This window comes from Thermobia domestica, chromosome 1 (genome assembly GCF_964235325.1).
Source record: "Thermobia domestica chromosome 1, izTheDome1.hap1.1, whole genome shotgun sequence".
NCBI lineage: Eukaryota > Metazoa > Arthropoda > Insecta > Zygentoma > Lepismatidae > Thermobia > Thermobia domestica.
In genome coordinates this window covers 160122919-160267097 of record NC_137454.1, presented here as the reverse complement: position 1 = coordinate 160267097, position 144179 = coordinate 160122919, and the positions used below count along the sequence as shown (strand labels likewise).

Below are 144179 nucleotides of genomic sequence, written 5' to 3'. Positions count from 1 at the left end.
TTATTAAATTTTTTTTTTGTTTTGCTCTCAGGAATCACCCCTCTGTTTATGTAAAACGAATTTAGCGATATACTATATAGTAGGAGAATAAACACTAAAATTATTGTTTATACTTGCTTACTTACAGTTCATTATCCCTTTTAAAACCAATACTATATGAGTCGTAATCGCAAACCTATGGTTTTACGTAGTATATATATATATAACACGTAAAGTTCAACCCGGATTTTAACCTACGCATCTCCCACTAAAGCCGGAAATATTCCTTTATATTAACCTTTACATATATTTACGCACCCACACACCGAAATGTGGAATCAAATTTCCAATATTGCTAATAACATGAACGAATAAAAGCATTGAAATGGCAAAATCTTCTGAAATATCATCCAGTTTTAGCCAACAACACCTTTTTTCTTTTTTAAATTTTTTATCATTCGTTTTTCTCTTGTCTTTCGTGGGCGAAGAGATCAATGAAATTAAAAAAAAAAAAAACTACCAGCTTTTTTTTTTTATATATGTCCTTGTTTCTTGTCACAAAGTCTGGCTTGTGAATGTGAGGTAGGGGAACAGTAGAGCACATGAAATGTTTAGTGGAGTTTTTTGGTCCAGTGTGGGCTGCTGATAAATTATAGTAGTTGAAGCATTTTCCCCTCAACTGAATTTGATCATTACGTGTGCAAAATTTATCCAGAACCACAGAAGTAGATAGTATAACACACATTCATCATTATGATTCAGGATTTACAAAAAAAAAAAAAAAAAAAAAAAAAAAAAACCTGCTTGGTTAGGAAATGTATACGACCAAATTGCAAGTGAGATTACTATACATTGTTCGGTGTAAGCTCTAAACTGCGATAAACAAAGCCACGTGAAACTAAATCTCGCTGATTTGCTGTTGGCCTACAGACGCTTGTACTCCTCCGCAAAATAGTTCATATGTTTTGATTATTACTTTCACTATTAAGCTCCATCTAAAACTACTACATTGTTATAAATGATAAAAATAAAATACGGATTATCTAATAATACTGCAATCGAGTGTAGCTAATGAAACAATAAAAATAAACACTAAGCATGCGCAGTAATTATGGCGCCAACTCAACTGTGGACGGGTGTTCTGCTTTTAAAGTCTGAAAGATGACTGGCATGAATCCCGGTTCCGCGAGTGTTGTGGTGAAACACCAACAAGACAAACCTTTACTCACTAAGCAACAATTGTTTACAAGCGAAATTCAAATACTTTTTTAAAAAATCTTTCCAGTTTCTTTTCTGCTGCTGCAAGTATCTGGACAACACGAGACAGTATTGTCAAAATACACGTGCACAATTTGCTCCTCCCGTGCAAATATTTTGTTTATCGAAGTTTAGAGCTTACGCTGAACAATGTTTAGGTAAAATGACAAACATTTATTCACAATACATTCGTATATCCTATACATTACTAGGAATATCAACAACTTCATTATAAATGCAGCAATGCTGCAAAAGACATTAATATTTGGCACTAGTCAAATATTAATGTAGGAAGAAACAGAAGTGGTTTAATATGTTTAAGATTAGTCAAAATTGCTTTTGACAATGAAGCAAGTGCATCTTGAATTATTGCGGAATAAAGTAATGCGTATGACCATTATTTATCATACCAGGGAATGGAAAGCATTAATATTCAGCAATATATTGTTTCGTAAGGTGCCATTGCAGTAGTTTGAGACAAGGTCCGAGTATGTCTATTACATGGTTGGTATTCTTCTCACGGGACACGTCGATTTCGTCTGACATGTAATATTTACAGGGGTTGGAAAAAATCTAAAACGCTTGCAAATGTGAGAAAATCATATCTAGTATGGTGTGGGGTCTTGTTTTGCGTCCAAAACAGCTTGGATTCGACGTGCAATGGGCGTATACAGTTCCTGAATCGCGGTGTGTGGAATTTTGTACAATTGTACGCTCCGCATAAAAAAAAATTGCGACAGGTAACGCCGTGCAGTTATGCCACCCAATAAAAACCTTCTTATCCCATAATCGTGTCGGGTAAAGAGACCCCCCTCTCTCCTCCTTCCTTATCTCCTATACTAAAATTAGCTAACAACATGAGCGCAATTCTTATTTCAAACTACATATGCATTACTTTCGATAAACTGAAAAAACAAAACCGAGACAAAACACACAATGAAAAATTGAAACCAATGGAGTCTATTACACAGAGATTCAGAAATGAAACAGGGAGATAGAAAAGAAAAGAAGAAGAAAAAGAAAAAGAAGAACAGATAAAACTGTGGAATTCAAACGTAGTAAGAAAAGAACCTAACATTATGAAGTTCCGTTTCCAGAAATCCAACAGTAATATAGAAATAACGTTTGTTTTTACATATTTTTTTCAGAACAATTCGAATATATAGAGGATGCTTTAAACATTCATTACGCCCTTTCATAATGGATAGCATACTCAATTTCAAGTAGAAATGTAGATCTCCGAGACACATTTGGGATAATGTCAATAGTTTAACAAACATGCTTTGTTTCCGCGTGGTTCGATTGCAAATTCGGTAGTGTTCACTGGACGTACTGTTCGAAAATACATTCTAATAAACTCAATAGATAGCGTTGGTTATATCCTCCATTTCAGACTACTAATCCAAACTGAACAAAAAAATTAAAAAACGAATCGAAATGAAAACAAAAGAAAATAGAAAGAAAGAAAGAGAAAATAGAAGAGTTCTATCTTACTGCTAAATTTCTATCAGAAATACCCTATATTAAAGTGCAAAGTGTGTCGTAATGAAAAGTTACAAATGTTGGAAAGGAAAAGTATGTACTCCTTATAGATGTAGCATGTTTCAAATTTCAACATGAAAAAAAAAAAAAACATTGAATTATAGGATGGGAACAAAATTTGTGTCGAACTAGTATAAATAAAACGTTGTTTTCAAATAACCAAAAAGGTTACCATTTTCTAGTCTTTTCCGAAGCTTTATCTATTCAGAACATCCAGCATTGATTTAATCTCTTCCGGTTATAACGTAATTTGCACAGAGAGTATGAACACGCTGAGTTAAGAGAGAATGAACGGATCATCGTGTCAGTCGGATGATGTTGGTTAGGTTATAGACCACCACTGAGTCGAGGATTCAAATTCGTAGTGACCCGGTAATTCGACTGGGACTCGGTAACCCAGAGGATAAAAAAGATATTTTACTTATTTCCTTGTGTTTAAACAGTATTTCTGTCAGAGATAACCAGGACTGGAGATGTTATCCCCAGAGCATGAAAAACATGACGCCGAAGTTAACAGTTAATTAGATTCTCCAGGTCAGGTATATCGGGCTCTTGCTCCGTTTTAACTTTGGAACATGAAATGCGTGTATGTGTGAGACAGAGAGGGGGGAGAAGTGAAAGATGCAAAGACAGGATAGGGAAATTTCAAGACAGAGAGAGAGGGGAACGAATATAAATATGAAACGTACTTATCATTATAGTGTATGGTACAGAACGCACATACTGTTTATTCGAATTATCGCCAGTGATGTCTTGTAAGATCTCCATCAGAAGATAAATCTCTGCAGCCCTTACTTTATGCGAAAAAATAACACTATCTGATGGGGAATCGAACCAAGATTTCCAATTGGAAGTATGGCACGTTACCACTACACCACCGATTGCTGTAGGCAAACTTTGTTCAACAAATGGTGTAGTGTTTCTTTCTGAGAACGATAACACGAAAAGTGTATACTGCAGATCAATGATGTCTTTGGAATGTCCTGGTAGTTCCCTTGCCCTTTCCCAACCAGCATTCGTAAATCGTCTCTATCATGATACAGGTGTTTGCTTCCACATTTTTATGTATTGCTTGTTCAGTATGATAAGTCGATTCTTCTTAATCACTTTGTAAAAAATTAACTTTGTCGTGAACAGGATTTGAAATTATGTTACGTAGCTGTATTACTCATAATACCATTACGTTACCCCTAAACTAACATAATATCTGAAATTACAAGCTAAATATTACTTACTTTAGCACTGATCTTTGGAAGGAACCGGCTTCTTCCCTAACGTTATTTGCACAAAAGTGCACAACGAAATTGATTTATTCGACGGCCTAGAAAGAAATTAGTGTCGACTGATATAGGAAAAACATACAATCGAGGTAAAGAGGTAATTTCGCCATGCAAGTTCAAAAGTACGCAAATAATAATAATAATAATAATAATAATAATAATAATAATAATAATAATAATAATAATAATAATAATAATAATAATAATGACCTATATTACAATATCGAAAACAACTATGTTTGTGACTCCTAATGTATTAAACCACCCGACCGATCTTGATCAAATTTTCAACATTGATAAGGTTCGTGCCTGAGAAGTTTTTTTATCGTTTCATTTTAACGGTAAAACTTAGGAATAGGATAAGGGGAAGAGGGTTGAATTATAAAAATGAATAAAACGTAATAACTCTTGAACCACCAAACCAATCTCTATCAAACTTTCAACATATATAAGGTTCGGATCTAGGACGACTTTTATAATTTCAGTTTGAAGATGCGGTATTAGGGGCGAATCTATAATTTTTAGAGTCGCTGTGATTAACAGTGACACATCTGATGCTATTTAAATCCAAACTCATCGCGTCAACTTGGAGGAGGGGAGACATATAAAAATGACCGAAATAACCCATATCAGTGTCGAATTAATAGTTTTCCTGCTCGCTGAGATGAACAATGACATTGCAGATGCCATGCCCCACAACATAGGATGGAAAGGGGATATATAGAACACATCGAAAATGACCGATATCAAAGAGGACTTTAGTAATCCTAAACAGTGACTGAATATGAAACATTACTATTTTTTTCTCAATTTAACCCAACGAAGCGGGTAATTGATGTTAATAATAATAATAATAATAATAATAATAATAATAATAATATACTACTGTACTGTGAATGTAAACATTTATTATTATTATTATTATTATTATTATTATTATTATTATTATTATTATTCACTTTTGAAAGGTGTAATGTTTAGAATAATAAGCAGATTAGTAATTTCAATATTTTTAATGATATTATACTATTTAAATCTATTTAAGTATGATGACTGGTACATAGTATTTTTAATGAACCTATATAGCATTATGGGAAAATATTTACTATTCTGTCGTGTAAGAAGAGCTCGAATACTTGTTCAAAAATAATCCACAACACTATGTATTTATTGATATTAAAAACTATTCTAGTAGTATGTCCGTAGTTAATAGCACATTTGATATATTCTACCAAAATGTTAACGGTTTAAAAACAAAAGTTAATAATTTTTATCTGAGCTCAACTATGTATGATTTTGACTGTGTGGCTATTACTGAGTCATGGTTACAAGCTGAAATATTTAGTACTGAACTGTTTGATAACAAGTATCAAGTTTTTAGTAAGGATAGAGATCTGGAACGTTGCGGAATGCGTGATGGGGGTGGTGTGCTCTTAGCTGTTAACAATAATTATACTTCAGAGAGATTAAACGAATTTGAATTACCGAACTATGAAGATTTGTGGGTCAGAATTGAGTTATCTAATTCAACTTTTATATACGTTTGTGTAATATATTTCCCTCCCTATAGCAAAGAAGAGTATTATTTAGATTTTTTTAGAAATATTGAAAGATTCAAAGAACTATCATTGTCCCATAATGTTCTCATTATCGGTGATCTCAATCTTGGGCTCTTAACAGAATATATGAATGGTAATTATTTCGTAACTTTGTCTAATTTGGAACTAATGTTTTACACAAATTGAGCTTCTCGAATTTTTCGCAATTAAGTACTGTTAGAAACGTAAACAATAGAATTTTAGATGTAGTATTAACTAACATACCTAATATTGAAGTGGCCAAATCAGACGTTTGCTTTGTGCAAGAAGATAGACATCACCCGAGTTTGAGTATTAGTATTCAGTTTCTAAAACGCTGTAAAACCTATAACGAACTTGGTGACGCAGTTTATAATTTTAACAAATGTGATTTTCTGAAGCTGTATCAGCTTCTTAAAGAAAAAAATTGGGATTCCTTGTACGTAATTAATGATGTAGATGAAGGTGTTAATTATTTTTATTCTGAATTATACAAGGTACTTGATGAATGCGCACCAAAAAAGGTTAAGAGTAAACGTTCCTATCCACCTTGGTTCACTGTTGAAATAATAAAAAATTTAAAGAAGAAAGATCGCATTAGACGCAAATTTAAAAAATCTAAGCGTTATTCTGATTACATGCACTTTGTAGATATTAGGAAACAAATTAAGTGTAGCATTGAATTAGCTTTTCAAAATTATAATCATCAGGTAGAAGCGAATATTGCTAATGAACCTAAGGAGTTTTGGAATTACATAAATAATAGAAGATGTTCAAAAGTTAATATGAATCAATCTGTCCTTGAATATAACGACGAAAAAATTATTGATACTAAGTTAAAATGCGAAGCTTTTGCTACACACTTTCAATCTGTTTATAGTTGTGAACCATCTAATATAGATCTACATGAAATATGTTCTATTGAAATTCCTTCAAGTGTAGATATAATGATTTTAGACAAGATCCGCGAAGCTGAAGTTGGAGAAGCAATAGACAAAATGAAAAGTAAAAGATCGTTTGGCCATGATAGTATACCGTCCTATATTTTCAAGGGTTGTAAAGAGTATTTTATTAAACCATTGACTTATTTGTTTAACTTGTCTTTGACTCAATGTAAATTTCCTGCGAAATTTAAAATATCAGCGGTTTGCCCGGTTCCTAAGGTTAATCCGGTAAGATTAATACAAGATCACAGACCAATAAATCTAATATCATCTCCTGCTAAAATATTCGAAGCAATCATTTATAAACATATGATTAATCATGTATCTACGAATTTATCGGATTCTCAATATGGCTTCAGACGCAATAGATCAACTATTTCCAATTTGCTGACTATAAATCAAGTAACTAATGATTCTTTTAATAAAAGGTCTCAAGTAGATGTAGTATATACAGATTTTAAACGTGCTTTTGATTTGGTTAATCATGGGGTACTTCTTAGTAAACTGAGAACATTTGGTATATCGCAAAAACTGGTCAAATTGTTTCATTCATATTTGAATGAAAGAATTCAATATGTTATTTTTAATAATATTAAATCTAAGGAATTCACAGTGTATTCTGGGGTACCTCAAGGATCAAATTTGGGTCCTTTACTCTTCCTTATTATGATAAATGATCTACCCAATATGTTTCAATATAGTTCATGCTTAATATTTGCAGATGATACCAAATTATACAAAGAAATCCGCACGGAAAGTGATTGTATTAAATTACAGACGGATGTTGATAGGCTTAATGAGTGGTGTAGGAGAAATAAATTTCAGTTGAATATTTCAAAATGTTATGTAATGACTTTTACTCTTAATAAAGCACGCACAATATTTGAATGTACTATTGGGAATCAGAAGTTAGAAAGAAAGGAAATTATAAGAGATTTAGGTGTTTGGTTTGATATTAATTTGAAATTTAAACATCATATAAATATAATAACTAACCAAGCTTTTAAAATGCTGGGTTTTATTAAGAGGTCAAGTCGTTATTTTAAAAATCAAGGGACTATTTTATCGTTGTATAATGCATTTGTTCGATCCAAACTAGAATATGCATCTATTGTTTGGGATCCATTTTATCAGTGTAGGAAACAGCAAATAGAGAAAGTTCAGAATAAGTTATTGAGATATACTGCGTATAAAATACGAGGGCTATCCAGAAAGTAGATTACGTTTTGGAATAAAAAATCAACAAAGTATAGGAAACAAATTTTATTATATACAGATGAAAGCCACACACAAATACTACTTTTCGACATAGTCACCATTCAAATTAAGGCATTTATCGTAGCGATGTACGAGCTTGGAAATTCCTTCGTCGAAAAATTCGGCCGCCTGCGACTTCAACCACTTCGTTACCTCTTCTTGCAGCTGTTCGTCGTCATCAAAACGCTGCATAGCCAGCCACTTCTTCATTGCTGGGAATAGGTGGAAGTCGCTCGGTGCCAGGTCGGGACTGTACGGCGGATGAGGAAACAACTCCCACAGAAAATATTCAAGAACTTCACGCGTGACATTTGCCGTGTGGGGCCGGGCGTTGTCGTGAATCAACAAGATTTTAGAGCTCAACATTCCTCTGCGCTTGTTTTGAATTGCTCTTCTGAGGTTTTGCAGAGTTTGGCAATACCTTTGAGCGTTTATTGTAGTGCCTCTTTCCAGGAAGTCCACCAAAATCACACCTTTTCTGTCCCAAAAAACAGTCGCCATCATCTTCCTTGCCGACATTGTTTGCATGCATTTCTTGGGTTTTTGGGGAGAACCTGTGTGCCCCCACTGCATTGATTGCAATTTCGTTTCACAGTTCACGTGTTTCACCCATGTTTCGTCACCAGTAACGATGCGATCGAGTAAAGAGTCACCATCCTTATTGTAGGCGTCCAAAAAGTGCAACGCTGCAGCCATTCGCTGATTTTTGTGGTCCTCTGTCAAGATTTTTGGAATCCATCTTGCACAAAACTTGTGGTAACCAAGCTTTTCGCTGATGATTTCGTGCAACAAACTTCGCGAAATTTGTGGAAAACTCAAAGAAAGTTCCGTTATTGTGAACTTTCGATTTTAGCGGACTTTAACATCGACTTTTTCGACAAGTTCGGCAGTCACTTTGCTAGGTCTCCCACTTCGATCTTCGTCGTGAACATTGGTTCGGCCATTTTTAAATCTTATGACCCACTGTCGCACTCCACCTTCAGTGATAATGTTGTCCCCATACACTTCACACAGCTGCCGATAGATTTCTATCGGTTTACAGTTTTTTGCTGTCAGAAACCTTATTACTGCACGCACCTCGCAGCTCGCGGGATTTTCAATTAACGCAGACATTTCAAACCGTCACAGTATCTTAACGGAGCACAGCACGAACCTCTCACTAGCACGGCTAGATGCCGACTGAGCTGCGCAACGCTCTGACCCCAAGATGGCCGCGCTAGCCCCGCCCCTAGCGGACACAGACGAAAACGTAATCTACTTTCTGGATAGCCCTCGTATATGGTATTCAAACTCGTTATATTCCTTATGATGAACTTTTAAAAAAATTCAAATTATTGTCGCTTGAAAATAGGAGATTTATACAGCGAGTGCTATATCTTAAAAAATTAATCGATAACAAGGAAGATAACGCATTCTTATTAAGTAGATTAACTTTTTATTGTCCTCGGCAAAATCTGAGAGGTAGACAGGTTTTTTATATGCCTGTAAACAGAATAAATGTGAACAGGAATTCACCACTGTTTAAATTATGTGATGCAGGTAACAAAATTGAGTCTATGGGATTGGATTTATTTCAGCATGAATTTAAGACCTTTAAGCGAAAGTGTTTTCAGTTACTAAATGATAAATTGTAGAATATTTTTGTACAGCATATGTAAAGAGAAAAAAGATTCCTATTCTAGTACTATTTCGTGTTACCAATGTTAGTTCCATATTTGGAGATGGGTTGCATATCCTTCGATAATGATGTATAACCTTTGTACTTTGTAATTGCCTTTGGGTGTAAAGTACAAATAAATTATTATTATTATTATTATTATTATTATTATTAACTTGCACGGCGAAATTACAGTAAAATATGTTTTACTTCTGTAATTTTTCCTGGATTGTATGTTTTTTCATTATTAGTGGGCACTAATTTCTCTCTAGGCTGTCGAATAAGTCAATTTCGTTGTGTACTTCGGTTCATTCCAAAGATAGGGTTAAAGTAAGTAATATTTGGCTTGTAATTTCGGATGGCATGGTAATGTAGGGGTAACGTAATGGCCATATAAACAATACAGATATCGAACGTAGGTTCAAATCCTGTTCACGTCAAAGTTAACTTTTTTACAAGTGATTGAGAAGAATCGACTTATCATACTGAACAAACAATACCTAAGAATGTGGAAGCAAACACCTGTATCATGATAGAGACGATTTAAGAATGCTGGTTGGGAAAGGGAAGGGAATTACCAGGACATTCCAAAGACATCATTGATCTGCAGTATACACTTTTCGTGTTATCATTCTCAGAAAGAAACACTACACCATTTGTTAAACAAAGTTTGCCTAAAGCTATCGGTGGTGTAGTGGTAACGTGCCATACTTCCAAATGGAAAATCTTTGATTCCCCATCAGATAGTATGATTTTATTCGCATAAAATAATGTCTGCAGAGATTTATCTTCTGATGAAGACCTTACAAGGCATCGCTAGCGATAGTTCGAGTAAACAGTGTGTGCGTTCCACATCATACACTGCAATGATAAGTATGTTTCATATTTATATTCGTCTTCCTCTCTCTCTTTCTTGACGATTCCCTATCCTGCAATTGCATCTTTCATTTCTCCCCCTCTCTCCCTCTCACACATACACGCATTTCATGTTCCAAAGTTAAAACGGAGCAAGAGCCCGATATACCTGAACTGGAGAATCGAATTAACTGTTAACTTCGGCGTCGGGTGGCGATGGGTTGTAATACTGCTACTTACAGCTACTTTTAAGAGCTCCAAACTCCGGGATGGGTTTATTTAAATACAAAATAAGAAAGTTTCCTTTTCTGCGGGGGCGATCACCCCGATCGCCCGTCCTGGATCCACCCTTGGCCATAAGTAAGATACAATCTGTGTATCTGCTTTGTGAAACTAAGGGAAATCTGGAAGAATCTAAGTTAAAATGCCTGGCGTCTAGAATCAACCTACGGACCTCTCAACTAGGAAGCTAGGTTACGCTGGATGATTCCATGATAATAGATATGTCGCATTTAAAGTATCTTAAGAATAAGTGTTAGTCCCCAAAGCCAGCACCAAACCCCTACAAGACAAAACATCATCCAAAAATATTCTATCTTGGGGATATATTAGGACCTAATAATACTAGTAAACATGACGAAAGGTTACAACTAAAAGAAGCATAAAGCACTGTTCTATTTGGAAATTTTGACCAGTGATGCTATATTAAAAGTTAATATCTTAATTTAAGTGGTATTTGTTCAAGTTTATATAAAACGAAATAAAGAAAATAACACTACCGTTAGGTAGTTGATTATCATTTCATATCATCATCACTTCTTGTTATTGGAATTTGTAACTTCTTTTAAAAACTTTTTAATGTAAACTATTATTTTGTGATTTGATTTCTTTCTGTATAGTGTGAGCATATTGGACTTTTAAAGTAACAAAATAGTCAGAAGAGTTTTCTTTTTTTCTTAATATCAAAATTTTATACATTATATAAAGGTAACCAAGAAAGTTCTTTCACTTTTTCACCCTCTACCTTCGAACATCGATATGTCACTTAAGACGTGCCTGGAAGATAAAAAATGGTCATAATCAGCATCGCCTCTAAGGTGATTGTTCAAGAAATGGAACAGGTGATAATCGGACGGTGCAATATCCAGGAAGTATGGCGGATGCAATAGTGTTTCCCATTCAAGGCATAAAATGGTGTCCCGGGTCATCCTAGCCACGGGGGGCTTAGTGTTGTCTTGTAACAGGAGGATCCCTTTGCGATTCAGAAGTGCTGCCTCCAGAATTTTGATTTTTTCTTGAACACGGCTCAACTGCTCCCAGTACACAGTTGTATTGATACTTTAAAAAGATGGTAGCAGTTTGCGAAGCACGATGCCGCGAGCAGTCCACCAAACACACAGGAGGACCTTCTTCTCCTGCAGTGCTAGTTTCGACTGTTTTGGAACCGGTTCATGGGATGCTAACCAATGATGACAGCACCGTGGAGTTTTGTACAGGATCCACTTCTCATCACATGACAACACCCTGTCCAGAAATGGCTCCTTCCTCAGACGAGACAGCAAAGAAACACAGGTGTCTGTTCGCGTTGCCTTCTGGCCCGGAGTCAAATCATGTGGGACCCATCGACCCAGCTTGTAGTGCTTTCCAAGTTGATGGATGTGCTGCCGAATGGTTTCTCCACTCACACTGTATTGGATACCGAGCTCCTCACATGTCTGGCCACTGTTCGCCCCAACTGCTGCCTGAAGATCTTCATTTTGTGCATGTCTTGGTCTTCCAGCACTTGGTGTGTCTTCGAGTGTTTCATCACCACTGCGCTGCACTGCACACTCACCAAAACCTGGCATATCTTCCGCCCCGCTACAGCTTCGTTTGACCCCAGTTTGAATTCGTACAGCATACACGCCCTTATGATGCTGTGTTGAGGTCCCATGTTCACACTGTCGTTACGCAAGTACACGGTGTAACTGAACTGCCACAACCAGGTAGTATGTTGGATATACGCACACCAACAACTGACATTTGCCTTATCTCCATTCGCATTCAATTCACGGTGTGAGGGCCAATTAAACACTGACCTCCACAAGAAGCGACAGAACTTTCTGGCTTATCTTTATCTTAACCTGAAAATAAAGTACATCAGATAGTAACCAGTACAATTAAAATTAGAGGGAAGAAAGAAGAACACTTAATTAGAATCAGAGAAAAAATAGTGATTTTATTTTAATGTTTGTTAGTACTTAGAAAACACAAGACTTGTGTGTCTAATATGGAAAGATGGGAATTCGAGCTTTTGTGGTCGATGTCCTTATGACGTACTGATATTGTTAATGTTAAAGGCAGGACCGATTAGTAAGTGAGCATTTGGAGGATTCGCAGACCATTATCTGAGATCAAACTTCACATTGTAAGACAGTGATTCTCAACCTTTTTTGACTGACGACACACGTTACTGATCACTCTCGACATCGCGACACATCTGTTGGATATTTTATTATAATAATAAAATGCATTATAGTAGTGTAAGACTAATTACGTTTGTACGAAGTAGTGCCTGTATGTAATACTGAGCATTGTTGCTGCCACTGAAGGCGTTAAGTGGTAGAGTATATCTCAATATCTATATTATTTAATTATTGAACGCTTTATATTTTTTTTTACATTCTAAAATTTCGCGACACACTTTATGGGGCTGCCTGCACATCAGTGTGTCGCGGCATAACGGTTGAGAACCACTGATGTAGGCTATTTCCTGATATTATCTTTTCTTCAAAACAGCTGGGCTACAGGACTACGCCAGCGATCCCAGATATGAGATGTTAAGGCGCGTGAGAATCAAGTGAGGAGTTGCAAGGACGAATCAGCATAATTTTAAACGGCAAGTAATAAGATGAAAAATCGTAAAACTAAAGTTTTGTAAGGTGGTGAATTTAAACCGCATCTTAACTTTTCACAATTGAAAATTTAGATGATAAAATTAAAGAAAAGTGAGGCCAACTTTTGAGTTAACATTGTAGGGATGGCCAGAATTTTCCGGAATCGGAATTCGGAAAAAATCCGGACTTTTTCCGATATCGAAATTTTTACCGAAATCAGGTATTTTCCGAAATGTGGAATTTTTCCGATTTTCTTTCCGCATCCAGGAAAGTAAAAATTCCGAAATTGGCAATCTCTAGTAGTTACGTTACAATTTAAATTTACCTACAACGCTGGCCTACCGGCTAGCACGTTCGCCTTTGGTCCATAGGGTCTCGGGTTCTATTCCCAGTGGTAGAGTATTGAAATTTGAAAGCATTACGGTTAGTTCGGATTGCACCTCAAACCTTAGGACCAAGCCTCATATGGCATTGCTACTCAAAGAGAACATTAAACTTCAATAAATTAATGTTTTAAATTTAAGTTCCTCGGAGAAACCATTTATGCATTTCCATACTTTTAATTGAAGAGTTAATATACTTTAGAACAGACAGGCACGTAGCCAAGGGGGGGGGGTCCTAGGGGTCCGGACCATCCTTCGAGACCAAAAATGAAAAATAAATAAGGAAGGATGAAACAAAACGAAATGGGAAAAAGAAGGATCAGCGTTAAAAAGAAATACAGGAAGCTTTTGGTTACTCTTTCTTATGAGGAGATTTGTATTACTTGCAATACATGATGGCGAGGTGAGAGAGATATCCTGGAAGAGTCATGAAATTTGAAATTTCTAGAAAAGTTACGGAATTCTCAGAATTTCTGCTACTAGTCAGGGAGATTTCAAGCTTCTGAAAGGATAGTGGCGTTGAGTAACAGCGTGGACATTTTGTATCATAATTTTTCGTCATGGCATCCTTGCAGAATCAAACATGTTATTTCAAAAACAATTTTCTACTGCTCCTTTAACCTGTCATTTGGAACCGACAGTAATTGACGGAATAATAAAAAACAAAAATTTATATGGAACAAGAGTTCTATTAGCATTTGATTCAACAGAAAAAGGAACGCAGATATTGTAAAATATTTTACAAGACATTGAGTATGTACTTTTTATAATAGTGAATATGTACTTTTCATAATAGTTGAGATCATAATGAAAGGAAAATTGTTATGTTTGAATGAACAAAGAAAGAAACGTAAATATTGTAAAATGTTTTTCAATATTTTTTTTTTATTATTCTTTTATTACTCGAGATTTCTTCATAGTTGTTATTAAAATACTTACCAACATATCCTCATTTTATTGTCCTAACAAACCAATATATGTTGATAGTAAAGTAGTTTACATTGATCAAGCTCCTGAGCCTTCAGAAATTCATATCACGCTCCCCCCCCCCGTTACGAAATCCTGGCTAAACGAACCAATATATGTTCCAGTAAAATAGTTTAGAATGATCGAGCCCCTGGTGTGATGATCACAGTATTTCATGTCACGGACCCCTCTTCCCTTCACGAAATCCTGGCTACGTGCCTAGAACAGGTATGTACAGTCAGCGACAAAAGTTCTTTTTTCCGTTTGATGAAATTACTTTCGTAAGTAGTTTCAGAATGAAAGGAGAATCTGACAAGTGAGTACAGTTTTTAGTAAATTAAAAAAAAATATAAGTTTATGTACATTCCAGCCATACCAACATTACTTCCAAAATAAATTTTTGCCAAACGGAAAGAACTTTTGTCGCTGACTGTATAAACAGTTCTCAACTTACGTAAATAGATCATTTCAAGACACATTACGTAAGTCAGATTTTACCATAACCTAAGAGTCGTCGCGAACATGAATGAAAAAATACGAAAAAAACAGTTTAATAATTCTGCAACGCAATCGCTTAATTCCATATATTTTATAAATAGGGCATAGAACTTTATATTGATACTGTGGAACGCTGATAGTTAAAAAAAATAATAACCAAATAACAATAGTTAATTACCTAATTAATGCATGCCTCACTCACTGAGAAATTTATTTATATCAGAAGTTTCTTACTCAAGTTTGAATTCACATATATGTCGAATTTACGTAACTCAAGGAGTGTTTGTACAGGGTCTTTCAAAACAACACCGACAACGTTTAGGCGGTGACTCCGGACACTAAGATAAGACAAAAAGTATGGACCAACATGGATGCACAAATGCTTCCTTTCCGAGTTACAGGTTGCCAAAAACACGAAAAAAAAAAAAAATGAAATTTAAAGGTCCATAGCTTCAAAACTATACTATAGGACCTACCATAGTCGGGTCAAGACTTTACTTAGGAACTAAAGTCTGCTCCAGGCAACCTGATAGGAAACTCCCCTACCTCCCACCACTTGCCACTGCAGAAGCGGAAAGCTACTCATTGACCTTCACAGGGAGGGAAGCTTTGCTAATAAACAGAATCGTGTAAACTCTAAATTCGTAAATCAATTCGCTCGCACCTAATGTTGATAAAGCACTGCTGTTCCTTTTAGTTATCAACCCCGAGTAACAAACAATTATTGTTTTTAATTTTTGTCTTGTAGAAAAGTATTGCATATTATTTATGTACTAAAGTTTACCCCACTGTAAAACATTTTTTCGTCTTAACAAATATCGAAAACAGACCCGGGTTCGATTTCCGGCGGGAGCTCATGTGGTTCGGATTCCACGTTAATCAGTAGGTCCACTTCTCATATAGCCTCGCTGCTGCAAAGGGACGTTAAAGTCAAAAATCAATCAATCAATCAAATATCGAAAACATTAAAATCAATAAGAGTTCAATCTGCCTAATTTTGTATGAATGTGAAAGTTGATCCCTAACACGAATACAAGAAAGGGAACTGCGGAGTTTCGAAAATAAAATATTGATAAAAATATTTGGAGCAAAAGAGGCATACATTCAGATGAATTAAAACGCTATAAAAGCTTTTATTTCACAAGAACTACAGGTCACCGAGTATTATAGAAATACGGTAGTAAAGTTCATACACGTTGCTTGTATGAGAAATACGCATCAAGTCACCAAATCCTATTCAGAAAGCCTAGGGGAAGGCAGGGCCGGTTCTAGACATTTCTTAAGTGTAAGCAAACAATATTTTGGCGCCCCACGTAAATAATAATAAAAGAGTAGGAAGTTGTAATGAATAAAAATTGTTCAAAATAATTGTTACAATCGCAAATTTCTTCAATATCTGTAGTCTTCCTATGAATATTAACGGAAAATGGCGAAATTATAACTAATTGACTGTGGATGAGTACTGCACAATATTCCAATTTTAATAATTAATAACTAAGATGTATTTTGACACGTACAATTGAAACATAAAAGTCGAAACAGAATAAAATTCATGAGCTTCAAGTCTAAACATACACAGGCTTGAGTTTGACAAAGAGGTATGCTCTTACGCTTTATTACAAGCATATTTACAAAGTATTTTCTAGTGATACGATTATGGTAATTAGCCTAATTTTTCGTTTTCTTTGTTACTGAAAAGTTCATGTTATAAAGGCACTTTTCAGGCTTTCAATTTGGCGAAATCTTGTTTTATTGCATCCGTATCCCTTTCATTGAGTATGTCATTTTTAATGGTCATGAAAGCTAAGTCCATTTAATCGTTCTTGAGATACAGTTGACCTCAAATATTTTTTTATTACTGTAGTTTTACCTGAACTTGTTTAATAGTGAACAAATGACAAAAGTGCGTGCCTTAATCGATATTTAATTTGTCTTCGATCCAGTGGCGGAATTTCAAAGTCAGGTCCTCACGCAAAAAATTCTAATCCTCTCCCGCAAGAATTCTTTTCAGAACTCCTTAGGCTTATAAAACAATTCAATCCTTTCATGTCTCTTTCCAACATAGGCATTCGAAATCAAGAAATGAGTAACGCAATGTTAATACAGACAGTGGCGCACGCAAGATTTCTCTTTGGGATAAGCAGATTTTTTGGAGTAGCGTACAAAATGCAAATAATTTTGTGTATTTGCCCCCTGAAATTGTGCTGATCTTCTTCAAAATTAAAAGTTCTGGAGGATCCAGACTCTCAGACCACTTCGGTAGGTAAATCCCTGAACGCAAGTAACTAATGATCAAAACTCAACTCTCCTGGCGGGAGCACATATGGTTCGGATTCTACGTTAATCAGTAGGTCCAAGTTTCATGTAGCCTCCCTGCTGAAAGGGACGATAAACTCAAAACTACCTCAAAACTCAATTTTGCATTACAATTATTACCAAATGTTTAAAAATTTAGCTCCATCGGAATGGATTAATAATGATTGTTAAATTGTTATAATGAAACAAGTACGTGTATACGCTGCTGCGATTGACAGAGTTAAAAAAAAAAGAAAAAAAGGTGCTATATATAATCCTAATGATGTTTTGATTACAGTTATCCTTTCGAATTATATACGTGTATACTACGTGAAATCTAATTGTTTTCAAAGAAATTTTGAAATAGGCCGTATGTATTCCATTTTAATTTAAAATTACATTACTGTAATCAAGTAAAATAAACTTACAGTTTCAAAAACTTGTCGACTTGCAGATGCTTCGTTAACAATAACTGGTATTGACAACTCCCCTACCCCAACATTTGTATGATTATCACTTTCGATATTTTATTCATAGGTCGAAATAATCTTTTTTTTTTTTTTTTGACTTCGTTTGCCTCTCATCTTCTTTCAAGTTTCGCAGCTTTCTTTTTCCATAAAATGCTAAACTTGTTTTTCTTTCATCGTCGGCCATTAATATTACATGCAAAACACAGTACTTTTGAAAAGTGCAAACACACATCATTATAAATTAAAAAGAAAAGACTCAGGAGAGAAGCGAAAATGTTGACGAATGGCAAATGGGCTAATAGACATTAACAAAGTGAACAGTAAGTAGTGGGCAGCGATTGTGAGCCAATAACATTAGGAACTTAAAATTTCCCATTAAAATGATCAATAATTCCATTTGTATTGTCCGTCTTTTCTTAGTATTCGCACTCTTTCCTGGAACATGCACAACAAAAGCCTACTCGTTTGAATTTCGGTAATGTGAATTTCATTTACGCTGATCTTTCTCAACCCTTAACTGTGGTCAGGGGCGCCTGAAGAAAATTTTCTAGAGGGGGCCATCTCCATGGTTACTACACCTACGTCTGGTATTTCTGGTATTTAATATATGTGGTTTGCTATATTACGCATACATTTGGTGAGCCAGAAAGAGGCCCGAATAAATTTTTCATCATAACATTTTCTCGAATAAATTTCACATTTGAAACACAGAATTCTTTTCCCAGTTTGGCGCCTTCTTCAACTGGCGCCTCCCGCAAGCGCGTAGTTCGCAGGATTCAAGATCCGGTCCTGGGAGAAGGGGACTATTAGCTGGGCGAAAGAGAAGGCTTCTGGACAATGTAAAGCAGGATCTTTGAAGGATGGTTGATAACAAACATGGTACATTGACTTTTCGCAGGTTAAAATCTAATGGAATGTTTGTTTCTGCTACGATGAGCCTTTGAGCTCTTAACCCAAAGCGTTCGTTATTTTTTTTATAATTGAACGAACTCGTATTTATCATTACTCTTTCTTTCTTATACAGTGATCAACTCTTCTTACATTAGATTATCCTACACGCATGGTGCCAGTGGTGGTTCAGTGGTAGAACTTTCACATGTGGTGCATGGGGTCCATGGTTCGATCCCAGCTTGCGCCAAATGAACTTTGTGGTGGACAATAACAACATATGCGTGGGTTTCCTCGGGGATCTCCCATTTCCTCCTTCTTTCTTCATTCGACCATTTTATTCATTTCTCATCATCACCGTCTCTTTCAGCCGAGCCGGCATAAACGTGGGACGTAAAACTCAAAGATTTCATTTTATTTTATATTCTGCACGCCATAACCGTCTCTCTCTTGCAAGTTAATTACTGCAAATGATTATTCCTATTAATAGAGACATAATATTTCTAAGACAGTAAAAAGTCATTTTCCCCTCTTCTGCAAGAGGGGCACAGCAAACAAAATTATTATTGAAACACTGTTATCAGTATATATATATATATATATATATATATAGTTCTTTTTCATCTTATTCTTTTTAATATAAGAACATCTGTTACTAAGAGAGGAACGAAGAGTTTTTTTTTTTTTATTTCGGGTTCTATTGGTATTATCTTAACGCTCTGATAATTTACCCATATATATTGTACTTGGTTTTCGATTTTACACCGTGTACGTGGGTTTTTCGGAGTTCTCCCTTTTCCTCCCACTTTCTTCATTCCACCATTTCATTCATTTCTCATCGTCACCATCTCCTTTAGCCTAGCCAGCATAACCGTGGGTAGTGATGAGCGCAAGAGTCTTGGTCTTGCAGTTTTTGCAAGAGTCTTGCATGCAAGACCAAGACCAAGACCAAGACCAAGACCAGGAATCCCGATGCAAGACCAAGACCAAGACCATACCTGCAAGACCAAGACCAAGACCAAGACCATATCTGCAAGACCAAGACCAAGACCAAGACTCTTGCGCAAGAGTCTTGCACAAGTAAGGTACTACTTGATTTTTTACAGAATGTAAAAAGGAAGGGGAAAAATCATTACATCTTTCACGTGAACTTCTTGGCTCCAGTAAAAATACCGCCGGAGTGAATTTGTTCCCAGTAGTTTATGCAATCCATGTGAGTCAATTTGCTCCTGTAACATATAGCTACAGTATGTCGTTTTTTGAATCGGTTGTTCACGAGACGACCGACAGCATAATTCTATGAATTGTTACAAGCTATAATAACTTCAGTGTCTGATTTACTTTGGTCATCATTTGATCATTCACGACGGCCCATGATTGGATTTTGGGAAATCATACGAAGAATAGTTGTGTCCTTAAGAAGTGGATAAGCAAAAATAAACTAGAGCATGTTATGGACACGGTAACTCAGTGGCAGAGCGTGCACCTCTGGTACATGGGGCCCTGGTTCGATCGCAGCTTGCGCTATGCAGGGATTTATTTGTAGCCAGGGAAGCCTGGGAATTTCCCCCCTTCTAAATTTTGACTTCCCTGTCTCTAGGTTTAATTCAGTCTTCCCCCCTGGGAAGATATTTTCCCCATTTCTTAAGCTATAAACTGTTTTCAAGTGCAATGATTCAACTTCATGTTTTAGTAGCGATTCTTTATTTTTTCTCAGTATGTTTATTGTGGTCTTGTTTATGAAATTGCTTCCCGAAGAAATATTCATAGAATTGCTTTCAGTTTCTTCTGCAGAATGTTAGAAAGGCTTTTCCAACTTAAACTTACAGCATACTGACGTTAGAAACCATTTATCTGTAAAAACCCTCGAATCTCTTCTTTCCATAAACATTAATGGGCCAAACATTACTTCTTTCAATGCAGAAAAGTATACCTTCAGCTGGATAAAAAGTGGGCATCATGCTGCTACCGACAAACCAACTGAAAGGGAAGGTATCCGATGTAAACCAACCTCCTATTGCACTATTCTAAATTGAAGGACTCTATGAAAATATTGTTAATTTCTAAAGACAGTGTTAGATAAGTCATGCTTCAGCTTAACTCAAGGTGAAATCGGCAGTCAATCCTTTGTTGTGATTTTGTAAAAACTGTAAATATTGTAGGCTACAATGGCTGTTTCGATTTCGGGAGTAAAAGTGAAAGAAGAGTAAAGTATTTTTTTTGCCTAGGTAGCATCATATTGGTAATTGTTTAATACATGCTCATGATTCTTCGCAGACCATATTACAGTCCTCGTTCAATTCTGGATTCGTTTTAATACCAGTATGTTTTGTTGACTAGAAGTTTACTTTCAACAGAACAGTGCTAGAGTCACTCACACCTGAATGTAATTTTATTAAGTAGAAGGAGCAAGTGCAAAAACTCATTTATTATATGAGGAATGACATTTAATACCTTCTTTCCCCTTCTATTTAATAAAATCAGGTTCAAGTGTATGTGCACCTATCACTGTCCTGCCCAAAGTAAACTCTTATCGTATTTATTGTTCGGGCAAGGAATTTGGTTTTCAAAGACCAAATTAGAACGGACTAAAGAATTATTTGTCATAACAAAACTGTTTTACGTAGGAGTGTGACACTTGTTTCGACAAGTTGTGCTGATTGCAGTGTAACTATAGAGCTTTTACTGGATGCTGCACACTTGTCTTCAGCAGTAGGACGAAAAGTAGCAAGGTAACACATGTAAACTAATCTACCTAACCAAATCTTATCTAACGTACCTATCCGTATTTATCATAAAATTGTTTTTAAAAAGGTGAAAAAATGAAGAACTTGGGGACCGCCTATCACAAACCAGTACCATAATTTTAAAGTAAGTAGGTTTAAAGATAACATTGTCCCAACCCGACTTTAAAGTTGTTCTGTTATACGGAACACAATCTTGCATAAATATTCACCCCTTCTACAAAATCCACAAATAAATCACTGGCGCTATGTGAGCTTCTTTGGTGAACAAACACCCTGTGCGTGGGTTTTCCCGTTTCCTCGTACTTTCTTCATTGCACCATTTCTCATCATCACTGTTTCCTTTAGCCTCAGTGTAATAATCGTGGGACGTTAAAGTAGATATTTCATTTTATTTCAAAACATATTAATGGTGTTCTTCTTCCAAAACTAAAGAAATGTAATATTGAACATCGGCAATTCCGTACACCATAGGTGCCGACTACATGGGTATGGCCTTGGCTCTGAGGTTCAAGCATCCGTTGGAAATTTTTAATGTGTACTTATAAAATTAATATTGAAATAACATTTTCATGACATTGACAAAAACTTAGCGCATGTGACCGCAAGTTTGATTTCATAGATGGATGCTTATACGTTGCATAATTGTTTATCAATATAACTTATAGCCCCCTTAGGTATACGGCATATCTAGGATTCAACGATATAACATTATACAACAATAAATAATCTATATTCACAACTGAGAGTAATTTCGTACTTATTTCAAATAACTTAAAGTTTGATGCCGTTATTATGTATTTCTAATGTAGGTCAAAAGTATTTATATAAATTGAGTTTACACAAAAGACATAGACAGTTGAGTCGTTTTCAGTTTTCACTCAAATTATTCTAAAATATTGTGGCCGCGGTGGCTCAGTGGTAGAGCGTTCAGGTGTTTGGGGTCCCGCGTTCGATCCCAGCCCCCGCCAAGTGAACTTTGTGGTGGGCAAACACCGCGTGTGCGTGGGTTTCCTCGGGGTTCTCCCGTTTCCTCCCACTTTCTTCTTTCCACCATTTTCATTCATTTTTCATTATCACCGTCTCCTTTAGCCTAGCCGGCATAATCGTAGGACGTAAAACTCACAAATTTAATTTCATTTCATATTCTAAAATATTGAGGTTTAATTATTATTATTTTAATTTTTTCTCTCTATTTTGGTCAATATTGCAAAACATATCATCATCGTCATAATAATAGCTATTCTGCCATTATTGGCAGGTCACTTGCTGCAGCTGAGAAGCTTCGATGACTGTGGTCCTCAGCTAGTCTCTTCGTCTTAACGTAGCAATATTCTGTCTTAATATCTTTCTTCAACTACAATCTCCTTCGTCCCCTCCCTCTAGCACGTCCCTCATAATACAGTTCCTCCTCAGCCAATGTCGTCCTCTTCATTACATCTAAAATTCTTCTTTTCTCCCCTACTGCTACTATTTCTAAAACCTTCGCATTCGTTTTCCGTTCAACCCAGTTCTCTCCTTTTTTCTCCATGCCCACATTTCGAAAGTCTGTTTCATCGTTTTTGCGTAATGTCCTTGTTTCTGCCCCATACAGTAGATATTAGAATCAGTAAAACAAAATCTCTATATTTAATTGGAAGTTTGTTTAATACAAGAATTAGCTAATCGTGGTTGAAAAGAAAGATCTGACGCCTTTAGAGTGTAAAAATAATTTTGGAATTTATGGTATTTCAGTGATCTGTGCAGTCTTGGTTTTCTTTCATGCGTCTCAATGTCAGGGGTAGCCTCCCCAGTTTGGAAACCAGTGGAGTATTGGATCTGTTAAAACATAAAAATATTACGAAATGTTGTGATTTATCTTATAAGTAGTGAAGCGTGATCACCCATTGAAAAAAAAAAGTAAAGGTCATCGCCTATGTTGTACAGTATCATCACACTTACACGAAGGTAAAATATATTACATTTAGAAACATACATTGTATTTCCCTCACTATTGGCGCAATGTAGGATTTATTATCCCTTATATCCAGAGTAAAATTTACTTATGAAAATCATAGATTTCTTAAAAGCAAAACTTGCAAGACTCTTGCAAGCAAGACCAAGACTGGGTGTGCAAGACCAAGACCAAGACCAAGACTAGGTGTGCAAGACCAAGACCAAGACCAAGACCGAGGGTTCCAGTGCAAGACCAAGACCAAGACCGCATGTGCAAGACCAAGACCAAGACCAAGACCACCCGGGTCTTGGTCTTGGTCTTGCATTTGCTCATCACTAACCGTGGGTCGTAAAACTTATAAAGATTTCATTTTCGGTTTTCGACTTTATATTATGAAATTCTTGTATCAGTAAGTAAATACCCATTCAATTACCAACCCTGCCATCCCTTGGTATTCCAACATTATGTCACAACCCCTGCTGCGAAAAAGAAGGAAAATAAACAATACAACTGTTCAATAAAATTTCCATTAGAATAACACGTGTTAATTACCTCACTAATACAGACAAATGTAATTAAGTGTTTTAAAATACGTAGTGTTATTATGAAAGTTGTAATTTATTATTTACACATATTTACATACACTCTATACCTCCGTGTGCGGGAATTGATGGTGGAAGACGGAACACTAACATTCACCTGTACTTGAGCGTGGTGGGGGAAAAAACTTTTTCCTATCAGGTTACGTGAAACAGATTATAGTATGTGCTCTATCTATATCCGCAACAATTTTTAAGGAGGTAGTTGGTGAGTACTTCAAACCATATGCCCGTAGCCAAACTCCCTCTTTAAAAATTGTTGCCAGTGTACCTTAGGAATCTGAAACATGTATTTTTGGATAGCGCACATATCAGTTTCTAAGTGAAGTCTTGACCTGACTACGGTAGGTCCCATAGTTTTGAAGCTATGGACCTTTAAAGTTTTTTTTCCCATGTTTTTGGTATTCTATAACTCCCAAAGGAAGCATTTGTGCACTCAGGTTGGTCTATACTTTTTGTCATCTTGGTGTCAGGAATCATCTCCCAAACATTGTTGGTGTTGTTTGAAACACCCTATATATATATATATGTGTGTGTGTGTGATATTGTTACTCTGTATTTTCTTTTCTTGAAACGTCATTCTTCCAACTTCCCTCCCTAGAGTTTCGCAAGCTCGCCCTGAAAATAAAAAAGTTTGAATTCAACACTGTTGCTTTGAACTGTGTCAGGGCAAAAGCAGATTTAGAAATAAGACTTCGATTCACTGAGACTGACCTCATTACCATGCGACTATTTGTATCTTAGAGAGAGACAGAGGCCGTGACATTTTCAAGGTAATAAAATTGATTTTTTCCTATTCTGTCCACCACCCATTTCTTCCGATTCAACAACATCAGAGGTAGAGACATATATCTATATATATGCCCTTCATTGCACAAAATCAAAGGATTTTTTTTTTAAAAGAAAGAAGAAAAAAGTTGGAGAAGGATTAGGGGAGTTGTGTGTGGACTTCTATTTGTAGGATACGTCAACTGAAAAAGTTCACGCACGCGCAGTTCATATATGTCATTGATTATCACCAATCGTTGTCATGGTTACCTATCCACAACAAGACAATGCGTGCTAGAGACAGGAAAAATATATCATCACATGGGACATAACGTTTATTGTATTTATTTATCTATACAGACATGAGATATTATGTGGATATATATGTTTTTGAAAAATTTCGACTTTTGTTTGCCAGTGAAAGTGGTGAAATTGTGTTAATGAGAAACGAAGTGACCATCTGCGGGAACAAAAAGACTTTCAGTCACTTCACAAATGTCAAGTGTTATACTGAAGTTTATCTATTATGTTGATAATATTGAATTAGGTCTAGTTTCCCTCTTGTGTTGTGAACTAAAAGTTGAGCTATTGTCATAACGAGCAGGCTCATTGTAACTTTTGTCTTGTGTAATGTAAAACTTTGTGTGGATAATGTTCATGGTCTATTATAGAAAATGGAAGCATCAAAATCAGGAGATAATACCTTCCAACTAATATTTAAGAATGGTACTGCATATCTTGTGCCTGATCAAAACAGATTTCTAAGCTCCGTTGTTGGAGCTTCGTTTCTCGTTGTAATCTTCACTGCAGCATTTTCTATCAACACGATTGTGGTAGTTACGATTGGTTCAAGCCACACTTTACGAAGATTGCCCTTCAACATATTTTTATTGAACTTAAGTTTATGTTGTGTTCTAGAATGCCTATTCAACGTATCAATGTCAATTGTTTACCTCATCAACCAGGACTGGGAGTTTGGTCAAGAAACTTGCAATGCAAATGCATGTACTATGCAATTATTGATGGTGTCATCCACTTTTGCGTTAGTGGCAGTTGTTACGGATCGAACAGTCGCTATTAAAAGCGCTGTTAAATACAACCAAAAACTTAGAAACAGTTTCCCAAAACTTACTATTGCCTTTTTGTGGGTGTGTTCCATTGCTTTAACGTTTCCACCAGCTGCGCTCTTGTTTGACGCGAAACCTTTTTCTACAAAATATTCTTGTGCGGTTGTTGGGGTGAAGCATTGGGCATATACAGTGACTGTATTAGTGCTTGGTTTTTGTATACCGTGGCTCGTTATTATTATAGATATCTTTATAATTGGACAATTTGTGCACGAAGAAAGGAAGAAAATGAGAAGGCAACAAAGAGCTTTGAGAAACCGTGTTAATTCTTCTGAATTCCTCTTTACCTCAGCACAAATTTGGAATGAACGGGATAATTTGATTCTTGTAGTCCTTTTTCTCACATTGTATATTGTTCTACTTGTACCGCATATACTTACAATGCAGATACATCAAATAATTTTCAAAGATGCAGTAGCCGAAAACAAAGACTCATTAACAACAACAATTTCTCCAAATTCAACCACCGAATCATCGTATTTATTGAATGAGTTAGATGCCGGTGCATATGATGAAGTCTTTATATGGTTGCGTTACATATATTCCATGTGTATTCCTCTTGTAATTCTCAGGGTGAACAAAGACATACGTAAGAAATGCGCTATCACATTTTGTTGTTGTAAAACTAATAGTGTCAGTGTGACTTCTCCTGCGCCCTTCACAGCGTTATCCCAAAAGTCGATCCAGAATGAAGAGCAAAAACGTTCCAAAAAGAAAAAGCAAAAATACAAAAGTGTAGCACCTTATACCACACCTGTACTTTTCTCTACATCAGAAGGTTTACATTTACGTGTTGTTGATGATAATTTCTCGGGTTTTACTGATTATAGGGACCTCCTAGATCAGAGTCTTGGGAAATCCCAGTGGTCCGTTGAACCGAAATTTGTGTGTGAGTATTGCGATATTCCTTTGCAGTTAGATGATTTCACCAGTGTGAAGGAACCCCCTCACTTTGGAGATATTAGATCTAATGAAGAAGATATGTACGTCACAGATGATGTAGAGGAAACAGAAGGGGCATCAAGTGATGATGGGGAGGAGAGTGACCAAGATGCCAAAGACGTTCAGATGAGATACCAATATGACAAACGAAAAGTTGGCAGTGCTCCTTGTGCAAGAAGAAGTACCGATAAATCTAAGAAACAGAAAAAGCGATCAAACTCTGCTAATGCAAAACGGGAACAACAGCAACAATATAAATCAAAAAGGCGTGGGGGTGTTGATGTGGGTACCTCGAGTGGAACCAAGAAAAGTGTTCGTTTCTCCCATACTGTAAATGAAATTCCCAGCCAATGGCATAATAATGACGGTGGGAGTGAATCTTTAGCAGAAAGTGGTGTCTGGAGTGAAGCTGACTCAGTGATTGAGGAAGATTCGCATGATGTTTCTCTTAACCTAAACAGAATTCTGAAAGATTCTCTGGAGCAAGATGTCAACAGTTTTTTGCAATCCCACCCAATGGTGCAGCCCCTAAGCGCTTCTCTGCAACGATTAGAAGAAACATCATACCAAACAATGCCTGAAACAGAGATGATTCCCATGAGACGACCACTTAAAGCTATCAGACCATAACCATGGTTCAATATAACTGAATATAATTGTGAAGATGATATTTACAGGTAATTATAATATCTTTACATTGGTAATTTATTCGAATATTTTGTAATAATTTTACGTTTAAAGCACATGTTTTATATTTTACAAAATTAAATTAAAATTTTAGATTTTTGCCTCTTGATTCATTTAGTCGAAAGAAGGAGATGTCACATGTAAATGAATGGTTGTGAAATATGATGTAATAAAGATGGTGGAGAGGAAACAGAATAAGGCTGAAAAATTCCATGGACACAATATTATTCACCACAAGCTTGCATGGATTAGATAAAAATAGTAGGAACCCTTCACGTAAGGAATTAGTGCTTTATCACCGATTCATCCTGCCTTTTTATAATTTTAACGCCTTATGTTTTTAAAGTTCTAGACTACGAAATATGCAAGCATTAATACTCGTAAAAAATGAATGCACCTAACTATCTCCATATTTTGGTGATAAAATATTTGGACTTGTAGATAGGTTCTGATCATCTTGAAGCTTGTTGTATATATGAAGAGAGAGAGAGGGGGGAGGTGCTGAGTTCTCTCACTAATACTTCTTAGACTTTAGAATAAGTGTTTTAATGTAAGAATAAAATTAATGTATGAAGTCACCTTACTACAGAGTATTACAATACGATTTTAACATATTCCACGTTCACAGAGACAACATTAATAGTTTTATTAATTATGACATGTAATTATTTATTTTTATTAAATCAACATGGTCCAATAGAAATATAAATTTAGGTACCCTTTCATGTGCAATATTGTTTGTTTAGAGTTATTTATGGTATTCATTTGTCAGATTACATACACCTATTCTTTAAAAGAAATTCTCAGAAATACACATGTTAATCTCTGCAAGTTTTGATTCCGTGTTATAGTAAGAACCACTCATTCTGCATAAAGGGGATTTATGTACATTATTAGCGTATGAGTGTGTCGGTAAAATATACAGCTATTGCTAAGTGTAGTTTTAGAGGTCCAAGCATGCAGTAGTATATTAAATTTAATTCAATGGAGTCAACGTTATTATTGAGAATTTTATTTAAAAATACGAAGTTATGTACATTTCTTCTTTGTTTCAGTGTTAAGGGTCTTCACTATATCGAAATTAAACTACCGCTAATTTCAGAGTTTTTCTATATCTTCATAACAAATAAAAAATATTGGAAAAGCAGAAACGTAGTGAACTAGACAATGCGATTTTACACGCGATACATTTATCACAAGTCATCTACCTGCTTTCGATTTGTAACTGTAGATAGATTGAGCATTTTTTGCGGGTTCTGTAAATAGCGGCATACCAAAAGCAGATAGGTGAATTGTGGTAAAGGTATCACATGCAAAATCATTTTGTCTAGTTCATTACGTTGCTGCTTTTTGAATATGTTTATTTGTTTTGAAGATATTAGAGAAAAACTCTAAAATTAGTGGTAGTTCAATTTCGCTGTAGTGAAGACCCTTAAAACATTGATATTAATAATTAATTCCACGTATGATATGCAGGATATAAACTTGCTTTCCAGTACATCAATTTCACAAATAAACACTGAACACTTTCAATCCTTTTACAGTATTTTTAACATGGATTACTCGATTTTCAAATCGCATAGTAAGCATTACAAACAAATTTTATTACTTTGTTAGGAATTTTTATACTAAAATTCTGTTTACAAAAAAATCATTATCTTTCGGAGGGGATAGGGGTTGCAAAATTATTTTAATGTAATTTCACTGGCAGTGAATGTGTTAAAGCGAGAAGTTTTCAAACCAGCACTCGTAAATTAGCAATATTCTTCTACAAATACAAATGTTTTGATTATAAGTGATTAGTGTTTTTTTCTTTAAAGATATATATATTTGAGTTTAAGGTTATAAAATGAAATTAGCAACATACTACATATTCATTACAAATATTAAAATTAAGCTCAAAATTAGCTTACTATTGAAAAAAATACAAAATGTACTTTTATGCAATGAACAGCAAATATCAGGCACTGAAGGTATAAAACAGACTTTATACTTTCACATGGAAAGAGGAGGATTATTATTATTTCTGGAAACACAGGAAATACGACACACTCACACACATATTAATATACATATATTCAGTATTAGCACTTATTTTGGTACAGAGTCGCCACTGACGTAAATATTGTGTGTTTAATTCCTGTTGTTTTACACACTGTTTGTTTTACACATTTCTTCATTTAAAAGGATCTTCCTACGATTTTGTTGATTAATAGGAGTAACAAATGATTCGGAAGTTAATATCCAAATTATGTAATTTTCCCTTTTAGTGGTGACCATGGAAAAAATCCACTACTTGGAATGAAGAACGGAGTACCATTAGATTATTTTGTGGTATATCATGTAACCTGTTAGTGCCTGTAAGGGATTTCTAATGTTTATGAAATAAGGAATTTCAGACAATTGCTTTAACTGTTATTTTTATTTTATCTAAATAACTTTTCAATAATAATAATAATATCATGTTCAGAACCATTTTTTGTTACGTAGCAAATACTGAATATTTAATCTGTGTACTTCTTCTATTATATTCTCTAGGTCTATTTCTATATCTTACAGGATGGATAAGGATGCGCACAAGTCGAATCGAGTCGAGGTTTAAGCCTGTCACGACTCTTATGTCACGAGAAAATGTTGTCTCGACTCGAAAGTTTCTGTCTTGACTCGTCTCGAATTCGAGACAAGACGTCTCGAAATTCGAGTGAGACAAAATATACGAGCTAAAATATATACGCACACATCAGCCAGAACATTATGACTACCTACCTAATTGTCAGCATGTCCACCTTTGGCACGGATAACAACTGCGACGCGTCTTGGCATGGACGCAAAGATCCTTGGTAGGTCACTGGAGAGAGTTAGCACCACATGTGCACACACAGGTCACCTAAATCCCGTAAATTCCGGGGAGGGGGGGGGGGCGATGCGCTCTGACATAACATTCAATTACGTCCCAGATGTGTTCGATTGGGTTCAGATCTGGCGAGTCGTTTCCCCTTGGTTTCACCACTTGTTGAAGACACTCACCACAGTACTCTTCAAACACCTGACAAGTCCTGCAGTTTCCGAAATTCTCGTGCCAAGTCTCCGGGTCATTAAAACCTGTCCTCATCCAAACTCAGATAGATCACGCGCCTTCTCCATTCTACACACGGCCAGCAATTCAGTAATTAACTGAATTGAGCTGAAAATTAAATCTTGATCTCGAAAGATTAACTATTAAGTTGATGCGTTCTGTACCTTTCTAAAGTAATAAATGCTGGAATTGGTTTCAAGGCTGTTTCTGAGTGAATACTTTCTTCAAAATAATATTAAAAATTATAGAAAGATTTTCGAGACATTACAAGCAGTCTCGACTCGAGTCGAGATTCGAGGCATCCCTAAGGATGGACATTAGCTTAGATTCTATGATATGATTTCTACAACAGACATGATCATAGTAGTCTTATGGTACAATTCGTATATATAAAAAAACGTATATAAAAAAAACTTAAAAGCACATCAGAATTCAAGAATTGTACCATAAGACTACTGCTACCATATATATACACGACGTAATATTGCTGTTAGGTACGTAAATTGAACATTGCAGGTTGTTGGAATTCACTGTTTCAATGATGGACAACTTCCTTTATGTTTATAGGAGTGGTTGATCTTTTTGGGGTTGGGACGTTAGAAAGGATGACACTGGTTTATTAAAGTTCTACTAGATGATTATTTTATACAAGAGCATCAACATTTTATTTTTTTAAAATTCTGCACATATTAATGTAGATTTTTTCTTAAATACAGTTTTCGTAGACAAGAAAAAAGATAGGAACAGAAGAAAAAAAGATAGTTAGCTGCTTTGGTTTGTTCTGTATATACATTGAGTTAGTTTCTTCTCCCTAGTACTAGAGGCACAGTGGCTCAGTGTTACTCTACTGCGTGGGCGCTTACATCTACTGCGTGGGGTCCCTGTTTCGATCCTCGCCCAAGTAAATTTGTGGTGGACAGCATTGTGTCTGTGGGCTTTCTTGGAGTATTCCTTTTCCCCCTCTTTCTCATTCCACCGTTTCCTCCATCATCATTCACTTACTTTAATCATTGTCTCTCTTAGCCTAAAGGGCATAATTGTGGGACGTTAAATTTCTCTCTGGTATGATTGCAATACGACTGTAGTCGCTACGTGGGATACATTGCATTTTGTAATGAACAAACTCCATGGCTCTGGATAAGTAGAGTAACAAATAAAACACAGTTCTGACCAGAGCAGAATGAAATATATTAAAAACTATACTTACAATGTGTTACAGTTTCAAGGACCTAACGTCCTCTTCATCAGACACAAACACTCTTGAAACACTCAGAGTGTTTGTGTCTGATGAAGAGGACGTTAGGTCCTTGAAACTGTAACACATTGTAAGTATAGTTTTTAATATATTTCATTCTGCTCTGGTCAGACCTGTGTTTAATTAGATTTGTATTATTACGACAATTGGTTTTCATATGCTTGAATTGTAAACTCAGATTCAGAAATACTTATAGAATTGGGTTAATTGTTCAGTGGACAGGCGAGAGAAGTAATTGAATAATATTGTAAAATTCATTTAAATATCTATATTTCTGTAACTTGAAACACATGACATGTACAGATTACTATGGTAGTATCATATCTAAGAAAAGAAAGTTACGGAAAATATGTCACAAAAATAGTTTGTTCTAAATCCCCCCCCCCCCCGTTTTATTTTTCATATTTACTTTCGAGCAGCGATAGGAGAGAAGAGAGTGTACTGCTCGTGAAAAAATCGAATTCGAGATTTCAACGCTTATACAGATTTCATGATCCTTACAAACCGAAAAAGTAATTCTTCCTTGTTTTCCCGTCTGTTTGTGATATACACTCTGCTAGATATCATACTGTGCAACATCTTTGCACCAAATTTTAAGTCACGATAGGGGAAAACAAAGTACGGTAATCCTTTTAAAAAAAAAAAAAAATAAATAAATAAATAAAATAAACAAAATAAAAGTAAAAAATAAATAAAATTCGAGATTTCAACGGATTTACACTTTTAATGGCCCACAGACACCAATAAAATTATTTTTCGACACCTGACCGTCTGTTCGTCCTAATATATGCTCACCTAGATCCCGTAACTTTTAATGAATCTGAATAGAACTTTAAATTTAAGGCTATTGTATGATTCTGTTTTTTTTTTTTTCAAAAAAAATCTACCTATCCCTAAAATAAGGGTAGTTTACTGAAGGGTGAACATAAAATTCTAATTCTAAATAACAACTTAGACAATTTTGTTCATATTTCATAAATAAATGTTTCATTTGAAACTTACAATATGGAAATTCATTTTTCATTTAAAAATCCAGGAGTAATTTTACTCTCGGGGTGAGGTTTTTCTAAAAAATGATTCAGGAAATTGTGTTTACATTTCGTAAATGAAAATATTTTCTTAATAAATCTTAATATGATTAAAAAAAATAATTAAAAAAAAATTTAGTCGTGGTTGTGGAGTGAGTTTATTTTGATACAAAGTTTTCTGAAAACGCCTATTATAATTGTGTTTTCAGGCCTATTTCGTAAATTATTGGTTCCATAATAATGACAGTATTATATGATTCAATATAAAAAGTGAGAGCGAGAAAATTCAGTGCAGTGGCCCGTATCCTTTATTAAAATATGGTAATCCTACATGAAGGTCAACTGGTCAGATATGTCGTCATCCAAACATTGATACTTGTAGAATATATCGGTTACTGTACAAGATTTAGTTTCCTTGCCTGTGTGAATATATTTGAAAAATGGATCACTTTCATAGCGCAGTAGTAGTAGTAGTAGTAGTGTAAAGGAGATTCAAAGCGTCGATTCGATGTTTGATTCCTGGTCAATTTGTCCATCTTTTCACCTTTTCTGGTTTCTCCAAGTACCATGTTACAGGCGAATGATCAACGCTTAGTTTCTCTGCAATCTCTCGTGTCGTTTTCTGCAGATTGACTTCGGGGATAAGCTTCAATTCGTAGTCTGTAACAACCGATCTTCCAAGCATGTCACTACTACAGAATTTCTGGAACTAACTTTCCTTGTTCACATTGACTTAATTTAACACTCACATTATTAACTTTCGAATTGTTTGGACCCCTCTGCGACCGAATTTACCCATAAATACGCTGAGATAGATTTTGTGAAAATCCTATTTAGCCTTCCTATGTTTTCAGACATGAAAAAATATGCAGGGTGTATCATTAATGATGGGTCAAACTTCAAGAATGGTGGAGAATGACAAAAGAAGTGATTTAAGATAAGAAGTTGGTATCCGAAAATGCGTCAGTTCTCAGCTATAACCCACCGAAAATAATAATAATAATAAAAAATAGAACAAAGCTGAATAGAACTAGAGAACGAATTATCGGAGAAAGGTCGGGTCAAAGGAAATAGTGCATTATTTGGACTGGAGATTTGATTCATGTACAAATCGATGAGAAACAGTGTTGGCGCAAGGGGGCTCTCATATAACAGTGCTGGTTCGGATCAGAGACATCGGGTAAAACTTATCGGGAGGATGGAAAAGGACACAGAAAGCAATGCAAGAGACGGATCCCTATTTCGCAAATGCAGCAATCCCGAACTATAGCCCTCTGAAACTGCGATTGACTAATACAAACGAGCGAGAACTAGAGAACGAATTGTCGGAGAAAGGTCGGGTCAAAGGAAAGTGTATTGTTTGACCTGGAGATTCGATTCATGTACAAATCGATGAGGAACAGTGGCGGCGCAAGGCGGGGCTCAGATGACAGCACTGGTTGATATCGGAAACATTTGGTAAAACGTACCGGGAGAATTGAAAAGGACATAGAAAGCAATTCGAGACACGGGAAGGACATAGAAAGCAATTCCGTATTTGCGAAATGCAGCAATTCCGAGCTATAGCCAGCAAAAACTGCAATTGGCTAATACAAACCAGCAAGAACGAGAGAACGAATTGTCGGAGAGAGGTCGGGTCAAAGGAAATAGTGCATTATTTGACCTGAAGATTCGATTCATGTACAAATCGATGAAGAACAGTGGCGGCCCAGCACCTTTGGAGTAGCTGATCGTCAGTGCCTTGACTATTCCTTCCCGCATAGGTGGATAGGAAGGGAACGTCCTATTTCTCGGCCGGCACGACCACCTGATCTGAACCCAATTGAGTTCTTGTGTGGTTATGTAAAATCTTTCGTCTACGACACACTTGTACAGAGCGAAAGAAACCCTCCTGACACGAATTCTCGCTGCCTGTGATATCATTAGCACGAAACATAACATCTTCGAGAGGATGAGACAAAACTAATTATGGTACTGCCATGTCTGCATCGAAACCAGGAGACGTCATTTTGAGCATCTGCTGTGCATGTAAATACATTTGCTCTTCCTACCAGTATAATTTTTAGTCTTGTCTAGTCTTAGTATGTGTCGTCCTCCATTACCATATACGCACTGTACGATTGTTGCACCTGACTTCCTACTTCACTCCGTTGTCGTTTATACCGTACGTATTACTTGCTCCAAGGATCCTGCTTCTTAGGATCGCTCTCAACCTTCGGTGATATCCGGGTTCTAAGATCCCACACTCTGCCACACCCCTGTCAACTGCCACAATTTATACCGCTTTCGTGACGCCGGCAAATCGCCTCCTGTTCTGCTATGGCCTCTTGAATCACTGTCAATTCTCCCTGGTCCTTTTTCCAACGTTCCGGTAGTAATACAGTAAAGTACATTTCTGTGATTCTTCTCTTGCGCCGCCACTGTTCCTCATTGATTTGTACCTAAATCAAATCTCCAGGTGAAATAATGCACTATTTCCTTTGACCCGACCTTTCTCCGACAATTCATTCTATAGTTCCCGCTCGTTTCTATTAGTCAATCTCAGTTTCGGTGGGCTATAGATCGGGGGTTGCTGCATTTCCGAACAGAGTTATTTTGTTTAAAACACAATGTTTAAAACAAATGACTAAAACTTGTTTTAAACAATTGATTTGGTTTAAAACAAATTTTGTATACGTTTTAAACATCTTGCTTTAAACACGAGTGTTTTTTAAGACTTGTTTTAAACATATGTTTATTTTATTTTTGTAAAAAAAAATCTTCCAGAGAAATAAAATTGTCAAAAGTGTTCCCATTCAAAAGACTACTTTCTTCCCATGTGAATGTTTTGATTTTTCGTTGCTACAGCAGGTCAATGTGGTGATCTACAGTTTATTTTGTCTCTTTTTTTCCCCTTATATTGTAACGTATATTGTATTGTTTAAATGCTTCTCACAAGTAAACCTTACGTTTGGGTGAATCGAGTTGCTGACTGAGACACATATGAGAAAGTAGTACTAAATGTGGTCAGTATTTCAGTGAAGTTTTAGGTGCGAAGCTCCAGGGGTTTAGGAGATACAGCTACCAGAACATCACATAGAAGTACAGAATAGTCTTCATACAGTTGGAGGTAAAAGCTCTGTAAGACCTCTTGTAACGACAAAAGGTGAATAACAAATATATGGGTACATATTAGGACTAGGGGGAAGTCATATAGTAAGGGTATACCTGACGGCGGCCATCTTGAAATCCGCCATTTTGAATTAAGGTTAAGTTTTAAAAATAGGAATAGGGTCATGTGATACATGATTTAAGGCGCACATTTAATCAGAAGAACAATGGTGTGACGTTAATTTTGATTTACGCGCAACTGGTAAAAAGTTACAGGGAAATTATATATTGTCGCAGCATATGTATTAGTCCTTTACCTCACCTTGTAAATTTTGTGTTAATGATAATAATTAAATAAAAAGCAGGTGGATAAATATTAGGTCTATGGTAAGAGTTGCCTTGATGGCGGCCATGTTCAAATCCGCCATTTTGAATCACACCAAAGTTTAAAACAAAACGCATAACAGTGACACCTTATTAATAGCAAATTTTACCATAACTCCAACGGTATAACCATTTTTGCTTTATCATTAACCAGCACAAAATTAAATGGATCGCTCCTTACGACTACTGCTTTGACGGAATTGGTAATGACAAATGTGTCAAGTGTAACTCGATTGCCTTTGTCAGGTGTGCTCACTGTGAGCAGAGCATTTGTGCAAGTCATGCACTCTTTTTTGAACTACATACTGATTGTACTAATTGAGGACTTTTCTGGAAGAAAGACCCAAGTTCACTTATGACTCAATTCCACTTTGATCATTTTTCCTTAAATTAGCAACTTGTTTATGCGATAACAAATGCTGGTTAATGATAAATCAAAAATGGTTATATCGTTGGATTTATGGTAAAATTTGCTATTAATAAGGTGTCACTGTTATGCGTTTTGTTTTAAACTTTTGTCTGATTCAAAATGGCGGATTTGAACATGGCCGCCATCAAGGCAACTCTTACCATAGGCCTAATATTTATCCACTTGCTTTTTATTTAATTATTATCATTAACACAAAATTTACAAGGTGAGGTAAAGGACTAATACGTATGCTGCAACAATATATAATTTCCCTGTAACTTTTTACCAATTGCGCGTAAATCAAAATTAACGTCACCATTGTTCTTCTGATTAAATTTGCGCCTTAAATCATGTATCACATGACCCTATTCCTATTTTTAAAACTTAACCTTAATTCAAAATGGCGGATTTCAAGATGGCCGCCGTCAGGTATACCCTTACTATATGACTTCCCCCTAGTCCTAATATGTACCCATGTATTTGTTATTCACCTTTTGTCGTTACAAGAGGTCTTATAGAGCTTTTACCTCCAACTGTATGAAGACTATTCTGTACTTCTATGTGATGTTCTGGTAGCTGTATCTCCTAAACCCCTGGAGCTTCGCACCTAAAACTTCACTGAAATACTGACCACATTTAGTACTACTTTCTCATATGTGTCTCAGTCAGCAACTCGATTCACCCAAACGTAAGGTTTACTTGTCAGTTAACTTGTCGCAGTCGAAGGTTGAACTACTTGTAGAACTGATATTAAAAAATAAATAAAATAATTATCATGGAAACACATTTTTGTGTTGTATTCAGAAAACAAACAAAAGGTTATTTGCCATTGCGGTTCTGAAATTAAAATATCGGAGGCATTCGTTGATACAATACATGCTAGTTCTTAGTCTCCGTAAACTTGGAATCGTTTAACATAAGTTTTACGGAGAGAAAAAAGGACATCATTTGGAGTTAATTTATTAAAATAACTCAAACACCATCAGATAAGAAAACGACCATACGAGGTCGCTGCAAAACGTGTAAGAGAGAAATGGTTGGTTTAATTCAAAGAATGAAGAATCATTATAAAAAATGCAATGCTGTGAAAGAACTGGAAACCCAAACAAATGCTAATAGTGTTGATCTGATGATTCTAACGTTAGTGAGAATTAATTTTGTATCAACAATATATTTTTCATTATATCATGAAAATTTTATTTCGTCTCTCTTCCCCACCTCAGTTCTATTAAAAAAAAAAAAAAAAAAAAAAAAAAAAAAACTTTACACCTTGGCATAGCTTGTATGAAGAGACCAGACGAGAAAGTGCAAGGTATGGCAGTCGCCCGCGTAACTAACCATTAAAAGCATGATATTTATTGTAACATCAGTGTCTGGGACAACTTGATCTCAATTTGTTCGTCTGTATGTATGTATGCACCACGCTACAGGGCGCAATTTTCGGTCTCTTAACATTAAATTTTGAGGGTAGAGGCACGAGAATCGGAATTTGCTGTATAGATTTTACTGCGATCCGACTTAAATTTTCAGAATTAGTGATTTGGATCCCACTTTAAACAAAAAGCTTTGTCTCATATAGCCTTACTACTGATGCAAGACTGTAATCAAACTAAACAAACTAATTTTATGCGTTTCGAACAAACTTGAGTTGCAGAATAAATTTGGCTCCAACTCAATTTTTATAAAATATTTTTAGATATGGGGCGTTCAGAGCACAAGGGATCCAGGTCCATTTTCAGAAAGGTTCACTTTTGCTCAGCAAACGTAGTATCTTCGTAGCCAAGGGAACGAAATAAATTAAACAAAATCCCCGTGAAAAGGTGTGGACTAGAGTTCATAGGACAACTGCTAGACATGGGCGTTCATGGAATGGGTGAAAAGGGCTAATTTCTCCCTCCTTGCTCATAAATTTAAGATATTAACATTATATTGTTTACGCTTAGCATGGGAATGATTAACAAGTCAAGCTCCGAATGCCATATTCAATAATTCATAAATACGTTACATAAATGCAGGGTGTGTCCAAAAGAATACACTGACGGAAAAACGTCATATTTTCACAACCATGAATTCGAGATGAAAGAAAGAAAAACTACATCACAAGATGCAATCTAGAATTTTATATAATTGCTACTAGAGAGGGGCGTTTGTTTAGAGGTCGTCGTTCGCCCCTTACCCTGAATTTTCATATTTTGGGGGCAGTAATGCAGACTTAGAAACCTTTTGCTGAGCAAAGTCCAACATAAAAAAAATTGAAGTCCTTACTCCGAATAAATACGGATTTTGATCAGTTATAATCCATTTTCATTGACCGTAAGGATCTACAGACCTATATTGCTCTCTTGTATTATTTCTTTCTTTCTTTTCTTTCTTTCTTTCTTTCTTTCTTTCTTTTTTTTTGCCCAAGGATTCCAAAGGTTGCTCTACTTTCGAGTTTCGGGCCTGCTTAAAATTCTGGAAATTGAGCCTAAACAACTTTCCAGTTTTAATCTTCTGTATGTTCTCCGTATTTATTCGGTGTAACGACCTCAAGCTTGTCTTGTTTACTTTGCTTATCAAAAGATTTCTTAAACTGCCTTAATGCCCCCAAAATCTGAAATTCAGAGTGGGAATGGGGGCAGTTGGCCTCCTGGCTCACTGATGGCCCTGTCTAGTGGCTGTCATATGAAACTATCCCACGCCCTTTCGCATGGTTTTAGTTACATTTGTTTTGGACTGTTGACTGTGAAGATATTACGTTTTGAAATAGAATTCATTTGCTGAGCAAAACTGAACTTTATTGAAAATGGATTTGGATCCATTGTTCTCTGAACGCTCCAAATATTACCTTTCTTCAGTAAATTATTGACTCAAAAAGATCTAATTACATAGGCTTGCAAAAAATATTCTGAAGTTAGCACAACATTAAGTGTGCTTCAAACATTACTTTTCGAAAATTTATTATTTTAAAGTAATTTTATTAGCATCAGTGTTCTGAAATAGTAATAACATTTTGCAACAGAAATCTAACCCGCCTCCATGAGACACGAGCTTACCATTAGCCCCTAAAGGCATAATTAGAAAACTTTCAGAAGCGGTAACTAAGAAATGATTTGCTTTAGGGCTAAAATAACCGCATTCTACTAAAATTCTAGCCTTAAAACATATAACATGACTCCCTCTGCATTAGAAATTTCGAATACCAGTCAAAGATGTCCGCCATGATGCTTGATAGCTCCATCTGATGTGTCAGACCACTTTGAAGTTTCATCATTCTCCCTTAACCCGTTCTCAATACACAAGAATGGTGAGGACTTTTGTTTTGCCATGTATATTGATAGATTGTGAAATCTCTGTAGTAGGTAGACTTTAAAATCTGACTAAAAAGCTCATTACGACCAAGAAGGTACTTTTACGAGGGTCACTGGCAAGAGGGTGTAATAAAAGGAGATCATGATATGAAATAAGTTGAGAATTACTAATCTATACTGAAATGTTCTGTACCCAACACATTATAATCTTAACGAGAACAAAATAAATGAAAAGATCGGTTGCAAAAGCAAAAAAAGTCAATAAATACGTTTGAATACACGATTTTGAAATATGTTTAAAATCATGTTTTAAACTGTTCAAAATGTTTAAAACATGTTTTTTTCGTGTGTGTTTTAAAACATGTTTAAAACATTTTGAACACCTTTTTCATGTTTTAAACTCGTCTTGTTCTTTTTTTAAACTGTATTTTTCCAACCCCGCTTCCGAAAATTAAAAAGATCTGTCTCTCGCATTGCTTTCTATGTCCTTTTCCATTCTCCCGGTACGTTTTACTCAATATTTCCGATCCCAACCAATGCTGTTATATGATCCCCGCCTTGCTCCGCCACTGTTCCTCATCGATTTGTAAATGAATCGAATCTCCAGGTCAAACAATGCACTATTTCCTTTGACCCCACCATTCTCCGACAATTCGTTCTCTAGTTCTATTCAGTTTTGTTCTATTGTTTTACATTTTCGGCGGGATATAGCTCAGAACTGAAGCATTTTCGGATAACAACTTCTTATCTTAAATCACTTCTTTTGTCATTCTCCATCATCCCTTGAAGTTTGACCCATCATTAAAGATACACCCTCTATATTTCTATGATGTTTGTAACTATATAGCGCTAAACATGAGCTTTCGGTATTAACAAGGCGTACAACCAGCATATTTTATAGCCATTGGTATGTGTCAAAGCAAAAGAACCCTAATTCTTATGTTAATTTTGCGCAACTCAACACGGAGATATTCTGGAGTCCATTAGAATAATATATGCTTGGGAGCCTCCAGGAAAATGATCACTTCATTTTCCGTTTTGCGCGTGATGCTGGATTTAGTTACGAGCTGCCACTGGTCCCATTAATAAATTAATCTACGAAGCAATATTTCGAAAATTCAAATATATACATTTACGGAAGGAGACGAGACGAGAACAAACTTGTAAGAATCGAGACGAGATGAGAAAGAACCCTTCGAAAATCCAGACGAGACAAGACTTCCACGAAACCTTACGAGACGAGACGAGATAACCTTATTTTTAATCTCGTCTTGTCTCCTGTGCAATACTAATGAGTACTAATGAGTCTTTTTATTTTCCCCCTATAGCCGTAATGTATTCTTTTAAAATATTCTTGTTATAATTAGTTTGATTTAATTACTTTATCATGTAACACGTTAACCTAACGTTCTTTAGCTTCAATTTTGAACTCAACTCCACCAATATTCTACCTTGTGTAATGTGTGATTTCCATGAAGTCTATCTACTTTACATTTACAGAACACTTGTGTTTGATATAAATCTTTACAATCTATCTTGAGTCTTTCGTTTGTATTATTATGTATTTGAGAGCTTCCAGGCAAAGAGGACAAGGGTTTTTCTGAACCAGAAGTAAATAAAATACAGCAAAGAATTACATTAGTGCCTACTTGTGTTCTGTGTTGGTCGTTTTGCCTTTTAGTTTTGTCATCTGTTCTTGATGCTGTCGAGACACACATACGTGCTTTTGAAGTAATGATCATCATTATTGCCCCTCCCGTCTGATTGGTCACAGACCTTACTACGATGGGTATTTGAAAGCTTTTGTCCCCACCATCACCCATGATAATACATCGCCGTTACCTGTGCATTTCGAATGTCTCCATTGTAGAAATTCGAACTCTGGAAAGTGAAGGCGGATAATCAAGATACTGTGAAGAATCATAAAAATCCTTCTTCTTATCAATCATTCGTAGGACCATCTACAAGGAGCTCCCTACTAAGACTCCATTTCGGGTCTCACATCATTTCTCGGGCGGTCACTATCACCAATATCACAAGTTGGGTAATGGGATATGCCCCTTACGCCATAGTTCGAAGCATATCTCCAAGTTATACCTACTAGGAATTGGGAGTCTACCAGCTTGTCCAGTCTCGGCCCCGGAGCATGAAGGAAAGCTCGCGTACGTGTTTCGGAACCTGAGGAGGACACCACAAGGTACCGAATCCAATTATATGACTTCAACTTGACAGAGACCAATTAATTTCTGGGATATCTTTGGAATTTGAGAGAGAGTTTGCAATCCCAGCCATGTCGACCTCAGTTTACGTACAAAATTCCATGTTGAGGTACCATTTACACTCCCGGACCCAATGGCATATGCTAGTTCCTTGGTAGGGTCTTCCTCTCGAGACACTCTGTTTTTGATCTTCCACTTTCAATTCGTTCCCAACTTTTCATTTCAGTCCTTCTGAAGGGCAAATTAAATGGCCAAACACGCTATATCGTTTTTGTTATAACTCGCATTGTATCATACTTGAATTTCTTTCTTTCTTTCTTTCTTTTTTTTTTTAAGCGAGAGTAGGCGCACTACCCTAATTTTTCCTTTTCATATTCTTCTTTCAAATACATATATATGTTGTTGTTGCCACAAAAATATAAATCTGTTTAGTTATAATCTTTTTTTTTAACATTTTAGATAGATATTTTTAAATAATAGACAATTTATTTATTTTGAATTGGAGTTTCATTTCAGTCGCAAAATCTGATATCATCTGCTTATTTCTTACATATAACTACAATAAAGCATTTTTAATGAGTGAGCAACAAGTTATCACATGAGATAAATAAGATATTAGTTCGTATAATGTTGGTTGGTTGATTTGTCCCTTTGTAAGACCTACAGTTTAACGGGTAAAGTGAACTCCCACCGAGAATCGAACCCGGGGCTCTCGCCACAAAGGTGAGTACGCTATCTATATCACGACGAGGGAGCTACTAGTATGTTATTTTTATCATAAGGATTGTCATTGTGATCATAAGAACTACGAAAAAAAAAAAATCAATAACTTCCAGCACGCGCGCTGTGTCGTCCAACTGACCGACAACAAAATGAATGCTACGTAAACAATAGTGCTGGCCTTCAATTCCCAATAGCTATATTCTGTTATCTAGGACGTACTAAGAGGAAGGTAATGGGCGGTGTATACAGGATTTAAGTGAAAATTATAATGAAGTTATTTATCATATTGTAAGTGGGTGAGAATAATAATAGTTTAGTCGTTGGTTAAATATACTATATATCTATTCCCTTTTTGTAATTTTTGTGTTTCGCGCCTTATGCAACACCGGGGTTATGAAAGATAGGGCGTAGTATTAACGTGGTCTCCGAACCACGATAAAAAGTTGAATGAGGTGTAATTGGTGCTTATTATCCAAGATAATTTGTGTTAATTTTGTGTTAATTTCTCACAGAATAGGTCGCCGGTCCCCAAAACACTACCTCGCTTTTAGGAGAGCTGGATTACAGAGCCACACTAACTATTCTTTCTCTTTTTCTCTCTGTATTTTTGCCAGACCAAGAAGTAATTGAGTACAAACGCCATTGGAACCAGGCCCGCAACCAGAGGGAGGCTAGGGGGTCCTGGTCCCCCAAATTTTTCGTGGCCCCTTCAGAACTTAACACAAAATGCTATTATTAATACAAAAAGAACACAATTTAGCTATTGGTAAGAGAATGTTTAATGACTTGCTCCCCTTAATATATTCATGCTCATGTCCCCCCAAACCTCTGTAGCTGGGCGGGGGCGTGGTGGCTCAGTGGTAGAGCGTTCACCTCCAGTGCTTGGGGTCCCTGGTTCGATCCCAGCTCGCGCCGTGTGGACTTTGTGGTGGACAAACACCGTGCTCGTGGGTTTTCTCGGGGTACTTCCGTTTCCTCTCACTTTCTTCACTCCACCATTTCACTCATTTCTCATTATCACCGTCTTCTTTAGCCTAACCGACATAAGCGTGGGACGTAAAACAAAGATTTCATTTCATTTCATTTCTCTGTAGCTGGTTGCGGGCCTGATTGGAACACTGGATCTCATGAGATAAATGAAGTCAAGCAGTACCGGATTTAATTCGAGAAAGGATAGATGACTTCGTACTCACCAGATGGTGTTGGAATTGTCCACCCATCGTCATAAGGACAATTGAAGAGATACCTGAAAGAAAGAAGTACCGAACCCTGGTCTAGAAACCTACCATTAACAGCGAGGGGAGCTGATTTGCTGATTGCACAACATTCCAAAAGCATTTTTAAAAAGTACATTTTTAAAACAAGGAAACTAAGTACGATGTATTGCATTTTGGCTTGCCGTTTTTTAGCGCTAATTCTGCATGAGACGTGGGCGTATAGCGTAACATGGTACCAGATCCCTATGAGCTCCCATCGCTAATCAAATTCAAATGAAATGAAATCTTTCAGTTTAACATTCGACGATTGTGACGCTTAGGCTAAGGGAGACAGACAATAAAGGCAGGTGAATAATTATTGAAGAACTGGTGGAATGAAAATGTGGGAGGAAACGGGAGTAATTTCAGAAAACCCACGCAACCGACGTTGTCCACAAAAACTTACTTGGCCGGGAATCGAATCAGGGGCACCCACGAACCAGAGGTACACGCTCTACCACTGAGCCTACGGTAATCGAATTCAAGTCTTCACGCTATGCATTTTATCACAAGGAAGCTAATCACGTTTGACCAATTGCTTCGACAGTCAAAATGAATAACATGCTTCAGAGAGGAAAATTTAAAGAAAAAGAACAGGGGAACCTCTTACAAACGAAGATGTATTTCGCTCATAGGAAGTTCCCCTAGTGAGACAAAAAATATTCTTTTATTGATTTTCGCAATTTTATATCGTATAAGTACACACTAGGTTTACACAACATAGTTAATCAATTATCTCACCATTTACTTTCTTGACGTTCGAATTAACAATGAATATCAGGTTTGTTCCATATATGCTATGCGTACTTCTATGTAAATAGCAATTAGATGGATTGCTATTTTATTTGATTTTTTTTTTCTGTCGAAAATTTGAGTAAATCCGAACCTCAGCTTTAATAGCTCATATCTTGGGAACCAAAGACCATAACATCTTTCATATGCTTACTAAACTTTTTTTTTTTTTTTTTTTTTTTTACCAAAGTCTACTGCCATGCCAAGTTTGCCTAACATCGCATGAGTTTTATTAGTTGCGTATACACAATCATAGCCATACGTCTTGCAAACAAAATCAGAAAAATAAAAACACTGCTGAACAAGACTGCATTTATTTAATAAAAACACATTTACACGTGACTTTTCGATCTTTTAGCCAAGATCCTCATCAGACTTCCACATCAGAGCGTACGTCTGATGAGGCCCCTGGCTAGAATATCGAAACGTCACGTGTAAATGTGTTTTTATTAAATAAGTGCAGTCTTGTTCAGCAGTGTTTTTATTTTTCTAGTTGCGTATAATAATATATTATTATCCTTGTGATTGTAGAAAAAAAATGAAGGAGAGAATGCTACAAAGATTAAGTGTATGCAGTGGTCTGAACTATTACATAATTTGAATCGGAAAAGTAACAAAATGTCATAAAATTCGAAGAAGAGGTGTGAAGTCCAAGAAACATACTAATCGCTCTGTTTGTTTACGATGTTACAAAATCTTTCTCGTCTTCTTCTTCGAAGGCTTTTACTCAGTTAACTGGGATTGACTTTTCAGACCACTGTCCTTCCACTTGTTTCTATCTTGTGTCATATCCAATGTGATACCACACTGCACCCATATCACCTTTCACACAATCTCTCCACTTCTTTGCTTGGTCTTACGTTCGTTTCCCATTTAGTTCTATAGCACCCATTCGGTGAGTTACGTATTCCGAAAGTCTTCTTACATGGTAAGCCTTCACAGTATACTTCTGTGCAGTTTTTCTACTCTTCTTCCTCAAAATACTTTATCCTTAATTTTGACCTTCCGCGTCACTCCACACATCCACCAAAGTACTGTATATTCATTTCCGCAACATACAACTTCTATTTCCCTCTCTTCTTCGTCGTCCAACATTCCAGACCGTTGAGTTGAGTTGATTTTGAGTTTAACGTCGCGTTCAGCAGCAAGGCAATATGAGACGTGGACCTACTGATTCACGTGGAATCCGAACCACATGAACTCCCGCCGGGAATCGAATTCGGGTCTCTCACACCAAAGGCGCGTACGCTAACCGCTTAGCCACGAAGGAGCTCTAACATTCCGCTCCGTGTAATAAGGCAAGTCTTACTACTGTTTTGTAAACTATTTCTTTAAGGCGTAGTGGTACCCTACGGTTACACAATTTTCCTTCCACTTTTCTCCATTGTATTCAACTGCTACTAATTGTACTGTTTATATAGTCTTTTATTTCAATATTTTCCTATAATATTGATTCCAATATTTGAATTTCCTCATCATTACCATCTGTTCTTCGTTCAGTCGTATTATTGTAATTTCCTCATAATACGACTGGACGAAGAACAGGTGGTAATATTTGAATTTCCTCATCATTACCACCTGTTCTTTGTCCAGTCGTATTATTGTATTTTCGATTACATTTTTGCTGAACGGGCAATAGGCCTGTAGCCAGCCATATTTCTTAGAGGGGGCAGAAATTAATACTGAGGGGCAGAAATGAGTATGGACAGACAGAAATTAATACTGACGGAGCAGAAAAGAATGCTGAGGGAACATTGACTAAAACATCAAGGAAAACCACAGAACTGTTTATGTATTTATTCTTATGGAATCTGTAACAAAGCTGTAGCTCCTTTGACAAAGAACATACTTATTATACTGACAAATATTACGGCACGTACATTGAAGATTACGTAGTTTCGCTATTATCATACACATACTTAAAAGAAAGGTTTAGCTATTATATCCACACTGCATTTCCACTAAACAAAAGCTTCATGACTATTTCGATCACTTTTGTCTCATTCTACGTAGATTTTATTTCATTATCGCCCAGAAGTGATAGAAACAGAAATACTGAGCGCAAAGCACTTGTACGAGTATTTATTTATTAATAGAATAAACTTACAAGAAAGTAATACAGTATAAGTCTACAGACCATAAATCGAGACCATAAATTTTTCCTTTATTTTGTTTCTTAAGTAATTAATAGAAGTTCAATTGCAGTGGTATTTGTTTCTTGTTAATCATTCAAATTGAAATATTTCTTCCCTTTTAAATTTGCACATTATCAAGTTACAATTCAGGTGACAAGTACGAATATACATTAAAAGTATGTATTTTATTCACTGTTTGTTATATTTACTACCTCCCAAAATAAATAAGACTACAGTTTATCAATGTTTCGCAGTTAACGTTGTGGAACTCGATGCAAATATTCTTTGCAAGTATGATACATCTGATCCCCTCGCTTTGGATGCTTGTCATAGTGCAAGGTTGCATGGGTTTGAAATTCTTGAAATAGAAAAATGCAATGTCAGATATTTGATGCATCTAGCAAGAAGCATAGCATTTTACGTAGAAATGAGTAAATTGCGCTAAATTGAATTTAATTTCGCAAATTAATTTGCAAAAATTTTAAATATGGCCTTCTATCAATTTAAAAATTTTCTACAACATTCTATTTTAGAAGGGGCAAAAATAAATAAATAAATAAATAAATAAATAATAATTTGGCGAGGACACTGCCTGCTCTAACAATTCATAGGACACTGACAGGTCTGACGGGCAATATAGATATTACGTCTTGGTTTTACTAATGCTAAGCACTTTTATCTCCAATGCACCTCTCCAGGTAGAATCTAATTTCTCTTGCAGTGCTGCCTTAATCTCATTCACGAACATGTTGTCGTCTGCAAATAGTATATTTCAAGGTACTAACTCTTGGACAACCTTTATATGTTCCCATTCTCACCCTCTTACTGTTATTGTTATTAACATTTGTCGTTTCTCTGTTGTTATTCCCTCGTCTTCCCCAAGACATTTAACCCTTATCCAGGCAACCGGGGCCTCCCAGGCCCAGTAGCTTCATTTTTCTAAAATTTCTCAATAACCATACATACTTCGAAGACATAAAATACTGAATTCTTCTATCTTTCGTCGAAGTTAAAATCATGAACATATCGAGTTGGTAAAGCTAATGTTTTTTTTTTTTTTTTTTAAATTTGAAAATCTTTTCCTGACGTAACCGGGCAATCGGGGCCTAGGAGGCCCCGTATAACTTTAGTGAAATTCCTGTCAAATATTAGATCAAATTGTCACATAATTATATATTGAACACGTGACTATTGTAACCTTTAGTCGGAACAGTATGCGGCAACAGACATTGAATTTTGAGTGTTCTGCACTTAAAATATATACTGGGCCTGACAGGCCCCGGTTGCCCGTTTACGTTACAAAAAGGGATAAGGGTTAAAAGACCCCCAGTTTTCTTCTTTGAGTATTAGAAGAGTCGATGTTTCTGGCCCATGCGGGATTTCATTCCGCACAAAGCTCTTTAAGTCTTTCATTTACAGTTCTTAGTACCTCTTTATCTTTCTAGAATATCTGTTTCCTACTACTACTACTACTACTACTACTACTACTACTACTACTACTACTATTATTATTATTATTATTATTATTATTATTATTATTATTATTATTGCTGTATCTCTGTTTAAGCCCGTTTCATCTTAATAATCTGACGATTGTCTTTGGCGAGAGCAGATTATTTGAAAAGTTCTTCTTCTTCAGGGAACTTTCTGATTATATGACACGTCTCTAGTATTACTAATGGTTTATTATAGGATGTAAGTTTGTTAGGAGATATTTTGTTTATCTGTTCCAGTTGGGTCACAGTACTTTTAGAAACAATTGATGTAGCTGAGATAAGATTGGTCTTACTGTAACTTTCTGATACTTCCATAACTTCTTGATTTCGTCTGGCAGGTCTTTACATTTACTAATTTTCGTACTGAATGTTATAGGCATGTTATGGGTCAATGCTACTGCTACATCTGTGAGAGCTACATCTTGGTCTATTTTATTGATAATAGTAATGTCGGATCTGTTTGCAGGTACTATTACATCAGTTCTGATTTCTCGATCCCAGTTGAGTTCGTATTTATCGTTTTGAGGTATTGTATTTGGCTGGAATTTGTAGTATGGCTTGGTATGGTGATTAATTCCACGTTATGTGCTAAAAACTGGTGAGTGCTTTGTTGTGTCTTTTTAGATAGTCTGTGGGAGCCATTTCTTACCTTTCCACAGTCTTCTTCTCCTTCTTCTTCTTCCTAATAATAATAATAATAATAATAATAATAATAATAATAATAATAATAATAATAATAATAATAATAATAATAATAATAATAATAATAATAATAATAATAATAATTCTCTACTTCTTCTTACTACTACTACTACTATTACTACTACTACTACTACTACTTACTACTACTACTACTACTACTACTACTACTACTACTACTACTACTACTAATACTAATAATAATAATAATAATAATAATAATAATAATAATAATAATAATAATAATAATAGTTGTAGTAGTATCTGCTGTTCATTAATTTCTTCGTTGTTGCATACTTCACACAGTGTTTTCTTAGAAGACAGAGAGCTTGTTTTATGGCAGGTGTTCTGGTAATGCATACAGCTCCTGAAGTTTATTAATTTATAAAGTGAAGCACCGAAACGTGAAACAATCGTTCCGCCCTCTTCAGCAGGTTACGCTTGACCTTCGTAACAGGCCACTTAACTATAAAATACTTTTTTCTTTCATTTTTTCCATTCTCCGAAATACATTTTTCTTTAACATTTTATTCTATTTATACTTTTGTTTATTTTATAGTTTTCTTTTTCGCCGTTTTAAAAGAGGAACAAAGAAGGCTATAATATTTAATTACGATTTTAGGAAGTGCTCATTATAAATTTACATAACAAACTAAAATTTTGTAGAACATGGTACCCTTGTGAACCTGGCCCCCCCACCTCTCGGTACAAACGATTTCCGCATATCAATAAAAAGTACTTCGTTTGTACCGGTTTGTAACGCAAATATTTTTGTTTGTACTGTACTGCAGTATGAGCAATTAAGAAAACAAATTGGGGGGCCAACTTCACGCAGCCCCCCCACATTGTCCTAGGATCGATTTAATTGGCTCATTTGAAAGGTTTTCGTTTGTACCGGATTGCACCGTAGTTTGTTTCGTTTGTACCGTTCTGAATTATGAAAAATTAACGAAACAAAATGGGGGCCCAGAACAAACAGGCCCCAAATCACGACTTAATACACCTGGTACACATGATTTTTGTATGTCATATGAAAGTACATGGTTAGTACCGGATTGTACCACAAAGAGTTTTATTTTAGCCGTAATAGATTATGAAAAATTAAGAAAACAAAATTGGGGGGGCTGTGTGAACCTGGCCCTCCCACCACGTTGTACAAACGACTTAGTTGCCTCATTTGAAAGATTTTCGTTTGTACCGGATTGTACCGTAGTTTGTTTCGTTTGTACCGTTCTGGATTATGAAAAATTAACGAAACAAAATGGGGGCCCAGATCAAACAGGGCCCCAAATCACGACTTAATACACCGGGTACACATGATTTTTGTACGTCACATAAAAGTACTTGGTTAGTACAGGATTCTATCACATAGAGCTTTATTTTAGCCAAAATAGATTATGAAAAATCAAGAAAACAAAATTGGGGGCCTGTGTGAACCTGGCCCCACCACCACGTTGTACAAACGATTTAGTTGGCTTATTTGAAAGATTTTCGTTTGTACCGGATTGTACCGTAGTTTGTTTCGTTTGTACCGTTCTGGATTATGAAAAATTAACGAAACAAAATGGGGGCCCAGATCAAACAGGGCCCCAAATCACGACTTAATACACCGGGTACACATGATTTTTGTATGTCACATAAAGGTACTTGGTTAGTACAGGATTGTATCACAAAGAGTTTTATTTTAGCCGTAATAGATTATGAAAAATTAAGAAAACAAAATTGGTGGGGCTGTGTGAACCTGGCCCTCCCCGCCACGTTGTACAAACGACTTAGTTGCCTCATTTGAAAGATTTTTGTTTGTACCGGATTGTACCGTAGTTTGTTTCGTTTGTACCGTTCTGGATTATGAAAAATTAACGAAACAAAATGGGGGCCCAGAACAAACAGGCCCCCAAATCACGACTTAATACACCGGGTACATATGATTTTTGTATGTCACATAAAAGTACTTGGTTAGTACAGGATTGTACCAGAAAGAGTTTTATTTTAGCCGTAATAGATTATGAAAAATTAAGAAAACAAAATTGGGGGGCTGTGTGAACCTGGCCCCCCACCACGTTGTACAAACGATTTAGTTGGCTTATTTGAAAGATTTTCGTTTGTACCGGATTGTACCGTAGTTTGTTTCGTTTGTACCGTAGATTATGTTAAATTAACGGAACAAACTGGGGTCCGAATTCAAGCAAACATTCTAATCAAGTTTTAAGACAGAATACATATGACTTTCGAGAAACTTGAATTTGTCATGGCAGGTCAACCTGGCCCGCACATGTTTGTTTTCTTTCAATTCGAATCAAAGCGTCACCAAAAAATTTGTACCAGTATGTATCAATTTATAGCATCAAAGTTAGAAATTGTACCGCCATCAATTTCGAGAAATTTGAATTTTTGATGGCAGGTCAAAGTAATCCACAAAACATTTATTATTGTTTCAATTCGAATGAAAACGGTACCAAAAATTTGTACCCAATATATGCCAATTTGTACCAGTAAAATAAGAATTTGAACTATTACCAGGTTGTAGACGTTTGAATATTTGTTGGTGGGTCAAGCTGGAACGCACTTCATTTTCTTTCTAATTCGAACCAAAAATTTGTACCCAATATATATCAATTTTTACCACCAAAATTAAAATTTCTACTCCCACAAATTCCGAGAAGTATGAATTTTTAATGACGCGTCAGGCTGAACTGGAGAACTTATTTTCCTTTTCAATTCGAACCAAAAAACTACCAAAACTTGTATCCAATATGCACCAATCTGTACCACGAAAATTAGAAATTGTACCCCGAATATTTTTTGAGAAAATTGAATTTTGTTGGGAAGTCAATCTGGACAGCACAAGTCATTTTTCGTCTCAATTCCAACTAAACCGGTACCAAAATTTGTACCCACTATATACCAATTTGTAGCACCAAAATTAGAATCTGTACTACCACCAATTTCGACAAACATGCATTTTTATTGGCGGATCAAACTGGCCCGCACAACCTTTTTCCTTCGAATTTGAATCGAAACGGCACCAAAAATTTGTAACCAATATGTACTAATTTGTATTACGAAAATTACAATATGATCCCCCATGAATTTCGAGAAATGTTAATTTTTGATGGCGAGTCAAACAGGCCCACACAACAAATTTTTCTGTCAATTCGAATGAAAACAATATCAAAAATTTGTAAGAATTTTTACTCCCACCAATTTCTACAAATTTAAATTTTTTATGTGTCACGCTGGCCCGCATAACTTGTTTTTCTTTCCAATTCCAATCAAAGCGTTACCAAAAATTTGTACGCAATTTGTACCATAAAATTTAGATTTGTACTCCCACCAATTTCGAGAATTGTGAAATTTTGATGGCGGATCGAAGTTACCCTCATAACTTATTTTTCTTTACAATTCGAATCAAAACGGGACCATAAATTTGTAGCAGATCTGTACCAATTCTTACCACTAAAATTAGAATTAGCACCCGCATCAATATCTAGAAGTTTGAATTTTTGTTGGAGGGTCATGCTGGCTTGGGCAACTTATTTTTCTTTCAAATTCGAATCAACACGGTATCAAAAAATTGTAGCCAATATTTACGAATTTGCAGTATCAAAATTAGAATATATATCCCCACCAATTTCGAGAAATACGAATTTAAATATGCGGGTTAGATTGATCCGCACAACTTATTTTTCTTTAAAATTCGAATCAAAACTGTACCAAACACCTGTACCCTATATGTACCGATTTGTACCGCCAAACTTAAAATCTGTACCCTCACTAATTTCGAAAAAAAAAATTAAATTTTCACATATAACAGGTGAAGCAGAGCCGAAGAACTCTTTTCCATTCCAATTCGAATCAAAATGGCACCAAATGTTGGTACCCAATATGTACCAATTTGTACGACGAAAATTAGAGTTATACTCCAATTTCGAGAAATTTGAATTTTTGTGGTGGTAAAAGTTCTCCTCCACTGGTTTGTTCATTCTAGTTCGAATCAAAACGGTACCAAAAATTTGTACCCTATATGTAGAAATTTGTATCAACAAAATTAGAATTTCTACCCCCACTAATTTCGAGAAATTAGAATTTTTGATGGCGGGCCAGGTTGATGACAAGCTGGCCCGGACAACACATTTTCATTACAATTAGAATCAAACGGTACCAAATATTTGTACCCAATATGTACCAATTTGTACCACCAAAATTAGAATTTGTACCTCCACCAATATCGAGAAATTTGAATTTATGTTGGCGGTTCAAGCTGGCCTGCACAACTTGTTTATCTTTCCAATTCGAATCAGTACAGTATCAAAAATTTGTACTCAATATGTACCAATTTGTACCACTAAAATTAAATTTGTATCCTCAGTTATTTCGAGAAATTTGAATTTTTGGTGGCAACGTCAAGGTGGCCCCCACAATTTATTTTCTTTCCAATTCGGATCGAAATGGTATCGAAAATATGTACCTAATATGTACCAATTTGTACCACAAAAATTAGAATTTGTGCAACTACGAATTTTGAGAAATTTGAATTCTCAATGCTCGATCCAACTTGACGTCGAAACCTGGCTCGCCCAACACATTTCTTCTATTAATTCGAATCAAAATGTTACCAAAAATTTGTGCCAAATAGATATCAGTTTGCGCCATCTATAAACACCGAAGACAAAATTATTTTAATATTTTTCTACGGTGTACCAAATGTTAGAAAGAATAAAGGAAAGCATTATCACAAAACAAGTTGTTGGGTAGGCGGCAGATTAAATGGATAGCATTGACATTTGTACAACTTGGTTTGGGGAGAGAGAGTCAAACATCTACATATGTTGAGGACTCCAAAATATTTATGAGTGGGTGATTGTTTTCCCCAACCATTTGTGAATATGGACAATATTAATTTTTATTATAGAACTCATTCAGAAGATCAGTTCTGTGAAGTCATCTCTATCCACTCATATCTCCGTTTCTAATTTTGCTTATACAAAACTTTTACAAATTCATTTACCATCAATAATACACTCCAGAGTTAAAATGTTTAATGGAAATAGTAACAAATTCATTTGCGAAGTAGTGATGTCGAATTAAAAAAAAAAAAAATGCGTTCCTCTGGTTTACCTTGAGATCAAATAGATACACATATTTGAGTAAGCATTTCAAATTTATTGAATTGGTGCAGGTACAATGTAATATTTTTTTGTTACAAATTGTCTAAAAAAATTTGGACAATTTTCATATGGATTCTGAATAAGCCTTTGGCCTGGAAGAGTTGACTTGGTGATAAATTGGCCGTTCGTTGAATAACAATTTCTAATCAAATCATAAGCAAATTTTCCTTCCGCTTTTATGAATTGCGGGGAAATTTGGTTGCACGTTCTCGTTCGAATCGAATACTATTTTGATTGAATACAAAAAAAAAAAAAAAAAAAGGATTGCAATGCCCAGGAAGACTGCAATGAAAATTTCAATTTCTAGAAATTGGTAAGGTTGGAAATTCTAATTTTGAGAGTACAAACTGGTACTTACTTGGCACAAACTTTTGGTAACATTTTAATCCGAATTCGTAAACCAAATGTGTTGCGCGAGCCAAGTTTCGACGTTAATTTGGCTCCAGCATTGAAAATTCAAATTTCTCCAAATATGTGAGGGTACAAGCTCTAATTTTATTGGTAGAAATTGATACATATCGAGTACACATTATTGGTACTGTTTTCATTCGAATTGCAAAGCAAATAAGTTATGCGGGCCAGTTTCACCCGCCACCAAAAATCATAATTTCTCGAAATTAGTGGGGCTACAAATTCTAATTGCGGCGGTACAAATTGGTACATATTTTGTTCAAATTTTTGGTGAGGTTTTGATTCGAATTTGAAACAAAAATAAATTGGCCGGCCTGTTTGACCTGCAATTAAATTCATATTTCTTGAAATTGGTTGCTGTACAAATTCTAGTTTTGGTGATATCAAGTTGCTACATATTGGATACAAGCTTTTGGTACAGTAATGATTCGAATTGGGAAGAAAAAGTTTTGTGCTCGCCAGCTTGATTTCCTAACAAAAATTCAAATTTCTCGAAATTGGTGAAGGTACAAATTCTTATTTTGGTAGTTCAAATTGGTACATAATGGGTACAAATTTTTGTAAGGTTTTTGATTTAAATTGGAAAGAAAATGTTTGTGGGTCAATTTGAACCGCCATCAAGAATTCAAGTTCCTCGAAATTGGTGGGACTAGAAATTCTAATTTTTGTTGAAAAAGTTGTACATATTGGGTACAAATTTTTGAACAATTTTGATTAAAATTGGAAAGAAAAATAAGTTGTGTGGGCAAGTTTGACCTGCCAACAAAATTCTGTGACTGATGTGACCTGCCACGCTCCACGAAATTTCTTGGGATTTTCTAATTTTGGTGTTACAAATTGGTACACATTGGGTACAGAATTCTGGTACCGTTTTGATTTGAAATGGGGAGAAAAAGAGTGCAAGCCTACTTAACTCACCATTAAAAATTCAATTCTCGCGAAGTTGGTGAGGGTGCAAATCAGTTTTGGAGGTACAAATTGGTACATATTGTTTACAAGGTTTTAGTACCGTTTTCATTCGAATTGAAATAAAATGTGTTGTGTAGGCCAGTTGACGTCATACTGATCCTCCATTACATCCCCATTTTGTCGAAATAGGTAGTGTGTACAAATTCTAATTTTCGTGGTACAAGTGAGCGCATAGTAGGTACAATTTTCTGGTACCGTTGAGATTCGAATTTGAAAGAAAAATAAGTTGTGCAATCCAGTTTGACCCGCCATCAAAACTTAAAATTTCTCGAAATTGGTGGAAGTACAAGTTCTAATTTGGTGGTACAAATTGGTAAGTATAGGGTACCAATTTATGGTGCCATTTTGATTCGAATTGGAAAGAAAAAGAGTTGTGCGGCTCTGCTCCACCCGTTATCAAAAATCAAATCTCTTCCGAAATTGATGAGGGTACAAACTTTAATTTTGACGTTACAAATTTGTACATATCGGGTAAAAATATTTGATATCGCTTTGATGTGAATTTTAATGAAAAATAAGTTGTGCGAGCCAGTTTAACCCACAACTCTAAATCTAAATCAAACTAAAACTCATTGTTTTACAATCCGCTACAAACCAAGTACTTTCATATGACAAACAAAACTCGTGTGTACCCGGTGTATTAAGTCGTGATTTGAGGGCCTGCTTGATTTGGACCCCCATTTTGTATCGTTAACTTTTCATAATCCAGAACGGTACAAACGAAACAAACTACTGTACGATCCGGTACAAACGAAAATCTATCAAATGAGACAACTAAGTCGTTTCTACAACGTGGTGGGGGGGCCAGGTTCACACAGCCCCCCCAATTTTGTTTTCTTAATTTTTCATAATCTATTACGGCTAAAATAAAACTCTTTCTGGTACAATCCGGTACTAACCAAGTACTTTCATATGACATACAAAAATCATGTGTACCAGGTGTATTAAGTCGTGATTTGGGGCCTGTTTGTTCTGGGCCCCCATTTTGTTTCGTTAATTTTTCATAATCCAGAACGGTACAAACGAAACAAACTACGGTACAATCCGGTACAAACGAAAATCTTTCAACTGAGGCAACTAAGTCGTTTGTACAACGTGGTGGGGGGGGCAGGTACACACAGCCCCCCAATTTTGTTTTCTTAATTTTTCATAATCTATTTTGGCTAAGATAAAACTCTTTGTGATAAAAATCCTGTACTAACCAAGTACTTTTATGTGACATACAAAAATCATGTGTACCCGGTGTATTAAGTCGTGATTTGGGGGCCTGTTTGATCTGGGCCCCCATTTTGTTTCGTTAATTTTTCATAATCCAGAACGGTACAAACGAAACAAACTACGGTACAATCCGGTACAAACGAAAATTTTTCAAATAAGCCAACTAAGTCGTTTGTACAACGTGGTGGGGGGCCAGGTTCACACAGCCTCCCCAATTTGGTTTTCTTAATTTTTCATAATCTATTACGGCTAAAATAAAACTGTTTGTGGTACAATCCTGTACTAACCAAGTACTTTCATATGACATACAAAAATCATGTGTACCAGGTACGGTATATTAAGTCGTGATTTGGGGGCCTGTTTGATCTGGGCCCCCATTTTGTTTCGTTAATTTTTCATAATCCAGAACGGTACAAACGAAACAAACTACGGTACAATCCGGTACAAACGAAAACCTTTCAAATGAGCCAATTAAATCGATCCTAGGACAATGTGGGGGGGCTGCGTGAAGTTGGTCCCCCCACTTTGTTTTCTTAATTTCTCATACTGCAGTACAGTACAAACAAAAATATTTGCGGTACAAACCGGTACAAACGAAGTACTTTTTATTGATATGCGGAAATCGTTTGTACCGAGAGGTGGGGGGGCCAGGTTCACAAGGGTGAACATGGTGTGACTGTTTTTTAAATGCATAGTTTCATAAATAAAAGTCCTTCATCCTACGATACTTTGAAATTCAGTACAAACAGTATTTTAAAAAAGAAAAATGAAATACTGCAGCTTGATTTTTTACATATTTTCAAGTGAAATTGCTCAGTGACTACGAATAACACTTAAAAAAAAAAAAAAAAAACTCTTTTAGTGATTTGTTAGAACAAACCGCATTCAAACTTTAAGAAATACATATCATACTATTGAGAATGTTATAAATTTAACTCGAACAAGCATGTTTTGAAGCTCTGAAATGCAGTGATTGGAAAGTTTTACATACAGAGAGATTTTTTTGAATTATGAATGAAACCTCTTGCGAACAGGGGTCTTCTTAACGTTCTTCCGAACAGAGAAGGGAAGGATTAAAAAAAAAAAAAAAAAAAAGACAAGCGTAGTCACGAGCGAACACACAACACACACTCTGATGCACGCTTGCAATAAATACTTCATGGTGAATAATTACTTATGCGCATTGCTTAATAATATTGACATCAGTAAACATTCTATAGGGTAAATGGGGTAATTGCGAAACAGAAAAAGTTGGATTATAGTGAAATACTTTTTTTTTTCAGAACTGTGACTTTGAATTCTCACAAAAATATGACAAGGAAGTAAATTTATTGCTATATTTATGGTATATATCTCAAATATCTGAAGTATGACAGTTTTTAACAGAAAAAATATTGAAAGCGTCCATTTTTCAACGGAATTTTTTTTCTCTTGCAAAACTTTTATATCTTGTGTATCAAATGCCTCACTCACTAACTAAATATGTATTCTTGTAGATGTTTTGGAGTTTTCAGACCATGTAAATAATGTGTGAAATGATGCCTGGTGGAGGGGCAACATGGGTCAAAAGTCAAGGGGCTATGATGAAATACAGTGTGGGGCTATTATGAAACACTATGTGGGGCTATTATGAAACGCGATAACATTTAAATATATGAAGAACTGGCATGCTAATTATAATGTTTCAGTGTCACTATGTTGTACAGCATCCAAGAATAAACAATAGAGGGCTCGTGACTCTTCCAGCACGTCTCACATTATCTTTAACATAATTTTTTGAACAGATCTTTTCGACCCTAGCTTGCGCCAAGTGGACAAAACGCCGTGTGTGTGTTTTTTTTCTCGAGGTTCTCCCGTTTCCTTCCACTTTATTCATTCCACCATTGTATTGATTTCTCATCATCACTGTCTCCTTTAGCCTAGCCGGCATAACCGTGGGACGTAAAACTGAAAGATTTCATTTCATTTCATTTCATTTGAACAGATCTTTTGTAGAGTCCACACTTCTTCTTTTTTTTTTTTTTTTAATAATAAATTTTTCTTTCAATTTATTGCGTTATATTCCAAGGACGAAATCTTTGTTAAATTTTTTGCGAGATCTAAATTATGAAAGGGTTAAAATTATTTAGAAAGTATATTAATTACCTAAAAATGCTTGCAAATCCTTTAAAACGATTTATATTAATAGAATTGTATCAGTAAGAAACGTGAATAGTACGTTGCAACCAGGACAGTATTTATATATTGTACGCTCCTGTGCTCTAAATAGTTTGACGCTCCTCCCCGAAAACGATCAATATTAGAATTGAATTAATAGTTTTTGGGGTCGCTGAGATGAATAGTGACAGTTTTAATCAAATTCAAGTTGAAGGTCATACTCCACTCCCAGGTAGGGGCGAGATTTTAAAAGTAATCGAAAACGACAGATATTAGTGTCGAATTCATAGTTTTTGAGATCGCTGGGCTTAACGGTATCAGTTTTCATGATGTTCAAGTTCATCCTCATCTCTTGGAGTGGGGGTGGGAGAGAAAGACTTTTTAAAAATAATCATATAAGGTAGCTAATAAGTAGTTACTGTAATTAGAGCGAATTAAACACATTGACATATTTTCTCGCGCTTGCACGGGACTCTTCGGATTGCTACTTTTAAATATTACTTTATTGTGAATCTTTTAAAAAATCTAAAATTTTGCTGCCCCTTAAATCCTGACGCCCTATGGTCGAGCACAGAATAGCACTTACCTAAATAAGAGCCTGGTTGCAACACTGATTCAGAGACACAAATAGCTATTTCAGAGTAGGCTACAGTAGTAAGCAATGCAGAGCCAATGCATCAATTGCAACAGACACTTATTATATTATTCAAGATAATTAAATGATTGCAATGCTGCATAGACTTGGCCATATGAATGAGGGTAACTTCGAAGATGACAATTCCGAGTGTCAAGCTACAGAGGCTACTAGGCGACAATATTCATCTCCTGGATTGGCTCGCTCAGAGAGCTTACATGTACCATTAAGGGAGGGGGAGCCGGGCGGAATAACTAACACCTTTAAGGTTGGTTTAAAGGGACAAGTTTTGCCGACACATAACATGTCACTACAATATTCTTATATCTCTCTTGTATTTTTTAACTTTCACCAAAATTCACGATTTTCTCGTACAAATTTCAAACTACAGATTTCAAATTTTTAGAGAAGGAACTTCATAATCTAACAAAGGAAACACTCGGTGCCGATATTTTTTTATTTAGAATTTTCTTCATTGTTGAAATGGATATCCAAACCTTTAACAATATACTGTTTCAACAATGAAGAAAATTCTAAATAAAAAAATCTGCACGGATTGTTCCCTTTGATAGGTTATGAAGTTCCTTCTCTAAAAATTTGAAGTCTGTAGTTTGAAATTTGTAAGAGAAATCGTGAATTTTCGTGAAAGGTAAAATATAAACGAGAGAGAGACAAGGACTGTAGTGACATCCATCGACAAAACTTGTCACTTTAAACCAACCTTAAAATGAGTTGTTCTCATATAAATTATACATTTATATGGAAATTTTTAGTTGCTTCTTAGTTAAGGGGGGGGGTCAAAAAATAAAAATAAAATAAAATAAAATAAAATGAAAAGGGTATATAAAAGGTATGGTTTAAAGCATTGGCGCAAATCCCGGGGGGATGAGGGGACATGTCCCCCTCAATCTTGGAACTGGAGGGGGGCTGTCACCCACAATAATCTAATTTGAAATGTGTTTTTTGAGGACAATGTGATGATTTGTGTCCGACTGCCACTTCATCTACATCGCCTGATACATAATATACAACAGGTTCATCTCAGAAATTAGATTAATCTACCATGAGTCTCACCTCCCCATTCCCCCAGAATAAGCCTGAAATCTGCCCACCTTCTAATGCGGAAGACAACTCTGCTCCCAGATCCCCCACAGCGTTATTTTTCAATTTCATAAATGATTTGAACATAGCTAAAATAAAAAGGTAGGTCTTATTTCCTCCCCTTCCAATGTTGAAGACATATTTGCGCTGCTGGTTTAAAGTATTAGGTACCATGCTAGAAAAATATACCGCACACAGTAGTCGAAAGTTTTACAACACTTTACGCACAACAGTTCGAAGAAAGAAATTATTGATCACTCTCAAATGAATTGACAAATTATTAAGTATATTTTAATTAGGTAGTTTGTTAGAAGAAATCATCAACTGCGATTTCAAATGATAACGAAGATCCTCACCTCAACCTCAACCTCAAGTCCAAAAATAGAAAGACAAAAAACAAAAAATTTATTCCAAGTGTGCCTTTTTGATTTTATTATTATTATTATTATTATTATTATTATTATTATTATTATTATTATTATTATTATTATTATTATTAAAACATTACGCACGAGATTGAAGTATATAAAAGTCGACTTCGTAAATACGAGCAAGAATATTTTGTACTTTCGTCGACGTAGTTCAACCAAGTGTCGCCAGATGGCTGGTCTGTACAACTGCTTTCTATTTGGCTAAAGGAAGACATTATTCTAAGCGATCCACTCGGTTATTTTTATTTTGTAACAAAAAAAAAGTTATTCTGAAAAGAAGTGTATCTTCCAACCCCCGTATTTCTTTGCATTGATTGGTACTTCCATTTCTATTTAGTTTATTGAAATACAAGTGTTAATTTACGCAAATAAACTCAAGATCGTCACTAGAACTACTATGAATTTTCAATGTTCATATTATGCACTTAGAAACGAATATATTGAATGAAATATATACTTTTATGACCGGCGGTCATGCCCTGTAGTGTAAAGAAAATGGGATGATAAGAATTTGTGAAGTGAAGAAAGTGGAGAGGGGAGGGAAAACAGAAGAAGAATACGAAAGCCAAAATTTATTGTACGGTCTGAACGAATTTCAAGTCAGAAACCCTAGGCAAAAGTAGACGTTGTAAGTACCACAAAACTACCGTATCCCAACCTTATGCTTCTTGCATAATACTATTGGACCTATCTATATCAGAAAAAACGAAACTTGACCAAGGCAAGTACTATATCTTGATAATATATAGTTCAATATATAGTTCACTATATGTTGATAATATACAGGTTACGATTTCAGTTCTAGGGCAGCGGTGGCTAAGTGGTAGAACTCACGAGCGTCTCTGGCGGGGAAGGGGGGACAGGGGGACGCAAATATTTTGAGTACGAGATAAATGGATCAATGCTGAAAGTATTTAGATCTATATGGAAGAATTAAAAACATAGGCAGAACAAATTAAATTTGTCTGTTCTTAAACATTAGGTTAATGCGATTAGAATGTCCGCCTGACGTGTGTGGCTTTCAAAGAAGGATTATTTTTTTTTTAAGTTACGCTTCTTGGTTAGTCAAAGTAGTATCGGTTGCAGGCACACAATTTTCTCATTGCTTAATCAGCAACAATTAGTTTCCATGACGAAGGGAGACTTGATAAGGGAAGGAAAAGATGCATAGAAAGTATATCTGCGAGTTAAGAGGGGAAATCTACAAAGACAGGGAACTATACAATAGAAGCGAAGGTGACAAGAATAATTTAAAAAGATAGAGAAATTTGAATATTATATATAAGAGTAAATTTCATGCGAATACTGTAGAAGGGCAGCAAGGGACAACTACTATGACAATATAGAAGCTAAAGATAGAAATGAGTGTTTAATGAGTGAATTGAGTTTGAAGAAGATGGAAAGAATACATTGAGGAGCCGGATGACAGCAATAATAAACTGTACATTTTAGATATTAAAACGAAAAACGAAGTAATATAGGATGGTTTATTGGACAAGTTCAGAAACATACAGTTAAATGAAGAACAAAAAAAGTAGATAATATATCTTTTGAATTTATTAAGAATACAGAAAAAGAATGAAAATATATATATATAAAAAATCGAAATTCGCAATCAAATCAAGTATAGGCCTACTTCTTATCTGTACACTTATCGTAAGACTTCTTTCAGAGAGTTACGATTTTGTTAGCTAAAGAATCGAAATATATGACTATGAAATAGAGATGCAAGGGCTCGAAAAAAAAAACGGCTTTTTTTTTAAAAAAAAATCGGTTTTTTCTGCTTCGCTTTTTTGCTTGGGAAATTTTGGGCTTTTTTCAAAATTCTGCTTTAAATTGATAAAGCAGACTTTGTTTCGCTTCTCTATAACACAAAAAGTCATTTAATCAGTGGCTGATGCTGATAATAATATAAAACCTAGAAAATAAACCATGAATTTCGAAAAGATATTTCAAACAATTTTACTTCAACATATTTACATTATGAATTCCAAAGGATTAACCAATGTATATAATAAGAAGTTTTTAACTTCCTATATACAAAAGTGAGCAGAGTTGGCAAGAACCATGGTTGTTTTTTAAAATGCCAAAAACTCGTTTTTTGGGGGATGTTTAAACCAGGCTTTTTTGGTTTAAACCAGGTTTTTTGATTTAGATATTTTGCTTTATGTATTTATATTACATATTGACAGAAATAAGTTTGTTTCGCCTTGGTGTTGTTATGCAACAGCGGGGTTATGCTGGAAGAAGTCCCATAAGCTTAAAGAAGTCCGGTCAGTAAATGTCTTAAATTGAGAAGCTCCCGCCCTAGCCATCGGGAAAATCCCGTCATTACTTGAAATGTAAAACAATAACGGGAAAATCCTGTTATTGCTTTGCATGTAAAATTTAAAGGTCAACGTATCATAATCAGTATTAAATTACAAATTTAATACGTAGATATCATTGAAAGTCCAATCCAAGCTAATGTTGGAAGCTACGTAGGCAATCGATAAATTTTGCCAAATTCTATCAATATATTTAAGCAATCTTGGCTTCTTTATAAAACAACAGGCATTTAGGCATGCAGAAATATACAATTTGGTTTCGTTTCGTATGTTTAGGCTTAACATCCTTACGCAATACCGAGGTTATCAAGGAGAAGACTTTCGCTTAAAGTGACATCCGAACCGCTACTTGGGTTACGCATGAAAGAAAGGTTGTGGTTCGACCGAGAATTGAACATGGGACACCTTGATTAAAAGGTGAAAGGGAAATAAAACTAATGCAGGTGGTTTAATATGTGGAAACGTCACCATGAAGTTCACACGATTCGCATTTTTCGTTCTTTTTTAATTTTTTTTTAAACCAGTTATTAAAAAAAAGTTGGTGTAAACCAGCCAACCCTAAAAGTAAACACTTCTTTTAAAAAATACACAAATAACTAGCAAAATTGTATGTAGTATTTTTACTCCAAAATATTCCATACTCTCTTTTTGAAACAAAATAAAATTAAAATAAAACATAAGAGAAATATTAGGCTGCACATCTAGAGCGTTTGGTTCTGTATATTCTTGAAATTCTACAGTTAAGTTTTATATAACCACCATCACGGTTTACCCACTCCTCAAGTTTTCTGAATTTTTAACAAGAGGGATTCAACATATCATTACGGAACTCCCCCCGCCCAAAAAAAAAAAAAAAAAAAGGACTACGGAATATATTTAAGTTAAGCTAAATACAACTGCACAACAAACATGAGTGAGTGGTTAGCTTTTGCGCTTCTTTCGGGAAGTCCGGGATTCAACCCAGCATTCGATCATTCTGACAAAGCTTTTCTTCATTCCGTCTGTGAATGTAGAAATAGTGCGTGTACTGTGAGTTGGCCGTACCCTTTCTTATTGTTTTTAAATCGTTATTATTACTAATTACCAGCAGTAACGGTTTTGCGAAGGTTAGGGGGCGGTCTTTTGGACTGAAGCCTGTTCCCCAAAGTTACGGAATGTCTGCAACAAACGAAATATGTTATGCCTTTACTCATAAACTTTAAGCTCCCGTCAAATAAAAATTACGAATGTTTAGAAAAACTAAACATCAGTAAGAAAAACCCTTCCCAAAATACTTTTCTAAATCCGTCACTAATTCTCAGTATAAAATGATCCGGAAGATTATTGCTAAACATATAAATGAAACGAAATATTAGTTATGCCTGTACTCATAAACTTCAAGCACCTCCCAAATAAAATTAGGACTTTTTAGAAAACGAGACAGAGAAACCCCTTCTAAAGTACTTTTCTAAATCCGCTACTGATTATTTGTATAACTTGGTATTCAAGGTTGTGTCTGGAAAATTATTGCTAAATCACTGCACAGCTACAGTATAACAGAAATGTGGAAGTACGGTTTGACGGATATATTGAAAACGTACGCTTTAACGAATATATAGAAAAACGTAAGTTTAACTTTTGTGCTAGAAGCTAGAGTACTAAGTTCTTAGAAATGAAACACGGATGACAAATTGAAATGATCTAGAGAAGAAAAAAAATGTCGATAACTCAAAAGTTAAAATAAAGTTAAATAGCCTCTAAAATTGCCCTCAAATACTATACTCTTCATGTTAGCTTTAATTCGTAAAACATGTGCTCCATCCATCTTGATGGTGAATTTCAGAGCGAAATATGGTATTTAGGTCATGAAATTCTTATCTAACTATAGAATATACTATAAGAAAGCTATTTAGATAGAAAAATCATGAAAATGAAAAAGCCAAAATTTGCAAAATTCTCGTTTTTTTTTCCCCAAAAAGCCGGCTTTTATGTGAAATAAACCATCGATTCAAAAAAGCCGGCTTTTTTGCATCTCTACTGTGAAACTACAATGCTGCAAATGTTTTTAAGAACACTGAGTAGGAATTCACCGGGAAGAATGCCAAGGTAAAAGAAATTACCTAAGAACCATATTATATATAAACTTAATTTTATTTCACCAAGTAGTCTATGGACCAGTGATGGAAGAAAATTATGATGAATTGTGTTGCTAAAGGTAGAAAGAGTGGATACCATTAGTAAAGTAGATTCCAGTTTACTCATAATTTTGACGTAACTTTAGTTGGAGTCTACTAGCATTGTAGTCCCCCCCCAATTTTAACATGTCAGAGACACCAATGGTAGAACTCATATCTGGTGCGTGACGCCCCTGGTTAGATCCCAGCTCCTACTAAGTGGAGTCAGGTTGAAAACCACCATGTGCGTGACTGTTCTCGGTGTTCCACTGTTTCCACCCACTTTCCTCATTTGAAAAGTCATTTGGGAAGTGTTTGTGAATATAATTTTATTAGAATAACACTTTTGACATTATGAACACGGGCGTCTCTGGCTAGGGGGACAGGGGGGACGTGTCCCCCTCAATATTTTGTATAGGCAGAAAATTGATGAAAACTGAAAGTACTTATGTGGAAGAAGCAAATAAAAATAGAAAGAACAAGCGAATGTTATACTTGTTATTAAGTAGTATTATTAGGCCTACATTGTGTTTTCTACTTATGTTAACTTGCATTCTGAATACCGTAATATGTTGGAAATGAAACGAGAGAGGGAAAGAAAGACTACAATTAATGGATAGTATTAAAGCATATATTTGCTATGTCAAAATATGACCTTTATCCATAGAAACTTCGGAATTTGTGTCAAGTGAGTTAGACATAGGAACTAACTAGTTAGTAGCTGAGCACTTCGAATTTTGCGAGTGAAGATATGGTATCACGAAAGTAGCATAGGTTCTAGAAGAAACTTTGGGAATAGGGAAAGAAATGTATGGGGACAAGGTCACAATGAATAATGTATGATAATGTATAGAAAATTGAAGTGCAAATTTAGAAGGGAAGCTGAGAAAGACACTGAAATATACAATACACGTAAAGGTGACAGATGGAATTTTGAAGTAAAGAAAAATTTGAATAATGCATATGGAAGTAAATTTAATGGAAATAGAAAAATGGCAAGGGAAACTACTATGCCAATATGGAAATTAATGGTGGAAAAGATTCTTTAACGAACGAAATACAGTTTGAGGCAGATGCAAAGGGTACTTTGAGTTGTATGGCAAGAAGATAAAAAAAACAGTGTATTTTGGGCATTAAAATAGAAAATGAAGTAAAAAAGCATGCCAAGAAATTGCTATAGTAAAGAACAAGTTCAAGAACATACAGTATATAGAAATGAAGAATATAAAGGTTATAACGTTTATTAACAACGCAGAGAAGGATACACAAGGAATTCACGAGTCTGATCCAAAGTTAGTAGACTAGAAAAAGGCCATGGTAGGTTGTAATATTCCCAACATATTATTCGTGGCACATGTTGAACATACTACAAAACATGCAGTATGTCTACTTATCTTAATATAACGTGTATTTACTCTAAGCGACCGTACAGCTGTTCGGACCTGTAGCCAGTCAAATGGTCAGGCTGTGTCTATCTCTGAAATCATCGTTGTCGGGGTTGGCTGGTGGTCAGGGTTCGTCCCACCATACCTCACACATATATGATGAGGCTTAGGTAAAAAGAACAAGCAAACTAGAGTAGAAAACGTATACCGAACAAAGTACACTTGGGTCATCGAGCGGTATGGAGATGTGTGATGTACTGCTGAAAGACGAAGCCCCAGAAACTGTCCAGATAAGGTCGGAGGACAGAATAAACATCACAAATGCACAACGCACTAGTCATATTTCCCTGAATGAAAGCCAGAGGTGAGCGGGATATATAGCTTATTCCTCCCTCTCTTACAAAATATTAGTAAGTCAACTGTGAGTCCTATATAAAGAATAAGAACGCTAAATTTTGACTCTCACCTGCAGGTTTACATACACACACAGAAAATCTCTCTCATCGCTGAATACCACCAGCCTCCGTTCACCTTGTCACTACAGTCTCTCTCACTCCATGCCACGGTGATCAGATTCCAGGACTCAGGCACGTAGCCAAGGGGTGGGTCCGGGGGGTCCGGACCCCCCCTTCGAGACCAGAAATAAAAAAATAAAGAAGGATAAAACAAAAAGAAGCAAGAAATAGGAAGAGTCAGCGTTAAAGATAAAAATAATTTTTCATCATCGCTTCTCTGTAGTATTAAACATGTTATTTCAGAAACCGTTATCAACTGTTCCTTTAACTTGTCATTTGGTACAGACAGTATTTGACAGATATTAAAAACAAAAAGTTATGTAGATGAAAGTTCCGTTAATATTTGATTCAATAGAGAAAGGAGCGCTAGTATTGTAAAATATTTTACAAGACATTATTGGATACGTACTTTTTAAAAAATAGTTGAGGTCATAATGAAAGGAAAATGGTTATATTTGGATGAACAGAAGAAGGAACCTCGATATTGTAAAATCTTTTTAAATGTTTTTAATATTCTTTTATTCGACATTTCTTCATAGTTTGTTACTAAAATACTTACTATCATGTCCTATTTTATTGTCCTAACAAACCAATATGTGTTGATAGTAAAATAGTGATCAAGCCCCTTGTGTGACAACCACAATATTTCATATCACACTTTCCCCCCCTCATTACGAAATCCTGACTAAACGAACCAGTAAAATAGTTTAGAATAATCGAACTCTGGTGTGGATAACCCCAGTATTTCATGTCTCGGACCCCCCCTATTACGAAATCCTGGCTACGTGCCTGCCAGGACTAAGCGTACGAAAGTAACGCAGGATGGTAGATCAATTTTCAGTAATAGAATGTCAGTGTTTGTGCTCTCATTCATAATTAATTGTACTGACAGAGGAAGAAACCGGATCCTACTATCTCTGAATTCAAGTAGCTTCGCATTTTCTTCTCGGTTTTGACGTAAATTTTAAAAAATGAAATGAAATGAAATCATTAAGTTTTACGTCTCACGGTTATGCCGGTTAGGCTAAAGAAGACGGTGATTATGAGAAATGAATGAAATGGTGGAGTGAAGAAAGTGGGAGGAAACGGGAGAACCAGGAGAAAACCCACGAGCACGGTTTTTGTCCACCACAAAGTCCACACGGCGCGAGCTGGGATCGAACCAGGGACCCTAAGCACCAAAGGTGAACGCTCTACCACTGAGTCCCCAATGGTCTTAATCTGGCCCTGGATATTTTCTGTATCGAAAACAACGGTGCTGTAAAATGTAAATTATTATTTAGTTTCAATTATGGTGACATTTGAAATTTCAATTTAGCTGAATACTTCAATATTAGAAAATTATAAAGCAGAGTGGGAAATCAGGAATCTTTCAAGGGTTGAATTACGAAAAATGTGAAAGGCTGTTTTCGCAACATCATGGGCTAGCAATGCTGATCTGGAATTAGCTGACTGTATTGCAGGTACTCGACCTGTTATCATCCTCCATTACGTTACTCCCCTAAGCGAGGAGTGAGGGACGTGTGCTTTTTTGTACATATAGGTCTACCGCTACTTACGATACAAGGCGGAGGACCCACTAAAACATTCACCATCCAGAGCCCACCGGGAAATTTCCCAGCTTCCCGCCTGGCCAGTACGGCCCTGACCTTACAAGTAGACCTCACTACTTCGCCGTTGCGTTAGCAAAAGGAAACAACTACTGTCCTAATGTAGGGTTGAATATAAGATATTGACAAAAATTTTAGCTGCTAATGAACACTAGAAATATGGGAAAAACGAAATAGAAACATGAATGTGGGAAAACCATCTACAATATAATTTGATAGTTGCAAGACCAATATTTTTTTCGAAATAGATGGAGGAACAATAGTTATGACTTCAACTATGTAAATCGAATTAGGAGGGTTGTTTTTATAGCATTCCGGATCATGACCGCCATCTTGAATTCCGCCATATTGGATCGACGTCAACTTTCTCAAATGGAAAGAGGGCCACGTGAGGTATCAAGCAACAATGTTTTTTTTTTTCTCACCCAATCTCATACACTAATTAGTTTGTCAACATCTAGAACGGTTTACAACTTACAGTTCTTTGAATGTTGAAAAATTCGTTGTTTGTAGCAGATAACATATAACTACAGTGGCAATGAACATGGCTCCAGATACAGCATTCTTACAGAACAAAATTACGGCAATGCAAGAAATGAAAGTCCTAAGCATTCATAAAGTAGTTCTGACCTCGCTACTTCGTGTGTGCGTTTGAATATTCAAACTGAAACTATAAGCAGTAGGGGCAGCACGATGAAGAGAATAGCAATATTGGTCGCCAATGACATTCCTGATCGTAGCAGCTACGGTATAGGGTAGGAGCTTACGTGCATCGTGTACCATTGTACAGCGACGAACTCTTTGTAAGGAGACAAGTGCAGGAAATATATTATTCTCAATGTCAGTTCTACCCGTGAACTTGGAAGTGTTTGAGAAATAGTTATTTCGTTTATTGCATTGTGCCTATAATTCTGCGAGGTGCGTGCGTGTGTGTGTGTTAGGGAGAGTGTGTACAGGCAACAAATATAGACTAAAAAACGACACACCATGGCGTTAAATAAGGCAAACATTGCCATGTACCTCTTGCAGCAGTTGCAGACTTTACGGTTCAAGCACAAAGCAACAAATATATCAGAACAGGAAAGAGTAATCGCAGATGACATAATTGGATTCCTAACGGATGAAGAACTGGAATTCAAAATGGAATACATTCTGGATATTCTAGAGGGGGCACATCATGAGATAAACAATCTGGAAGCTAGTGTAGAAGCGAAAGGGGGTGATCACACGACAGATTCCGAAGATGCCGACAGAACACCAAGTGTTCAAGAAACTACGTCAGACGCATCACTTCCATCACCATCGAAACGCAAGAAAGGCGCTTCACTCTCGGTTCAGAAGACGAAACAAATTATTAACTACACACCATCCAAACCACGGTAAAAAGACGAATGTAACCGATTTCGCATTAGCGAGTGGACCTACGATTAGAGGCGGCGTTAGGTTTCGCGAGGCCCTAGGCGAGACCCTAAAGCGAGGTCTCCTAAAAATTCATCCCTGGTTGCATAAGTTCCAGGCGAAAATTGTACTGGTTACATAAGTTTCAGGCGATAGAGAGTGTGTGTTTAACAACAGTTGCGTACCCACAAGTTTTGGTTTCGGAAGGATCTGCTCGGGTTGTATAAGTTCTAGGCGAAACCCAACATATTCTTAATAATAACACGCAATATTTAAATAAAGCTACTAACATGTGTTTACACATACAAATACACTTAAGTAGAAACTTACCTTTATTCTATTTAATCATCCATCTTGTTGTCTCTCTTCCTACTGTTCTAGGGAAACGTTTTCAGCCAAGATCTTCCTCGTCTTTTTATACGAATAAAATTTATACAAAGCAGTTTTTTCTTAAAAGTCTTTCCTTTCTTGTTGTTTTCCAAAATATCCCATTCACTTGCATGTCATAACTTTTTTTTTTAAAAAAGGAAGATTTTTTAATATTATTTTAATAAGATGGCAAAATCACTTTCGAATATGCACTTTAGGGTTAAGATGTACGGAGTTGTGTTTTTTCACTTATATATTCCAAAGTAAATAATATTACAGACACTAAACCAGAATAAAAAATTATATATACATAATAATTACGAAGAAATATTTATATCGTAATTTCAACAAAATTAGATCAGTTTACATTCATTCAAGCATCATCATTTGGTTGTGTTAGCTTCACCTCATAGAGCTCGTTATCATAATCGTTCGATTTTTCTTGTTTGACTTTTCTATTGTGGAGAATTTCTTCGGCAGTTTTTGAGTATGCTTTGAATTATAACGACAATATGTTAAGAAAATAGTTGGGAGAACACCTTTGATTCTCTTTACAGAGAGATTCTTCAAATTAGATTCATAAAGGATATTTAAAAATTGCTAAACTTATCTAAATGGGAACTTTACGAAATTTCCTGCTGCTCAACACATGGATCGCTTCTGTCATATCAATACTGCTAGATATGTCGTTTTTGATAGATAATATAGCTAATGAAGAAAGTCTGTCCTGACCCATTGTCGACCGCAAGTATGTTTTAATCAGTTTCGAACGCAAAAATCTTCTTTCTGCTGATGCTACCGACACAGGCATAGTCAGAATAACCCGCAAAACCACCTCTAAATTAGGATACACTTTTCCTAACTTATTTTTCTCTATAAAGAGAGCGGAATCTTAAAGAGAGCTTTAACAAATCGTCCTTTAAAATTAAGAATAAGGGTATTCTTTTCTTACAAGTGTCGATGCGGGGCCCCTTAAAGCGGGGAGCCCTAAGCGGTTGCCTACTTCGCCTATGCCTAACGCCGCTTCTGCCTACGATTTTTTTTATTATTTTTTTTAAGGACTATCACGCGAAGTCAAGCGTTCCCTTTTACATGAGGCAGACTGCTAAACAGTACGTTCACAGCATCAAACAGACGTTGCCTAATTTTGAGTTTAAATATGTATGTGATGCTGACCAAAGTGGTTTTCAATTTGAAATGCATCGCCCGAGAACTTTGGATATAAAAGGCAAAAGAAAAATTGAGGCTCTTGCAATAAGTGTAAATGCTATGACACATTCCTACACAATCGTGCTTTTAATTAATTTAAAGGGAGAGTTAGTTGGTAAGCTGTTCATTGTTCTCTAGGAGAAGAACATCTGGTAAAATGGGATTACATGAATTCCGAGAATGGTTTGTGATTTGCTATTGGCCGAATACAGGGAGCAGGAATTCACTTATGCTGGATAGCTGAGAATCAATTAATAATGAAGAGGTGCGAAGTACAACAGCTCCAACTGGGAAATCAGTGGAAGTGCGACAAATTCCAAAAGGTACCACCGGCATATTTCAACCTTTGAATGTATTTTTTAGACATACAAAACATTGGCGTACCATATGTGATTATGCAATAAAGGACGAACATTTCCATTCAAAACTGCATGACAGAGATACTATTGTCACTCTGCATTCCCTTGTGTACAATCAATTTCAGTCTTCTCTCTTCACAGGAATGATTCAATAAGCATTTTTAAAATCAGTATCTATTGATGAGCCGATCGAATGGTTCGAGGTGCCGAGGAAGTACGCTTTCAATATTCCCGGCATTAACTTTTGTGATATTTGTGACGTTTCATTTTTTATTAGGTGCTCATGGTGCTCTGCAAAATTCTGTTTTGACCATTTTATGAATGCTGAGGACTTGCATTTCTTGCATTGCCGTAATTTTGTCCAGTAAGAATGCTATCTCTGGAGCTATGTTTATTGTCACTATAGTTATCTGTTATCTGCTACAAACAACGAATTTTTCAACATTCAAAGAACTGTAAGTTGCAAACCGTTCTAGATATGGACAAACTAATTAGTGAGATTGGGTGGAAAAAATTATTGTTGCTTGATACCTCACATGGCCCTCTTTCCATTTGAAAAAGTCGACGTCGATCCAATATGGAGGATTTCAAGATGGCGGCAGTGATCTGGAATGCTATAAAAACATCCCTCCTAATTCGATTTACATAGTTGAAGTCATAACTATTGTTCCTTCATTTATTTCGAAAAAATATCGATCTTGTAACTATCAAATTGTACTTGGCTTTCCCAAATTCATGTTTCTATTTCGTTTTCCCATATTTCTAGTGCTCATTAACAGCTAAAATTTTTGTCAATATCTTATATTCAACCCTACATTAGGACAGTAGTTGTTTCCTTTTGCTAACGCAACGGCGAAGTGGTGGTTGTTAGTAATGGCTTCGCATTTTGACCTGAAGAAGAAGAATATCTAAAATTCACAAGCACTGGCTCCACGATTCTCAATCCTTCAAGCCCTTCCAATTGATGCACCTACACAGTTCCGTTGGCCAGCTATAATGTTACCTACGAGATAAAATGATATGAGAAATATTTTTTTCTAGTCTTGTTGTCTCATCTTGTAAATTTAGTAGATGTCTCGTCTCGTCTCGATTCTCGAAGCCTTTCTTGTATAATCCTGAAAAAAAATTTCGTCTCATTTTATACACTTTTCGAAGAAATCTTGGTAGAGTATTACACTTGGTAACAGGAAATACAAAATTGACCACCGTTCACTTAGGTTCGTTACCGACATAAACATAAAAAGGCATTCAGAGCACAGAACTACTAGCAATTGAGTTTTCAAAGACAATTTTTTGGAGTATGCTGATATTCAACAATTTAATTAAAAAAAAAAAAAAAACTGGAGTAGGAAACACACCAGATATCTGAGTTCACAACAGCCCTCATCCGGCACAGGGTTTTTCTTGGTATTGCGTTAGTGCAAATTCCGTACTTCATTAGGAACAGTAGGACGGCATTATGCAGTGAACTGAACAGACGGTGATAGTGCAAATAATCGATGCTCGGTTATGTGATGCAAGCTTGACGAAAATTATGTTCAGTGTTTGTCCCAAAGAACAGTATCCAAGGTGATAATGATCTACAAAACTCGGAAAAATAAAGTCAAAGAGGAACAGTGGTCGGAAGGAAATCATCACTGACAGTTCCCACCGAATATTAAAGTGGATTTTCAGTCAGAACCGTCGTGCGACTCGGGTGTAAGTGACGGAGGAACTCAACCAACTCCTCCCAAAGTTTATGCCAAGAACCACAGTCCAGCGATATATATATATATATAGTGGCGGATCCAAGGGGGCGCTATAGAAGCTATAGGCCCCCCTTGACCCTCAGTTATACACTGGATAAAATGGGCTTCAATCCTGCTTTACACTGGATAAACGGTAAAATATTGTTTAGCCTCTCCCTTGATCATATCCTGGATCCGTCTCTCTCTCTCTCTCTCTCTCTCTCTCTCTCTCTCTCTCTCTATATATATATATATATATATATATATATATATATATATATATATATATATATATATGACACCTCACCTTATCTTATATCATTCACCTTATTTCAAACAACGGGCCGTGTTTATGTGTGGTAAACGCTTAAAGAATAGTATGATCTGCAGTGTCTCCTCCTAACCATCAAAATGGCGGCGGCATATTGATGCTGTGGGCTGCAATATCCTGCTTTTCTAGGGACCTGTGTTAACACTTACCGGTTGCGTTACTACCAGAGATTATATCACTATTTTAGGAGACCATGTGTATCTTATGGTCCAGATGTTGTTTCCGGGCGATGCCGATATATTCCAGGATGACAGCGTGTCCATTCTCACAGCTGGATCTGTTGCAATGTGGTTTGAGAAATATCGGGATGAACTTGAGCCCAATCCCAAGACCAGGACATAATTGAACATCTGTGGTTCATTTCGGAGACGTGGTTTGTTTTGGAGAGATGAATCTAGCGTACATTTACGCCTCAATCCGCTCTCACGGAACTGAGTGATGCATTATATGTAGAATGGTTCAATATCGCAGTTGCCACCATTCACGACCTCTATGACTCAATTCCACCCCGCGTCAGATGTTTCGAGGGCGAAAGGTGGTCGAACGCAATATTAATCTAGTAAGTTACACTTTTTTTACAGGTGTTTCTATTACATTGATCACTATCTATACATTAAATGCAAATATATTGATTAAACTTGTGACCTCTTACAAGCACAAATAGTGTAAATCTCTCTTCTTTTTTCGAATTTAAAAATGTCCTGCCTCGTCGAGACTAGTAGAGAAATTTCTCGTTTTGTGGGCAACATTAAGCAGCTGGAGAAACAACAATTGGTGATGTGCTATAACCTGAGCAGTCCCGTAAAGAAAGAGTAGTGGAGGTTTCAGGTGTTAGGGATGGGCTATGTAGCAATGATGACAACGCCGTGGAATATCGTAAAGAAACCTTGTTTATGTCGGCAGCCTATCTATAAACGAATCCTTTCCCTAAGGAAGATATATTACATTTGTCCGTGTCATTTTATGAGTTTAATGAACTTCTATATGACCTGTCATCCCACTTCATACCATTTCCCAAGCTGTTGGCTAATGGGTTCTTCACTACAAAATTGAATGTTTTTCTTAATGTCTCACACATTTGGAATATCAGCTTTGTGAATGTCCCGAATACAATACGTCTTAGAAGGATACGGTAGTAATAATATTTGTTCCGAGTTTAACTTATCTAGCATACAGGCTTTCATAACGAAATTTTAGTTTCTCACGTTTGACCTGCTCTCTTTGGCATACTTGTTTATCTGTAACGACCACAACCAACAGACTACAAGAGGCTACAACAGGCTACAATAACCACAACCCAGTAACACGTTACGTTTCTCTGATTTTTTTTGTTTACCTCAAGACGAAAGGTGTAGGTTGCGCTTCCAGTGACAATAGTGCAAATCTGACAGGGCTTTTCTTTTGCAGCTAGGTATAATAATATATACACTATAATGTAGGAATCAATGTGGATCTCGGGCAAAATCAGATTGGTAAACCTGTAACAAATTAAAGGAAGAAAGTTTGTTTAATGTGTGTAGTTTTCTGAAGCTGTATGCTTCCTTCCTATAGTTTGTAACGAAAAAATTAAATTAATTTTTTTTATTGATGAAACTTACTCAACCAGGGCCGGATTAAGGGAGGGACTTAGGGGGAGCTATAGCCCCGGGCCTCCACTCTGATCAAAATCTCAACTAGCTATCTAAAAAGAATGATGAGATACAATCATCAGCATAAAATAAAATATGACCAAAAAAATGAAACATATTCCCATAACTTTTCTGCTGTACTTTCACAGAAATGTATTAGGTTTTCAGCAGGGTCCATTTATTTCTTCTAGCCCCGGGCCTCCAGATGAGTTAATTCAGTTCTGTCCTCAACAGCTACCATTTACATGAATCATGATATTAATAATTCTTTTTCTTCTTATTATTATTACAGGCTGTGTTCTTCGTGATCATTTGTGATCTCGAGAAAGTTGAAGTCTTTGAACTCTCGGAAAATTGAAGTCTTTTCTTCTCTATCAAGATAACTTGGAACTCATAATTTCTGTATTGACGTCTTCAACCATCCATCAACCATCATAAAGAACAAGAAGAATAAGAAAACCACAATGTGAATGTATAATCGACATGTAATTATTTAATTTAATTGTTGTACTTAGAAAAATAAAATAGACCCTAGTAATATGTTAAACGACCTAAGAGATATATTTTTAAATAAATTATCTTGTTTGAGTGTTAAAGTTCGTAATGGTAGTTTAACTTATAGACAGGGGTGCCCACAAGGGGGGGCTATGACGCAAACTGCGTCATTGAAATATTTGGGGGGGTTAAAAATCTATATAAATATGTTTGAGGGTATGGAAAAATTAATCGAAAAGTTTTTTTTTTTCATAGAACACCTACGAATAGACATTTGAGGGGGGTGCGTCATGGACATGAGGGGGGGTGGGCACCACTGTTATAGATGTGTATGAATGTATTTACAAGCAAATAATTAGATCGCAAGAAGGAAATGTTAACAGTATAAATATTAACAAACAGTTTTATGGAAACAAATGCCAATAGAACTGAAAGTTATTTCATTTTGTTCAAATTGCGTTTGTTCATACTTGATGAGATTTGATTTTAACCTGTTTAGAAAATACAATGTAATGATTTTATAATCTCAAACTATTTTTGTGTACAAAATAAATCAACTATATTTTGAAATACATTTTTGAGTTTTTTTTAAATATCAAAATATGAAGGCTAAGTGAGTTGTTGATGAAATTCGACTCAATGAAGAAAGAAAAAAATCAGTACATTCGCGATTAGATTAAATTTTATGTGTAATATAAAATATTGTGTTTGATTACGTAATTTACTTACATTGTAAGAAGTAGTGTTTTATCAAAACTCTTTTATATATATTTACCCTGTTTGTCAAATGTGTCACTCTGTTTGGGAGACAAAAAAATAAAGAAATAAATAAAAAAATAAAAAATAAAATAAATAAATAAAATAAAAAAGCCTCAAGAACTTCTCTATGGATCACCATCATTATTGGGCAAGATGAAGGTCAAAACCTAAGATTCGAGCTTGTTGATAGAAGTGGTAGAAACCAAGAATTTACCTTTTTACGTTGATCAATATAGAACAAAAAACGGGAATAGATATTGTGAAGCTGTTTGCTGCAGCCTATTAACTATCCTAAAAATACAGAGTGGCCCAAAAGTAGGTATACAGTGCGGTACTGATCAGCTCATTGCATTTTTATATCACTTCTTATTGCTATCCATCAGGTAGACTTAGTTTCTTTATTATTTGTTCTTAATGTCTTTTTACTTATATCTTAAGTTTGGAAAGGCCGAAGCAAATAAACCCATAAACTAGAATGTTATACTTGATCAATGCAGGGGTGTACACCAAACTTTTGGGCCACCCTGTATACTCTATCTCCACTCTAAACTCTACTAAAACTGACAGTTATTAGAAATCTACTATCGGTTTCAGTTTCCATATTGATTGAGGAAATATCACGCCATGTAGACCAAACTTCTTCACTGCTACTTCTTTTAAATAATAGGCTAATAATAATTTAGTAATACATTTTTCAGTATTTGCAGACGGTTACAGGAAAAAGAAAATACTTGTGAAAGGGACGTAGTAAGTGCTTAGTAACAGATTTAACATGATGAATATCAACAAGAGGAAGCCATAGATCAATCATTTGTATAATGGGATATTCTGTGACGTCACTGTTCGCTTCTCAGCAAAACACATACACAGAAAAAAAGGGATAGATAGGAATGCTGGCGTTCATGGAAGAAAGTGATGACACATACAACAAGAAACATCGATGGTGAATGGGTTTGAAAATATTCGACTCGTGTACCCATGATTACAAATACACTGACAAGACTTGATTTATTATTTCATTACCCTTCACCTCCCCTGCTTTGCTTCACCGATTTCTCACATATTTTTCCCCAATCGTAAACGTGTGCTCCTACGTTATGCAACGACCAGTTGGAAATAACCATTACAGATTATGAAATGAGCAAGAAAAGAAACCACAAGAGAAAAAAGTCACCTAATCGAAGAAGTCCAACGAATTATGTTACCTAGTAAGTAAAATAATAAGAGCTACTACTAAAATACAAATTAGCTCAAAAGAAGAAGAAATTAAAGAAAAATCTTTTGCAGGAAAAAAAGAGAAAATTTAAAGGTAGTATGTAAGTGAAGCATCGACTCTAGGAAAGAAAAACGAAGAATAAAAACCACTCAAGTGTAGTTTTAAAGGTCGGTGCGAATGAAATATCCGTTTTGACGTCTGATGAGAAACTTGACTCAGCAACACAACACAGTAATGGACTAAGGTCACGCAAATAGCGTCACAAACTTTGTATAGGTTCTGCAAACAAACTGAGGTACCCAGTCTGTCAGGTACCCAGTACATTGTTGAACAGGGTCGTATGGAGAACATGCGAGTGATTTGTCTTTACAAAATCAAACTGGAAGATTCTGTACAGTAAGCAGCAAAAAATGTTAGCAGTGCATTCGGGCCAGGAATGGTGAATGAACACATTGGTTGGTTAATTTCGTTCCGCTGTCAACACTGCAAAATGAGCCCTAGGACACTAACAAACATCAATGTTCGTGTGAGCTACTCGGAATCATTCTGGACGCAAATATTCATACCATTGCATACAAGTTAGGCATATACCAAACCACTAACGTTCGGCAAATCCTTGCAATCGGTAAAGAGAAAAAGTTGATTTCATAGTTGCCACATGAGTTGATACCCGCGAATAAGAATCGTTGTTTGAAGGTGTGCAGAACCCTGAGTTTAAGGAATAACATGGAAAGTTTCCTGCATCGAAGTGTAACTTTTGATGAAAAATGGATGTGTTATGACGATTGTCCAGAACGGTTTCCGAAACTACTAGAAGATGTCGTCGGCATATGGTGATTCACGGTGGGTTAGTCCATCATGTCTTTCTCACTAGAGGCGAAATCATAATTTTGGTGATTGTTATGGTGCTGAACCCCATGAAATCCATTGCAACTTTGCTTGTAAGCATTCAGAAATGCTCAAAAGACATGCGGGCACATTCTTTAACGGTTTACGTTAACACAACTCAAAATATGGAACTTGGTTTGTGATAATCGGCATACTACTATCCATTTCATAAAGATAGGCCCCTGACTTCGAGGTGCTGCTGTGACGTCCAGTCAAAACTTATACTGCATTATCGTACCTCGTTGGAATTGTTGGAATGTTGTCTTTTCAATACTTAAGACATACACATTTTCTTTGTACTGTATAATGAGAAAAAAATAGAAATTAATGAAAAAGTGCGTATTTTTTCGTACTTTTATGGTAAATCAATGTTTATAGGACTATATCTCGGAAAGGAGATAACATGAAATAATTTCCTGTGCACGATATGTAGATGCATATATTACCTGCAAGTTCTGAAAATTTCATTACTCAACACGCAGTAATTTTCTTGTTATTCAGCAAAAAGGGAGACATCATTATCTCTGAATTGCTGCGGTGTATTAACAATCTGAAAAAACTTTTAGAAAGATCTTAAAGTAGCTTTTTCAACCAAACTGTTTTGACTTGTTTTAAAAGATAAACAATCACAAATATGACATTATGATTTTCTCTGCTTTGCGCCCTTCGCTATCGCAGTTTATACGGAGTGCTACGTTGCCACATTTTCCTGACGCGTATACACTCTCAGCCGGACGGGTATTTAAACTTGTCACGCACACTGTCCGGCACTTTTTAGAGATATTTTTAAAATGTAATGTCTCCACAGATTTTAAACCAATTTCTTAGAAATTAACAGGATATACAGTAAATGTACCAAGTGTTCAAAATTAGAAAAGCGAACTCTTATCTTGTTTGGATTTGCATGTGATGGTCCTCGAAAATTTGTTGCTTTTTGTCAGTTCTTTACTTATTGCATTCAGTACAAAATACACTTGCACAGAAACAAAAACACGCACAAAGTTTATTATATGATACAACCTTAGTTGATATGTAATATTGAGTTTACACTTCACAGAAAATCTGTTTTCAGATCTAAGAGCTCCAAGCTACATTAGAATCTGGCTTTGAATAGGAATGACGCGTTTTTTTTTTTCGGCGCAGCCTCAGGTTTACTTGAAACAGAGTTACTATCTTGTTCACTCCTGGATACGCCACTGAGCACAGAATAATCAATGTCCTTACTATTAATTACTAATTCATAACCGTCTGAGTCGGAGTCATTCATCAGTTCTGCAATTTCATTATCGCTAAACATTTTGCCTCTTCTTTTTGTAATACCGCCGCTCGTGAAGGAATATCCATTTTTTTAAATCAAAAAGCACAAGATATACTCACGAAAATATAAATGCCCATTCGTCCATCTCATTGCAATGAACCCATATGATATGAGTGCGTGTGTAAGTTTTTGACGCCTACGAACCGAAGGGAAGTGTTGAAGATTTAATCAGTGCGACGTGATTAGACTCAAATACAGCCCTCGTCACCTACTCATTGCATTGTTTTCTTTCGTTGAAAGAAAACAAAGGACCCATTCTGTGTTAGTGTACATTCGGCAGGGGAATTGATCGCAGAACTTGGGTGAACATGTGATTGCCAAGGCTACAGTACAGTTCTTTTTAACCTTTAACATGTTCGTAAGCTGGAGAGTGTGTATACTGATAGATCTTGAGGTAGAAATGGAGCCATTGTTTATAAATGTTAGGGAAGATAGCAGGAGCAGCGATGAGTCAACAAAGCCATGACGAAAGTGAATGAAGTAAGAGATGAGTTTTTGGATGTGTTCCTTCAACGTTTTATTTCGATTACATTGAGATGTGTACACTCATGTCCAAAATTATTCTCGCATACCTATATCTGGTTTTCTTGTAACAATATAATTTGATAATGATTTTGCAGGGTACTTTTAATACTGATACTATAGAGTCGGGAAATGTATATTTGTGGTAAATTTCATAGGAAAAGAATACGAAAATTAGCATGAGTAAAACAAAATGTTGCTAAATGGATAAGAAAATTTTAGTTTCGTTTTATTGTTCTTATTTACTGCTCTTTTGACATGAAATTTTCCACATAGCCTACATGTCTTTGCCGATTATACACATACTAACATTATAAGAAATACCAGGCGAATTCGTTATCAAATTATATTCCTACAATAACATATTTATAGACATGCGACAATAATTTTGGACATGAGTGTACATGCATTAATATTTTTATGATGTTGTGAAAGGTTATAATAAATACTTTTCCTATTACATTCTTTTGAAGTAGGCTTCGCGGTACAAGCTTCCTGAACGCGACAACACTGCACGACAGCGTTGCCGCACTTCCATTTACTGTATGCTGTTCCTTCATATAAGCGCGGGGAATTTAAAGATTGGGCTGCAACATGGCTCACCGCTTAACGCAGAGAATATGTTGAAGTAAACACTTTTTTTTTTAAAAAAAAATAAATACTCTACCAACTAAACCCTTTTTTGTTAATAGTTCCAAATATTTCGAACACTAGACTTCCAAATTTTCGAACAGTGTTTTGTTCGTTTCTCTACCTACCTTGGTAAAGGAGATCAGAGCGTCGTACATTTGTTTTAATTACACAAAAAATATCAAGTGATGAAAATTGAACTTTTCACAACTTATAGTTAATGGATGCATCTACATATTGTACACAGGAAATTATTTCACGTGATCTCTTTTCTGAGATATAGCTCTATAAACATTGATCTACCAAAAAAGTACGAAAAAATACGCACTTTTTCATTAATTTTTATTTTTTTCTCACTACATAGTACAAAGAAAATTTTTATGTCTTAAGTATTGAAAAGACAACATTCCAGCAATTCCAACGAGGTACGACAATGAAATATAAGTTTTGACTGGACGTCACGGCAGCACCGCGAAGTCAGGGGCCTATCTTTATGAAATGGATAGTAGTTCTTTGGAGCAACTCACACATCGTATTCAATATAATGATATTATTTCGAAATATACTATTTTGGAGTTGAAAGAATCAAGCAAACATAAACGGGGGATAGGGAAGTATGTAGATGAAAACTTCGTTGAATGCTGCGGTGGCTCAGTGGTAGAGCGTTCACCTCTGGTTTATAGAGTCCCTGCTTCGACCCCAGTTTGCTCCAAGTGGGCATTTTCGCGAAAAAACACCATATGTGTGGTTTTTATCTGGATTCTCCCGTTTCCTCCCGCTTTTCTTCAATCCGTCATTTCATTCATTCTCATCATCACCGTCCCTTTTGCTTACACGACATAAGCTGAATTAATATGACAATATTAGAAGTTCATTAATGAAATGTGTTGACTTCATCTTGAAAACTGTAAAGCGTTTCTGACCATCATTCATTTCAGAAGGTGTCTATACTCAATAAGAGTTTACGAACAGAGTAGTACAAGAAATTTCCTGTGGCACAGACTTCACCCACAGTATTTTTAAGGCTGGGCCTAATTAGATAATTCAGTTGATAGTAAATGCGATATTAATTTTCATTTTAAAAGTATTAGATTGGTGCGAAATAAGTATCCGTTCCAGGTCATCATTTACCCTCCCTCCAAAGAAAACTACAATGTCAGGTTAATCAAAATGGTCACAATTTGCAACCATGCACTTTTACCATTGCTCTTCCAATGATTAGATTCCATAGCGAAAGAGGCCTGAAGTTTGTACACTGCTCAATCTTCATAGACGGTCCTCCCTCTCATGCCGGAAGAGGTGGTAGTCAGTGGGAGAGATATTGGGGGAATATACTGACTAGGGATGATACCATACCGCGGGACCAAGTACCTGGGGAAAACCTATATATCGTCTGAAAGCGCTTGTCATGAGAAATATGAAACCGTTTCCAAATCACAGGCAAACCCGCAACTTGACCTCTAAGGGGCAAGTTTGTTGGTGTTTGTGACCCGGTGTATGGTATATTCGATAGAATAAAAATGAATGTTACGATGCATCACGCGTAAGCGACTGAGCCCATATGACCCTTTCTGACTCATTGCTAGAACATCAGTCGAGAAAGGATTTGATAATATCTCTTTGCGCCCGGACGTACTCATTTGGTCAGTGTTGCCAACAAACTGTAAATACAGTGTGGAAGATGCTTTCTGTACCACTGGATGCATATCCATGAAACATGGCATAAATATCATTCGTCATTGGAGAAAATATACTGTGGACGTATTCCTCTCCCAAGTACTCCAGTTCGTCAATGTTGCCAACCAATTGTAAAAATAAGAAGTTCTAAAACAGGTTCCGTATGATGAGACCAAGCTTGGCAGAAACATCACATGACATTATAGCAAAAAGACGTTGAATGTTACCGTCTTTCAACCATTCTAGGTTGTCAGTGTTGCCAACCAAGCAAAAACATCATAATGTTGCAAATGGCGTGCGTGCCATTGAACTAATATAGAACAAATGAACATTATGGACATTGGATCCGTATGGCCGAACCCTAGCATGCGGCATATTACATAATTGGGTACGATAAGCAAAGTCTCAAGATAATTCGTGGTTTCTGCACAATTGCTTTCTATACGGTATGTCACAATGAAGCTCCTATGACCAGATGCATGCATGACTCATCGAAACATTTCTTTCCATACGAGCTCCTGACTTATGCCGTTTGTCATTGCGTGGTTAACAGTCATGTCCCATGATATTTGTTCACCTTAAGTTCATATTATTAGACAATAGATAAATACCACCAAGCTAATATACTGCTATTAAAAAAAAAACAACCTTTCGAGAAAATGTATTTCAGAATGATTGGAAATACTGACAATATGGGTGCTTGAGGATTCGCACTAACATAATACAAACCTAGTATGGGTCGCAGACTCATTATGTCCGCCAATGCAGTAGACTTCATGCAAAAATTTTGAATGTTCGCATTGGTTGGCCACACTGCCAAACTGGGATGCATGGGAGACAGGGACACTCACACTCGTTAGCAACACTGACCAAATGAGTACATCTGGGTGCAGTGATATTATCAAACCCGTGCTCGAGTGATGTTCTAGCAATGAGTCAGAAAGGAACATGATGGGTTCAGGCGCTTTCGTGTGATGCATCTAACATTCATTTTTATTCTATCGAATATACCATATATCGGGTCACAAACACGAACAAACCGCCCCTTAGAAGGTCAAGTTGCGGATTTGCCCGTGATTTGAAAACGGTTTCTTCTCATGGCAAGAGCTTTCAGACGATATATAGGTTTTCCCAAGATACTTGGTCCCGATATGGTATCATCCCTAGTGAGTGAGGAAGGGTTCACTGCCAGGGCCGTCGCGTGGGCGGGGGGGCCGGGGCAATCTCCCCGGGCGCCGCGACCACGGAGGGGGAGGGAGGCCGGGACGACAAATACAATAGTGGATGATATCCACTATTATACATGTACAAATATATGAATACATATACCATTTCGTTATATGAAGCACACATTCTCCATACAGGAGGCTTATGTAATATGTTAGTTACTTTTTTTCTACAATAGAATGTCCCAGTGTTTGCTGTTCTAGTCTTACCTATTGGGACACGTAATAACACTTCTGAAACTAATTCTGGACAGTCAATTTTACCGTTTAATAATTTATGTAAGAACAACAAATCAAATACCCATCTTTGGAGGCACTGTGGCTCAGTGGTAGAGCGTTCACCTCCGGTGTTTGGGGTCCCTGGTTCGATCCCAGCTCGCGCCTTGTGGACTTTGTGGTGGACAAACACCGTGCTCGTGGGTTTTCTCGGGGTTCTCCCGTTTCCTCCCACTTTATTCATTCCACCATTTCACTCATTTCTCATTATCACCGTCTCCTTTAGCCTAACCGGCATAACCGTGGGACGTTAAACTTAAAGATTTCATTTCGATTTCCTTTTTACGTAATTTAAATATTCACGTTTCTATAATTTAACTAAATTTGTATCTTATTTAGCAGTGACAGACATTTTGGTTAGCCAATGCTCTTGCCAAGATAATTTGTTTACATTTGCTAATGACGTTATGGCTAACAGAGTTAAATATTACACCCCAAAAGAATAGTACACCATACATAGATTGCAGTGGAGCTTTGAGAGATTCCTCACCACAGCTTGCAGTGGAGCAATATGGTTCTCCTTTCCGGCCTGTAACAAACACTAAGACACTCCTCCTACGAACATGTGCCCTATAGCGTCTATTCTTAAAATTCTACTTTGTATTTTGTTTAAAAAATCTTCATAATAAGTAGCGAAATTTTCTCTCAAATTTGAGCTCGGCTTGCCGTGGAGCTTGCGGGACTCCACCTCTTTTTTTGCTTGCAGTGGAGCATTGAAAATCCTATCCACGTCACTCAGCTTGCAGCGGAACTTTGTGAGGAATCTTTCCCTAGGCTATTCGGCCTATGAACACCAACTTTTCCTAAAAAATTTAGTGAACATTGAACTTATTTAGTGGAACTGAATTATATCAAGAAGTTTTGTAACAAAACTGGTAGTGGGAGAAAACGATTCCGTTGTGTGATTCCTCTACCTTCTACCTGCTACAGGAGAATTTTGCAATATTCTTTCCGAATCTGATTGATATAATGCATAAGAAAGGCGCACAAGAGATACCACCATAAGCTTTCTAGATATCTTACATCTGTAGTACCGTTTTTGTAGACATATACGACGCATTCCATTTTCTATTTTCAAATTTGAGAGAAAATTTCGCTACTTATTATGAAGATTTTTTTAAAAAAAATACAAAGTAGAATTTTAAGAATAGACGCTATAGGGCACATGTTCGTAGGAGGAGTGTCTTAGTGTTTGTTACAGTAACAAACACGAAAAACCTCAGGCAAGCCATTTTTCTTATGAACTCTACGTAACTAGAATGCTGATTCATAGCATTCAGAAACAAGGAAAACATAAAATAACCCAGAATCAGGGAAACTTTTGAGATAGAAATTTAAAAAAAAATATCTCTTTCGTTGTATTAAATACATTTCATTCTTGAACTTATTCTCAAAGGGTAAAAAAGTGCATCTTATACACGGGTAAATGTAATATTTTGTAAACTATGTTTCTCAAGTGCAAAGATCGAGTAAATACTCACTTGCCATCACCAATCTTGCAACAGGTCAGAATAATAACGATTCCTATGAATTTTTAAAGAATTTATGCATTCAACAGTGCCATGTATTTGGTTTAATATAGACTATTCAAGGTACTAAATGCTCGGCTTAAAACATTATCAAGTTCACAAAGTATTTTAAGATCTCTCAAAATTTCTCGTTCCATGGGCAACACTAGATGCAGTAAAACAGGGCTATTGTATGAAATAAAATATCGAATAACAAATGCAGACGAGAATATACTTTGTGACATTAATAGCATCCAATGTTTTCAATTGTATTTCGTAGGATTAATTCATTTACGATTCTTCTATTATGTAAAATTTGTTAGTACTTAAACATAATATTTGATTGACGAACATTTCTACACAGTGAACATATATGTGTTTCATTTACACTTTTTGTTTCGGCAGGTATTCAATATTTCTGTTCAATAACTGTTTGTCATTCGGAGCTGACAAGTAAAGGGTCCAAATGGATGAATCGAGTTGCGAGATGAGACTTAGTGTACCTGATAGAGGATGTAAAAATATGTGTATGTGCAAAGTTATAGCGGCTGAGAGATATAAGAAACGTAGGGGGAGGGGTTCAAAGTTGGTGCAGAAGGGCTATGCTATGTTATTGAAATACAGCAAATAAACTGTTGAATCGTGAAAATAGTGAAAGATAGACAACGTAAACGTTGGCAGTTTCACATATTGGCAAAAGAAGAATGGAGAGAGTAGATCACGAACCTCCGCCGCCATCTTGAAATCCGCCATTTTGAAATCTGTGATATGTTTTCAAATGGAAATGCGATATATCGATTAGGGCCAGCACGTTTTTAAAATGTCAATTATGAACTTTATTGATCGTTGTTTGTACTTATTTCGAAGATTTAGGATCATGTTTATAGTTATTTAGGAACATCTAGGAGACTGATACCCGTATGTTGAAAGTTTGGATTATCATGAAAACATATGTAAGTTAAACATATCTACAAGCCAAGAAAACTAACAGTGAAATTTGATATCCAACAGTGAACTTTGGTAATAATATTAGAGTCAATCCATTCTAAGTGATCAAGCATATGCCTCTCGACCATCTCCAAAAAATCTAATTTTTTCATGAATGTTTATCCTATATCACGGTACTTCAAAACCAAAATTAATTATTTTTTACAACATGCCATGGCGACGCAGCGGCTGCCACCATTTTGCGTTTTTTCGATTTTAGGCGTTTACATTGTTTTGAATATCTCAGCATGTATTTGTCCTACCAAATTGAAAATTGCTGGAGGTCTCCAACTCGTGCAGAGCTAAAACTTTGTTCTCTTAACATTTTTGCCTAAAACCACTTGAAGGGGCTGAAATCAGGGCCTACAGTAGCAACATTTTTGGACATTGAAGACATGTTTAGGAAGAGGAAACAGCTAACGTAGAGGTATGAATTTGAAGAAAGGTCATAGAGGTATAAATATGTAGTCTGGTATCATAAGTTAATACACAAATATTTACAGACCTGTAGCTGCTCCCAAAGGCCTGAAAAAAATCGTAAAGTTGGGGAATTATGCCAATTTGGCATGTTTCACTGTCCAGTATCTCCAATGGGCCTGGATAAAAAAAAATCTGAAATTTTGGGAATAGTTGGTCCTTTAGTATACCATATTACACAACAAAGCGCATTTTGTGTTTTTTGAGCAGAAGGGGGTCAAAGTATTAAGTAATGACGTCATACTCTAGGAGGTGTTTTGTACCTAAATTCAACTGGAAATTCGCTGTTGTGAAGTAAAATAACGTCGGATGAATGGTTAGTCCAGTCAACGCTCTCAAGCTCGTTTCTATCCTCTAGTTGTAACACTGTCTTATTATACCCACGGTAGAAATGGTGAAGAGTGCCGCTACCAGCAGAAGGCGAGGAAAGTCAAGATGTACATTTGACAAAAATCCGTAAGTACTCATTGTTCTTGCTGTTTGCTATATCAACGATATTCAATCATACTTATTATTGTTTTAACTGTCAACCCATGTAGGAGACTGTTGTCCTTTTCGTTTGATCTGCATTACCAAGTCAGTGAACACTTACTCTCTGTAATCACTGACTGCGGAATGAATCACTAGCTACGGAGGTTCTTGTTCTACTCTCCCCAGTAAAACTACCAACGTTTGCATTGTCTATCTTTCACTATTTTCACGATTCAACCACTTTTTGCTGTATTTCAATAACATAGCATAGCCCTTCTGCGTCCAACTTTGACCCCCTCCCCCTACGTTTCTTATGGCTCTCAGCCGCTATAATTTTCCACATACACATATTTTTACATCCTCTATCAGATGCACTAAGTCTTATCCCACAACTCGATTCATCTATTTGGACCCTTTACTTGTAAGTGCTCTGTGACGTCACAGGGCGTTGCTCACATTCTCAGTAAATCACCCGGAGACAACAAGGAGCAGACGAGATCCAAGGACGTTGATGAAGGACGTAGTAAGACAAATAATAACGTCTCCTGCGTTGAACCTTCCCCTCATTTGCTCCACCTGTTTCTCTGATTGTAAAACTTGTTCATACGTCATTCATCGAGCAGTTGAAAATAAATGACTTTTACAATACAAAAGAAAAATGAACAAAGGATTATTTATAGCAAAATAATAGAACAGGAAGCAAGAAGTGTTTACGAACGTAAATATTGTTTATTGGCCACAACTGTCACATGATTACAAGAGGAAGAGAGAGATAGTAAGATTTCCAGCCATATTGATCTTCTGCACCAGCCACCATGACGTCATTTTTTTTTAAAACAAGGGATAATTATTTATTTTTAGAAAATACAGATTGTAGTAGAAATTAGTTGCCAAATTTCTCACAATCTACTATCTTCTGGGCTTCATTCTAAAATAGAAGAGTAAATAAACAATTAACTTTTGTATCACAAGACGATTCATTAAAAAAAAAACACTTAGCAAACATAATACTTTAAATATCTATTTCTTAGATTACAAACTATCCATTGAAATTGTTTTTAGTTATCCGTAAGCATTTCAGTATTCCGTATTATAAAAGATTTGAAGAAAATGAACGAGCTCCCTTCTGATGATATTTTGTTTTAGTAGGCTGTTGATTAAAGTATATAGTCTCTTTTCAGACTATATGAAAAGAGACTTAACTGTTTAAATTGGCATCTGGACCACTATGATTTTGTATCCGAGGTAAGTTTTTAATTTTATTTTATGAGAACTTTTATGAAAAGCAAGTGTCGGTTACTGGTCTCTTCGTGACGGTGACAAATAATTTCGGCACTAACGTTTCGTATTAAACACCTCAACAAATTAATCAGTAGATCACTGGTAGTGTAGATCTCTAGTGCAAATGACCCTGGTTAGACCCAATAAAAAAAAACGTAGTAAACACCATCATATTTACGAGGTTTCTCGACATTTTCTCAATTCCTGTCCTTTACCAGAACATAGTATTCGTCTCTTTTAATTTACAAAGCATAAACACGTGACGTTAAAGATTGTACTTCATTATTTTATAGGTTCACATCTTACGAAATAGTCTTTATAGGGAAATCATACATTAAATGAATGATACAAAAATTGATCCTTTTATTACGACACATCGTCGCATGAGAACCAGAGGAACGTAACTCCAAAAAATGTTGTTTTCGTTTCCTTCATATTTGGACCTAATTTTGAAAGTCCCGCTTGGTGTAAATGGAATGTTACGCCATCTGTTCTCCTTGTTGATCATCTGTTGTACTATAGCTAAATTACCATTTTATTAAAAACACATCTTTCTAAGAAAATAATATTTTTGTCCTCTCGCCTATAAACCTACGAAATTGGAGTTACGTTCCTCTGGTTTTCATATGACGACATGTAAATTCTGAAAATTGGCAAAACATTTTCCAGAAGAAAATGTATCTAAGGCAAGATAGATCCTTGCAAACAGTTAAAAATATGATAATAGCTTGCATATTCTGTTGACATATATATATATATTCTACATTTGGGAAAAACAATGTTTTAATAGTGAGTTAAAAAAAGATGTACCTGTACCTGTAATCTCCTAATTTTAATTCCAGTTATGAGTTAATCAGTTTTACTATATCGATATAATTATCTATCCTGGTAAGAACGATCACAGATCCAACTGTGTTAGAAAACTCAGTAGAAGATAACATTTCGCAGACTTTTTAGATAACATAAGCAACCACTAATATGTATATTCATCTCTAACTCTTGTAAGTGAAAGAGCTTTTAATACTATGGTATATCTACCTTATGAGAGTTTCTTATGTGAATGGTTGTCTAAAACGAGAAAACAAAATAGCAACAAGTGGCACAAGTCCAGGGGTGAATTGAAACCAAACGTCTCAGGCCCATACTTAGATGCTCGTAGACTTTTTTTCCGTAAAATAATAGCCTCCTATAATCTCATTATCACACTTAATGGATCATATCTTTTTTAATACTTGTGAAGAAGGCTGTTAGAAACCATTCGTCTTCTTCTTATCTCATTAACCATACAACGTGGTTCGTGGGCAACATGGAAATTTTAAAACTTTTCTCTCCCTTGGGGAGCTGTTTTATATTTTGATACGTCGTCAATAATATTCGATAATATGAAATTGATGTGCTTCCAAGATACATTTGCAAACTTTAAAAATTCAATGATTTTTAAAAACTATTGAAATAATCAATAACTATTGGTTTTGTGCTATTTGAATGTCCGTTTTTACGTCTGGTAGGAAACCATGCTCTCTAATACAAGCAATGGATGCACTGAGGGCACGCATGCGGTGTCAAAATCTTTGTATATGTTTGAAAAACTGGCAAAGATGTTCAGTCAGATTGGAGGCATTGTATTGTTTATCAGGGTAATCTCAAAGTGCGCCATGGAGAAGAGACAATTGCGAGTTCAAACTAGGACATTCTGCGAGAAACCTAAAGAGTGGATTTGAACCAAGAGTGGTGAATGAACGCACCATTTGTGGTTGGTTTATAGAACTTCGTACTGGTGAGTCACATTGAGAACCGAGGCTCGCAGCCAGTATGTTTTCATGAGCTCCTGAGAAACAATGAAATTGGATCAACATAAAAGTATTCATAGCATTATAAGCGAATTAGGCATACACCATATCACTGTCGTTCGGCGAATGTCTGCGATCGGTAAGATGAAAAAGTTGGAATCATGATTGTCACATGAATTGACACCGGCCAACAAGGAATGACATCTGTAGGTGTGCAGTTCTCTAAGTACGCAGTAACTGGTAATGTTCTTGTATCGTCTTGTTACTTCTGATGAAAAATGGATTTGCTACGATAAGCGTAAATCGACAGGAAAGTTTTTGGATCATGAGCAATGACCAGGATGGTTTCCAATATCACCCCTTCAACTGCGGAAAGTTTTATTGCTGCTATGGTAGCCTGTGATAGGGGTGATCCATCCTATCTTTCTCAGTGAAGTTATTACTTTAGGTGTAGTCATTACTACAGATCGTTACAGTGCTGAACTCCTGAAATGCACTGTAAAACTGCCCGCAAGCATCCAGAAATCATGGTCACCAAACATGGTGTTCTTATCTTATCTTATGTTCACTTCAATGCACGCCTATATATCCACTCCAAAGCGTGCCCTCAAAGGACGGCGCATACTGTCTATGACCTATAGTATGAAATTATTCCTCACGTACTGTATTCTCCAGACATCTCTTTCATTGACTATCATATCTTCTGGTAACTAGTAGGCACTTCCTTGATGATCAGATAACACAATGCAGTTGGAGACTTGTTCTTCACATCGTAGACTCCATACTTCTTACGTTATGGAATCCAATCGTTACTTTTGTTACTTTAGTGGGAAACGTGGGCTCCAAGAGATAGGCCTAAACTGGGCCGGGACGCATTGGAACTTTATTCCGATACATCAATGTCCTGTCGGAACTGTTCTTGTTTGCGTCATTTGTTTCTTTGCAACATGTGTATTTTCGTCTATTTTTTAAATTACATTTTGGGTTTATCTGTGAAACCACTATTAATATGCGATATTAAAAGAAATTGTATTTTCCGATCTTTATTGACACTCATCATTGACTCCGTTCGGGGAATTAATTTGGTAAGCGTTCCAGGTATTTTCTGAACTCTTACAAGCACTGTAAAAAGGGAATGCACTTTTAGGCTGCTAGAATTTGAGATGATTGCTGCTATACAATGGTGCAGAAGTTTGTGGTATCGTCAATTCTAGCAGCAGTCAAACTAACTCTTCCCAAAAGGCGTCAGTAGCGCGGGGGTCGGGGGCACGCGTCCCCCAAATTTTAGTCAAATATATTTAAAGAAACTATACTACTTTGTATATATAACTTTTGTCGGAAAGAGGATTTTGATTTTGATTCATCCGACCCCCCCAGATTTAAAAAGCTAATGACGCCACTGCTCTTCCCATTCGGCAATATAGGTCTCATGTTTGCTTATCAGCGCTGGATAGAAACTTTACACCCAGTGATGCTATTCGGCCGGTTCCCACAGGTTTGTTAGAACCGGTTGTTAAAATATTTTGAGTTCGCTGAATCGTTTGTTATACCCAGATCCAGGAATAGTAAAATTTAGTTTAACTATCTTTGTTTTTAGAAATTCTTACACCTACAGGGTTAAACATATAATCTCTCAGAACAAGATGTAAGCTTTTTTTCCCCCTGATCTCAAATACTCAGTTGAGAACTAGGATCACAGTAGTGTACTGGTAGGGAAACGCACATATATCATTATCAACAATTGTCCATCCATTACTGGATTAAGGCCTTTCTAACATTTTCGACAACTATCTACCTTGGATAATTCGTATTTACAGTGCTACCTAATTTCATCACACTACATTGTATTAGATGCTGTGTAGGTCCCTATTTGTTACTTGTTACTGTTTACACCTCTGACAGGTTTTATTCAACTCTAAAGTATTGTAAGAATTCAAAATAACAATAATATAATAACAATACTCTGCACTGTCGTCCGATTTTCTTTACCAACACCTCCACAGAGTAGTTATCCTCTTCAGAGTTGCCAACCTGAGAGAACAAAATTATCGATTTTCGTCTTTAAAATTCTCGTATATTACAAAAAAATCGTATCGATATTATATTACAAAATTATCGTATATTCGTTAGGCGCGTGATAATTATAGAAATAAATATAATACTACTAGAGCGTTTCAATTTCAAGTGTGCCCCTGCTGGCGCTGCTGTCGATGTATATTTTCCCGTATGCCCCTCGAAAGAGAAGGGACAAGTTGCTGTGGCCGAGAGTTTTCAATAGTAGGATGCGGACATTGTTAACACATTGAATTATTTCATGGACTTCGCTGTGCACTATCTTGTTACCTATTCTAAGTAGCCTACGATCTTCACTCGTCAAGACAAAACGACTGAATGACAAATTGGAAACACATTAATTCACTTCTTTTTCCAAAACAAAGGGAACGTTTCCTCCGTAAGAGGGCGTCTGGGATGGAGGCCGAAGTATGATTCACATATTTTCTGAGGGCACACTTGAAGTAGAAAGCCTCTAACAATAGTAATAATATATAATAAATTTATCTAGTAATCTTCAGTTTCGAAAATTATCTTTTCTAGAATTATATTTATCTATTATCACAAGAACATTATCGTATATAACATTAAGGCAATTATCGTATATCACGCTAAATTATCGTATGGTTGGCAAGCCTGATTGTGTTTATGTTTAAGGAACAAAAAAATTTTGGACAGAATATGCATATTTACGGTGCAATAAATTGTACATGTTAGCAATAAAGTTTATAAATTTCGTAAGAAAAATTACGATGACCACATAAAATAAAATAACTAATTGTTCAAGAAAAATAGAAATACTTTTCGCACCCTAACGTCAGTTGAAAACAAGTCGGAACTAGATAAAAAAAAATAAAAAAAACTGTCCCTACTAAATTGCTACGTGTGGTGGTAGCTTTAGTTATACGCAAATTTCTATATAGTAAACCCTACTAAAAGTAAAATGTTTTACAACATTGTAAACGCAACGTTAAGTTATAAGTTTTGAATGTAATGTAATTGAATGTAATTCCCTATTTAGGGACAAAATTCGAAAAAAAAACCTTTTCCTTCTTGTTAGCTACATTTTCCTCTTGCTGGCTATATTGCAACAAACGTACTACTATCTGAAAGTCTCCTCTTTGGCCTACAGAACGCACCATAAAAAGTTTCAATAAGATAATTAGGGAAGTTGTAGCCCTGGCAAATCTGTTGATTTTTGCTTCTGAGGCGTAAAAAGTGTCAAAATTTCAAGTGTATGATGACAGAGAATTTTTTCTTTCTCTCTTTGTATGGCAGCCAGTGACTTCAAGCTTTCACTGTATCTTGTCAACACACCAATGATTTTTTTAAAGGTGACTTGGACCCATGTGGCAACAGTAGTGACAGCTACAAAAATATTGAATTTCGGTTATGGATTTTTTTTTTTTTTTTTTTTTGTAAATTTGCGCCCCTACATTTCCCTCCCGTTGGCGACAACACTGTAATGTAACTTACAGCGAAAAATAGCGATATCCCTCTTCTACAAATCAAGGCCTTAACCACACCAGTCGAGTAAATAGTTTTTGAGCAATACGTCACTAACTGAAACTGTAGGAAAACGCCAAAAATGACCTGGATCCGAAAGGGTTAATAGCTACTTACTTGTATGAGTTTGTAGATATACATGACGGAATCCATAGAAGCTTTGCATCCGTCAGATGCTGGTCCTCCTCTCTTCCCCCAGTTAGGAGAGAAGTTCACCTGAGCTGTTGTTGTGTCTACAAACAATGCCAAAAGGATGGTGGCCAGGAAGAGGGCTGCTAGCAATGTTCGAGACATCTGGCAACGAGAAAACAAAATAATTTCAACTTGGTTTTATTTTAATGGTTGTTGGCAATTAATTACAAATAACATGTTTAGCAGACTGTATGTGTCATTGTTAACAGTACATCTGCCACTATATAGATAACCCAAACAACAATCTGATACTTAACAGTGTTTATTTTTAATATAAAGTACAATAAATAAATAAATAAATCTAAAATAAATACTATCAACTAACCAGGAATGTTTCCCAACTGTAAAATGGGTTTTGCATTTCTGAAGACAGATTTAGACAATCCCTCGGAAGGTGAAATATATTTCAAAGCTTTAGCTGCTAATGGCCATAAATAATGAAGTTACAGCACAATAAAGATTTGAGTAAAGTAAAAATGGTAAAAATTTAAGATAAATTCAAATAACGTTAAAAGTATTTATACGATCTTAAAGAAATTTTAGTAACCTTATACACATTACAAAACCACGACACAATATTTGCATTGTTCTTTCAGGAAAAATATAATCGAGAATACAATAATATGACTGGATGGAAAGGAGGTTGAAATAACGAAGAAATTGGAATCAATACTGCAGAAAAATGTAGGAATAGAAGATGTAAACAGCGGAATTAGCAGCGGTTGGAGAAAATAGAGAGAAGCGGCAGGATTATTCTGGACTGTAGCGAACCAATCGTCTTTACAAAACAGTAATGAGCAGTGGCGTATTCAGGGGGGTGGCTACCGGGCTCAAGCCCCGCCCCGAAATAAATTTGGTATATTCACAACTTCATTACAATTTGTCGGGACCCAAAAGGAAAAATATAAGTGCTTATTCAAGTGTTGTGCATAGCCCCTTCCGAAACAAAATCCTAAATACGCCACTGGTAATGAGACATGCCATATTGTGTGGAGCGGAATGTTGGACGACGAAGAAGAGAGAGAGAAATCGAAGTTACATCTGTGGAAATGAAGATGTCGCGGTGGATATGTTGAGTAACGCGGAAGGACAAATTTAAGAAGAAGCGATCCGGGAAACAGTAAAGGTGAGAGCAGTAGTAGAAAAAAAAAACTACAAGATAGTATACTGAGATGGTTTGGGGATGTAAGAAGACCATTCGAATATGTAGCTTTCCGAGTGGGTGTTATGGAACTTATTATGAAATGAGGCCGAAGTCGCCAAAGAAGAGTGGGGAGATTGTATAAAGAGCAGTGTGGTGTCGCAGTGATAACACAAGATAGAAACTGGTGGAGGACAGCGATCCAAAAAGCAGATCCAGCTAACTTTAAAAAAAAGGGGCTTAGAAGAAGGATAGATATCATCAAAAGGAATTATAGTCAATACTGTAAGCAATGCAGTGTTACCAACCCGAAAAGCACTTGTTTATTTTCAAATTTTGACACGTATATAAGATGATTATATAATGGTAAACAAAAGTATACGTCTTAATACGTAGCAGCATTGCAAAATTTAAGAGTTATTTGAAAAGATTGATTGCTACAACTTTGATCCACAGATCGCAAAATACACTGAAACAAGTAACGGTTTTTTTGATTAAAGTAGTTCCAAAGAGGACTATTTTAACTTCAAGTACAAAAATATGTACACTGACTGAGCAGTGTTGTCAGAATTTTTTTTTTTAAAAAAATAATAATTTTGTAAAAAATATTCACAATGAAATACTTTCCAAACTAATATAACACATTTCTTATGTCAAAATATTTTAAGCATAAAAACCGTAGAACATCATAGTGGATAACACAAAATAATCATCGAAGAATCAGGTAAGGATAAAATGAAGTGAAAATCAAAAACAACGTCTTTAATCAGTTCTCGCCGTAGTCTGGTTGTTAGCTTGCCAAATTCCAATGTGACAGACTAAGGTTAGAATATTACCCACCTCCACTTTTTTTTTTTTTTTGTTTGGTTTTCCATTTGAGAATAACACTACAGAACAGTAGAGAGCTTCGTTTGAACTTGTTAAATTAAAGTAATAACTTTGTTACGTTGTTATATAAGTAAAACTACCATGAATGACTCCTGATACATGAAAAGTTGTTGAAAAGTTTTGAACAAGTTACAAAACCAAGTATTTTCTCACATTAGGAACAACACATTAAAGAAGTGGTTCTCAATCTTGTTTACCCTGCACTTCCTCATAAATCTTGCGTTTTTCAAGCCACATGTCGAAAAATAGTAGAGCAGTATCAGCATTTATTTTCGACACTGTTACTAATAATTAATACACGAAAATATTACATTACTTAGTTTAACGTTGATTAGTGATTGATTGACAACAAGTTCTTTCTTTCTTGTTTTAACAATGTCGCTATTGTACTTCTGAGTAATAAACATAACGCAGATTTTCTATATCTGCAGTAATGGAACCATTCACAAGCTATTGCTCGTTTCATTAATTTTTCAGACTGGTGTTCTCGTCTGAAAAGTTTATTTTGAAGTGGTGTGAGTGTTCGTCAGTATGTGTGTAAAGTAAAATGGCAGCTTCCAGTTAAAAGAGAAAATTGTAGAGTGAAGATTACATGGTATGATTTTACGTTCATTGAAAATGATGGTAGTCAAGGGCGCCCATCAGGGGGGCAAGGTGGGGCGCTCTCCCCCTTTTTTAGAGGAAATTGTGCTTCGGAAGATCGAAAACCCAATAGATATTTTAGAATAGTTACCGCAAAATTTGAGACTATATTTGAAATGTCACTTATACTTGCCCCCCCCATTGGAAACCACAATATGGACGCCCTTGATGGTAGTCCACTACCACAGTGTGTTATATGCCATGCTGTATTTAGCAATGATGCACTCCGCCGCGTTCGATTGGAACGACTTGTCAACAGTACATCCAGCTTTCAAAGACAGATCTAAAGACTTTACTGTGAGAAGAAACTTGCTGATACGTATGAAGTTGGACGAGCTTAAGACAGATGTGAAAATATTTTTCCTATTTTTTAGGAAAAGGAGAAAGATGAACTTTATACTTTCTTTACTAATGACATATGTATAATTTCTGTTTCATATCTTGCAGACTTTTTTTTTTTTTTTTAATACGAAATTATCTCAATCTCAAACTCCAAGCTAGTAACATGAACATACTAATTTCTTATGACGTGACAAGAGGTTTATGGAAAAGATTTTACTATGGAAACGCCGTCTGAATGATTCCACGCCCAACTTTTCATCTTTTCCTCGATTAAATGAATTTCTTGACAATAAAGAATGTGATTTAACCACGTGGAGAGACAATATCAACTCACACCTAGACTGTTTATGATGAATTCAAGCGATATTTTCCTTATTTCTGTGAAGAAGACTGGGCATTGAAAATGAGGAAGAAATCTTTTATCATTGGTATGGATTTACTTCCACATGAAATTCGGGAGGAAATAATCGAATTAAAGTGCTGTTCAGATTTAAAAAAAAAAAAAAAACTGTTTCAGTCAACGTCTTGGGAAGAATTTTGTGTTTGTTTCCTGTCTGTTTACCCAAGACTAGCAAAGGAAGCCTTGAAAGTTCTTCAGTTCTCGACAACTTACCTATGTCAATCGGGATTTTTGACATTTGACCACGATAAAATCAAAGTATCGGGACCATTTGGAAGTGGGTGGTGATTTCAGATGTGCTTCGCCGAATTTATCACCAAATAAAAAAATCTTATTAAGGAAAAACAATGTCAACTATCAGACTGTTCTTTCTTTGCCCTTACTTGATAAATTTTGAACTCCATCTTATACATAAAATAACATTTTGTACTCATTTTTGATAATTTTGTAAAAAAAATAAAAAAATAAATTGGATAATTATTTAGTTTTTAATAAAGTAGAAAGCTTGAATAGGAATGTAAAAGACAACATGCAGCGTTTTGAAGTTTGCTTATTACAAGTTATGTTTTATTCATAATTTTACATTTTATTTTTGTGTTTGCTTGCGCCCCCTTTCTCACATTTCATTCCCCCAGGGGAACCACTACATTAGAGTATTCAAATGACAAAGTGAATAATATTCATAAATGTTACGTAGTACATTCTTAGGTGACAAACAGTGAAATCGTTTACAAGTGTGAAGTTTGAATGCATAAAGGAGCAAGAGAAGATTGGGTGCAAACAAAAGGAACAACTTTCTTGTACGTTGATACACTTTATATGGAATTTATTTAAAGCACTGTTGTTGGTAATGCGTTTCAATATACACTTAATATTGCATTAAAACCCCACATATAACAGCTGCATTTTACCAGTGTAAATCCCAGGAAGTTTTAATTTTTGTATATTGATTTATTTTGGTAGGTTTTGTTCCTAAATGTCCTTATTTCACTGTAAAGTTCATGCATCGAGAAGATTTATGCCTTCTCTTGACACAGGAATGGGAGAAAACATTTCGTATTTCAAGTATCAATCAATACGTTGATTAAGTTTTTCGGGTGTGACAAGATTTATGATCTGAAATTGGGCCTGTAGTTGCTTCATTTCCATTGCTATGATGTGTCCAAATATTTAAGTTGTATTCTTTAGATTACAAGAAGGGCGACTAGGTAACGGTGAATAACAAATATGTTTATATTCACTGGCACAATCCCGGGGAGATGAGGGGGACATGTCCCCTTCAATCTTGGAACTGGGAGAGACTGTCCCCTCTCAATAATCCAATTTGAAATTATTTTTTTTCGGGGGAGAGGAATGTGATTATTTGTGCCCGATTGTCACAAACGAAAATGAGATGAAATTGATGTTTTCCCAGAATAAGCCTCAAATTTGCCCGCCTCCCAATGTCGAAAACAATTCTGCTCCTCTGATCCTCCACAATATTGTTTTTCAGCTTCATAAATATTGTCAACAAATACTGTGTCTGTGGCTTGAACCAGGGATGTAAAATATAAATAACACAATATCCGTTGCTTCTACCTACTATCTGAAGCAGGTAGGAAACCTTAAACTCCTTCTATCTCCACCAACCTACAGCGTAGCATTTTTATAGCAAAACATGCGAAAGGTGATACAATTAAAATTGAGAATGTTTACCTTTAGAGAACTCATTTATTAAGTTAGCTTTTAAAGTAGAGTTTTACTAGGATGTTGTGATGTGTACTATTAAGTAAAACTGTTAACTCACATTTCATAGAACTGTTTGTGAATTGGTCAACGTTAGAATATCAGAGATGTATTATAGCATACCTTGACGAACGGAGGTTCGAACTTCTTGCTGCGAAGTTCGTCTTCTGACTTCCTCACAGTGGATGGATGTCCACTGGAACGTAGTTAACAGCTGATTCCCAATAGTGGCTCTATTGAGAATAATCCTCAACTTCTCGTCCAAGACTGCTCATGGAAACTAATCCAAGACTGACCCTTAACGACTGATCCTTGGAAACTGCTCCTTGGAAACTGATCCTAATTCCGTCAAACATTAGCTTTTTATCATCGTGTTCGTGATGACGAATTTTGTTGTTCTTGATTACAAATTCTGAAGTTTTACATCTCTGAGCCGAAATTGTGCTTATTCACAATTTCTGCATTTTCTTTCATTGACCAGATTCTCCAGACAGCCTATGTCTGCGAAATTCACACTTTTACCTAATTTTGGTTATGTGTATGTGTTGACATAATTTCTACAACGTTTTACATTTATTTGTTTCATATTTGTTTTTGTTATTCTTATGACACTGCAGACTCGTGTCTATTCCTTGAAGAAACAACAAGCATCAGCAATGCGTAATACGATGATATAACATGTCTGCAACCTAATTACAACAATTTAAAATAATAAACAAACATTTTACTATTTCCTTCTGAAACCAATTAATGAGATGAATAAATTTTAGATCTTAACATCTTCCATAATTTTGGCGTAACGTGACACGCATACCGTGACAATATTTTGAACATCGCTTTAAAAAAAATGGGAACGGTTTTACCCGCCATCCCCCCTCCAATGTTGAAGACAGATTTGCGCCGCTGTTTATAATACGTAAGTGCTGCAAACTTTAAGAGCTATTTGAGAAGAGACAGTGATCCAGCATTAATCGAAACGGATCGGAACTGAACTCTTTACAAAGTTACTGAAATATAATTTTATAATTTGATTATAGCCGACGTATTTTAACACTTGAAGTTAGAATAGTTCCCTTTTGAACTACTTTAAGAAGAACCTATCAATTTTTCTAATGTATGGATCAAGGCTATAGCAGTGAGTCTCCAGCAGAATCGTACTTCTATAACAAGGTAGTAAGACCATTATTTTGATAATATTTTCTTGATGATAGTATTCGATATCTCGATGTGTATGAAATTTTTGCTACTATCCTACAATGTTTTTCCCGGACGAAAAATCAAGCCTTAAAATAAGAAAAGAACATGGAGGGAATAATATTCAAACTCTAGTCTGCTGTACGTAAATTATGTATGCAAGCCAAAAGACCACACTTAGAACTGGTAAAATACCTTCATATAGTGATTTTCACCTTACTCTCTCTTCCTAGTCGGATTCCTTGATTATTCTTTTGTGTTATTCACTATAATATTTTACGGTTTTTATTTTGACATGGGAAATATTTATATTAGCTTAGAAGGTATTCCGTTCTGAATATATATATATATATATATATACAGAAGTATTGATTTTTTTTAAAAAATTCTGACAATGTTGTTGAGTCGGCGTAACATATTTTTGTACTTGATATTAGAAGAATTCTCTTTGGAACTACTTTAATCAAAAACCACTACTTGTTTTCATGAATTTTGCGATCTGTAGATCAAAGCTGTAGCAATCTTCTCAAATAACTCTTAAAGTTTGCAACACTGCTACGTATTATACATATATTTTTGTTCACGATTATATAATCATCTTATATACGTAATAACATGGCGTAAAGGTCACTTGAAAACAAAGAAGTGCATACCGGGTTGGCAACACTGCATTACTTACACTATTGATTATAATGCTTTTCAATAGTTTCTATAATGCGTATAATGTTAGTAAAGATTGCTTAAATACATTTGAAATACATTAAGAAAACCAGAAATATTGATGGGATCCCGTATATTAAGCACACTTCGCCCAAACAAAATGCTTTATGGTAGACTGTACCCTTTTCTGAGCTAAGCAGTGAGTTCAGTTTAGTTTTTAGGCGAGAAAAGTATTCCGTAAAACCTAATTGTTGGAAGCTCTTACCTTTTGTATGATACAAATAATGCATTTTTTTTACTTCGTTCCAGAATTTCTTAGTGACAGTTGGTTGTAGTAAATACATTATTTGCGAGAAACACTTTAGCATAAATGAGAATCTTATTACTACGTAATCTCAGTTCCCGAAAATGGCTTTCCTTTTTTTTTTTTTATTTGTAAACTATGCCTTTGGACGTTATCTATTTTTTAAGGAATACATATTTCCTTATCCCCAAATTGAAGCTACTCAACGCCTAAGGATTTAGTTAAAACATTTTGATTAATTTTTATTTCTTTGTTTACGAATTAATTTCCTGTTTACTACTGTTCCCGGAAATATCATCTTACAATCAATAACTTCTTTATATCGTTGTATAATATTGTTTCTCTTTTCTTAAAGAAAAAGGAAATTAGAAAGAATTTCTTCGGAATTTAGTCTCTTCTTTTCAACTTGCGTCTATGATTTCTTCTTGTCTCTTTTCTTACTTTTTTATGCAGTAGATTATAATAGAAAGAATATGAAAAGATGTAATAGTAGATCAGCCGTATAAATATGATACATATACTGAAATATACACAGCATATTTCAATAATCTAAATTATTTGTTTTATACTACAACGTTAGGAATATTTCGTCTTTTATCAACTCAAGTATTTTTTCAAGAGGTGGGAAACGCAGTTTTGGTTATAACAAAATCAAATAGTTCATTCAATTAAGTTCGCTAATAAAAGAAACAAATAACAATAACTACTTAGTGGAAATGCGGATGCAGTGTTGATTGGTTGTATTTGTTCACATTAACTGCTAAAGCAGCACACACTTATTCTAACGTCACAAACATCTTACGTGAAACGTTTATTCTTTGGTCAATCGTTAGTTTATTACAGGTAGGAAAGTGAAATTCGAACAGAAAATGCATATTTTCACGAAAGCAAGCATGGATTGGGAACTTAGGCTGTTTGGTAATGAATCCGTTTTGGGTCATTAATGAACAATATTTAGGGGCAGGAGTTTTTCGCAATTTGAAATTAAATATTTCGCATTTGAAATTAAAAATTTCGTATTTTATCGCATTTTGAGACATAAAATTTCTCATTTTGTCGCTAAGTAAATTATTTTACAAACTCTAATATAAATTATACAAATTCTAATGTAAGCCCAATATAAGTAATAAGGAATAAATCAATAATGTTATTTAGGACAAGAAAGTTATTCTTTATGCAGTTACAAACAACAAATTACCTTTTTCTTCTTTTACAAGTCCAAAAACTTAAAATACACTAGCACAGTATCATCACAATTGCCATACACCGAAAACATATATGCATGTAAAAACACATACATACAATACATTAGTGCAGTATTTTCTAGTATATCTCGTCTGCAAATTATTATTCTGATGAAAAGTGCAGCATATTGCATGTTTCAACATTTCCTTCTTTCATTTGTAGCTTTCTATCATTGATTACAAAGCTGTATATAAAAAAAAAAACTTTCACAGTCAGTATTCGTTATTGGAAGCCATATTGCCGACAGGCACAAGTTATTTAAGTTTAAATTTTTCTCCCCTTTGAAAACTTGTACTTTTTATTTCTGTATTTTAACAACTAAAATTTACGTTTTTAAAAATTCGCAATTTGTCGCGTTTTGCGGCACATTTCGTTCAAAATGTCAGTTATCGCATTTTGTCGCGACTTCAAACTACCTATTTCTTTACTCAATCTGACGTAGTTCGTTAGAAAACCAACGCTCGGCTTTGTAGGAAAACTTTGCGAAAAACTCCTGCCCCTAACACTATTTATTTTCTCGTGGCAAAATGGTTAGCGTACTTGCCTCCAGATAGGGAATCCTGGTTCGGTTCCAAGTGGGGGTGTATGTAATTAAAATTCTACGTTAAACTACTAGGTCTTGTCTTATATAATCACTCTGTTGAAATGGGACAGAAAACCTTTAAAGAAATGAAGAATGTTTACCAACCTTATAAAGCTTCTAAAAATGTCTATTCCATTTTTTGTTCTTAAATGCCCTTTTAGAGCCTAAATAAGACATTTGTCACAAAATATTCTCATACCTTCAAAAACGCCTTTGTTTACATTCTTTCCCTTCTTCAAAGATTGTACATTATATCAAGCAAGGATGATGTTCCTCCTGAAACCTATGAAAATTACCAATGACGACCAGTGGCGGAGCCAAGGGGGGGCCTGGGGGGCCAGGCCCCCTTGCTCAAAATCTTGGCCCCCCTAGCGGCCCCCCCACACAGAGTGTGATACTGCTATAGGTCGACAAATGGTGAATTAATAGTGGCCGCAAGTTAAACTACTACCGAAACATATCTCGACAACAAAGCTACCAACTGCAGAATATCGTATATTGCAATAGTCTGCGTTCCGAGCAAAAATCTCCAGGCTCCTTTTTGTTTGGAGTACAGCAAGATCTAATTTATCTAAATCTGTAAGATGCATGCACTGACACCTCAGCATATGAACGTTCCTTTTAACCTCTGTCCCTTATCTGGTTGTCGTCTTTGTTTTCGACAAAGAACAAAAAAAAAAAAAAAAAAAGCAAAATTAGTCTGCATTCTGATTTGCTTCAATGTTGAAAGTCATACTAAAATAAGAGATGCTTCCTTACAAATAGCATGCACTGCAGTAAAACGTTACACTAGTGTTGGACGAAAGAAGTCTTCGTATACTAAGTAATTAATTTCCATCGATTATGGCGACATAGAACAAATGCATAGCATCCATTAAATAATTTGGTATTATTATTATTATTATTATTATTATTATTATTATTATTATTATTATTATTATTATTATTATTATTATTATTATTATTATTATTATTATCAAATAATATCGGGAGGTCTTGTTTAATATACAGTAAAAGAATAGAGCAGAAGTTTTTATTATTTCTGTCATTCTCTCTGCTGTTCATATCCCAATAGTTTGAGAAAATTAAGATACTGAATACTATCAACACCTACTATTTGCTACTGGTACTGGTTCTCCTTCTCGTCTACCTTCTGGTCTTGTCTCTAGTACATCTAATTTCCTAACGCTCTTGGCCGTGGCAACTAAGTAGAAACCTTCTGCTGCGATGTTAATAAGCGATACTAGCGATCTCCAAGGAAAACGGAGTCAGTGCTTGGTGGACCTATTCTATTAACTAAAGCCTGGGGAAATGAGGCTAACAAAAATCAATGATTCTTTATAAATAAATCTTTCAGAAGTATTTTCTTTTAAACTATTTTAACTGTAGCTTAATCCCAAAACTGCTACTACTAGAGAAATTCCGAAATTTATCACAGAGGCAGTGCTACAATCTCCTGATTACTAACCATCAGGTAAGATACCGAGATGATACAACTTGGTCGCGGCAGTAATGCTGTTTTGTGTAAAAGTGTAGTTACTCCCATGACCAGGTTGTATCATCCTGTTATCTGATGTTTGTGGGACTGGTCTACAGATATTCCATTCAGTAAGTTCAGTCAGTGAATACCAATTTTTATCACAGGTTTCTATTAATTCTGCGTCAAAATATGCATTTCTGAGAAAATTAAGCATTAAGCATTTCTGAGAAAATTACATTGTAGGAATTATGCAGAACAGTAAATCAGTGGTGACATGGATTTTCAACAGGATATACTAATTAATGCCCCTCCTTCAAATCTAATCTCAAAACTTACAATATTAATTTAGCATCGACTACAGAATAGTAGTGTTATTTCAACTACATTTGAATTTATTTTAAGGCTTTGAAACATCCGAGACTCAGAGGATAGAAATAAGGGAAATTAGTCAATAGGGCCACCAAGGAAAAATCTTGGTAATCTCCTCAGTTCAAAAATTTATCCACGAGGGATCAATCACACCATCTTCCGAATCTTAAGCTGATGTTCTACCGCTGAGCTTTGGCCATTCGGTGTGGGTGTGAAGTGTTTGTGTATTTGAATTCACGTCAAATTCTAAAAAGTAGTGAAGGTAAACAAACGAAAGAAAGAAAAGGACCACGTATACTTCTTTTGCTGTAAGGAGTCCCGATTTAAATGTCTGTTCTAACACTGTTTAATGTTAGGGAAAGAAAAACATATTTCCTCTTTTTGCTTCAAAGAGTGCTCACTTGATCATTTTAATAACGTAAAGGCACATTCATTACTCAGTTTTAGAGCTCAAGGGTAAAAGTAACAACAAGTAATTGAACTACGGCCAGATCAAAACAAGATACTGGAACCGGGGCAGTTGCCCGGGCGCCAGCAAACTAATATGTGTGTTTATTGGTGTGGATGTAGATGAAACGGGTACTAATCGCAAAATTTGCCCTGGGCACCAAATGTCTAGTTTCGTCACTGATTAGGCTACCATTTTTTAGAGCGTGAAATTTTGACATTTTCCTGAAATATTGAGAATACATGATAATTACTGGCAGTTTACTTTAGAGTGAAACTTAAGCTTCAAGAGCAAGGCTTATAATTTAAAGTGGGGTGGAACGGCAAATCACTGTCCTAGTTCCTGTTTCTGTGCGACGTCTGCCTCGTAAGCACTTTTGTCCTCGTACATCACATTTTACTTTATTATTATTATTATTATTATTATTATTATTATTATTATTATTATTATTATTATTATTATTATTATTATTATTACAGTTTATCTACCAAACAACTATTTATATTATTATGCGGTATTAAACCAAATCTGGAACTTGTGATTTTTATTTACTTCCATCATTCCACTCGAGAAATAAATGTCATCTATGGAATGTTTTCGGATAAAATTTAATATTACTGCTGCCATGCTATAACTTTGAGCTTCGCCTTATTTCAAGTAGATGCAGACATGTCGGAAGGTTTGATTCTTGTAGATTCACTAGTTCAAACGCTGTCGAAAATGTGGTCTGGAGAATATGACTCTCAACGAACAACATTCGAACAAATTTATCAAGAATATTTGTCGATATGCATAGAAAATGGTCCTGAAATTCCAGACCCGGAAACAGATAGGCTATAGGGGTTCCTTGTGGAAACGAATTAGACATTCCCCATCGAAATATCACAAATTCATTTTGGATTAATCTCTTCCTTCATTGGAGGCAGAAAATGAAATTTTCTAAAGATAATATATTAAGATACATTTTTCTGCCTACTATTGATAAAGCAATCACTGAGACGGAAAAACGCTTTGGATCATGTAGCAAAATCATTAGATCAATCACCACTCTACATCGAAAAGGTGAAAACTTTTTAAATTACAACATTGTGGAGCATATGGTCCAGTATTATGAAAGTGATCTGGAAATATTTAAATGTAAACTCAAAATCCTCCCAAACACAATTAAGTTGTATGAAGACGATAGAAAACCAAAGTTGATTCCTTGGTGAATTTCGTTCATCTTTGCGTCTACAAAAACGCATTCCTAGAAACCAACAAGTTACATATAATCTCTATATAAGTTTCTAGTGCTACATGTGAAAGGCCATTCTCATGTTTGAAAAGATTAAAGATATATAGGCAATTCAGTGACTGATGATAGGTTGAAAAACTTAGGATTACTTTATATTGAAGAAAATCGCTAAACCGTTAGATCCTGAAGAAGTTGTTGATAAGTTTGCTGCTGCCCACAAGAATAGAAAGATCCTCTTTTAAGTCGAGGCATGAACCTCTAAGTTATTTTCTTGACCTGTAAAAGTGTATTTCTCTGCTTCCAGTTAAACCTACCAGCCATACATATTTTAGATGCAGCGATTAAATTACTACTTACTTATATTGGAAATCAATTGTATTAATGTACCTTAGTTGTTTGAAGTAGTAAATTCTTACACTTTCACCGTAAAAGAGTAAAATCATGAACAACAAAGATGAAAACATATATATATATATATATATATATATATATATATATATATATATATATATATATATATATATATATATATATATATGAAAAATCATTCATTGGAGATGGCCCCCTCAAAATTTTCTTGGGCCCTTCATTGCCCCCCCCCCCTGAAAAAAATCCTAGTTACACTACTGATGACGACACAAGGTTTTGCAGTGCCCAAAGTCTCTAATTCGGAAGCAGAGCAATAAACTTGCAATATAACCTTCGTATTGTCATGGCGCCAATTAAAAATGCGAACCCTCAGCAAAAACCAGGATCTTCTCTCTAGATAGCACGCGACGCCTAGTTACGATTCTGGTTTGGTGTTGAACTCGTTACTCAAAAACTACTGTGAGTGTTATTCAATGATTTATTTCCTTTCTTTCTTAATAATTACATGCAGATGTTCATATTGTCATTGAATACTAGCTGTTTTTTTTATGCCAATTATTAGTTCTTTACTGACTTTTGTGTCTATTTTTACTGTTTGAAAAGCTTAAATATCAACAGTCTACTAACAAAAAATCTATAAAGAGTCACGACGGGTCGTTGGTAGAGAGCTTACATCTGGTTCCAAGAGTTCATGGCGGATGACATTGAGAAAAAAGGAGAGAAGGAAAATAGGTTCAAATATGGGAAAAGAGTGGGATAAATTCGCATATGTAAGGTTAGAATTAGAGAAACAAATGATCGGACAGTATCCATGTTCTATGGAAAATTGTAACCTACGGAGCATAAGAATCAGTTTCTCGGCTGAACTTGCAAGTTTCACACCAGTGAATGAAGCTGAAGAACTCTTTTTTTGGAACATCAACGCAGGGAGACAAAGGTCTTAACATTTGGAGAATGAAGAATAAAAAAAAATCACAGCTTTTGTAAATGGGTTTCGAATCAACGTCTTTAGTATCAAGCAAGAACGTTAACCACTCACCCACAGAGACTACCACATAACGGATAAAGCATGTTCTCTCGAATGGCTCAAGAGCCCTAACAGTTTTGAGGCTAAAATTAATAAATATACTTTTATTTCTATTAGGAATAGTTTATATAAAAGTGAATGCGTATATGTGTTTGTTCGTTTGGCCGGTATACAAATCCATATCACTGACTTGGAATACTTCAAAGTGATTTACTCAAACAAGACTATAGTTTGAAAGAGAACATAAATTCAATGTAAGTTTTAGTTCGTATCCTAAGGAGATGGGAGAGGTTTCAAAATGAAGACGACATTTAAAACGTGTTTTAAAATAGAATATTTCACGAATTGTTGATATTCAGAAGATGAAACTCGGCATGTAACCTCATTTCTAAAAACAAATTGACAAGTTATATATTTGATTAACAATATTGTTAAGATAAGACACATTTAGGGAGAAGGGGTAAAAATAATCGAAAACGACCGATAATAATGTCGAATCCATAATTTTCGGAGTTGCTGAGATGAATAGTGACTCATCTGATGCCAACTAAGTTCAGCCCTCATCTGCATGAGATGATGCTTAGAGGAGGTGAAAAATAAAATATCCAAAATGACGGTGATTAACGTCAAACCCCTAGTTCAAGCTGATTGGCGATAAGCCCAAGTTTAGTCAAGAACGTGCATATCAGCTGAAACGGAGATTAAGAGAGGCAGCGCCGACGGCGTTGATTGTGGTTTATTTATTTTACTCAATTCTGTACTTTTGAGAGGGACAACACGGAAGGTATTGCTTGTTGCTATTAATTATACTCAGTTCCTTATTTTGTGAAGAGTAAAGACGAAAAGGTTGCTCTTAGTTTATTTAATTTTTTACTTTACTCAGCTCATTATTTTTAAAAATTGTGCATAACCGTTATTCTTCCGATAGGAAGTCGGCCACTTCTGCTAGTTTCATACAAACACCCAAACAATCACCGCAATATTCTCAGAAAGTTGTTTATAATGCCTAAAACTGCATGGGATGCCATTATCTTATAATATAATCCAAAAACTATATGTGAGATTTCGCTCATTTGTTCGATTTTTGTAATCCTGAATGGAATTTAGTAACCTTTATAACAAAAATGTTTCTTGAACTTAAACTAATAGAAACAGTAGCAAAAATTATGATTCTTATGAAAGAAACAGTTATGATGTAGGATATTAATAAGCTATTTTTAATTTGCCTGCCATCGATTGAGAAAACTGTTATTTAAACTACCAACATACGCAAGAAAAGTTAGTAATTATTTCTGTTAGCCTGTAATGCAAATGCAGGTACAAAGCATATCAATAGAAGGTAACATTCGAATCTAGTGGAAAATGAAAACAAAATCGTAAACGTATTATATTTTGAAGAAAAAGGAGCACAAGCTATTTGATGATGTACACATAATAGTGTCTTTCGGATACTAATGTTGAATTTTCAATAAAAAAGAAAGATGCATGTTATGATCTGTTAGGTTAATAGTTTAGAAAGCTTCACGCTGATGATCCTAGGTTCGATTCTCAGGAACCATGCATATGTTTGTCCTTCAGTAACATTCATTTTGAGCGTTTCACAAGTTCAAGTTTGAATTAAATATGATTGCAGCCAGTTTTAGCCGGAATTGTTTTCAAATATGAGATTACTTTTTATTTTTGAGAAATATATATATATTTTTTAAATTGTGTCATATACGGATAATATGTTAATACACGATTATTTACCCAAAAGCATGGAAAATGATAATTTTGAATATATTTGTCAGTCTATAGTTAGTACAAAACTGTTGTATTTCCTCCTAACTGGAAGTGACCAGAGTTGATTTTTACCAGAGTTGATTGGATATCCTGTGATATTTTGCATCAAATACATTTGTAGAAAATGATTGAGAAGCTTATTATTAATTTTAACTAATTATTATGCCATTATAGGTTTAAAGTCCATTATTGCTGATGTACCAGCAACGCAGATGCTCAGTTTCCAGGCGCTATATCTTTACAATCTTTAACCGATACGACTGAACTTAATGAATTTTGTAAATTCAGAGTGATTTGTAATCTACCATTGTATTTTACAAAGTTTACAAAAGTCTCTATGAAGAAGTAATATAAAATCCTCTGAATAATTTACGTATACACTATATATGCTTAGATTTAGTAGATTAACATAGATAAATGATTATTGAAATGGGTAGGGAGATATACATAGCAAACAGGTGTAATACCAATGTCCCTGGCGATAAGGAAAAGAAATGTTCTCTGCAGAATTCGAACCATTGCTTCAACTTGTTTTGGTTTATCAAGCGAGCATTATACAACTTGGTCACCAGGTCTCGCAAGTTATTCTGCTCCTTGCAACTTTGCTTATAAGTAGGAAGAATTACGTAGTCCTCGAGAGGATTGGTTGTGGTACTAGGAAAGCATTTAATAACGTACGTAGTTCCAGGGCCGCCCACAGGGGGGATGTATGGCGCAAGCTGCGCCATTGAGAATAATTTTGGGGGGGATTTTACTCTACTTTCGAACTAGCAATTTTACTGTCGGAATAGCATTAAAACACGATTTTGAGAAGCCAATTTTCAAAAATTTTCCGGGGTGAACCTCTCATACCCCCTGCTTCGATACTCGATGAATGAAGTACCGCGCAAGTAGCCGTATGAAAGGAAAGGTTGGTTCGTTTTAAGAGAGAAGGGCCGCCCACAGGAGGGATGAATGGCGCAAGTTGTGCCATCGAGAAAAAAATTGGGGGGAATAACAAAATTGGGGAAGAATTTTACTCTAATGTCGAATAAGTAATTTTGCTGTCGTCAGAATAACATTGGAACACGATGCGATTTTTTTTTTTTTTAATCTCGAGAATGAATCCCCCTACCCCCTGCTTAGAAACTATGAATGAAGTACCGCGCAAGTTGCTATATGAAAGAATGGCGCCAAGTTCTGGTGAACAACAGTTACAAACACTCAAGGAATCACTTTCAAATTTAGATTTGAAACTTGCCTATGTTGTCTGTTGAAAATTATAAAGTAGTTTGACATAATTGTGAGCTAGTGGTAACCATACAGACAACAGCCAAGTTTCAAATCTAAATTTGAAGTGAGCCAGTGAGTGTTTGTAACTGTTGTCCACCAGAACTTGGCGCCTATTTTTGTGATTTCAATTCTTTTTAAGGCCACTCGTACTTGGCTCTTTTACAGGAATGTTTTTTGTTGGATATCACTTCTTTTTATAGGCTAATTTCGAGGATAACATTTTCTTTTGGTATCAAACTCAATAACTTGTAACTTGCGTCTTACTTTTCGTGTACAAGGAAATTATATCAATATTTTGTAAAGAAAAAAATAATAATACTAAATGTAAAAAAAAGAATACCTGTGCCATACACAGTGTGTAGAAGTTTTTATACCCTTCAATATCCTTATAGAACATATTTAGTGTTGTATACTACTAAGACTACTAATAAAAGTAATGTCATTTTTATAATTACTAATGTCCCTACTAGACCCTACTACTACAAGCATTCTATAATACTACTACAGGAAATAAAAACAACAAAAATAACAATTACTAGTTCTATAAAAACTACTGCTACACTGGGCAATTGTTTTTAGAGGACTTGATTGATTGATTGATTTTGAGTTTTACGTCCTGTTCAGCAGCGAGGCTATATGAGACGTGGACCTACTGATTAACGTGGAATCCGAACCACATGAGCTCCCGCCGGGAATCGAACCCGGGTCTACCACGCCAAAGGCGCGTACGCTAACCGCTTAGTCACGGAGGAGCTCTTTAGAGGACTTGAGTTTTGAGGAGGGAAGAGATTATTAGTTTTGGGGTCGAGTGCGCCATCAGTTTTGGGGGGGATGGGCACCCCTGCGTAGTTCGATTGGGATTCTATGTCGCCGCCATTCAATCTACCAGGCAGTGTTGCCACACTTGGTACAATTGTACCAAATTCAGTCCTTTCTGTCAATCATCGGCCCGTTGGTACCACGCTGGCATTTTCAGCCCCTTTTGTGAAAAAATTGGTACAATTCTACCCAATTCAGCACCATTTAACAAATATTGCTTCTGTATGTGAATATGTGCTGCACTAGTTAGTAATAATAGATACGATTGTAACTTAAAATTATTAATAATGTGTTATGATGTCTTTCAGGGAAGGATCTAGCACCTTGGACCGGTTTTACATTTTTTAACTCCATGCAGTTTACTTCCTTATATTCTTCTTACAGTCGATTATTCTCCTTCGGTCGTAAAATAAGCGAGAATAAGGTGTAATAATTTATATTTTAATATTTTATTATAACGTACTGTTTACACACAAATTCGGAGATGATTGATTTGTTCCTCGTTTTATATATGTTTTCATATGGCCATAATACCGTTTTGGTCTATTGGTCACTATGAATTAGAGTCACGTTTGACTTCCTTACAATTCATACGAAAGATTGTAACTATTTTTCCTTTTAATTTGTGGCCTCTGTTATACTTCCTACGTGCGAGAAAAGTTTTATTTACTTCCAAGGTTGTTCAGAATCCTCCTATTTGGATTTTTTTTAAAGTAATTTTTAAAAAGAGCACTTTCTTGATTTGGACTCTTGGAAGAGGGAGGGAGGGTGTTCTAGAACTTTACCTCTTTTAGTTTCGTATTATAGAGCCATCTATTACACTGGTATAAAATAACGAATTCAGCCCTTTTTGTTTCAATTTGGTACTATTTTTCAGCCCACTCCAGAGCTAGGATTGTGGCAACACTGCTACCAGGCGAGAGATACAGTGTTGTGTGCAACAGATAGCACACATTCCCAAGCTCGTCAGATTTTCGTGGTGGATTGTTCGACCAGTCTCCCACAATAGCTTCCTCCCGTAACTGCACTGAGAAAAAAAAATACGCATGTGGTACGTAAAAACGCAGGTTACGTGTGTAAATCCTGTAGTTTTTGGACTTAACGTATAGCAAACGAATAACGGAAACCGTATATTTTATACGTACCTTCCGTACAAGTATTCCGAATGAAAGTACTTTACGTACGAACGAAAGAACTGATATAGGCAGTCAGGATCTCACATACAGATGGAATTATGTAACATATAGCTGACATATGTAACATACGTATATGTATGTATTATATGGAAGACAGATGTCATACACCTTGCAAGGCATGATGTAACATCTAAGCGGGAAAAGTATGTAGCATATGGATAACGTATGCTCCGTACTTATTTCCGCAATAAACATAAGGATTCCGTATATTTGTATGATACAATATACCGCTGTGTATACAATATCCCTATACAATATACGGATGTTTCTCATTGTGCCGTCAGAAATAAAAGTATTGACGGCCTCGGGCACTTAACCTGCAGAGGAAACTTTTGTCTCATGGTTTCTCTTTGACGTCTCTCAGACTCTGTTATATATATATAGCACAACTATATATATATATATATATATATATATATATATATATATATATATATATATATATATCGCCTCTACCATCTCCGCACTGTCGCAAGAGAAACGTCTCATATTCTGCTCCTGTCTCAGTATAATTCCTACCCACAGACTCAATTAAAGCCATTACACCATTTTTAACAAATTCATCTTACACCAGAAGCAAACTAATAGCAACTAATAGCAAAGTAATAAATAAAGGCAAATGAAGAAAAAAGATGCTCCATTAGCATGTAAAGTACGTAAAAGCCACCCAAAGTATACTTTTGTGGTATTTGAACAGAAGGTGCTTCATGTGATGTAGAGGTATCCACAGGCCGGAATTTTTAGCACGGGCCCGGCCCTGCCCGTGAATTTATGTGAGGCCCTACCCGAATCCGAAATGTGTTTTAGCATTTAAGCTCAAGCCCGGTCCGAGCTCGTATGATAATCCAATGAGCCCGAAATAAGCTAGAACTACAGAAACTTTATAATTTACGCAAAATTGTATTTTTATTCACAGCAATTACAAGTTTAATTTTGCAGTTGTGCTTTAAAAGTTCTCCAGAAAGAACGGCCAAAACGTCCAATAAATGTCGTTGTACGGTACATTTACAAAGTTAGGCTAGAAAAGGCCCGTGAAATATGGTTGTATATTTAAAAAAATTATGGTCCGTGCCCGAAGTGATATATGCTTTGTAGGCAAGAGCCCGTGCAGACCGTGATGCGTGCTAACGTGATGTCACGAAACAAGGATTGGTTTCCTCCCGTTGTCATCAACATAATCGTACGCCCTCTGCTGAAAGTTCATGCAATTGGTAATCACAATTTTGTTGTCGATAGAGAACATTTTATATTTCACAACAAGGAGAGAAATGATATGAGGACTCACCATCTTCATTATGTAGTATTTCTTTGTATGTGTGTGCCAACGACTTATTTCTATTACGATCTTCAGGGTTAAGTAGTTATATTCTCACTTCAAAACTAATTTTTCAGTCTCGGATGGTATTTGAACCCACGATCCTCACTCTGACAAGTAAACATTCTCATTCAACAATCGGACATCTAGACATGGTATATATATATATATATATATATATATATATATATATATATATATATATATATATATATATATATATATATATATGTATATATATTGGGTGATTCAATAAGAACGTACCAGGCCTATATCGCAGCTAATACTGCACATAGAGCCTTCAAACAAACAAAAAAAAGCATTACCAAATCGTGTGTGTAGAATGCAATAAAAATAGTAGCGACATCACTGGCGTATCGTGAATATCTCCAACGGGGTCATTTGCAAAATTTGACATAGAAACAGGGGTTGGTTGTGCCTCCATTGAAACAAGCGCACAATGGGAGAAACGTCGAGAGGAAACACCTTGGCATATTTCTTCCTCGTTGGCAGCAACACTGTCGCATTACTAGGTGAAAGTCACATGGTGCGAGGGTGTTTCCTCTCGACGTTTCCCCCATTGTGCGCTTGTTTCAATGGACGGACAAACAACCCCTGTTTCCATGTCAAATTTTTCAGATGATCCCCGTTGGAGGTATTCACGAGACGCTACTGGTCTCGCTACTATTTTTACTGCATTCTACACATACGATTTGGTAATGCAATTTTTTGTTTGAAGGCTCTACGTGCAGTATTAGCTGCGATATAAGCCTGGTACGTTGTTATTGAATCACCCAGTGTATATATATATATATATATATATATATATATATATATATATATATATATATATATATATATATATATATATATATTTCTACAGGGTGGCCCAAAAGTAGGTATACACCCCTGAATTGATCAAGTATAACATTCTAGCTTATATGATTATTTGCTTCGGCTGTTTCGAGCTTAAGATTTAAGTAAAAACACATTAAGAACGAATAATAAAGAAACTAAGTCTACCTGAAAGATAACAATAAAAAAAATATATAAAAAGCAATAAGTTGAACAGTACCGGACTGTATACCTACTTTTTCGCCACCCTGTATAAAGTGTTATCGAGATTTGTAAAAATTCGAAATCTGAGCGACAGACATCGCAAGGTACAGTAGCTGGGTCTAAAGCTAGCATTGTTCGAAAGAATGTATACAAATATTTTATATATATTCTGTATATAATAATTTTTATAGTAGAAGTTCGAAAATAAATGAATCTTTTAGTTTAACACCTAATGGTTATGCCCTTTAATCTAAAAAAGATTAATAAAATTGAATGATTGCAATGTTATTTTTTTATGCTTTCTCATCGAGAATCGAATACGAGGATCACATGCAGACGAGCTAGTCACTAGACCAGTGGAGAAGGTTAGCAGAAGTTCGAAACTAATGTGCAAATAAGGTTTTCCGTAGATTACAATATTAACAATCCTTCTAACTCCTGTATTCTTTAATATCTGATATCAGATTTCGTATTTTTACTAATCATCTAGAAATACTATATAGATCCGCTGTTTTGTGAGATTTTACGTGTGACATCTCGCAGTACTTCAGATGCTGAACTTTCTTGCCTACGATGCATCTTAAACTTTTTTTTTTTTTTTTTTTTTACATATTGCAACGTTTGTTGTACTTAATAGTATTGATAATAATTAGCTATTCATACTAGAAATAAAAGTATATTTCCAATTTTCAAATTTTACGAGTGTTAACGTTATAGAGATACAGTATGAGAGAAAACATGGATGCCTCGTCAATTAGTAGTCTTCGCGAATCAGTGGTTAATATCGTGGCTTCATAAGAAAAAAGTTCCTGGTTCGAAACCCATCTACGAAAGCTTTGAATTATTTTAATTCTTCAATCTCCAAATATTAAGATTTTTCTCTCCCTGCTCGAAAAAGAGTTCTCCACTTTCATTCGACAACTACTGGTGCGATGTTCGCAGTTCGACTAAGGAACTTTGATTCCTATGCTTCACAAAAATAACATTTTTCCTCAGAATATACATAATGTCCGATCATTTGTTTCTCCAATTCTAACTTTTAACATATTTGAGTGTATCTTATTCTTTTCCCATATTTGAATCTCCCTTCCTTCTCTTTTTGTCTCTCTTCGTGTCGTCCGCCACAAACTTTGATTAGTCACATACGTTTAGTAACTTTAGATCGTTTCTTCTTGAGTTACGTATATTCTCCAGGTAATACTTACAGTATTTTTGAGAACAAATCTGCTTTGTTCTAAAACAGCTTCTTAAACGTGAAGAATTCTTACATTTAGTTAACGTGTAGAACTGATGAATATATTCTAGCGCTCGATTCAAAAATCTCTCCAGGCTAATTTCTCTCTGAACAGAAGGAGTATATTACCTCACAGCAGCAATGAGTTGACAAAGAATGCTTTAGACATGCAAGGGGAGCGGGAGGAAATGAAATCCAACTAACAACTTGAGGGTGTAAGTTGGGTTGCCTATGCACCTGCAAAACAATGTTTCGTACCAATTTCAAGTCAGTTTTCAGTGGCATCATCTCAACCGTTGTAGACCTTACTGAAATAAATAAAGAATTCATGTACCCAGCTGTTGTATTCCCATTTCTTTCCGGGGATTTGGAAAATGTTAGATGTTTGGTCAATATTTGATCGATATGGAGTCAGTAAATCCGTATTTATAATCTTCTATGGTTTCATCTACGTATGAAGTCAATCTTTCTAATCAAATTCTTGAAATAATAATAATAATAATAATAATAATAATAATAATAATAATAATAATAATATAGTTTTTAATAACATTTTATTTTGATAATGCAGAATAGCCTTTAAATTGAAAATATGGCTTATTAAAAGTTTTTTCTTTTTGAAGTAATTTTTCTTAAATAACTACAATAGGAAAGCTTAGAAAATTCTTGAAGAAAATATTTGCAAGAGATACGGAGTCCGTGAGAACTCGGTTTTTCTGTATTATTATTATTATTATTATTATTATTATTATTATTATTATTATTATTATTATTATTATTATTATTATTATTATTATTATTATTATTATTATTATTTATAATAGCTAAAAGTCAGAGACATATGTGGTTTTCTACTTGGAAGAAGCTGATAGTTTACATGCGTTATTTCAAATATTTAATGCATTATTATTAGTATTCAGCAATTATTCTTGAGTCATTATTCTATTATTTATATTAATTCATTATTCTGCATGGACGCTACGCCCCTGATGTTACTTTTTGATGAAGACTGAGATTGTCCTGGCAACTAGCGTTTCTTGCTTTATATTCTGCATACACTTATTTTTTTTATTATTAGTTAAGATTTGTATATGAGTTAGGAAATGTTACACGAACATTTGGTAGGCGTCCTCGATGGTATGATGGTAGTATTGCTCACGAGACAACAAAAACTAGACGAGAAATACATCTGTAAATTCGAGATGAGATGAGAAACATGATAATTCTGATCTCGTTTTCGAAACGAGCAATTGCAAGAATTTTGCTGGCAACACTAGTTCACTCAAGTCTTAGATTTCTTAACACTATTCTAGTGTAACGTAATTCATAATATATAAAAAAAACTATAAATTAATAAAGTAGTTGCAGGAATACAATAAATAGTGTTTATTAACATTTAAAGATATGTAAGTCATTAGACAATACTCCAATAACAGATATGATTTAAATGTTCTTATATAATTTCCTACGACGACTTGCGACGCGGAAGTATCTGATGAAACTTCTAGACAAAATTAAGAAAAAATATCAAGGCTTAAATTTACCAAACGAGACGAGACGAGACAAAATCTTTTCGATAATCGACACGGGATAAAAAAGGACTTCGAGAATCAAGACATGACTAAACTTCTACAAAATTTACGAGATGAGAAAACCGTATTTCTCGTCTCGTCTCGTCTCGTCTCGTCTCCTGGGCAACACTGTACACGGGTATCCACACCATAGTCATCCTAACGGAGTATGTAGGATCTTTCCACATGGTTCTAAGAACTTAAATTACAGTGCATTACTTGTTAATCGACGACCACGGGACCGGATTCTGGTCAGATAACAAAAAGTCGGTTAAAAAGCGAAAATCACTATTTCATAGTTGCTAAATTGTATAGATAACATGTCTATAACTGTTATAAAAGGCTTATATAGTATTATACGAGGGTCGTTCCGAAAGTAATGCCTCTTTTTCATGGAAACTAATGGAAGTACTTAAATAATTACAACATAGTTAAACAGAACAATATTTCAGCTACAGACTGCCATTTTTCCATATAGTTCCCACCATTCGTTGTGTACTTTTACCAACGATGAACCATAGCCTGCATCCCGCGCTTATAAAAATCGGCATTCCATGGATTATCTTTTGGATTCTGGCTCGTAGTGATGACATTACCTCTCATTTCCAGTGACGATGCTATCCAGAAAATTGTCACGTTCAGCTTCGTATTAGTCCAGCAGGTCCCTACAAATTTCCATTCGCTGAGTTTTGTGATCTTCTGTAAGCATCTGCGGCACCCATCTCGCACAGACTTAGATACAAGATATTCCAGCATTTTTTCCAAGGTATTACAGCCGACAGTCAAGTTTTGTACACAATTCTCTGGACGTTATCCGGCGATCAGCACGGATGAGTTGATCAAGACGCTCTTCATTGTGAGGGATGACAGCTAGACATGGTCGACCGGGCCTTGGCTTATCATGAATATCCTTTTCACCACATTGAAAATGCCGTGCCCATTGCCTCACATTGCTCACGTCTATTGTATCGTCTCCATAAACCTTTAGCAAGCGTCGATGGTAGGCGAGATTCCTTCAGCAGCGAGGAATTCAATCACACATCGTTGTTTTATACGCACGTTTTATCAGGCTCCACGACTTTTTCTCTTTGAGATTTTTCGGTTAGTGGAGATCGAATTTCTTCTCTGCAGGTGAAAATAAAAAAGTATTATTTTTATCGAAAACTTATCTAAGGATTTTTGTTTATATTTCATAAATTAACATTTAAAAAACATCCTAGCATCCTATTAATATATTTATGCGTCTATAAGGCGTTTCTCTGGAAAAAATTGACAAGAGGTATTTCATTCTTTGGGTGTGGGTTTGGACAATTTTCTTAATAAATAAAAAAAAATAACAAGTAAGTAAATTTCAGATAATTTTGGTCATATTTCATAAATAAATATTTCAGTAACAACCGTACAACGTGGCATAAGTAATTTTTCTCTTTATATTTTCTTGAGTTAGGGATGAGTCTTATTCAGACGAGGTTATCTGAAAACGCCTATTATAATTTTCTTCATATTTCATAAATACCCTAATAGTAACTGAATCTTAACATGGATTACTTTAAAAGGTGGGAGCGAAAATGTGGCCATAATTTTTAGAAATGTAGCCATAAGTGTGGAACCTACCACGTAATTCTTTGTTCCAGAAGGCCAACAGATATTTGATTGTTCCATTCAACTCCTGTAATTTGTACTAATTACTAGCCCTTTAGTAGTTTCTGCTGCAGCAGCATCAATTGAGAAACTCCCGTAACTTTAGAACACTCTAGTAGTAGTCAAGCCGTCCATAAAGGAGGCAATCCCAACAAATGTCAGGAGAGGGAGACGTGAAAAAATATCCATATTTTCTATATTCAATTGTGATTTTTGTTTTGAAGTTTGAAACGTTCCCAGGGCCAATTCTGTCAGAAAGACTTTTCCACAGAAGCTGTTTAAATTTTTAAATTTAAAATAATTGAAAGATAAATATAAAAAGATTTAAAATTTTTTTACTATCGACATCAATTTTACAACAAACATCGATAAATAATCGATAAACGATATTAAAATTTTAAAAAATTATCCCTGAGATTAGACTAAATTTACAGAAAATAGTTTCGTGGGAAGGGAACTCGTGCACTCAGGACAAACTTTGTGAGCACGTCCCTGTTCACCAGTATCTCTAACATTAACAATAAGTCAATATATTTAACATCTTTGAAATGTTCCCAAGCGATAAATTAAATCCTTCCATTTTTAGAAATTAAATTAAAGAAAATAGATTTAAAAACATATATAAATTCAATAACTTTTCAAAAACACTCTTGCGTAACGAGAATGAGTCCAATCTATTGACAATACAAAAGTTTAGATAATTTTTGTAGATAATTTTAGATAAAAGTTTAGATAGTTTTGAAGTGCTACTTAGATCTGTTCATAAAAGGAACGGAGTAGCCAACAGTGCTGATGACTGCTTAGCTTTATCTATATGTTTTAAATGTGATGTGGGTTTGAAATTGATGTGCTGTGTTTTACTTTAATTAATCCAGTTAATATTGAGTGACCACAGCGTAAAAGTTCTTGTTTTCGTGAAAATTAGGCCTACAAATTATATGCTTGATTGCTTGTGCAGGTTTACCTAGTTTTGAGGAGTCCTCAGAAATTTTGCCTGGAGGCCCATGAAATATATGGGCAAGTTTGATTTTGATATGCTTAATAGGCATATGAAATATTCCCTGTAAAGGTTTTTGGTTTCCCGAATTATAGGGTTTCAAATTTAAGGGTTGGACTTAATAAGTGTTCGCAAGAAAATGTAGTTAAGTGTCCGCAGATGAAGTCACTCAATCTTCATCAAACTTAGAATAATGTAGATCTTTAGTTTCTGAATTATGGACTATCGAAAATTGGGCTTTGACTTATCGCTATGTACGTTACAAGAAAAAATGTAAACTTCCTTTGATGAACTCATCAAATCTTCATCAAATTTAGCATAATGGTGAACGTGGGACTGCTTAATATGCATATAAAACACCTTTCTGTGTTTATTTTTAATTTCCGAGTCATGGAATACATCGCTGAAAATAAATCAGTGTTCGGATATTTTTAAAGAAACGACTTTATTTAACATATTTTAACATATCATTATTTAACATGCTTAAATATGTTCTAAAGTGTTCTATTAGTGAACAAAAAAATGTCTATGCGCAATAGTGGTTAACGTCAACTATCCTAAGAGTGTTCAAAATGTACCTCAATTTCTGACGTGTTCAATGCGCATTCGACTCGTGCGCATCAGTATAAAATGACTATACGGACAGAAATGACTTATAAATGTGTTAAGTGTCCTAACACTATTTTAAAATTATTTCTGTGCCTGTACACTCACCAATAACAACACGCAACATATCTGCCAAACTCCCCTTTCATTTTCATTCCCCGCTGTCATTTCTTCCAGTATCCTTTACTTCTTGCTTCATATATAACTATGTTATGAATCTTAGATCCTTACATAATAACCCAACCTTCTTTAGAATTCGCATCAACAACTCCCAGTCAACTTTGTTAGAAGTCTTTTCTAGATCAGTAAATACAATAAACACTTTTTTTCTATTTTTCTACAAATCTTCGCCGATTATTCGTATGAAGCCAACTGGATCTACTGCCTTTACCTCTCCTAAACTCTTACTGTTCTTGCTTAACTTCATCATGTGTTCTTCGATGCAACTTGAGAGCACATGTAAAAGAAATTAAAGTAATACTGAATACATCATTTTAATATTATAGGAGTAAAGTAAATGACAGAGTCTCTCATCCATTTGGGATAGCCCAACGACTTGGGAAGGGGGAGAGCTAAAGCTTCATACTGCTGTAACTTCAGCATTTGATGATCAGTACGACGCTCCGATCACGTAAACTCCCAAGATTACTCACTTTAGAGAGACCTATCAGTCGCAGGTAAAACGAGAAAAATATCCCATCCCACCGAACACGAGCTGTCCGGTTTGAAGATATATGACTTACCGACCACTAACCTCTACTCTAATATTGTAGAGGTGGTGTTTCTTAAGGTGGGCCGCGGTGGCTCAGTGGTAGAGCGTTAACGTTGGGTGCATGGGGTCTTTGGTTCGATCCCAGCTCGTGTCAACTGAGCTTTGTGGCGGACAAACACCCTGTGCGTGGTTTTCTCGTGGTTCTCCCGTTTCCTTCCACTTTCTTCACTCCACCATTTCATTCATTTAGCCTAGCCGGCATAACCGTGGGATTTACAACTTAAGGATTTCATTGCATTTCATTTTTTGCTTCTTTGGATTTCTCATAAAATATTTAGTACTTGGTTGATTTGGAGACAATCTAGCTCATAAACTATGCATATATTGAGCACAGATACTATTTTTACTCCTTGCTATTCATTAATTTACAAGGGAAGAATAGATTGATACTCAGAAAGTATAAAAGTGAATGTTAGTGGAATTAGAATATCTTTTCTTGGATCAACAGATGAATCAAATTTCACCTAGTACATGAAAAAGAAAATGTTGCCGCAATAGGCTAAGTAAGAGGCCTCATCACTGCGAAATTAAAATACCGCTAATTTTACAGTAATTATGTGATATCTTCAAATAGAAAAAAAGATAATCGAAAAGTGGAACAAGACCTCCCTAGACAATATTATTTTGCGTGAGATACTGTTATCAAGACTCACTTATCTGCTTTCGATTTCCAGCCATTTAGAAAATCGGCATTTATTTTCGCGTTTCTAAATAACTGCAAACGCAAAGATACTCGATGACTCGTGATAACGCTACCTCATGCAAAATAACGTCGTCTAGAGAGGTCTTGATCCACTTTTCGATTATCGTTTATCTATTTGAAGATATCACCTAATTACTGTAAAATTAGCGGTATTTTAATTTCGCAGTGATAGGGACTCTTAAGATTTCAATAGTTTTTTAAGTACATATTCTTCTAGGTTATTTGACATTCATCTAAACGTATGTAAAACAGAATACCTAACCTAATTTTTATCCATTTATTATGAAAAATGGAAAACAAACATAATTATTAAGAAATAAATGAAGATAAAGCGTCTAGTTCACTTTTTGTTTGATTCATGACATAAATATAAATTTGGACATTTAAGCTTTTTCTTTCACATTCTTAGATGAATACAAACTAGAGATTATATATACATATATAACTCTCTGAGCTTCTGTTAACTGGAAAAGAGATGGTGCTATTAGACCATAAAAGAAAAAAGAGACAATATTTTTGGATAGGGTAACCGTAATTTGTTATACACTGTATTTGTTATGCATTACTTATCGATGATTGAGTAAGTTTAAGCAATAACCAAGCGTAGTAATATAGGAACAACGTTTTGAAGACGTCTTATTGGACATTACACTAACAAGTCAGACGAAGAAGTACAATTTTCAGTTCTGAAGATTCTGGAAAGATGAATCGATGTAAACAACAGACACTTAAGACTATGATTGTTTTTTTTTCAGTTAAGGTATTTCAACAGACTCCTGTTATTACTTGTACTTTATTATTATTATTATTTTTTTTTTTTTACTTAATTTCATAGGAGGTAATATAAACTTTCCTGTTTGTTGAAAACATTTTTGATTATTATTTAATACATGCCTATCTATCTCTACTCTCAGAGCGCTTAAACATTCCCAAACATAACTCTTTATCAAGCAGAGGGACACTAAGTTGAATAGATAAACTTTTCTATTTTTTCAGGGTTTCCATGATATAAAATCATTACATTGTTCATTAATGTATTAATATTTATTTTATTGAGTTTCACGCTGCATAGTTATGCTGAAATATTAGAAGTGGAGAAAATAATTGGAAGATTTAAAACGTTACTAACTAAAACTCTGTATAAAAAATAATTTAAGAATATAAAAAAAACAAAAACTTAAGACCCTACTATACATTCGGAGTCAGTACCATTGAGTAATTTTAAAAGTATTATTATTTTTGATGGTGGAAGATGTCAGGAGAATCATGAGGGAGGGTTAAATCATAGACGATGAGGGGAATGGACCCTAGGGAAAGTTGGGAAATAAACCGCAAGGGATTCCTTGTTTGATCTCAGGACATATGGATAACATTGTGTCCATAGGTTTTCCGGGATTACTCCCTTTCCTTGCACATTCTCATTCCACCAAGTATTTCATAATTATTAACTTTAACTGATCATTCTTTAGCCACCAGAACGTAATCGTGGGATGTAGAACTACAGACTTCATTTCTTTAAATTTAAAGAAAATGTTGTTAATACACTACAATAAGAAGTGAACCTAAAGAATGTGTTTATGGGGAGAGATGTAACACCTCTACTCAAGATTCATTAGACAACTCGGGTTTCTAAGATATTTCACATTGGAGCTTTGGAAAATGAAAAATAAACAAACGCTACGTTTTTACATTTAATCAGAATCAAGTTGATATTAATCAGAGTTAATTTATGTAATCGATTTGGTACTGACGTATAAAAGTGTTATTCGTCAACCTTATTACTACTTCAACAAAAGCATATTACGCGTATATTTGATGAACCGTTTCATTTCGTTAATACACTGTCAAACGTAAAACGCAAATCCACATGTTTGTCGGGATTTATTAGAACCATTTAAGATTATTTTTGTAATATTAAGACACAGGACTATAAAAATAAACTGTAATCGGTAGTTAAACCCAAATTAGAAACTTCCGTTTTATTCATCAAATATCTAGCATAGGAATTGAAAAAAAGAAGATTGCGGAATCGTTAATACAGACTCGACAAATGAACGTTTTCTTTTCAAAAATCCTCACTATTAAAATTGCTCTCTGCAAGATAAATTGTTTTTTGGAGAACCTTAAAGTACAGACGTTTATAATATCACCACAGGTGATGAAACATGTATCTACAGCTATCGACAAAGCAGCAGTCGACAGTATGTGTTTTCAAAATGAAACTCAATCTTCGAAAGTTAAACGAACACGGAGCCCGGGTAAAGTTATAGTGGCATCTTTTTTTCTCTAAGACCGGCCATATAGCAAGTATACAGTTAGATAATAGCAGAGTAGTAATTTACTTATTGACTTTCGAGTGTCTTTGAAGCTTGTAGATCTGCCCATCGGAAGTCTCAACTGTTCCACTTTCATTTTAATCACAACAATGCACGGTCAAACATAACAGCGAAAACTTTAAAATTTCTACAGAAATGCGGAGTCCGTATTCTACAGTATCCTGCTTATTCTCCACATTTAGCTCTGTATGAGTTTGCCTCCTTCCAAAAACTAAATAAAAAGCTTCGAGGACGCCGCTTTCTAAACAAGTGAAGAGACTATCGCAGAGTAATAATGAAATTTCTGATATTCCAATAAAACGAATTTTTAAAAATATTTGCCTAGAGGTTTAAAAGAATGCAAAACTGTATTCATGCTTATGGGTACTATTTTGAGAAATTGTAAAAAAAAAATTTCAAAAACAAATCGAGTTTCAAAGAATATCTAAAAAAAAAAAAAACTTTAAACATGCCTCTCATATAATAATCATATACCCACGAGGAAGTTTGCGGGCACCATTGAATTAACAACATATTATAGTAATAATTTCATAAAAAGTAAACTTAAGTAAGGCAATTACAATCTGACAAATTGAACAACAAAGTTAAAATGATATTTACATTATAATTTCTCCTGCCGTATGGTTTTTAATTTAACATAATATTGGCAACTTTCATTATTTAATTAAAATATGGGCAGAATTATGTATAACGAATCGCGTTGACTTTCCTAAATATGTGCAATTATAATTCTCTCTTCATGACATTATCGCCAAATTTGCTCCCATGCTACTGTACTGGCATTGTTGAAATTTGACGAGAACTATTAAAATAAGAGGATAATTATTGTCTTTTGGACATGAAATTTTATCAAAGCTCTTTATTTTTACGTTTCTTTATATAGAGATAGACTATATTAATTATTAAGTGTTACTGCATTCTAGTTCGTAAGAGCGGAAAATGAGATTTTCATTTATGATAGTTTGCGTTGAAATATTAACACTGCGTTGGTCGCGCCCTCCACCTTTACGTGAGTGGTCGCGCGTTCTACTATTGTAGAACATCAGTATTTTTCTATAGCGATATGATTTTTAGCGATATTCGGTCTTGGATATGTTAGTTATAGTATTATACACGTTTTAAAATAATCTAAAATTATTTTGCTTGATTAATGCAAGAACATTGGCAGAAATAAACATTTGGTATATCGTATTTAATATATGACAATGTTGAACTGAAAATCGAGCAAGTGTTTCGGTATGTGTTTATATAACAGCATAAATCTTTTTTATTATACATCGTACAGGTAGAATATGATGTACTCTTTTTGACTGACTGCCTATTCCAAGCAATCGTCACACACGATTTTCTGCTGGTGTGGGCACACAAATCTCTGACATTTTCCAAAAGTTCTTACTTGTTGCGAGAATGGTAAAAAAAGGACGCATTTTCTAAACCCAGAATCTCCGTCTTGTGGTAATGGAACACCTTCATTGAAGCCAATCAGAAGTCCTCCTCTACGTCGAAGCTCGTTTGGCAAGGATTCCACGGCTAAACGTTGGCTTATTGCTGGTTTTATAAACCTAGATCAAAACCTAGATCATGGGGGAAATTCTTTCGTCTGACACTATCATTATTCTTATTTGCTCTAAATATAGCATTAACACCAGCTACGTTTTTCCTCAATTCATCATCAATTAGGCATAAAAAAGATTCCTTGTGGGCCAAGCCTATGAAAAGCTGGTATTATATTGAAATTGCGAGTTCGTGGGTTTCTTGGCATTATGTGATCTACATACCAGCGAGAAGGTTCTATGTTCTTCTCTCTACCGATATAAAACGCACCAGTATCGAGAGAAGGTGGTGCAGCAAGATCCATGACTTCAATACTGGCTTGTACTGGTATGTTTTCTTATTCTTTTTCTTCCTGTATATTGCTCGTTCATCTTCGGTATCACTGCACTCAACTTTTTCTTCATCAAAATCTTCCTCGAGCTCCTACATGCCTTCAATCAAATTCACTTTCACAGTCACTTTCTGCCTCTACTAACTAAAGACGCACTTGTTCTCTGTCATACACTGACATTTCATATATTACAAACACGTATTCCACAAAAATAACGTGAAAATGTAAAACCAATTAAATCGCTAATACGAAACAAACTTGTACGCCAATAGTCGCGCGATCTACAATAGTAGAACACTTATGAAATCATGGAACAAATCTGAGCAGGTGCTAGAACAAGCACTGAAAATTGACTCGAATGTACAAAAGGCTTTCGGAGAAAGGTACATAACCGCTTAAGGTCGAGCGTGTTGCCAATTGCTCAGGATTCTAAAAATAAAACACCTGTTCTACAATAGTAGAACGCGCGACCACTGCAGTGTTAAAATTCATAAAATATTATTTTCCATATTACAATCATTAAAGTTGTGATTATGTCAAACATGGAAATAATAGATCTTCCACTTATCAATGGAAATAATAGAATGAAGATGATATACTATTATTGATACTACGCATTGTAGAACCGACTGAAAACTAAACAAAAAAAATTGCAATGTAGGGTGGGTGTTACCTTCTTCTTAATTGACGGAGAAATGGATGTAATGAGTTTGTTTTATATATATATATATATATATATATATATATATATATATATATATATATATATATATATATATATATATATATATATATATATATATATATATGTGTGTGTGTGTGTGTGTGTATGTGTATGTATGTTTGCTATTATATCAATATATTTTCATGCCGGCTTCACTAGTCAAATAAGCTATTCAAAAGAGAAGATTTTAAGTATAAAATATTTGAAAATAATGATAATTCCTTAATTATTAATTATAATTATTTGTTTGTTTGAAAGATAGAAAAGAGTGAATTTGTATAACTTAAATTCAAATTATCCTGTAGGTTACGGAGATTCGTATGTTTCTAGAGTATTTTGGGTTGCTTGCCAAAATGGTTGGAATTACCATTTTTACATTCGAGTGACGAAAGGAGAGAAGAAAGTATAGTGGTCGTGAAAAGAAATTGAATTCGAGATTTCAACGGATTTATAGCCTTTCACGTTTATAGCCTCAACATACCAAAAAAAGTTATTTTTCAATATCTGTCCGTCTGTTCGTTTTGATGTACATACGTCTAGAAGCCATATTGTTCAAGGTATCGAAACCAAATTTTAAACTTAAGGTTTTAATGTGATCCTCTAAGAAGAGATTTTGAATATTCTTCCTACCCATAAAAATAAGGGTAATTTACTTCAGGGTAAAATGAAAAAATGCTATTTTCTCAAAACTGCTCAACGATTTGGTTAATATTTCATCTATCAATTTTCCAAAAAAACAACTCCATCATCTAGTGAAAAACAACACAAAAAATAATGTAACAAAAGCGCTAAAGTAGATAATAATAATAATAATAATAATAATAATAATAATAATAATAATAATAATAATAATAATAATAATAATAATAATAATAATAATAATAATAATAGAGTGCTTGAAAGCGGAAAATAATTCCTTACTATTATCCATAATTTTTTTAAGTCGTGCCAAATCAAAGAAACTATTAACATAAAATTTCCATTAAAAATTTTTATATTAAGCATTAATTTATTCGGTTTGGCACGACTTTAATTTTTTTTATAAACTAATGAATTATATTTTGCTTCTAATCGCTTTATTATTATTTTCTATTTTTTTATCGTTTTTATTATTTTCTGCTGTTTAGCGCTTTTCTTCAGGTCGGTTATATTATTTTAAAGTTTTTTTTATCTGTAATTGTTGATGAATTTAAGATGGGAAGCAGACATATACTAAACTTCTTTTAAATTAGGTAAAATATAAGTGAGTTGTCATGGAACAAACAGACGAAACACATAAATGTTGGTTGAGTCGAATGGTAGAAGTTCGCTGCTCTCGATTTAATTACTTGTATTCTATACATTAATTTTAGCTTCTCTCATATATCTGTTACGTCATACTGTTTGAGAATCGATTTTATACAATCCCTGATTTTAAACTTCCAATCTATGTTATGTATAAGTTTAGAAAGTCTCATGGATTTGTTCAGTGGCGTAACTAGTTTTTCTGCTCCCTGGATCGATCGATCATCGATTTACTCATACCCGCCCCCTGTCCCATGCATACATAATACAACGATATACAAAGTTGTTTTTATTAAGAAACCTAAAGTTTTTACTTATCTTTTTCCTAAGTTATCACTACATACTTAATATGAATTATGTTCATAGGAAATTAAATTAAAAATGGTTTACTGTACTTAATCTAAACTGCTACTTTTATACTTTACAGGTAGATTAATATCATTGCTTATTACTCTTTATCTAAGTCGGGAGTACAGGACAGTTTTATAAGTGTCAACTAAGTTTCAAACAGGCCCAACTTTCGTTTTATTCCCGGGTGGGGGTGGAACCCGAGAGGGGGCACAGCACACTGATTGCAATGACTCATTATGCAAAACTTTCACTAGGCAGCTAACTAGACAAACATTGTCCGGGTATCGCCCGGGATCCAGAAAGGGGGCGCGGGGCTCGCGCGCCCCTCCACAAGGAGTAAAATATATAAATTAGTTCCTAATGAAGCGCTTGTTCAAAGGCTGTGGAAAAAACAGTTTCAAAATTTCTCTCAAAAGGAAAATTTTGAGTGCGTTCTCCACTCATTGCAGTTTATGTATGCGTTTCCAGTTCATAGTAATCCTGGATTCTCTCGAGTTGAACAACATGGCTTTCCTCAATGTCGCTCCAGAAGGGAGGCGATAAATACGTATTATGAAGCATTGCAGTCTACATTTTTAGTTAGCGAATCAAATATCGAAAAATATCTCAAGCTTACTTTTCAGACCTGCGCCCCCCTCAAAAATTCCTGGATCCGCCCCCGGTTCTGACTGTTGCCAATTAACTGCTATTAGTCATTGCACACCTTTTGAAATGTTTTCAAATGCTCTTTGCACAAGGAATAGTTTTCCGTATTCTTTTTTCTCCCTTTAGCGCCTTTTACTATGCGTAGGGATGCACGCGAGACGAGACAAGACGAGAAATGGAAAAGTCTCGTCTCGTCTCGCAGCCTCAAATGTTTGTCTCTTCTCGTCTCGCGTCTCGTCTCGTCTCGCAATCAAATTCCAGCACAACTTTTCTTTTAAATTGGAGCGGAGGGGGGACAAATTCGGGTACCATGTTGAACTCTAGGTTCCGTCTCCTTAGGATGTTATGAACATTCATCCCATGGAAAGCAATGGCAAACCACCATGGATTCACCTTGCCAAGGGACTTTTAGGTCAAATACCTGCCTTCGGACAGAATATCACGTCTTCATTCATTAACAGCCATAGAATAACACATTGCAAAATTTTGACCCAGAATATATGCGAGACCATGCGAGAAAGTCTCGTCTCGCATAAAATTTTGAGTCTCATCTCGCGTCTCGCGCGAGACTTTCTCGCATGGTCTCGCATATATTCTGGGTCAAAATTTTGCAATATGTTATTCTATGGCTGTTAATGAATGATGTGATATTCTGTCCGAAGGCAGGTATTTGACCTAAAAGTCCCTTGGCAAGGTGAATCCATGGTGGTTTGCCATTGCTTTCCATGGGATGAATGTTCATAACATCCTAAGGAGACGGAACCTAGAGTTCAACATGGTACCCGAATTTGTGTCCCCTCCGCTCCAATTTAAAAGAAAAGTTGTGCTGGAATTTGATTGCTGGACCATTAATTTTCGTCAAATTAATAGCATAATTTACAGCAAAACCAGCATAAATTGTTGCTGGATCCAACATTGTTTTCCAGCTTACGAGGGAACCTATCCAATTGTAACTCTGACTTCGAGTCGAAACTATGGCCGTTGGATACCTTGTCCCTAAAGAGCATAACACGAAAAGGGATACATCCTCGATCGCAACCGTTGCGGAGATACAAGCGTGAAAAGTTAGAAATTGAGCTCCATACTGTACATTACAAAGTCAGATTCCAGGTCAGATTTTTCGGAAACAGTCGGGTAAGGAAACTCAGTGAATACATATCAAATTTGTGTGGGGAGAACAGCACCTTTTGAATGAAAAATGTGTGTCCCCGGGGCACTCGCGGGGTCCAACTCAAAATTTGCAAATGGAACCGGGGTTCAAGTAGCATACTGTATGAAAGCTATTGTTAAATAAAAGAAGATAGAACAAGTCTCAATTCTCTACGATAACCTGTGCAAACAGGCAACTGATCAAAATGTCAATACAACCTACATTAGAAAATCTATAGCCCGCTTCTAAATCTGTTAAGTTGCGACAATAACAAAAGAGAAAAACACTTTTAAAAGTGCAAGGTAAAGCAAAAGTAAGGTAAGGTATTGAAGTAAAGCAAATTGCTGCAGAATCTCTCACAGAGTCGCACAACGGACCTTATCCAAGTATAAGTGTGACTTCGAATTACCAATGGACCATTGGATTTCGTGTCCTAGAAGAGAAAAGATAGATTGTCAATCGCAACCGTCGTGGAGGGTGAGAAGGTTAAAAGGCAACGGTATATGCTTCGCTCATCGGGACCGCAAATTCACAGATTGCACTGTGAAATTTCTATCAGGGGACTTGCTGAACAAGAAACATGATGGTAAAGACGAAAAGAAGTGACGTTGAAACCGTGAGGCAACTTGGAGAGGAGTGGGGTTGGAGAAAACTGGAATAATGGTGCAGAAATAAAATATATCGGAGGTTGCTTTTGGGAGAGAAACTCTGCAGCAATTTGCTTTACTTCAATACCTTGCACTTTTAAACGTGTTTTTATGTTATTGTCACAACTTAACGGATTTAGAAGCGTGGCCATAGATTTTCTGATTGACATTTTGGGGGCTGTGGTGATTCGGTGGAAGAGCGTTCACCTTTAGTGCTTGGGGTCCTGGGTTCGATCCTAGCCCCCGCCAAGTGAACTTTGTGGTGGACAAACACCGTGTGCGTGGGTTTCGTCGGGGTTCTCCCGTTTCCTCCCACTTCCTTCATTCCACCATTTCATTCATTACTCATCATCACCGTCTTCCTTAGCCTAACCGGCATAATCGTGGGACGTAAAGCTCAAAGGTTTCATTTCATTTCATTTTTTGTATTGACATTTTGACCAGTTGTCCGTTTGCACAGGGTTATCGTAGAGAATTGAGATTTGTTCTATCTATTTTATTTAACAATAGCTTTCATACAATATGCTACTTGACCCCTGGTTCCATTTGCAAATTTTGAGTTGGACCCCGCCTGGGACCCTGCAAGTGCCCCGGAGACACATTGTTTTCATTCAAAAGGTGCTGGGCTCCCCACACAAATTTGATATGTATTCGCTGAGTTTCTTACCCGACCGTTTCCGAAAAATCTGAATCGGAATCCGACTTTGTAATGTATAGTATGGAGCTCAATTTCTAAATTTTCACGCTTGTATCCCCGCAACGGTTGAGATCGAGGATGTATCCCTTTTCGTGTTATGCTCTTTTGGGACAAGATATCCAACGGCCATAGTCTCGACTCGAAGTCAGAGTTACAATTGGATAGGTTCCCTCGTTAGAGGTCTCCAGCAATATTTGGCTCTTCTAGAATATCGTCGCCACTATCTACATTTACACGTTTTGGTCGTTTCCTTGAAGGGTGATTTTCCATTATAAAGATGATTTTATACCACCGAAAGCGCTTGTAGACAACAAAAGAACTCTTCACAACACAATACGACCCAATTATTTCGGTTCGTTCGCGCTTGTAGCAATGTTGCATTATCGCATTTCATCAACTTTCGCTTTCAACTTATATATTGTTGCCAGATCTAGAAAATAAAATTACTCACAGATATAGAGCCATTCCTACCATCTCCCACCAAACCTATAGGGCCATCCTACCAAACAAGTGTTTGAATTAAACTTCCGAACTAGAGGAGGATGTTTTTGATAAATATATAGAAAGAAAATACTTATTCCATGTAAAAATATCATGTTATTTCTGCGAGAAGGGCCGGGGATAAACTTTGACGAGAGGGAATTTCCCCGTTATCCCCCAACATTAATCGCTAGTAGTAATGTGAAAAAGACAGAAACAACAGAAATATCACATTTCGCAGCAATAGAGAGTCTTATTCGCTTTTCAGTTCATAAACAGAAGTTCATGTATTCGTGTATGTGTTTGTGTTGCAAAATAAAGTCCTAAATCGATGCTGTAATAAATTTTCAATTTACAAAGCTTTTCTTTTTTAGAAACTAAAGAAGGCTTTAATTCTGAAAATCAACCTTGAATAATAATAAATCTCATAAAATGTCTATTGCCCCAATCACTTTTTTGTTCCTGGAGGCATTAACGCTCAACTTAGAAAACTCAATAAATGTAAAATCATTAAATATACAATTAAATGTAATTCATAAATGTTGCGAGACTGCGAGAAGCGTCTAGCGTCTCGTCTCGCGTGGTTTAGTCTCGTCTCGCATCTCACATAAAATTTTCAGTCTCGCGTTTCGCGTGCATCCCTAACTGTGCGCCCTGAAGCAACTGCTCTACTCACTCCATTGTAGTTACGCTACTGGGTTTGTTGACAAGTACCAGGAAAAAAGAGATTAATAGACAAGAACGGATTTTTTAATATGGCTTTCGTATGCCCAAAGTTGATTTCCACCTCCATCCTTTGCCTAAATTGAAACCGAAAGTAGTATATTTAACTATTTCCGGTTTCAACATTGATCCCTCATAGAGCAAAAAACGTATGAGCGAAAAAATGTTTTTTTTTTTTTTCGTTACGGTATATGGATTCAACATCTGAAGAATATACAATATTTCCAAGCCTCTTTTATCCCCCTATTGAAACCAGAAATAATAGGTCTATGACTTCTGGTTTGAATATTGTAGTCTTGTAGTTTAGAAGTCGAATGTAGTTTCGGAATGTAAAACTAAATGCACTTCTTTGTACCAACCCCAACCAAAAAGAATCTGGTTACTATTGTAAATAATAAGAAACTAGTATTTAGGAAGTTGAGGCTGACATTTACGTGAACAATTTATACTATTACTTTTCATTGGAGTTGATTTACGATCATAAAGAAAAAACCTACCCCACATTACCATCTTTCTCTAGGATATTTTGCTATGGGGCGTATGAGGCGGGTGTATGGCGCCTTAATTCTCAGAACGCTTCAGCCTGCGATCCAACAGCAGTGGTGCCCGAACGAATGTGATCGACGCTCAGAATCCGGAACTCACACTCACTGGAATGCGTTTGACAAATCATGTTATGAGTGTAAGGTCGAGTAAGCGCGAGTTCCAAATTATGTTATGAGTGTGAGGTCGAGTGAGCGTGATGTTGAAAGGGAGCTCTGAGCGTGATGTCGAAAAGATATTGTGAGCGTGAGGTCGAGTGAGCGTGAAGTCGAAATGGCCATGAAATGTTATGTCATGAACGTGAGTTTGAGTGAAGTTAATCCAAAGTGCGCACATTTGTCTAACGGTATTCTAACGCAGCTAACATAGTTCAATTGATACTTGATTCAGCTCTAGTTACCACTACGAAGTTTCCCCAAAATTCCAATATGCCACTGTCATAAGAAATTCGCAGTACAACTCCTGAAAATATTAAATTAAAATATATATAAAGTTAAAGAGTTCATAATAAATGTATTCATAAGTTCATAATTATATCTCATTAATCAAAGTGTATACTATTCCCAGGGGCGATTGAAGAAAATTTTCCAGGGGGAGCATCTCGATGGTTGCTATATTAAGTCTGATATTTCTGGTTTGCTATATTACGTATACATTTTTGTAAGCCAGGGGCACCGGGTCCCACCCTGCCCCCACCTTCGGGTGCTCATGACTGTTTCCCTTGCTAATTTTCTGTAATTATTATAATGAAAAGCTTGATGGGTTATGATTTAGTATCAGTTTCACTTTAGCAGGTGACGAGTTACTGAGCCAGTTGTTCTACGCCACCAATGATATATTTTTAACGCCATAAAAATACTCTTTTAATTGATTTTCTTGAAAATGATTCATGAGGATTTACTCTCGCGCATATAATTTTGTAAAACTCAATTAGATCAATTAGGTTATGCTTCATCTTTGTACTTTTAAAGGAACTTGGTTCACCGAAACTATTTCATACATTCACCCTATTTGTCTGTGTGCCCGACCGTCTGGAAGGCTCAAACTTCAAGAACTACTTGATCGATCACCATCAATGTTGGTCAAGATGTAGAGCAGCGTTTCCCAACCTTTTTCAACTTGCGGCACACTACAGGTGTAACTTGAATTCTTGTGGCACACTCATATAGATATTATTATTATTATTATTATTATTATTATTATTTGTAAATATAAAATACAGTGGTATTTTTTCTCTGTGATTACTGATCTCCTCACAGAGAAGAAAGCTCGATCACTGGTTTTTCCCCGTGATAAATCATTATGCATATTTTCCACTCTAATTTAAAACTTGACAACAATTGCAATGAAACATAGGACTCAGGTTTCTAAAAATACAATTCCTTTTTCGAAAACGTATTCTACCTTTCACAAAGAAGGAAGATCACTAAATAATGAACGAACAAACAAATCTCTTTTACTTTTAAAACACAAATGTAGGTAATTTGTATGCACGTTTGCTTTGTCGAAAGGATTGAATGATATTTTAAAATTTCAAGTTATGAAATTATCTGCAACAATAAAGAAGCAATGATGGTCATAACAATGATAACAAATACTCTTCTCAACATTAAAAATGTACAGAAAAGTAAGTCAGCATGAAACTTAAAATTGTAAATTCATAGTAGAGATTCATAGTAATGTGAAATACAAATATACATTTTTCCCTATGTCTTGTAATTTGATTACTATAGAATTAATAATTTTGTTTCAATTTCCTCGCGGCACACCAGCGGCCCACTCGCGGCACACCAGTGTGCCGCGGCACACCGGTTGGGAAACGCTGATGTAGAGGGTTAAAATTTAGAAATCGAGTACGTTGATGCAGGTAACAAACTCACTGGAAATACCAGAAATCAACGATTTCCGGCTTTTAACTTGAACACTACAAGAGCAAAAATCGATATATAATCGATAGCGACAAGCGGTTTCCAACAATCGATTTAGAGTCCCAAAAATACACACAAAAATACATTTCATCTCCATACTTAACTATCCAGTAAAAGCCAAAAGTGCTTAAAATCTACCATTTTCGGTTTCAATATTGAGAAGATATCACAGTATATAAACCATTCTTCTTCATGAGATACATGTAACATTTTTACTTTTTTCCAGTATAGCTACTCTAGTACTATTCAAGTGTTCCTTCGTGGCTAAGCGGTTAGCGTACACGCCTATGACGTGGAAGACCCGGGTTCAATTCCCGGTGGTAGCTCATGTGGTTCGAATTCCACGTTAATCAGTAGGTCCCGTCTCATATAGCCTCTCTGCTGAAGGGGAAGTTAAACCCAAAATCAACTCAACTCAACTCTAGTACTATTCAACTGACGTATTATAGCATTGAAACGTAGGTTTTTAATGTCTAAAATAAATATTCATATTTTATAACTTCAAACGTACTGACGTACTAACTCATACACACAAGACATTCATTAGGTAAGTTCATTAGTTCATTAGGTAAGTTTTGTTCCTTTACTTTAAAGCAATTAAAGTTTTTTTTTAACGATGTGACTTCCCTCAGAAGCCTTCCCTACGTGAATTAAACTTAAAGCAGTTACTCACTCCGCAATTTCCTGACGATGCTGGATCAACCCCAAAAACTACGTGTGGTTACCAGGAATCAAAACCAGGACCTCACTTACTTAACGCATACACATTAACTATTTGCCTTCACAGAAGCACATTACTGTAATTGATATGTATTGAAATTTTGGCTCAAAAAATTAAGAGACTGGAGGTTAATACCAAGAGTATTACATACTTAAACGGGTTAGAACTCTTTTTTTTATAATGTAGATGGATGAACTGTTTTTGTTTTTCTCAGTGTACAGAGAGGTTTCTTGGTTTGATTTGATTTTAGTTTAGTTTAGCAGCGAGGCTATACGAGGTGTGAACCTACAGCTTAACGTGGAATTCGAACCACATGAACTCCCTCCGGGAATCGAACCCGGGACTCCCACGCAAAGGCGCTTACGATAACCACTTAGCCACTAGGGAGTTCAAGAGGCCTCTTTAACATTATAAATTACAATTTCAGAAATTCCAATAAAAATATTCTATTAATTTGATTATGAGGATGTAGATGCTTTGCGTAACAGGCATGCCTACATAGAATTAAATGGAAAAGAATGCTTATGCACTGTTTATACCGCGCTAACAATACATTTGTTACTTCTTTTACTCACGCTGTTAATTATTTGAACAGCACTATTGAAATACCGTTAGTGATAAAGTTCTAAGTATCTTACCTTACTGATGAGATATGTGACTTCTGTTGATGTTCTGTTGAAGTTGTTGATATCGCTGCCGAAGCTTCCCAAAACGTGGATTTGAAGTCTGCCGCGCCTCCCTTTTTATAGTTCTATCTCTACCGTGACGACAAAAATGTTACCCTTTTTTTTTATCCCAACCCCCCTCCGCCCTCTTGTAACGTAGCATCTTCAAGTTGCTCCTACACGTTCCCGCTTTTCTGGATTCAGCAAATAAGCAAGTTGCTGGCCCTGAAGTGAGGATAAAATTGACTCCGTATTCAACCCACACAAAATCCACCAAACGAAAAATGGCGAAACTTTTTTTTTTTTTTCATTTTTCAGTTTGTCGTATGCCAATGTACAAGTGAATAATTGTAAGTGATAGTTTGACTTATTTTCTCGTGTAAAGTTGGTTGTTCTGATTTCAGGGGGAGAGAAAGTAATGGAAAAAGTATTAGTTCATTTGTAAAGTCAGATTTATTACTTATATACTTTAGAAGCTTCAGCAGTAATGAGCAGGAATAACTCATTCATTCATTCATTCTTTTCTTTTCTTTTTTTTCTTTTTTCAGAAACGGAAGACTATATAAAATTTACAATTCTCAAGAGACGCGACGTCCAGCATTTTGTATGCCATTTCTGTTTTGTTGTTCCTTATTACATACAGCGCAGCATTTTACAGCAAAACTTACGAATTTAAATTTATGATTGTCTTCTACCTTAGTAAAAATAAAAAATCTACAGTATGATACGTGAAGAAGGAATTTCGAAATTTATCTTTCATTATGTGAGTAAAGTTAATATGTTGTTTCCGCATATTTCTTCCTGGTTAGAGATTATTGTCACATATATGAGAAAATAGATACTGAAATGGAAGAAAAATATGTGATAACCATGATAATATGACCACAACTTTGTTTCGTGATTAGTTTATGCATTTTTAGTGAGGTATTCTTTCATCCACGTAATTTTTCGTAAACAGCTGATCTCTAGTAATTACCATTCAAATTTACAAAAATTTAATTTCAAACAAATTAGCCAATTTAATTTCAAACAAACAATGAGGCCTTGTGTAGCCAATTAGGGGGAACTGTTTTTCAGTGCAGGAAATTTATTTCAATCTTTGCAGAAGTTAAAAAAAAAATCTACGTATTGATCATGCATCGTGATGTAAATGAACAGTTACTTAAAGTCAAGATACATTACTACCTTGATGAGGATTTGAGAAGATAATTTTCAACATGGCGTTCATATATACAGTATAGGCCTATCTGTTTTATAATGGATACTAAGAAAAGGAAAAGCAGTTTCTAAAATGTGTTTACATAGAAACATACGCATGTAATATGAATATCAACTGATATAATCTACGTAAATTAACCTATTGATTCAATTATTTCTGAGAAATGGGTAATAACAAGTAATGTGCTGTCTATGTATAGCCATGTCCAAAATGATTGTCGCATATCTATAACTATCTTCTTGTAAGAATATAATTTAATAATGATTTTGCAGGGTACTTTTAATACTGATTACTATGTGTATAGTCGGGAAATGTATATTTGTGATAAATTTCATAGGAAAAGAATTATAAATACGAAAATTAGAATGAGTAAAACAAAATGTTGCTAAATGTACAAGAAAGTTTTATTTTCGTTTTATTGTTCTTATTTACTGCTCTTTTGACATGAAATTTTTCACATTCATGTCTTTGCCGATTATACACATACTAACATTATAAGAAATACCGGACGAATTAGTTATCAAATTATATTTCTACAACAACATATTTATAGACATGCGACCATAATTTTGGACATGAGTGTACATTCTCACTACTGAACTACATACAAACATGCATATCGGTTTCACTTCATTTGGAGAATAGTAAAATGTGACAATAGCTCACTTTACAATACCCATTTGTTGCTAACGGGAGGAGTACCGAGTTCAATTCCCGATGGAAGTTTTGCCTCTAATGCAAATCCGGATAGCGGTTAGGACCTCAATTTAAACAGTATATTCTGTCTCATAGTTTAGATGATGAGAAGGCAACCAAACGAAACTAAGTCCACTTTTTACTGCACTGCAAATTCCAACACCACTGCATTAAATAATTTAACCAACACAATACTTATCTAAAGTTTTACACAACAATTATTCATTTGTGAGGGAACACGGTAGCTCAGTGGAAGAACGCTCACTACAGTAGTGGTGCGAGAGATTTCTGCTTTGTAATGAATTTGTAGTGCACAACATCGTGTCCGTGGATTTTCTCAAGGTTCTTTCATTTCCTCCCACACTCTTATTCTATAATTTTTTCATAAGCTTTTACTTACATTATTCTCAGTCTCTTTTAACCTAAGGGGCATAATCGTGAAATGTAAATTCATTTTTTTCGTTTTTTCTTTTAGGTGTTAGAGGCCCAAAAGGAGGAATGAATACGAAATTTAACTTTGAATTCTTTGACTAAAAGCTTGAATGTTAGCGGAATACAGCAAATATTTTTTTCCTATAAGAATTTGTTTGAGAAGAACTATGGATTATACAGCATGTTTATTGCAGATCAAAATTATCTTATAAAACTAATATACATATATGTATTCGAACTATGAGATCTTGTGTAGCCAAAGGTACATATCATACCAATCGTTCCATTCAGCATCGTGAAGCCATTGGAAAGCTATAGTGTGAGGCCCGTTTATAGCATTAATCACCGATTCGCTTTCCAGTGGAAACCACAATATTGTAGTGTTACCTCTCCTCACTGTTGAAGTGGGTAGCGAGCGCGCATCTGGTACAGGGGTTCCAGGGTTCGATTCTCGATGGGAGAACATTGAATATATTGTAATCATTTAGATGTCACCTTAAACTATATATTCTCATTTCATATAACCTCGGTGCTGATAGGAAATACTAAACTTCAATAAACAAACAAACAAAACTATTATATTGTTAAACTTTTTGTTATATGAAACAAATTAAACTTTAAAAGCTAAGAGTTAGATGATTTTTTACAATAATTGGTACTATCTTGATTAAAAAGGATATTTTCATTGCAGCAAAGAGTGTTTTCACGGAATGACAAGTAATCATTGAGGCCTTAAGCTCATTCCATTGACGAAGACACAAGATGACTCAATTTTTTTTAAAGATTTGGTTTTGTAGAATATACCAATTTCTTTCCCTACTTAAAAAAAAAATCTGAAGATATGTTTTCAGCACTGAGCCTATATTAGGAACTAATGTGGAATCCAAATTTCTACTTGTCATTATATTCGAGACAAATATTTCACCGGAAATCGAATCCAGGACTACATGTCAAATCAGCACAATATTCATCTGACTTGCTTATTGACATTGTTTTGTTCAAGTGTTCCAAATTTTGGGAACTCTAGTATATGTCGTTCAGGGGTACTCGGAAAATATTTAGTTCGAAGGAAAAATAACACATGTTTTTTTTACAGTGTACCCAATGTGTAATCATTGAAATGGGTTAAAGTAAAAGTAGTAATGGCGAAGGAGAAAGTTGGACTAAGCCAGAACGGGAATAGGTCACAACTGTCGTTAGTCCTAAATTCAGTAAGCATCATATACTCTTCCTCACACAATTTTAGAGCAAATATTAAGATTTGTTTATCGTTCTTAACTTAATGTAATAATAATAATAATAATAATAATAATAATAATAATAATAATAATAATAATAATAATAATAATAATAATAATAATAATAATAATAATAATAATCGCTATCTACAGAGTTCATTCGATCTTGAACAAACTTGGCGTAGAGGTAGTACTAAATTTGCTTCCTGCACATGTAAAATAGGTATTTTTCTACTTAGGCCTTTTGCTTAAAAGTCGAATTTCGGTTCACTTAATCCAATTTTAGCAAAAAAGGAAACCACTAATTGATATTTAGAACAAAACTTAGGAGAAAATACAGCTCACAGCTCCTCATAATAATGAAAACAAAGGGTTGTTTACAATCATCCATGGAACTAGTTCTGGTAGCGAACACTGTTAGTCTTTGCGGACTATGGAAATGTTGGCGAAGCATATTTACTGTATTGAAGTGAACCCTCAGTCAGGGCTGTCGCGTGGGAGGGCCCGGACACTAGTTTTTAAAACACAGTAGACTTTCCTTATGGGGACTGAGTTTAGTTAATCAGGAGTTGGAATGAATATATCATCAAGCTAGTATGAGAAATTTATGCATAAAAAAGTCTCATTTACTCTAGACCGTAAATAAAAGTGCGGGTTGTAAATTCTTACATAAACCAACAAAATTTAGCTACGAGAATAATGAAATAATTAAAATATGTTTTTGACACATATTGTTTTGAGGCAGAATTGAATGTTGTACAAGTTAGAATGATATGGTAATCATTGATAGAGGTTGATAAAAATCAAATAAATGTAAATGTACATTATGATCAAAAAGCGAGCGAAAAATCTCTCTCTCTCTCTGTATATATATATAGTACAAGAGTGAATTATAATCAGAACGTTTCTGTTAGTACTATCTTGTACTTTGTGCGCTAATTACAGTATTTACTTGTCAATATGTGTAGATAATTTGTTCACATGATATATAATACAAATGGACTTGTGACTTCTATGTCTTGGATATTTTCACCTTAAAATCTTAAT

At 35.4% G+C, this 144179-nt stretch overlaps 2 protein-coding genes across 4 annotated transcripts; one reads left to right on the top strand and one right to left on the bottom strand.

Moving 5' to 3' along the window:
* Window positions 1-25042: 25042 nt before the first annotated feature.
* On the top strand, window positions 25043-77792 carry LOC145666721 (uncharacterized). The gene is made up of 2 exons (XM_081734246.1): window positions 25043-27517; window positions 76772-77792. Exon 1 carries the CDS (start codon window positions 25446-25448, stop codon window positions 27468-27470), a length of 2025 nt encoding a protein of 674 aa, XP_081590372.1. The 5' UTR covers window positions 25043-25445; the 3' UTR covers window positions 27471-27517; window positions 76772-77792.
* An 11854-nt stretch (window positions 77793-89646) lies between these two features.
* Akh (Adipokinetic hormone) lies at window positions 89647-139636 on the bottom strand. 3 transcript variants are annotated; one of them, XM_081734225.1, is made up of 3 exons: window positions 139521-139636; window positions 95676-95852; window positions 89647-89857 (listed from the first exon to the last, which is right to left on the bottom strand). In XM_081734225.1, exons 2-3 carry the CDS (start codon window positions 95850-95852, stop codon window positions 89813-89815), a joined length of 222 nt encoding a protein of 73 aa, XP_081590351.1. In that variant the 5' UTR covers window positions 139521-139636; the 3' UTR covers window positions 89647-89812. The 3 variants fall into 3 exon arrangements, with proteins under 3 accessions (XP_081590351.1, XP_081590341.1, XP_081590360.1); XM_081734215.1 differs by lacking the exon at window positions 139521-139636 and adding an exon at window positions 97977-98096; XM_081734234.1 differs by lacking the exon at window positions 139521-139636 and adding an exon at window positions 97933-98068.
* Between the last annotated feature and the right edge of the window lie 4543 nt (window positions 139637-144179).

Bases quoted from the DNA above. Each gene is read 5' to 3' on its own strand.
- LOC145666721 (XM_081734246.1), top strand. From the start codon at position 25,446: ATGGAAGCATCAAAATCAGGAGATAATACCTTCCAACTAATATTTAAG.
- Akh (XM_081734215.1), bottom strand. From the start codon at position 98,045: ATGCTGATACTGCTCTACTATTTTTCGACATGTGGCTTGAAAAACGCA. The intron at 95,853-97,976 runs GTAAACAAGATT...TCTCGTTGCCAG, and splicing joins GATTTATGAGGAAGTGCAGG to ATGTCTCGAACATTGCTAGC. The intron at 89,858-95,675 runs GTAAGTAGCTAT...CTTCTATTTTAG, and splicing joins ATATCTACAAACTCATACAA to AATGAAGCCCAGAAGATAGT.